Source organism: Schistocerca serialis, chromosome 6 (assembly GCF_023864345.2).
Source record: "Schistocerca serialis cubense isolate TAMUIC-IGC-003099 chromosome 6, iqSchSeri2.2, whole genome shotgun sequence".
Classification (NCBI taxonomy): domain Eukaryota; kingdom Metazoa; phylum Arthropoda; class Insecta; order Orthoptera; family Acrididae; genus Schistocerca; species Schistocerca serialis.
Genome location: NC_064643.1, coordinates 117,255,282 through 117,399,460, shown reverse-complemented (window position 1 = coordinate 117,399,460; position 144,179 = coordinate 117,255,282). Strand labels below are relative to the sequence as shown.

The 144,179-nt window shown below is 40.1% G+C and overlaps 1 protein-coding gene and 1 long non-coding RNA gene across 2 annotated transcripts; one reads left to right on the top strand and one right to left on the bottom strand.

The window, feature by feature from the left end:
- The first annotated feature begins 42,925 nt into the window (after positions 1-42,925).
- On the top strand, positions 42,926-118,627 carry LOC126483990 (uncharacterized). The gene is made up of 3 exons (XR_007587797.1): positions 42,926-43,046; positions 43,892-43,992; positions 117,590-118,627. It is a non-coding gene; the product is annotated as an uncharacterized LOC126483990 (long non-coding RNA).
- On the bottom strand, positions 116,986-118,686 carry LOC126483989 (uncharacterized). The gene is made up of 2 exons (XM_050107294.1): positions 118,429-118,686; positions 116,986-117,518 (listed from the first exon to the last, which is right to left on the bottom strand). The coding sequence occupies exons 1-2, from the start codon at positions 118,609-118,611 to the stop codon at positions 117,117-117,119; spliced, it is 585 nt and encodes a 194-aa protein (XP_049963251.1). The 5' UTR covers positions 118,612-118,686; the 3' UTR covers positions 116,986-117,116.
- Between the last annotated feature and the right edge of the window lie 25,493 nt (positions 118,687-144,179).

Here is a 144,179-nt window from a genome sequence, read left to right as displayed (position 1 = left end):
GCACTGGTGCATTTTGTTAGTGCAGGTTGCCTACATCAGGGGCAGGTATTCACTCGGGCAAACCTATTGCTCGCCTTTCATTGACAAGTACTTAAGCTATTGTTCTGGTAAGTGGTTTTCCATGTCACCCCCATTTCCTTTTGATTGACAGGCACTTAACCTATTGTCCACCCATCCCCTCCCCTAACCCCTTCCCCCCTCTGGCTGCTACAGGTACACTTTCAGGTCTGAGTTATTGCAATAGATCCCCCTCTCACTCTTAGCAATTTGATTGACTACTTAATTAAATTGTTCAATTAATTAACCAGTATGGTGGGAAAGTGCTATGCCCCCCTGCCACACCCCCTCCCAGACGGGAAATTGCTCCCTGCCGCCGTTGGATAAGCAGCTGCAGCAGCAAGTCGTAAACTCCTAGCTCACTCATTTGTTACATAGTTTAATTCTTAATTTCTTTGCTTGTTTTTGGTACTTGCATTGTTTAATTCATAAATTTCGGGCGTATTATAGTATTTGAGAGTTGTAGCATCGCGTTGTAGTACCTGAATAGTGTAAATTCGCGTAGTCGTTTGTCTTCTGTTTTTGTTTTGAACGGCCAGTGTCGGTTGGTCACAGTCAGTGTGCTCCCTGCCGCCGTTGGATAAGCAGCTGCAGCAGCAAGTCGTATACTCCTAGCTCACTCATTTGTTACATAGTTTAACTCTTAATGTCTTTGCATGTTTTTGGTACTTGCATTGTTTAATTCATAAATTTCGGGCGTATTATAGTATTTGAGAATTGTAGCATCGCGTTTTAGTACCTGAATAGTGTAAAATCGCGTAGTCTCCTTCCGCCGCCGAGCAGTGTGTCAGCAGTGTGCAAGTAGCAGCATTACTGCATTTACCAGGCATTTAAATTTTGTGTCGATTTGTTTGCGCTCTCTGTAGATCAGTTCAGACGTTCTTTGCACAACAGCTTTTAGCATGGATAGGGACTGCAACTGCTGTGTTCGGATGCAGGCTGAGTTGGCATCCTTTCGCTCCCAGCTTCAGGCAGTGTTGGCTTTGGTCACACTGCTTGAGGCTGTTGCCAATGGGCATCACTGTGGGGGTCCGGATGGGGGTTTGTCGGGGATGGCCAGCTCGTCCCACGCATCCCCCAATCGAACTACGACTGTGGTTGCCTGGGATACTGCCCGCATTGAGGCTGATCCCTCACCTGTGGTAGAGTGGGAGGTCGTCTCGACGTGTGGCAGGGGGCGAAAGACATTCCAGAGGGCTGAACGGAAGGCCTCTCCAGTTTGTCTGACGAACCAGTTTCAGGCTGATACTAATGTTCGGCCTGACATGGCTGCTTGTCCTGTTCCAGAGGTTGCCCCTCAGTCTGCAAGATCTGGGCGGTCGCAGAGGATGGGCTTACTGGTAGTTGGGAGCTCCAACGTCAGGCGCGTAATGGGGCCCCTTAGGGATATGGCAGCAACAGAGAGGAAGAAAACCAATGTGCACTCCATGTGCATACCGGGGGGAGTCATTCCAGATGTGGAAAGGGTCCTTCCGGATGCCATGAAGGGTACAGGGTGCACCCATCTGCGGGTGGTCGCTCATGTCGGCACCAATGATGTGTGTCGCTATGGATCGGAGGAAATCCTCTCTGGCTTACGGCGGCTATCTGATTTGGTGAAGACTGCCAGTCTCGCTAGCGGGATGAAAGCAGAGCTCACCATCTGCAGCATCGTCGACAGGACTGACTGCGGACCTTTGGTACAGAGCCGAGTGGAGGATCTGAATCAGAGGCTGAGACGGTTCTGCGACCATGTGGGCTGCAGATTCCTCGACTTGCGCCGTAGGGTGGTGGGGTTTCGGGTTCCGCTGGATAGGTCAGGAGTCCACTACACGCAACAAGCGACTACACGGGTAGCAGGGGTTGTGTAGCGTGGGCTGGGCGGTTTTTTAGGTTAGATGGCCTTGGGCAAGTACAGAAAGGGCAACAGCCTCAACGGGTGCGGGGCAAAGTCAGGACTTGCAGGGACCAAGCAGCAATCGGTATTGTAATTGTAAACTGTCGAAGCTGCGTTGGTAAAGTACCGAAACTTCAAGCGCTGATAGAAAGCACCGAAGCTGAAATCGTTATAGGTACAGAAAGCTGGCTGAAGCCAGAGATAAATTCTGCCGAAATTTTTACAAAGGTACAGACGGTGTTTAGAAAGGATAGATTGCATGCAACCGGTGATGGAGTGTTCGTCGCTGTTAGTAGTAGTTTATCCTGTAGTGAAGTAGAAGTGGATAGTTCCTGTGAATTATTATGGGTGGAGGTTACACTCAACAACCGAGCTAGGTTAATAATTGGCTCCTTTTACCGACCTCCCGACTCAGCAGCATTAGTGGCAGAACAACTGAGAGAAAATTTGGAATACATCTCACATAAATTCTCTCAGCATGTTGTAGTCTTAGGTGGAGATTTCAATTTACCAGATATAGACTGGGACACTCAGATGTTTAGGACGGGTGGTAGGGACAGAGCATCGAGTGACATTATACTGAGTGCACTATCCGAAAATTACCTCGAGCAATTAAACAGAGAACCGACTCGTGGAGATAACATCTTGGACCTACTGATAACAAACAGACCCGAACTTTTCGACTCTGTATGTGCAGAACAGGGAATGAGTGTGTGTGCAGAACAGGGAATCAGTGATCATAAGGCCGTTGCAGCATCCCTGAATATGGAAGTTAATAGGAATATAAAAAAAGGGAGGAAGGTTTATCTGTTTAGCAAGAGTAATAGAAGGCAGATTTCAGACTACCTAACAGATCAAAACGGAAATTTCTGTTCCGACACTGACAATGTTGAGTGTTTATGGAAAAAGTTCAAGGCAATCGTAAAATGCGTTTTAGACAGGTACGTGCCGAGTAAAACTGTGACGGACGGAAAAAACCCACCGTGGTACAACAACAAAGTTAGGAAACTACTGCGAAAGCAAAGAGAGCTTCACTCCAAGTTTAAACGCAGCCAAAACCTCTCAGACAAACAGAAGCTAAACGATGTCAAAGTTAGCGTAAGGAGGGCTATGCGAGAAGCGTTCAGTGAATTCGAAAGTAAAATTCTATGTACCGACTTGACAGAAAATCCTAGGAAGTTCTGGTCTTACGTTAAATCAGTAAGTGGCTCGAAACAGCATATCCAGACACTCCGGGATGATGAAGGCATTGAAACAGAGGATGACACGCGTAAAGCTGAAATACTAAACACCTTTTTCCAAAGCTGTTTCACAGAGGAAGACCGCACTGCAGTTCCTTCTCTAGATCCTCGCACAAACGAAAAAATGGCTGACATCGAAATAAGTGTCCAAGGAATAGAAAAGCAACTGGAATCACTCACGAGAGGAAAGTCCACTGGACCTGACGGAATACCAATTCGATTCTACACAGAGTACGCGAAAGAACTTGCCCCCTTCTAACAGCCGTGTACCGCAAGTCTCTAGAGGAACGGAAGGTTCCAAATGATTGGAAAAGAGCACAGGTAGTCCCAGTCTTCAAGAAGGGTCGTCGAGCAGATGCGCAAAACTATAGACCTATATCTATGACGTCGATCTGTTGTAGAATTTTAGAATGTGTTTTTTGCTCGAGTATCATGCATGTCGTTTTTGGAAACCCAGAATCCACTATGTAGGAATCAACATGGATTCCGGAAACAGCGATCGTGTGAGACCCAACTCGCTTTATTTGTTCATGAGACCCAGAAAATATTAGACACAGGCTCCCAGGTAGATGCTATTTTTCTTGACTTCTGGAAGGCGTTCGATACAGTTCCGCACTGTCGCCTGATAAACAAAGTAAGAGCCTACTGAATATCAGACCAGCTGTGTGGCTGGATTGAAGAGTTTTTAGCAAACAGAACACAGCATGTTGTTATCAATGGAGAGACGTCTACAGACGTTAAAGTAACCTCTGGCGTGCCACAGGGGAGTGTTATGGGACCATTGCTTTTCACAATATATATAAATGACCTAGTAGATAGTGTCGGAAGTCCCATGCGGCTTTTCGCGGATGATGCTGTAGTATACAGAGAAGTTGCAGCATTAGAAAATTGTAGCGAAATGCAGGAAGATCTGCAGCGGATAGGTACTTGGTGCAGGGAGTGGCAACTGACCCTTAACATAGACAAATGTAATGTATTGCGAATACATAGAAAGAAGGATCCTTTATTGTATGGTTATATGATAGCGAAACAAACACTGGTAGCAGTTACTTCTGTAAAATATCTGGGAGTACGCGTGCGGAACGATTTGAAGTGGAATGATCATATAAAATTAATTGTTCGTAAGGCGGGTACCAGGTTGAGATTCATTGGGAGAGTCCTTAGAAAATGTAGTCCATCAACAAAGGAGGTGGCTTACAAAACACTCGTTCGACCTATACTTGAGTATTGCTCATCAGTGTGGGATCCGTACCAGATCGGGTTGACGGAGGAGATAGAGAAGATCCAAAGAAGAGCGGCGCGTTTCGTCACAGGGTTATTTGGTAACCGTGATAGCTTTACGGAGATGTTTAGCAAACTCAAGTGGCAGACTCTGCGAGAGAGGCGCTCTGCATCGCGGTGTAGCTTGCTCGCCAGGTTTCGAGAGGGTGCGTTTCTGGATGAGGTATCGAATATATTGCTTCCCCCTACTTATACCTCCCGAGGAGATCACGAATGTAAAATTAGAGATATTCGAGCGCGCACGGAGGCTTTCAGACAGTCGTTCTTCCCGCGAACCATACGCGACTGGAACAGGAAAGAAAGGTAATGACAGTGGCATGTAAAGTGCCCTCCGCCACACACCGTTGGGTGGCTTGCGGAGTATAAATGTAGATGTAGATGTAGAAACTGTATCATATTTTCGCGAGTGCCACGCCCACCAGGACTTGGAATGAAATAGTTACAGTCTCCACCACAATCCTCAACCAACTGCTACGTCCCCTTACCAACCCATGTTGGCGGACAAACCTGTACTAATGTGCACATACACTTGACCTCATCCAAGATACCCCACGACCCCCCCCCCCCCCCCCCGTCCCCCTGGCGGGGAGTTTGCAATTTGGCGGGAAAAAAGGGCAGTTTGGCTACCTCCACTAGCCTAAGTCATCCGACCCCCACCTCTTCCTAGGAATTGGCGGGAAAAAGCCTCAGTTGGAGGGAATTCGATTGCTATGTGTGGAACATTGTTTAAACAATTTAGACAATGTATGGAATATATGGAAATCGTATATTGTTTATTTATAAAATCAGTTTGTGGGGGTTAGTTTTCTCTTGCCCATCATTCTCGCCTGTTTGGGAGCATGTAGGTCTCGCAAGAGGCAGTTACATGGGGGGGGACATTTTGCATAACCTAATGTTAGACACTGTACTTTGGGTGCCTTAACCTTATGTTTGGACCTTTGTCGGCACTTAACCTATTGTTCCGTTAAGTAGTTTTCAATGTCACCGCACTTAAACTATTGTACCACCTTCGACACCAAACTAAGTAATCAGTTATGTCCTCCCACCATTTTTTTTTTAGTACACTTTTCGAATTTTGCTTGCGTTTCAACGCAATTTCTGGCGCATTCTTCTTTGTCACCCACCCCCCCTAAACTATTGTACTGCGTTTTACATAAAAATTATGCAAATTAATGTAATGTTCTGCACATGCTCTTCTGCTCCAAGTCACCCACTCACGCACTGCCTCCCATTAACCACTTTACCGCTAACACTGTGTTGATATAAAAAAATTGCGGAAATTAAATAAATCAGTATTCTTCAATGTATGGAGTATAGTTTAAACAAAAGATTGCTTATAAAAAAAACACAGCCCGACGCCGCCGCCAGCACCACCACCACCACCACCGCCGCCGGACGCATGTGAAAGTTGCATCTATTTTCAGCCACTGTTATGCTGACGTCACAGAACTCCAAGGCGGAGCCCCCATATGCGAGACATCTCCGGGCAGCACTTATCTTTATCGTTGATGACAGATTAGCACAGGCTGCTTCCCCCCTAACGGAACATACGAGCTGCGTTCAACTGTGCATACCCGCCCCAGCGTGACTGACACCTCACCGTAAACGTCCGCGTGGTGACCCGCCATCTAAAATGTTCTCAATGTTACTCTTACATCACGTCTTTAAAAAAAAATAAATAAATAACTGCCAAGTCGACCTCTCGGGAATTGTGTAGTGTCCCAGAAATAGTTAACGCTCGCATTCTTGATGTCTCAGCTTGTATGCACGAAATTCTTGCCCTAACAGAATCTATTTACGACATAACATCGAATGCACACTTCCCAGCGCTCCTAACGTGATAGCCTTCCTGCTCTCAACATATGCAAATGTTCTCACCACTATGTAGAGGCTCCTATATCCCAGCACAAAGGAAGTGAATGAATCGAGCATTATGATTGGCTCTTACCGAATTAGCCCCCCGAATTACTGATGCCGCCGGTATCGATGCACCATCCGCCTTTTTTTCATTCTGCAAACGAGACTTTCAGCGGTTATTTTACACTGATTACCATATTGCACTAACAACTAAACCTCTCAAAGTGCCATACATATCGTCAAATACGGAAAGACTCTTACTCAATTACACTGCTCACACTGAGGACAGGAGCTTAAATATTGGACTACAACGGCTACATGCTAGAATGAATTCCAAGTGATTCATTTCAAGGGAAGAGTGTCACATACATTAACATACATAAACGTGCACTCATTTCCCCTCGACACAAACGCGTTGCTGTTTCTGCTCCAGACCTCTTCCTTGGTTGCTCGGTTTTCTATGCACATCTCCAACCTTGGGGTTTATACGAACACATGTATTTTCGCATGGTTTACCATATTATTATACCATTTTCGCGGTATTTCTCGATATCACTAGGTAGCATCCTACCGATCGCTAGCGTAACATAATTCCCTATTTATAGACTGGAAATTATTTATCTGCAAACCCCAAACTTTAGCGAGGTGCAGTGTGCTGTAAACCACTGAGTAGCTAGAAACAAATAGAGCAAACTGATATTCCCACTCTCGAATATCGAAGTCGGTGATGTAACATATTCTAAATCATTCCTGTAATCTAGAAGCCTAGTAAGGTCTTTCTGCTGTCTAGAGAACAGGCAAACATGTCTTCCACATGCTAGATTTACACATCATAGTCGATCTTCTCTCAATTAAATAAAGGCGCGAAATGTGCAGAAGCAGTCAACTGAACAATTTACGTGGGAGGGAATAACAGTCCAGCGCAGACACACTTCCATACACAATCTTCTCAATTTTCCACCTGATCATGAAAGCCGCCCACACGTACTAAGTATTAGTTTCCTATTCGGTCCTCTAGAGGACGGCAAAGTTAATTCAGATACATTCCTACGCTCCAACAGGCCTCTGCATTCGGACAGCTGCTGCCGTTAACGGGAAACATGAATCATTCCCACCACAGGCCATGCATACATGGAATAATTCCAAAAAACCGGTCACATATATGTTTTATCATTATACTTACAATTAAATGTTACGATCGCGGTCTCAATTGAACGGCATTCGACAATGAGCGAAGTATCGGAAATACACCCTGCTGTCAGCAGTGGGTCTGGAAATACGAGGGTTATTCCAAAAGTAAGGTCCGATTCGCCGTAACTATTGAAATTTGGCGCCAATGACAAAACACGCATGCGCGCCGACTCCCGGCAAGCCTTGCGCGTCAAACGCCGCCATTCGCTTTGTTACTGTTGCTGAGTGTAGTTCACAGTGTCACTTTACAATGTTTAAGACAATTGATCAGCCCGCCGATTGTGAAGTAAGGGCAGTGATACGGTTTTTGTCTGCAAGAAACAATTCAGCGGCGGAAATCCATCGGCAGATTACTGAAGTGTACGGTCCTAACATAATGAGCGACAGTAAAGTGCGCAAGTGGGTGCGAGCTTTTAATGAAGGACGGGATAATGTGCACGATGAACCACGGTGTGGCCGACCATCAGTGATTTCAGACGATTTGGTCAATGCGGTTGACAAAAAAATTCGTGAAGATCGCCGATTCACTATTACAGACGTAGACATGCATTTTCCGAATGTGAGTAGAACAACTTTGTACAGAATTGTGTCTGAACATTTGAAGTTTCACAAATTGTGTGCCCGTTGGGTTCCCAGGCTGCTTACTGAGCCCCAACGAATGAAAAGAATGGCTTTTGCTCTTGATTTTTTGGAGCGATATCATAAGGAAGGTGACAGTCTTTTAGACAATGTTGTCACAGGGGATGAGACATGGGTTTCTCACATCACTCCAGAGTCTAAACGTCAGTCAATGCAATGGCGTCACACGTCATCGCCAGTCAAGGTCAAGGCAAAGCAGACAATCTCAACACGTAAGGTTATGGCGACTGTGTTCTGGGATAGACGTTGAGTATTGTTAGTCGACTTTATGGAGAGAGGAACAACGATTAATAAAGCCGCCTACTGCGCTACCCTGACTAAACTTCGACGTGCAATCCAGAATAAGCGACGTGGTCTTTTGTCGTCTGGAATCTTGTTGTTGCATGACAATGCCAGACCCCACACTGCAAATGAAACGCAAGCTCTGATCAAGAAATTTGGATGGGAACAGATGGACCATCCTCCTTACAGTCCGGACCTGGCGCCAAGTGATTTCCACCTGTTCCGTTACTTAAAGGAGTTTCTCGGCGGCAAGCGCTTCGACACAGATGATGAAGTGAAAGAAGCAGTTAAGGACTGGTTATCGTCACAGGCGGCCGATTTCTATAACATGGGCATTCAAAAGCTTGTTGAACGATGTGACAAATGTTTAAATAAGTATGGAAGTTATGTAGAAAAATAGATAAAGATGTAAGGAATGTAAATAAAACAATTGTTTTGAAAAAACATTTTAGTTTTGATTTTTTTTTTATAACCGGACCTTACTTTTGGAATAACCCTCGTATATGACTCGACATAATCTTCCCTTTGCTATCACAGTACTCCAAGTAAAATCCATACCCTCCTTATGACTGGACATAGTCATTTCCTTTCCACAAACATGTACTTTATAAACCTAATGCTCAAATGCGAACGTATCACGCACCCACCAATACTACGAGAGGCGTATGAAAAGTCCGAGAGATGGCCCCACCGGCGCATATTGAGGTCATGTTTAGTTAGTAGCATCTTCAGAGAGAACGCACTCGAAGTTTCAGCCATATTGGTCTATTTCTTTGTGTTTGACATTCGTGTGAATCAAGGAAGTCGAGTGATTGTAAAAAACTGGACGTAAAAGAATTTCGTGTGGTGATTAAACATTTTTTATGAAAGGCAAAAGGCCTCAGGAGACTAAAGAGAAGCTTGATAAACATTACGGTGACTCTACATCTTCGATTAGAACAGCTTATAAGTGGTTTCAAAATTTTCGGATGGGCACAAGTGATGCTGAACGTTCTGGACGCCCTGTGGAGATGCGTGAGATTAATAGTGCTGTGGGCATCTAGAATGAACGGATGCATAATATTTTGCGTAAACATGTGGACATGAGAAAGCTATCCGCAAGATGGGTTCCCCGATTGCACATGCTTGATCAAGAACGGAATCGTGTAAAGTGTTGCAAGGATGGTTTGCAGCAGTTCAGGAAGACTCCGCAGGACTTTAAGCGTAGTTTCGTCAATGAGGATGAAACATGGATACATTACTATACTCCTGAGACCAAAGAACAATCTAAAAAATGGGTTACCATTGGAGAATCTGCGCCAAAAAAGACGAAGGCCATATCTTCGGCCAAAAAGGTTATGGCGACTGTCTTTTGGGATTCGCAAGGGATAATCCTCGTCGACTATCTGGAAAAGGGTAAAACTATTAGAGGTGCATATTATTCATCGTTATTGGACCGTTTGAAAACCGAGCTGCAAGAAAAACGCCGGCCATTGGACCACAAAAAATTCCTTTTCCATCTCTATGATTCACCAGCACACACCTCAGCAGTTATGGTCGCAAAATTAAGGAAATAGGAATCCAACTCGTTTCACATCCCTCCTATTCTCCTGACTTGGCTCCCTCGGACTACTATTTGTTCCCCAATTTGAAGAAATGGCTGGCGGAACAAAGATTTCATTAAAATGAGGAGGTGATTGCAGCAACAAATAGCTGTTTTGCAGACTTGGACAATTCCTATTATTCAGAAGGGATCAACAAATTAGAACAGCGTTGGACGAAGTGCATGAGTCTAAAAGGAGACTACGCCGAAAAATAAAAAAGGTGTACCCCAGACTCGTAAGTAGTTTTTATTTTTGCAGGGACTTTTCAAACGCGTCTCGTACTAAGTACAATACTTCGTCAACTTATTGCCTACAATACGAAATAATACTGACCGAAAATCAACGATGGGTGAACATGTCTCTAATGTTTTTATCGCCCTTTGCTACCACTGTGTCGTAAAGAGACACGTAATCGACCATATGTTAAAAAAACCGATTCCAACTACTACCGCATGTTACTGTCACAAGCGATCTTGGTTCTACAGGTGCACACAAGTACCCATGTTAAAAGCTATACCCCCTTTACCAATCAAGGTAGGAAATTATCTCTGAATGAGGTGCTTTTTTTCTGGACAAATACTGTGACGGTGAATGTAGGAATATGTATTATCAGCCCGTGATACAATCTCGTGATAAAATTACCGCATTTTGAAAGTGATTCAACTAAGTTACGTGGTATGCAAGTGGTATTTGCGACTTCTTCACACACCCAAGATAAATAATTCTATATTATTTGTAGCGCATTCTGTCTCGAGACCATATCAGAGGTTACGTGATATATACACTGAGTTATAGGTGACGACTGATTGAGAAGGAACACAGACAGTAGTAGTAGATGATGTGCCGATTGAGGTTGTAAGAAGATGTACACTAGCTTCCCAGATCTCTAGTGTTACGCTATCCGCTATAAATGATGTCCATGATTTTGAATTGGGTCTTTCCATTCGAGCACGTACCTGCATTGGATCCTATTGACAATTCCTTTAAGGATTACAACCACTACCCAACCATACTTCTGTCACTCCCATATCTAAAAAAAAGCACCTTTCCCAAACCTAACTGCTACAGTAAAGTTCCAACATGGTTTTAGTCACCCCCTATGCATCTCCCAACCGCTTCCATTTCTACAGCTTTCCCCATGTGATCGTTCCAATTGAAATTGGATCTGAGCAGAAGTCAGAGAAAGACATATCCACCACATTCTGCAACCAAAGTATAAACAGAACGACCTGAGTTAGTCCATCACGACCGTGTTTTGACCATTTGGTGGAAATGCGCGCAATGTGTGGTACGTCTCCAAACTAGATACAGATACTTCAGCCCGAAGTAGATCCGTATCCATTCAAATGAATCAGTCCAACATGCTATCAACGTTATTCTCTACCCTCCCAACAGAGAAAAAAAATTACGAACTATAAAAAAAGCTCATCCGATTTAGAAGTCAACTAGGCACCGTTGCTGGCGCAACGACACATAGCTGCATTGCAGTCCAGCGTGGAGAAAGAGATTTCACAATGCCCCCCGACACATAGCTACATTACGGTCCAGTGCGAAGAAAGAGATTTCGCAATGTTTCCCCAGAAGAGCGCAGCGATCCAAGCATTCCTAATGGTATACCCAGTCTCTCACCGAATCTACACCTGAAACTGCTGCTGCTAGTACCGCCTGTGTGGCCTGATCTTATTAAATATACAGGCACTGCAGAGGCCACTTTATAGTTTATCACCTGTACTGTAGGCGAATGATCGTATCCCACAGACTATACTAAGTCGCATGAGATGCTCCCTCTGGTCCTGTTTAGCTGTTTGAAACACTGTTTTCTAACACACTTTTGTACAATGCCAAACATTTCCTTTTTTCTGCCTCGACTTCGAGGCTTGTGCCTGGTTCTAAACTGACATTAAGAAATTCTGATCCATGGCGCTTCACAGGAAACTATACATTCCACCACATAAATCATGTTCTTACTGGAGATAGCATAACACTCCACACATTGGCTGATATTAAATAAAGGATGTTTAAAATATAAGGAAACTGGAAGAGTTTTATGCCATTGGCGTAGGTTTCCAAACTACACTCTGAAGGTGATTCACGAGCTCTACATATAGACCCGTCTCTCACACTGAAGGAATAGCTGATGGCTCTACGTTCCATTCAACTGATTCCTCATACTGCACTCATGTACGCCATCATTGTTTCTGTGCTATCCACCCCAGAAGGTGCTGTCCATCCAGCAAAACTCTTTCCTCAGCTCAAACAAGCGATATCAGTCAATCATCATTTGGTAACCAACGGCGTGCCAGGGCATGGATGGGATGGAAAAGACACTATGTACTCTAATAAAAAGCGTCACAGTTAAGAGTGCGAACAATTTTAGCAATTTTACAGTAATTTCAATACAGGTCAATGATGTGACATCATGTGTCCCCAATTTCACTATCATAGCTAAACCACCCCCTCTCCACTTTGCGAGTATCATTGCAAACATGGATACACATCTGTACAGTACATCCATTCACTGTTAATTTGCAAACACATAAAACATCAAAGAATACCAGACAGTGCTCCTCATATTTCTATCACCTCGAGCGTAGTGTTTATTTTACGACCTGTCTCTCTGAGTGTGGGAGTCACAGAGCATTCTCGCAGTCTTCGGGTAAAATTAGAACGTGAAAGACCTTCCTCACACTGCCACTGACCAACATCAGAAGAAGACCGCTACACTCCACATCTCGTGAATGAATGGAGATTTTTGAGTCCTCACCCATCATGAGATTCAGCCATGTCAAGGAGCTTAGCACTCCTTATCAATGTATAGTGACAGGTTTGAAAGTGCCGTGATGTAATAGCAGACAGTTAAGAAGAACAAGAAACAAATGATTTTTATATGCAATGGACCTCCTGATTGATGGTGTTCGACGCTTCTTTACTTCAATCAGCCAAGCTATCAACTCTTAAGTATTGTTATAGAGTCTGGGATCGGTACCTGGATGGTATTGGTAACAGAACATAAACACACACTCCTAAGGCTACAACGTTCTGCACTTAAAACGGGCTATAATGCTAGAGCGCCTGCATTTCCGACCTATCAGTCATATGGAATGTTGCATTGTTAATATTCCATTCTGAGAAATATATTTAAGGCACATGACATACATCCTTCACCCAGATTTCTCTACCATAAATTATCTTATTGACCTGTAAAACGAAAAACAAACTACTTGCGTAAAACACTTGCTCTGCATGATATGAGCACAATATTGCTTTCTGGAGACGTATAGTGTCTGCTGTTCACATCTGATCACGGGTTCAGAAATTATATGAAGCCTGCATCAGGCCTATATAAAATGATCGTTAGTAGTGGGGGATACATCCTACAAGGAAACAGATAACTGCATAGCAGCAGCATAAGACATTTTAAAATTACAAGTCATTCTTTCACTTACTCTGTAAACACCACATCTGCCAGGAAAATGTGTACTCGGGGATGAAGTGCCTCACAAGCTCCTATTGCTAACTTAGTTATGACCTTGAAGTCTCGATTTTACATCCAAGATGCGACAGGGGGATTGCATAAAATCAAAATTCCTTTAGACGAATGTGTCAATTTTCATCACACATGAGACGGAAGTCCTCTGATGACCGACAGGTTTACCATTAACAATAGTAGACACTGCCTTAAACCACATACAGAACACGTGGCTGTATACGAGTGGAACGAAGGCTATGTAATGCGACTGATGGCATCTGGACAGAACACTGGAAAAAAAATTGACCTTCAGAAACTTCTCCTTCTCTAGAATGCATCAGTCAAGCATTAAATTGTACCTCGTTACAGCGCTATCTCAATTGATCACCCTGTCCACTCTCTGTTATCGTTTATCGCAGATGCAAGTAAGTTCAGAGGTGAATGGTTCTCTGACCACCTGAATAGCATCAAATACAGTAGTCAACTCGCATGTATCTCTGTATCTCAACAGACATACAGTCGACGGAAAAAAATTGACTACCTCCCTGATTCCCTTCATTTTGATGTCGACTTTTTCCGCAAGAGGACTTGTTGCCGCATACTTGTTCCCATGTACAAATCTAAAAAAAAAGCACCTTTCCCAAACCTAACTGCTACAGTAAAATCCCAACATGGTTTTGGTCACCCCCTATGCATCTCCCAACCGCTTCCATTTCTACAGCTTTCCCCAAGTGATCGTTCCAATTCAAGTTGGATCTGAGAAGACATAGCCACCACATTCTGCAAGCCATGTATAAACAGAACGACCTGAGTTAGTCCAACAGGACCACGTTTGGCCATTCAGTGGAAATGCGCGAAATGTGGTACATCTCCAAACTAGATACAGATACTTCAGCCCGAAGCAGATCTGTGTCCATTCAAATCAATCAGTTATTCTCCACCTCCCAACAGAGAAATATAATAACGAACTATAAAAGCTCATACTATTTAGCAGTCAACTAGGCACCGACACTGGCGCAATGACACATAGCTGCGGTGCAGTCCAGCGCAGAGAAAGACATTTCACAATGCTCCCCTACACACAGCTGTGGTGCGGTCCAGTGCGGAGAAAGAGATTTCGCAATTCTTCCCCAGAAGAGCGCAGCGATCCAAGCATTCCTAATGGTATACCCAGTCCCTCACCGGATCTACACCTGAAACTGCTGCTGCTACTACCGCCTGTGTGGCATGATCCTATTAAATATACAGGCACTGCAGAGGCCACTTTATAGTTTATCACCTGTACTGTAGGCGAATGATCGTATCCCACAGACTATACTAAGTCGCATGAGATGCTCCCTCTGGTCCTGTTTAGTTGTTTGAAACACTGTTTTCTAACACACTTTTGTCCAATGCCAAACATTTCCTTTTTTCTGTCTCGACTTTGAGGCCTGTGCCTGGTTCTAAACTGACATTAAGAAGTTCTAATCCATGGTATTTCGCAGGAAACTATACATTCCACTGCATAAATCATGTTCTTACTGCAGATAGCATAACATCCACACATCAGCTGATATTAAATAACAGGTATTTACACATAAGGAAACTGTACGAGTTTTACGGCGTTAGTGTAGGTTTCCAAACTACAGTTTGAAGGTGATTCAAGAGCTCTACATTTTGTAGTGAAGACACAGTGTGTTGTGGGGCGATCACTCTATTGTATAAATAATTCAAACGCCACGACTGCATAAACATTGTTGACTAGATGATCAGTTTCAAAACACTAAAGGTACCATCATCGGATCTGTGAAGATATAAGATGACAGGTTTGAGGGAGGGTTTACATGAGTTACACTATATACATTACTATTAGTACAGCACCACATACCTTAACGTAGCTTAACAAGCCTAAATAATTTGAATATAACAATACATGAGTTAGAACAGCTGATATAAAATCATTGTCACAGAAATAAAAATTAAAAAACAGCTGCTCTCACGGTCATTCTATTCCATCAGATATACAAAACCGAAGTCACAAAATAAAACTATTTGACACATGACGGCAGTTCAACTAACAACGGTCGGCATCACACTGCTCTCTTTCGCGCCAGTTTGCCTACTGTCACTCTAGTGGTTCACAACCGGCCAATGGCAACATTCAGCAGCAAGTTTGGTTAGTGGAAGAACAATTCAAAAACAGAGCCCAGCTTCACGGGAAAATGATGCAGTTGTACAACATCATGTTTCAGCCCTATGCCACTTCCAGAATACTAAGGTGATACAAGCTGACAAAATCCCGGTGTTGAAGAAAGGAGTAGCAGAAGGCCTGGACCAAGCTCTTTTGGTAAAGGATGTCACAATGACAGAGAAATTCATTAAATGGTCCCAACTATTGAGGAAATGCAACAGAAAAGGTGATGAAACAGATATGACCGACTGCAGAATGTGGTCTCTAATGCAGTTGTGGAAGACCACCATGAGCTCACCTTTCTCATATGCCAGATATGTTGACACAACACATCAGAAGGTAATAGAGAATGACAAAGAAGATTGTGTGTCGGTCTCTAGCACCAAACTCCACCATCAGCCAGATGCACCAAGAAGAATGGACTTGGCCAACTCAGACATATGCTACAGCCATCAAACAACAATCCAGCACCTGAGTAATGTAGGTACAACCAACTCACATGGCAAATACAATGCCCCACATAACTGATATTTGGACGACTCAGGATTAAATGTCAGCATGTTTCCACTGTGGACTTCATGGAAACGTATGCTACTACAGAGAGAGAAAACGAGTGTTTTATGACTAGTATAACACCAAATGTCTACCAGTTCAAGTAACACCAGTCTGCTTTGGACTACTATAGTCGACCTGTGTGGAAGAAGTGCTTCACTATAACTTGGAAAAGGTCAGACTTCAACATGCTGTAACTGTTCCCTATCACCTTACAGGGGTACCAGCTGCTCACTTAGCCACCATTGCCAATGACAAAGATGTCAGGAAATCTCATTGACATAATTAGCAGCACCCAACCTGTCAGACCACTAGTCAACTTGGACTTGCTTTTCTACTATTGTGACACACTTATTATTGTCAGATAAGAAGACTATGTTCGGTGATACAAAAGCAATTTGAAACTTCCCCTTTCAACAATTTATACACGACTGTCCTTAAACTGACACACAATATTTTGTTAGCGCAACGCAATCTGACTTTCAAAATTCCCTACAAAAGAATGGCCCTGACTAACATTAAACTATACCTTTCACAAATCACTTACCTCACAAAAATCTTCGCTGCTCAAGCTACTGCAATACAACGAGCGCCACTACTGCCAGCTAAATAAAAGATTCAAACTATGGAAGGCACTAACTACTGATAGGGATAGTTAGCAAAATGAAAGATATTAATAGAGAACAAACAATGTATTTACCTTGATATCATCATATATAAATATAGCAGTTCATGACAAATTTCAAAACTCCGCCATCTCTCTCTCCACATCCACCACTGCTGGCGGCTCACCTCCAACTGCGCAACGCTACGCGCTGTTCACAGCCAGCTGCCTAACACTACAATGGCGAGTATTACAACAATGCAAAGCAGCCACAGACTGCACACAGCACAGCCAGTGATTTTCATACAGAGGTGGCGTTACCAATAAAAAAACCTAAACAGCCTACTTACAAATTGTGCTGGAAGTAAAAAATAGGAAATACGTCCAGCCAACAGGAATATATATTGTAAGAATAACTATCTTTGACAGAACACAGCTTTTCGAATTTGTCATTTTATCACAATGTAGTCGTAATGTTATTCTCTGATGGGACTTCTTGCAAGCATACACTGTGGAAGATCAGAGTTGCAGACTGACAAAGTTATTCCAACAAACACGCATAACAAAGATAGCTCTGGGAGGTTGTTGGCCATTGAAGACATTGTTACCTGCCATTGTGAATGAGACAAGTTCCAGTCATCAGTCAAGGTGCTCAGTTAAACTGTGAATATTTTGTCAATTGCAAAAAGCTTCTCAGGCTCACAAGAAATCTACATATCAGCAAAAGTAATAAGCATTTTAGATGGTCAAGGTGAGCTTTAGATCAAAAATCTGTTTGTGAAATCTTACGGCACTTAACTGCTAAGGTCATCAGTCCCTAAGCTTACACACTACTTAACCTAAATTATCCTAAGAACAAACATACACACCCATGCCCGAGGCAGGACTCGAACCTCAGCCAGGGCCAGCCGCACAGTCCATGACTGCAGCGCCTTAGACCGCTCGGCTGATCCTGTGCGGCTTTAGATCACTAATTGCCACCAGTAGCCATAACTCATCTCTATAGGTGTATGCAAAGGGCAACTGAGCCAGTCCACTGATGGCAGATTATTGTCATTGATGAAGAATTATGATCTGCTATCACTACAGACAATGGCAGTGGAGGAAGCTACTACTGAACTTCATATAGGATCTGGCATGACTGAAGAAGAATTTTGACAAGTGATAGCTGTTCTGCATTTATTTTTGGATGTCTCCAAGTCCAGATCATGCACCAGTTAGTCAGCACTGTTTATATAGAGCATCGCCAGCTGAATGGTGGAGAATCTGGGAGGAAGAGGAGAAGATGCTGAGAGATGACATCAGTGAACCCCCAGAGTGTCATTGGTCCTCTCCTGGGATCCTTGTGATGAAGGATAACACATGACGTTTTAGTGTTGCCTACCTATGACTGAACAAAATCACCGAAAAAGATAATAGGAATGCGCTATGTCAATTTATTTGGACTTGTCTGAAAGAACAGACACCTAGCAGAAACTGAAACTGTAATACATATTATGTAATTGATTGTGTAGTAGGAGAAATGGAATGAGCTAATGATATTAGCTGCATCAGGGCTTATACTCAATCAGTGGTGATGAGTGAAAAGGGCGCCAGACCGGGACTCATACCTGGGATCTCCTGATTACTAGACAGTTGCGTTAACCAGTGCACTACCCAGATTTAGTGTTTATCGCAAATGTGCAGACTATCTCAGTATGCTTCCTGGCTGACCCATACCTCTACCCAGCGCCACTTATCCACAATGCCCCCTTCAACCTTCAGTTACTTGGAAAGATGTCTACCAATTGCCATTCATTGATGACATCCCAAACTGCTTGAAACCAGGAAAGTGTTTCTCGACTATGGAAAATGCAGATATGGCAGTGGAATATCAAGGTTGTTTAGGCTGACTGGGAAAAGATTGCCTCCATAGCTCCTGACACCCTCTGTGAGCTTAAAGTTTTGCTGTTTGAACTGTGTAACACTCCACTACTCACCTTCAGAAATGTGATGGACAATCTGCTTCAATGCCTAAATGGATGACATGTCTCTGCTATTTTGATGACATTGCTGCTTTATGAAACATATTTGAAGAACATCTAAGGCTGCAGGTCTCTACCCAAATCTGAAAAACTGACTCTTCATCCCCTAAGATATAAAAATCTTGGTGCACCTAGTGAGATGTGCTTGTATTACCAATGATTCACAAAGGAGTTCTGTACCAAGGCGCACAGCTTGCAAGAACTACTGCAGGAAAATGCCGAATTTTCCTGGAATGATGTGGCAAGTCTGAGATGCACTATTCTACAACCGAGAAAGAAGTCTTGCAATTTTTTTGTCCATCAACAACTTCAAGGCATATTTATTTAGCAAACCTCTCACCATTGTTTTGGGCTACAATTCTCTATACTGGCTCACTAGCCTGTAGGATCCATTGGGTGGACTGGCGAGAGGGCACTAAATCTTTAGGACTAAGGAATTCCTTGGCAGAACACAGCAGTGTTGATGAAATGTCAGTCATCACTGCATTGACTGACGTTGCTACTGAACATGAGGAAACGATACTTCTTGAAACCATACAATTTTTGGAGGAGCTGAAGCTGAAGAAAAGGGAGTCTTAGTTAATAAGTGGAGTATTGTATGAAAGAAACTATTATCCAGTTGGTGTAAATGGTTGCTCGTCAACCAGCTCCCTACAACATGTTATCCTGAAGTATTTCAAGGTCGCTTCAACATATGGTCACCTGTGATTTGTGAAGACTGTAAACAGTCAGACACAGGTTCACTGACCAGGTCTCTACTGATCTGTTACACTATGTGAGCCAATGTAAGGAATATCAGTGACAGAAACAAGTGACAAAATTGCCTGTGAGACATCTGGTACCAAGCGTGCCTACAGCAGAGCTATTCGTCTGAATTGGAATCTACCTCTTGGGGAGGCTCCTGAAGTTGACAAATAGAAGTCTACAATGACTACCTCACATGCTATGTTGTCGCTAAAGCTTTGCCGTCATCCCTTGTAAAAGATATCATTCTGAACCATTGAGCGCCTCATATGATTATCTCTGATTTTGGAAAAGTTTCCAGTCAAGACTAGTAATTTCACTATGCAACATAATCCACAAAACGATAACTGCCTGCGATCCACAGTTGAACAATTTAATAAGACACGGAAAATACATGTTCTTGATGTATGTAGATGTAAAACAGACTGGGATACAATGCTGCCTGACATGAGGTCCATATACAACACAGCAAAGCAAGACACTACACGCTTTGCCCCAATCATTCTGCTCCACAGTCACGAGGCCAAAACGACAATGGATACACTATTCCCATTTCAAAAGGACAATATTCATTATGACTATGTGAAACATTTCATTACTTGCACCAAAGAAGCAATACAGTTGGCTTGGATAAAGACAGTGGGCTTTATATTGCCAAGTAACAGATGGTGAGATACTGCCCAGGAGATTCGTTTGTATTTTTACGCCTTTGCACTAAGTGGGACTACTGGAAAACTTACTAAAGCGATATTATGGGCCATACATATCATTTGGCGATTGTCGGACATCGCACATGAAGTCAAGGATTATGACCCTACACCAGGTAGATAAAAACACAGAAATGTCATTGGTGTCGTCCGTGTGAAAGCACATTTCTATCCAGAAGCGCACATTGATGATAGGATGTTGAAGGAAACTGAAAAACCACTCAACTAGCGTGAAATGTCGATTTGTACATGGGGGAGCTACCTTAGATGCTCATGACAAGGAAGAGGATGTAACAACACGAACGGAATGTGAGGATCTGCCGCTGGCCGCTGTGACCGAGCGGTTCTATGCGCTTCAGTCAGGAACCACGCGGCTGCTACGGACGCAGGTTCAAATCCTGCCTCGGGCATGGATGTGTGTGATGTCCTTCAGTTAAATTTACGTAGTTCTAAGTCTAGGGGTCTGATGACCTCAGATGTTAAGTCCCATAGTGCTTAGAGCCATTTGAACCATTTTGAGGGTCTGCCAGTGCGACCATACAGAGTACCACAGACAATATCTAGATCGAGTTGTGTTCTGGGACAGCATGTCGCTGTTTTTCTGTGAGAGGGAACAATGCCTGAAGTTGTGGTCATGTAGTGTGGCATAGCGGTTACCGTCACTGACTGGTGTGCTGTGGGTCGCCTGTTCAAACTGTATCTCCAGCACTAATTGGTATTTAAAATTTTTCATTTCTCGAAGGTTCTCGAAATATGTTATGTCAGTATTGTTTGTGTATTCTAAAATATTTCCTTATTGTACAAATAAAGCCATTCTGAAATATTTTATGTGCATATAAATAACTGCGTTTTCTGTCCAGTGCATCAGTTCTTTTCTGGCTTCATGTTGGGTAAGTGTCAGTAATAAACATGCCTTCAGTATTGTCTTGAATGTCACTGACAACTCTGCTTTTAATTTCAACTTGATTATGGTTTCGACATGATAGTACAAAATAAAGTACAAAGGTACTTGATCCTGTGTGCCTGTTTTAGCCTGATTTGCATTAATCACCTTCAACTGAATTGTCTTCTTTGCAGTCAGATTATTTAGCCACTATATGTACAGACAGGTAGGTGATGGCATAGGTCACTTAAAACATGAGGTTTTCAATACATGACTATTTTTCACATTTGCCCTTCATATATGACTTTACGCAGATATTTTTTTCTTTTCTCAATGTGTATTCATGTTTCATCAACCAATTTCACTTCAGCAGGCAATCCTCATAAAAAAAGAGACACAGAAACTTCTTTCATTTTCATACATGCTGGTTGATCTGTAAGTGAGGAAACAACAGTGTGTTGCTTCACGCAAGTCGGATACAGTCCTTACTTTTTGCACCTGGTCTTACTTTATACGAAATAAATCGTTATTCCATAAGACATACAGATTTCAACACTGAGGTCCTCATGTAAATACCATACCCAACACTCCAACATTGTCGTGTATTTCTTCTCATTTGAGAGATAAACAAAGATTGGTCTTGCTATATATGAGAAGTCATGTTGAGGGTCCTGAAGCACGTATTCTGACAGTTGGTGTTGTGTGAGGTTTTAGTTATAAATGGGAAGAGTGGAAGCAGTTCAAGGCAGAAAAAAACACATTCATTTCCCAATTACAATACCATTACTTTGGAGAAGTGTCAGTGTGCTATCATAAAAAAGACTAATAATTCAGAAATGTAATTAGTGGGAACATCTGTTAAATGATGATGATGTTATATATGATCCGTGAAATCCAGGAAAACCCCGGGATACTCTAACTGATACTCTAACAGAGAAATTTACTGTGTCCCACTACTGCAGAATAATACTACAGCAATAATATATAAACGAGAGGGAAAATAAAATAAAACCTAAGTTGCAAAGGAAACGCCAACAAAACACAGTGCCCAATCAAAGTCTGCCAACAGTGAAATGAAAAAAAAAACTGAAATGATCGTATGGCATTGTTGGCCGGGAGGCCCCATTCGGGGGAGTTTGGCCGCCGTATTGCAAGTCCTTTTTAGGTGACGCCTCATCGGCGACTTGCGAGTCAATGATGATGAAAATGATGATGAACGACACACAACACCCAGTCCCCTGCCAGGAATCGAACCGGGGCCCCTGCGTGATGGGCGGTAAGGCTACCGCTACGCTACGGAGGCGGACGGTAAAACGTTTCACAGGCTTTCGGACAAAGAGCGTGCAATACTTTATAACAACAAATTGCTTCCAATGAGCGTTACGTCACAACTGTTGGCGTTAGAACCAGTTGCGAGAGGGCTCATGCGCATGCGCAGTTGAGTCACGAAAGAGCAATATCTTCTCCCGCTTCTGGCTGCTACCTGTGTGCCAGATGCTACCGGAAAATTTTTTCTGGCGTAAGCAAGCTGCCAGATTTCGTCCAAGCGAGCAGAGCAGACTGAGTTGTAGTGGGGAGTAGTAGTCTCCATGTGACCTGTACTTACGTTTAATGATTTTGCTGTTTCCTCTTTATTTAAAGTACTCACATCAAATGAAAATGTGACGAATTTCTGTGGCAGGGAGCTATCAAGTGAATTAAAATACGTTCACATAAATATGGAGGTCTAAAATAAGTTAATAGTTTCAGTTTTCTGATTTTATTTTGTTTCCACATTTTTGGCTATCAAGCATTAATCGGCTTGCAGAACAATGAAGTTATTTTTGTCGGTTTGATAAGGAAATTTGGCTTTTATTAAGCATTTCCACAGGGGCAGTAAATTTATTTGAAACGAAGTGCTTCATACCATACTATTGGCTAGTCTCAACTGTTCACTGAATTTCAAGTGCACATTTTCATCTTCTGGCACATATGACATTACGTCATAATAAAGAACCTAAAATGAGATAATACAGTACTGGTACTCCAAGAATATTTGCATCCAGAAAACCTCACTGAAAAGCTTATCATCAGGTTATGTCCTACTTCATTGTGAATCTGGACGTAGGAATGTGCACTTTAAGCCAAATTATGCATTTGGTATGGTTTACGACATTCTGATGCTAGTGGAGTATTCTCTGATGTCCTGTTTCTTTTATAACTTAATGTAAGATCTCTTAATGGTTTATACATACAAACACATGGGCTTCCTACGTCATCGCAGCTGCACACGCCTGTTTTCTAGCGCTCTCTGGCAATTGCTGAAAAGAACCTTTTTCTAATAGGTCGCAGGAAAATATTGCGAATGGTTGTTTGAAAAGCGTTGCTTTCAAAATAAATTTCTTTTTATGCAAGATGAATTATGTGTGAGAACGTGCGATGAATTTCTTAAATCATAAAGCGTTTGATTCTCATTTAAAACTTACATTTTGAGGACGAGACACTTTGAAGGATTTCGAGCCCGGAATACCAGACATTTATGTCCTTATTTAAAATTTTACTGGCACATTTGTATGAGGTATCTTAAATGGTAACACATGCAAAAAAGACCACTATTATATGTAATAGCTTAGCTTTCCTTGAAGCTACACTTGGCTATTAATTTAAATCATTAACTTTTCCTATTCGTGTTTTTGTACTACCTAAGCGATGGTGCTATTGGGTGATTACATCATCTGTCCTATACTCTGAATATCTACTATCATCGGCTAGCGAGACCACGTGACATGACCTATGACTGCCTTACAAAGGCGCATCACAAGCTTTGGAAAACAACATGCTGTGTTTGGTATAATTCGAATTTATACTTTCGCAATATGAAAATATGCAGCGTATCATATTATGAGAATACGCAGTGTATCATAGTATGAGAATATGCAGTGTATATGTTTCTGTACGTCGAAGAGCCTTCGGAAACGCGATTTTTTACTCTGTGTTTCGTGTTCCAAAGTGCAACTAAGTTATACACTGGTGTATAAAACTTAACCATTCAAAGACAGACAAGTTTCACTGTTCCAAGGGAAGTTACACTGTCACTTAACTATTTTTAATTGGAAAATACGGGAATTTTTTCCCTTGTTCGCGTATACACCCTGTAGGAATATACAAGGCGGAGATATTTGAACGATAATTAAGAGAGCCTATCAAAATTGACCCAGAGGTGACAGAAACACAAGAGACTGGATAGTGTATTCAGAGGCAGACGCAACCAGTGGGCCACTAATATCAACAATCATCATGGCGGATGCAGCCAACAGGGCTTGGAAAGGGTAGAACGTGTCGCAGAGGTGAAATGCAAAAGTGAAGACACATTTCTCGGGGGCTGACACACGTTCAATTTGGTCCCAGTGGATGCATCCATCAAATGACTCAGCTGGAAGGAAAAAACCATTGTACATTTTACTGTGGTGAACAGGAGAGAAATAAAGTCTTGCAGGCGGTGAATAATAGTAATAATAACGTGGTTCAACTCTATGTCTGTTGATGACAAACCGTTGAGGATTAGAAGTGAACAGTTCATAGCTTACGTCATATGCGACGCATTACTCCCGTGTGTGTGGTGGTAGGTATTGGCAAGCTGTTAGATACTGAAGTGTTGTATTGTCAGTGCAAAGGGTCCTTTCACAGCCACTCGCAATTTGGGGACTTCTGGACTTGGAGGGTACCAGATTATGTATTTACAGCTCTCCTAACTTTTGTGGCAAGGTGTGAGAAGTCTGTTATGGAAAGAGTATTAATTCATCTTCCCAACAAATATTAGATGTGATAAGATATTTATAAAACAAACTCATACATGAATGAAGTTTCATCTGTGGCCTTTGTACCACTGGTAATGGCATACTCATATTTGAGTAAGCTCTGTGGAGTTTGATAGGTGCCATTTTTGAACGCGTTTTGATGTATTGAGTGTACAACCAGTTAATTTGAGGACACTGCGCAGTAAAGTCTGATTCTACCAAAATTAGTTTCCCTTTGTGCCAACGAAGAATCCCTTAGTGTAGTTGTGTTGAAAAATTCATTAGGCAGAATTCACATGTTGGAGTGCAGTGTGCAGATAACCATACTATAGGTAAGGTCGGATGAATTTCACAGCTTGGAGCAGTGCATCTGGCCAGCAAGGATGCAGTACTGGTAGGTAGGTCAGTACTAAACTAGTGCCACACGTCCATATAAACTGTTCCATGTTACAATAGAGAGTTATTTATGACTGTACATTCTCAGGTAAGTTTGTCATCCCATATTCTCTGAGAGTTGGCCTATATAATTTTGTTATGATCTGCACCAACACAACTGTTGTAAATTAACTTGACCACAAGACGATATCGGAAATGTTAAAAAACGATGCGTCTGTGTCTGGGAAACAGTTTAGGATAAGGCCGAGTGTACGGCAAAAATCTGTTTCAGCTGGGTTGTAGATGTGCAGAAAATCGGTAGGAAAGTTTGCAGAATAATTAATAATAGGGCATGTAGGCTTTGTCAAGTATATGTAGCACTTGAGTAAAACAGTTGTGTTGGAGATGTTACCTGTTTTTGGCACAATAATGAAATGGTAACACCCAAAGCACTTTAGCAGTCACAGAGTAGGTGATCAACATGAGGTCGTAAGGCCACAGCAGCGGCTGGCTACATGGCGGTCGAGGACCAGGTGAACAGGCTTCGATGGGATCACTGTCGAGTGATGTGGATGGCCAAGTCATTCGTTTGAATTGTCCAGAAAGTTCTTCAAACCAGTTGTGAGCAATTGTAGTCCAGTGGCATGACATCACTGCTTGGCAACGTGAAGTCCACGAATGACTACATGGTGCACTGTCATCCAGAAAAATTCCATCGTTCTTTGTGAATATGAAGTCCATAAAAGGCTGTAAATGGTCTCCAGGTAGCCAAACGCAACCATTTACAGTCAATGATCGGTTCAGTTGAACCAGAGGACACCCTCCATTCCATGTAAGCGTAGCCCACACCATTATGTATCCACGACCAGCTTCCACAACGCCATGTTGGCAGCTTGGGTCGTTGGGTTCGTGGTGTCTGTGCCACATTCGAACCCTACCATTAGGTCTTATCAACTGAAGTCGGGACTCATTTGCCCTGGACACAGTTGTCCAGTAGTTTAGAGTCCAACCTATAGTCACTAGCCCAGGAGAGGCACTGCAGGCGATGTTGTCCTATTAGCAAAGGCTGCCATATTTCACTAACTCCAAAATTCGTCGCACTGTCTAATGCATACTTCCGTCGTAAGTCCCATATTGGTTTTTGCGGTTATTTAACGCAATGTCGCTTGTCTGTTAGCACTGACAGATCTTTGCAAAAGGCGCTGGCTCTCGATCGTTAAGTGAAGGCCGTCGGCCAGTAGCCTGTCTGTAATGAGTAGTAATGCCTGAAATCTGGTATTCTCGGGGCACTCATGACCAGGGCCCGGATTTTAATTACCTAAAAAACAGTGAAATACGCAAGGATTTATGACCTAAAACTTACATAAATATGACCTTAACAAATAAAATATGACTTAACAGAAGTTTATTTAAAGCATTCTTGTTTGTTTATTTAATTTTTTATTCACCATAAAGTAATACAGAATTCACTTCTCAAAATATTGTAAGTATAGTTCTTTCTTTCTGCAGGGTTTGTGGCTAATTTTCACCTATTTTTCGAATGTCTGAATGTTTTATATTCTAAACACAAAGTACAGTGAAAAGATCATCTATCGAAACAGTAAAACAATGTTTTTATTTCTACATAGTATTTAAAGCGTTTCACATTATTTAATACCATATGTCAATCTTTAGTATGTGCAATGTTGCACTGGATCACTAGGTGCATTTTCAGGTTTTACATTGTCAAAGACCTACGGTTGTCACTGAGGATAGTTTTGTACCTGGAAAAGCTCCTCTCCACTTCACAAGACGTCACTGGAGCGTATTTGAAGGCGGCCAGGTCACTGGAGTTTAGTTTTGTTTCAGTATCTTCAAATGTTGCGGCATTCCCTGAAAACTGTCACTAATTTTGCAATGTAGAATATCCAGGATTCCGTTGGAGAACATTTTGCAATTTGGTTTTCACTTTGTCAGCAACATGACCACGAGCTCGACCCAACTCACTTTGCACATGTTGCACAATACTCAGGGCCTCACATAATTGAGTGCCAACAGCTTTCCCGTCGTTTGATGGCTTTTGATATCACTGAAAATTGGCGTTGATGCATGTCAAGTTTCGAGACAATGTATCTGTAAAAACGTCTTTCACAATTTTGATAGCACTTGATTCATAGCTATCAAGCTCACATAACATTGTCTTTATTTGGATGTAGTTGGTGCAGTAATACTCAGCAGCATTAAGCCAAGAACCCCATCGTGTAAGAACAGGTTTAGGTGGGAGGGGCGTTGAACGTGTTTGTTCCTTGAATTTCTGCACCTGTAGCAGAGCCTTCACATAGGTTTTCTTGCCACAGGAAATTAATTTGTCCACGTCAGGGTAATTTGATCGCACCTCTTCGGCATCTCTGTGCAATGCATGTGCAAGGCAACCATACTGGGGTAGAGAATCTGAAGCCCTTTGGCTGCTATAGCCATGTATGAAGCACCATCTGTTACAAGCAGCAAAACGTTGTCTCTCTTCACACCATCCGGCCACAGTAGCTTCAGAGAGTTGTCAAACAAAATAGTAATCGTCGAATTGTTTACCCTATCGAGAGTTTCACACGTTACTAGGAACATATCTCCAGGGCCATCAGCTTATAGAACACCACCAACAACATTTGCAATATATCGCCCACTAATATCTGTAGTTTCATCTATCGACAGCCAGACCTTTTTCTCAGCAATAGTAATTCGTATTTTGTTGAGAACATCATTGTAGCATACGGATAAATAGTTCTTTCTCTGTGTAGATTCATCTGGAACTGGATGTGTTGTGTACTTCTCCAAGAACCGTCTGAAGCGTGGATTCTTCAGCTTTTCCAGTGGGATGTTGCAGGACACCATCATCTAACACAAATCCTTGCAGAATGATTGCACAGTTGACGATTGACCTGTCCAAGTAACAGCGTTTGCCCGCTGTTATTTTCAGCACTTCGTTTCACACAGCTACTGTGTTTAGCGGTACTACAGTGTTGTTTCACATAAAGCACTTTTCTTCACTAACTTTAACTTCACACAGTTTACAAACTAATATTTTCCCATAAGTACTAAAGAACTTCTCTCCAAATTCTCGAACATATCCTCGCAACTCCACGCTGTCAGAGCACTTTGCTTTAGGCATGTTGAACAAGGCAAAGGCTGTATTCAAACTTGTTACTCGGAACACCTGTGCGACTGCGATGGTTATTATGGCAGAAGCCGCCTTTGTTGGTTCTGAGAGCGTATTGTCGACTCTGTGCAACAATGTCTTATGTTCGCGAAACGACTGTTGTGGTACACTGATTTTCTGCTACAGTCCTGAGAAATAAAGCTGTGTACTAATTTATCTGTTTATCTTTCATAATAGCACGTTAAATATTGTCTTGTGAGCAACATATTCATTTTCTTATTCGTGTGTCCCGTAAGATACGAGAAAAACGGTATATGCATTTTTGGCAAAACTTGACGGAAATATGACGTATTATATTAAAAGTTAGACGAAATATGACCTATTGCTAAAATTTGTTGAAATATGACTTTATATGCACAATCAAAATACATTTTTCGACACTAAAATGCCTAGATCTGTGTATAAATTGTTCTAAAATTAATCCTATAGTTCAGAAAAAAATATGACTTGTCATTAAAATTCGGGCCTTACTCATGACATGGTGGATCTCGAAATGTTGAATTCCATAACGCTTTCCGAAGGGGAATGTCCCGTGCTCCTATCTCCAACTATCATTCCAAGTTCACAGTCTGTCAGTTCCTGTCGTGCAGTCACAGTCTCGTCAGAATCCTATTAACATGAGCCACCTGAGTACAAATGGCTGCTCCGCCAACAGCCACTGACTACATATTCCTGTCCCATTACTTTTATTATGTCAGTGTATATTCATGCCGATATATCGAATTGCAAGACACAAAATGGGTCTATTTGCCCTTAAAACTGCCCTTAAAACTGCCCTTAAAACTGCCATAACATACAGTTTTGGTCTCAATAAACTGTCATCACATCCGAGAAACAACAGAAAGATTCAGTTCAAGCCATTGGGCCAAATCTGTTTGCGACTGTATTGCTTCCATTCTTCCTATACCTCTTCACTGTAGAGGGTCTGGCAGGAGTCTTCTCTGTGCTATACTACACCGTCTGTGACTGTCTACAAGCGATTGTGGATGTGGGACTACCCGACAAATACTATGCCATTTGATGATGGGTGCCATGATGTCATCACCTGCATGGTTGTCTGTTGACTGGAATGCCATCTTCCACGTAGAGCACCATTGTACGAACATCTGTTGACAGTTTGTATCATCATATCGTGTATTAGATACAGGAAGGTGAAATAGCGGTTTGTTGCTTTAAATTTGTACATCAGCGCATATTCATGCATATATGCATCAGCTCTTAGCCAGCTGAAGTGATATTACTTTAGTTTTCTGTGTAAATAAATAATGCAAATAAATACTCCTTTGTAAACATCTCTGTATGACAAACGTTTTTGTGCAGAAATACATACAGAGTGTGGTCAGAAAGAGTCTGAAAGTTTGTAAGGGTGCTGCAAGTTAGGCTTCCTGAGAAATAAATATTAAGAGAAAAATTCGATATGTTGGACCATTATTGAGTTTATTAGCATTGAAGTTAGCCAATCAGGCTGTTTTGTGTGCAGATCCAAGCGGACCACCAGATACAATTGGTGTCAGTTGTTCTCATATCACAGATAATAATACACAAAACTGCTGAGCCTTCGGATCTGGTTTGACCTTTACTAACATAGTAGCTCCAATTTTTGTATTGTCCTCTTTTGCAGTTTTAGGAAACCGAGTGAAGAACATGTCTGGCAACAGCATCTCTGGCAGGCCAATTGATTTGTGTGCATAACAGCCTGATTGGGTAATTTGAATGCTAATTAACTTGGAAATGGAGCAATGTATAGAACTTCTGTTTCTTAAAATTTATTTCTCAGTACAGCCTACCCTGCAACAGTGTTATAAGCTTTGCAGACAGTGTGCACCCTTTATATACAGGGAGAACATTAATGAAAGCAAAAAACAGCAGGAATGTAATCCAGACTGTAAATGAAGGAAGAAACGTCCTATGAATATGTGTCCAGAAATGGACGGTCTGCATGCAATAACAACAAATCGTCCTGGAACACAGCACAGACCTGCACTGCATCCACATCACAACAGATGTTTAATGGCCACCATAGGATTTCATATGACAGGGGTAGTAGCATTTGTCATGCAGCATACACATAGTCGACCTTTGGCTTTCACTATGTTGGTGGGCCACTTGCCTGGAGCTTCTATTATGAGTCATCTCAACAGCCTGTAGAAGCCAGTCTTCCAGATCTGGAGCATGCACAGTCGGCTATCTCCCTGCATGTTAGTCCATGTAATTGTGTGATGTGATTGGTGTCAATGAGGGGACTTGTTTTGGTACAGCCGTGCTGCCTCTCGACCATTTCAATCTGCTTGGCTGTACACAAACACCATCTCAGCTTGAGATTTTCACTCTGCAGCGGAGTGTGCGCTGATATGAAACTTCTGGCAGATTAAAACTGTGTGCTGGACCGAGATTCGGACTCATGAAGTTTGGAAGGTAGGAGACGAGGTACTGGTGGAAGTAAAGCTGTGAGGACGGGTCGTGAGTCGTGCTTGGGTAGCTCATATGGTAGAGCATTTGACCGCAAAAGGCAAAGGTCCCAAGTTAGAGTCTCGCTCCAGCACACAGGTTTAATCTGCTAGGAAGTTTCACCATCTCAGCTTGTTCCCAACATGAATACCGGACCATTCTGCCACTTACATTGACTGCATCACACAGCCTGCAACACACAAGCAACCCATGGCACCTGGTCAGAGGAACTGTCATTCGTTAGCGCCATCTAGCATGGCAATGATGCATTTCTGGACCTTTTTTCCTCAATTTCTAGTCAGGAGCCCATTCCTGCAGGATTGAATGTTATTACTTCTTCTTACATCCTATAATATTGTTTAAATGACTGATTTTTATAATTACACATGTAAATTCAACTCATATGGATTTAAAACTTACAGGTGTGATAGCACCTGACTTCGGCAGTGGATTCATATATACGTTTATACATTGTTCTAAATGCTCATGTACACTATTTCCTCACACATAAACCACATCATCATCAAATAGTGTTTTCATACAAGGTTCTATTGACACAGTCTCACTGTTGCAATCCATAATGCACTGTATAGCCAGTGCAATTTCACTGCACTTGAATGATGTAAATAAATGCACTGTGATCAGTCGTCAGATGTTAACTCCAATGCAGGAGCTCTATACGTGCTGAAGATGGGTGTAGTGTTGCTAAGGATGTTGATGTCTAGAGGAAGATGTGATGGGCCACACTCTGTCACCATTAACCCATCGATGTACTTCATCTTGCTGTATATATGATCACAATCTATCTCAGTAAAATGCACTTACGTTTTGTGTCAAATATTCTCAGTTTCTCTTGTTACTTCAAAGATGCTATTTGCTGTACTGCTGCAAACATTTCTACATTTCGACCCATGTGTTGTTAATATGTATGTACTCATAAACAGAAGAATTCTGAAATGAACCACAGATATGTTCTACCTAGTGAATTCTATCCACAACCATAGAAGCACATCCACGGCAGCAGCAAAGTTGGTGGTGAGGCCAGCGTGGAAGTTGAAATTTGACGAATTTTAAGACAACTGTACATGTCTGGTATCGAGTGCAAAATGTTTCAGGTATAATTCTGCCTTAGCTAAGGGCAGTTGGGATAGTATTGCAATCAACTGTGCTGTAATATATGGAAAAATAGACAATTTTTTAGAAATATGCACATGATGTTTATCAATGAATCTGTTTTATATGATTTAGTTTTTAAATCATAAAAGAAGAAAACTAAATTATTTAAAAAAATGAGTTACTACTAAGGTTTTGCCTTCAATTCGAAAACATGTAGAATATAAAGTAAAGCAGTTATATGAAGATCTAATAGATCTTACTGAAAAAAAGCTAGAAGAAAAACTTCAGCAACTGGCAAGTTTGGCAAGTTGCTCTAAACTGTAACCACCAACTTGGCTGGTTGCTTGGTTAATTTGGGGAAGAGGACAAAACAGTGAGGTCATCAGTCTCATTAGATTAGACAACACTGTGGAAGGAACTGTCGAGCATTTGCCAGAAGCGGTTTAAAGAAATCATTGAAAACTTAAATCACAATGGCCAGATGCTGGTATGAACCGTTGTCTTCCCAAATGTGAGTCCATTGTGCTAACCACTATGCCATCACGCTTGATGCCAACTTGAAGAATCTTCTACTGCAAGCAGATGAAACTTGTGGAAGTCGACTTGCCGTGGGTGTTTCCATGTGAAACAACTTCCACAAGTAGCTGCAAACGACTTGCGAAAGTTTACTTGCTATTGAACACACAAGTTAATGCAAGCAAGAGACAACTTAGAATATCATTAAAGGAGTGCATGCCACCATACCATCCACCCCTCCCCGAGACTGTGATTTTAGTTAGCACCATTCCACTTCAGATCTAAAATGAGTTTGTAAGTGGTGCTACAATTCACGAAAGAAAATTCAAGATACTTATTACCAAAAGAGCACAGACCTTATTAATGTGGTGTCGCATAGATAGAAGTGATAAGTTAATTTCTATACTGCGACAAAAATGGTGTGATGCTATGTACCCATGGAGAGGTTGATGTAGAATTATGTTTAGGCCAAGAAAAATACACAGCAAGATTGCAAGCAGTTTCGTATAATGAAACCTGCAACGACAGTGTACTTGATTTTGATTTATTGTCTGGTAATTGACAGAGAAATTTGTTGCAGGTAGAAAGACCAACCTTGGCTGCAGTAAATATGGTCTACGATATCATTCTTCAGTTGCTGAAATTCTGGCTGAAGTTTTTGTAAAAGAGTGGATTCTACAGTTTGGATCACCACTAAGCACAAGCAGTGATGAAGGTCCAAATCTCATGAGTGAATTACTTGAACAGGCTTGTAAGCTGATACAAATAACCCAATTAAGATATACACTAGCACACCCTGACACAAATGGCTGCATCGAGTGAGTCCATAGAACAGTCATGAAGATGGTCAGCCACTACATGAGCAGCACACATAAAACCGTTATGTTTGTCTCATGTATGTAGCAAATGCCTACAACGCAAAGATGTGTAAATCCATATGAAATTGTACATGGAATAAGGATACATTCACCCTTGGACTTCGCCCAATTAACCACTGGAATCAGCAACAAAAACGTAAATTAATTAGCACACAAGGTAGATGAGGTATGGAACCAAGTGAAACAGTGTATACATAAGTCCTTTCTTCGGCAACCGAAACAATACAATTGCCAAGCAGTTGTGCCACAGTATTGCGCTGGAGATCCTGTATACCTGAGCAAAGCAATATTAAAGAAGAGTCAGGTCAAATAGTTTAAGAAGTTTTGGAAGGGACCACACCTGAATTTGGAGGTGTTGCTGCTAGACACTCTTAAGCTCCAATAGCCTTTTAGTTAAATTATCATTCATGTCAACCATGTAAAGCCATTTCTAGGTAGGCTTCCTGTAGCATTGCAAGTCGACATTGAGGACAGACTGAAAAGCAGACCAGCCGTACCTGAATCCAGGAAGAAAGCAGCACGAGGTTGCAGTCCCGACTTCAAGGCCAAAGTGTCACTATACACCAAGCAATCTAGTCCCAGACACTCCTACAATCTATGTAGATATGTGTAGTGTGAGTGAGTGGAAGGTGTGTATTTATTTTTCGGTTATATGCATATGTGAATGTGTTGTACAAATATAAACTGCAGTTATTAGGTGGATTGCACAAGTGTAACTAAAACTTGTTTCTTGGGTTACCACAAGAGATGAATTTGTATTAAGTTCATTGTCTAATTGTAGTGCTTAGAACTAATTCACCATGTTTACTATAGTTCTAAATCAATGCAATAGTAATGCATTACATTACTATAGCATTTTATATATTACATTAATGGTATAGTAGTAGTAACACAGAAAACGTAAGTGTTTTATTTGAACAATAATCAGATATGGTAGTGATGCTAAACTATATGTTTGCTAAATACATGCTAAACGGATGCTAAACTGTATGTCAGTGATGCTAAACTGTTGCTTAAATGCATTTTGAGTTAGATTCAGCAACAATTCTGTTAAGGAGCAAAATGACGTAATTCATTTAGTTAAGCATAATGATATAGTTTTTTAAACAGGAAAATTTTGGTATAACAACTGGATTGCCGCCAAAATTTACGTAGAGTTCACATTTGCTAAATATGACTGTTTCTCGTGTCTTTTGGCACACAAAACCTTGATTAGGCAGAAACATGCCTTGTTTGATTTTGGAGAGAGTGTCCTTTCTACTGTATTTCGTACTTTAACCAGCCAAGATCTATTGGACATTAAACACAAACTTTGAGCTCTTCAACAACAGTCTAGTGCGATTCAGTTAACCTCTCTAATCAAATAACTGTATTAAGGAAGTGCATAGAACAACCATACAGATTTTATTCAGCAGATTGCAAAGCAGTTCATTACACATCTCAACATAATTCGTGTTATGATGAATGCAACCACCTGAAAGCTGTTTGAAAGATTGCATGCTTAATGCTCACTTAAGGGGACCACACTGTGGTTCAGGTCGAAAAATATAGATTTTCGGTTTTCATCAGATTTCGATAGATTAAGGTTTTATTTAAGTACTCTGAAAAGGATTTCGCTGAAAACATTGTTTTTCGAGCATTTAAGGAGCATTTTCCTACCACGTGTGTTTATGTGCCCCACCCACTTTTCTGTCACCCACTTTTCTGTCACCCACTTTTCTGCATATATTTTACGTCTTTATATCCCCTACATTGCATGTTAGGGATTTTTTTTACTCCTGAATGTGTTGGCTATCTTTGGAATGCAACAGTCAGTATTCTTTTGTTTCTGCTGTTTGTAAACAACACACTTTCGAACATGTGGTTAGTTTTGTTCAAATTTGAGAATATTCTCAGATGTAATTTCTAAATTTGTACAATGTATACAGTGTGGTCAGTCACAGAGTGTGAAAATTTGTGAGAGTGCCAGTGGTAGAAAAGGCGTAGCTATTGCTTATGATTTAATTTCCACTAAATGTTCAGCTGTGATTTCATTTATGAGTTCTTCAAAATCAGATGCTAGTGGCCCTTATGAAACCGATATTAGATTAGTTTATGCTTTACGATCCATTGGCAAGGGCATGGCTGCAGGGAGAACATTTTGTTCAGAGATGAACTTACATCAACCACCAACTAAATTTGAAAAACCGACTGCAGTATTAGAGAAAGCTCTATGTGAGGTCACTGAGGAAAGCATGAAACTGGCTGCTATGGAAGCAGTGGAAGAAAATGATGGATGTTCGGATATTGCAGTTGCACTTGATGGAAGTTGGCAGAAAAGAGGACATACTTGTCAGAATGGAGCATGGCTAATTTTAGAGGAAGAAATAGTGGAATGGAAGTTCATGGAATACAGCAAATATTTCATCACTCCGTAAAAACAAGAGGCATACGGTACACCAAAAATTTGGGTGATGGTGACAGTAAGTCATACAACAATGTGGTGAATTCTAAGGGATATAGAGATGGCATTATTAGCAAAATAGAATGTGTAGGCCATGTTCAAAAAGTTTGGGAACAAGGCTGAGAACCCTAACTGTTGATATGAGAGGAAAAAAATTATAAGTTGGAAAATTGTTGACCAGACAGGGTCGGTTAACTAAACCTGAAATAGAAAACTTGCAGGTATACTATGGGCAGGCAATTAGGAGAAATAAAGAAAATCTGGAGGCATTGAAGAGAGATGTTTGGGCCATATTCTTTCATAAGTCCTCTACTGACGATAAGCCATATCATGGATTGTGTCCATTAGGAGAAAATTCGTGGTGCAAATACAATGGGGCTCAGGCAACTGGAGAATCTTATTCTCACCAGCATTCTCTTCCTGCTGCTGTTATTACAGCAAATAAATCTATTTTCAGAGACTTGGCTCATCCTGACCTTCTAATGAAATGTCTGTGTGGGCAGACACGTAACCCAAATGAATGTTTCAACAGCATAATTTGGAACCGCCTTCCTAAAACTGTATTTGTAGGCATGCATACAATGAAACTAGGAGTTCATAATGCTGTTATTACATTCAATTGTGGTAATATTGGAAAGTGTTGGGTACTGAAAAAGCTGGGAATTAATCCTGGTGAAAATATGATCACTGGACTGCAACACTGCGATAAAATGACGATAGCTGATGCAGACAGGTCTGCATCTAATATGGCCAAGAAAGCAAGACAAATATCCAGTAAGGTGAAAAAGAAGATGGAAGACCTGCTAGAGCCCAAAGAAGAGTCATCATATGCAGCACGACAGTTCTAATTAATTTTAAGTAACAAATTTCAAAAGTTTTTTCTTTAAAGTCAATTTCCGGCAATCTAAAATTTTCAGTACTTATGTCCCATTATATCAGAAACTATCATAGATAAATGAATGAAATTTTCAGAGACTCTGCATAACATAAAACACCACCTCTGGTACGACATTCATTAATATTCCCCCATCATAAAGATCACAAAAAAATATTTTCTGCAGAAAAAACTTAATATTTTTTGTTAATAAATTAAAAAAAGTATTTCTTAAAAATAATGAAATGGATTAAGTAGATTTTAGTACAGTTGACTCTGTTAGCATCATGTAACATACAGTAAAAATATTAAGGTCCTGCATCAAATAGTTTTTTCAGAAATGGCTCAAACACTTGCCTAAATTAACATGGGTTAGATAGGCAGGGTGTGGTCCCCTGAAACACCATATTGTTAGTGACAATTTAAGAACAATTTTAGAAAGAGGTTCAAATGACTGTTTAAGTTGTGTTCTATTGCATCCAGACAGTTCTTAAAGATTCTACTGTTTACTGAATGTAAACTAAATCCAATGAGTATTCTGATTTATCCTTTTAATTCTTGCAATTTATATGCTTACAAACATGTTAACTACCACAAGCTCTGTATTGACTGAATATGAATTAACTGATATTGTTTCTATTTTTGTTGTCAGATCTAAGTATAATTTTGAATTGTATAAGGTTTGTACTTAACTCTGTGAAGAGGCGAAGGGTCAGCATTCCTGTCATCGATAAACTAAGGTATTACTTATTGATCAGTAGGGATGGAAGGTATATTTTATCTCTGAATGAGCATGGTCTGCATATACATACAAAGCTATTCAGAGAGTAAGGTCCGATCAGCTGCAAATTGTAAATCACTGTGAAAATTTTAAAAAATGTTTTATTTGCAACAGTTAGCTACAACTTCCAGCTAGTTGTCTACATAGTTGCCGCCTTTCTTAAACATTTTTCACAGCATTGTACCAACTTTCCAATACCCTTGTCATAGAAGGCAGCCACCAGTGCTTTCCACCAATTCTCTACGCTGGCCTACAGCTAGTTGTCTGTGCCCAAATACTGTCTTCATAGCCAGTAATTAATGTGAGCAGAGATGAAACTGAGAGGGAGCCAATTACAGGCTTTATTGCGGATAATGAAACACTTCCCAACGAAAACGCTGCAGGAGCATCTTCATTGCCCTTCCATAATACGACTGAGAACTGTCTTGAAGAAGCAAATGAATGACAGTTATGCACAGCTTGAGGCGAAATTTTTCACCAGGCCCTAGTACTTGGCGGGAGACAGTACTTCCTAGGCCTCTTTATGTGCTTACTGTGAGCTCAGAACTGAAAAGAGCAACAAGACGAGATCGATGGACATATTGGACATACTGCCCAACACATCTAGGCAAAGCTTCATCTTATTTTTCACCGTGGTTTCCATTTCGCTAGCGATCGGAACTTACTTTCGGAATAGCCCTTGTAAATGTCGTCGTAATTTATTTGTCCAGAATTCTTAGATACTAGGTAGTAGTTATTAGTGCAGAATTCTTAGATAGTAGAGTGTACAGCTGTGAGAAAGAATTGTGTATAGATAATGCTCTGAGATATGACTGATGTACGATTTTAATGCATTTGCACAAGCCTTTTCTTAAACAATATTCTAAGGGTATAATTTTTTCTTTCAGTTCGACTCTTGATGTCAATTTCATGTAAAATTTTTGGTTTGCGTGCACTAACTTTGACAATCAAATTAAATGGTAGTAGATTAACTCTAAATGCTACTCACCATGATTTATTGTGAGATATGTTTCATATGTCTTCTGTATTGCCAGGTATTTTCATGCAGCTGGAAAACTTTCATTAACAAGAATGTTACCAATTTACTATAACGAATCATACCTACTAACATATGAAAACCATTCCTTGTCCAGTTTCCCCAAGGATAATGATTTAATTTCGGATATCCAAGAAAATTTAATGACTACTAACAATGAACTTAATTTCTTTCAAGAAGCAAGTAGCACTAAGTCTTTTGAATCTTTCAGTAATGTTAATCCATACTTCATTGTCAGAATCACAGTTAATAAAATATTCCATGCTTTATGTCGTGGTCAAATGGATTTCACTTTAAAGCCGACGCTTATTCCCCATCTGCGGAGGACATTTTCAAAGGGAATCGTAGCTTTGTTGAATGTCCGGTTCACACCCCGTCTCGCTACTGACTACACCAAAATTCCGCTTCAGCAAGCTTCCGCACAGTGGCGTGACATCACGTGTTTTGAATACACAAGTGCAATTGGCCATTGTCGACTGCTGCCATCTGCTGTTACTATTATCCCATGCTGGAAGACTGCTACACATCTTCTTCAATACTGGAATCTAAATTCCATTCAATTTCAGGCCTTCCTGCTCCCTATTGAAATTCCAGGGGTGTTTCATATCTCTATGGACTGTGTATAGCCTTTCGTGGAATCCACTTGTGGCTGTCAGTACTTTAGTCCTATCATAATGAATGTGGCGGTCTCTTGGTTGTAAAGCATCTTCCAAACAGTTGATCTGTCAGTCACCCCCCTTCTGCAATTGCCCTTGTGCTCTTCAAGTCGTTTTTTGACAGCTCTTTTTGTAGTATCCACGTACATCTCCCACATCTGCACGAAATCCTATAAATTCCAGCTTTTTCCAGCAGTTGGCGAGCATCCTTGGCCGATTTCTTGCACCCACAGGAAAGATAATAGCCAGCATAGAAGCAGACATTCGTAGTGTGGACAAGGCTATGGCAGAAGAAATCGGTATAGAAGACTGAGTTTACCAAGGAGGAGGACGAGGCAGGCAGAAGATTAAATTTTGTTACTGTGCTAGTTTTCAAGAAAGAAGGTGGTAGCTTGGGTCACACAGTTTATGGAAAACCCAGGCACACAGATCGTTACCTACACTGGGATTTGAACCACCACCCATAACAAAAGCAAGACATTATACAATAGTTTACAGAAAGAGCAAGGAAAATCTGTGAACCAGAGCTCCTGGACACAAGATTAAAACATCTCACCAATGCATTGGTCAAGAAAGATTATTTGTTCGCTGAGGTGAAAAGAGCATTAAGACCACTGCGTTGAAATCATAGTGGTGCTCAAGCACTGGTGAAATTAAAAGTTTGCCTGCCATTTATTAAGGACGTGACTGATAGCATAGGAAAATTCCTGAAAAAGCAGAACATAGTGGTAATCAACTTACCCACATGGAAGATACAAGATTATATGAAAACGTCCAAGGATGCCCGCCAACCCCCAGAAAATGCTGGAATTTATAGCATTCTGTGTAGTTGTTGAGAGGTGTATGTGGGTACTACAAAAAGAAATGTCAAAAAATGACTCAAAGAGCACAAGGTCAATTGCAGTAGAGGGGAGATTGACAGCTCAACTGTTGCGAAACACGCTTTACACCCAAGAGACCGCCACACTAATTTTTATAGGACTCAAGTGCTGGCAGTTCAAGCGGATACCACGAAAGGCTATATAGGGAGGCCATAGAGATTGTTAAACACCTGGCTGTAATTTCAATAGGAAGGTGGAGGGCGTGAAGTTGATTGAAATTTGTACGCCAGTGGTGAAGAAAACGTGTACCAGTCTTCCAGCTTGGGATGATAATAACAGCGGACGACAGCAGTCGACAACAGCTTTCGCATATTCAAAACATGTGATGTCACGCTAATGTGAGGAAACTCGCCAAAGTGGAGTTTTGCTGAAGTCAGTAGCGAGCCAGGGTGTGAATCGGACATTCAACAAAGCTGCGATCCCCCTTGAAATGTCCTCCTGAGATGGGGACGAAACGTCGGGTTTTAAAGTGAAATCCATTCGACCACGGCATAATAGCCCAGAATATTTTATTAATTGTGACAGTTCAGGCTGTGAAAGTTCAGATCTACACTGTCAGTATCGTGTTCTTATTACATTCATTAATTTGTGTTTTGTGTATAGCACATGTCATGTACCAAGTTGTTATTTTAAAAGTGCAGTCATCAGTACCAGTTGTTACTGTGTCTGCAAATGAAATAAACGTTTCAATGCTATCTGATGCCACAACGCACGATACGGATTCATGATTCCCAAGTGGTCGTCTTGAGAGATCTCTGGTAGCTCTTCTACTCTGGGGATGAGTGATGCAAGGGCTGTAAGGTTGCCTGCAGTGGCTTCAAGCATACACACACATGAGTTGTCACTATCTGAGAATGCTGATGAACTTTATGACAGTACAAGCTTGGCCATTGTAGACAACATATGCAGTGAGTTGCTGTCATCTGCATGCAGAAAGCTGTGTAAACGAGTGGTGCACAGATCCAAGATAAGTGTCATTCTTGGTTCACCAAGGAGTCTCTGTTAGTTTGTAGTTATCTGACGCTAGGGTATCAAACACAGTGATGACAGGGCAGCAAACCATCAGTATTACTGTAGCTTTTTTTGGGAATAAACTGGAGAAGGTTACTTACTATGTGTTCATATATTGTGGATACAATGCCTACATTTCTTGCCAATGAGTGTGTGGGTTCCTCAGTAGATTACAATGTCTGTTATAAAGTAATAAATTTAAACTGACAATATCGTGTTAATGTTACATGTATTTATTACAAAAGTTCATGTGTCTATTGTGTAGATATTATTGTGCAATATATTCGTGAAAACTGATTGTTTGATTTAGATGAACTCCACAAAGGGTCATTGTTGCCATCTGCAAAGGCTGATTTTGTGAGTATGCAAGAGTTTCATGTACATCATGCTTTCTACTTTTATCATTTTTGTTTGGAAGTTTTTAATGCACAGAGTGCCTGTCTTCTTATAAGTATGAGGAGGCAAAAAATGAGAGTGGGGAATAAAATATATGAAATTTGGATATAATGTTGCCACATTAGTGCCAACTGGTGGTAAAATTGCAGCATACATAAATTTGTAAGGCAAATTGTTAACTGACGCCCCAAGTAGGTACAGGGTTTTTAATAATGACACTGAATCTTACGTTTTAGGTCAGTGAATTTTTATAAATATCTTTTACCTTTTAATTTTAATCTTTTTTAGCTTGATGCTGTAGTACAAATGCCTATCACTCTTTGTGTTGCCTTAACCTTAACGGCAGATATCGGATGAAGACAGGAAATAAAATGGGCTATATAATATTTATTAATTGGTCAAGACAGTTTTATTCGCAAAATTATCCCCATTGATTCTGCCTGAATATCAGAAATTAATTTTTTATTGATGAAGATGGACTTGCAGAGGTTCATAATGCCACAGATCATATATTATAAAGGTGTTTTAATTTTATCATAGTTGTGATAACTTTTTTATTGATGAAGATGGACTTGCAGAGGTTCATAATGCCACAGATCATATATTATAAAGGTGTTTTAATTTTATCATAGTTGTGATAACTTTTTGCTTTTTTCATTGAGCGTAAATATTGCAGTGGAGTGGAAATAGAAAATTATTTTTTGTCTTTGGGTATTTAAATCTATTTTTGACGTAATTCAGATCCAAAGCAAATAGTTTGAACAGTATAAATAGTTGTTATAAAATGAGGTAAAGCATGTTTACAGTACTTGATAAACGGTAAAAGTAAGAACAAAGCTAAACTGTTGTACTTAAAAGTTGTGCTTTTAGGAAATCTGTAAGCATACTACAGTCATAATAACGTGGTCTACAGTTGCTGTCATCTCGCTGTTATTTTTAACTGCCATGTCAGCCCACGTGTGTGTACCCAGCTTCTGTAGCAATCGGGAAATGTAACTCAAAACGAAATCAAAAACAGTTTTATTCCACTTACTTTTCGAGCGACGCTTCGTCCCCTTTCAACAACGTTTTTATTGGCGTGTCAGACGCCCTAAAAATAATATCTAAAATCCATTTTCGTACCCAATATTTGTGAGAATATGTTCTTTTCATTAACGTTTCTGGGTGATCTTAAACTAAAATCTGTTCACTCACGATTATTCCTGCACGACGAATTTCACGTGATGCCATTTTGAATACAGCGCTAGTGTGAAAACACTCTTCTACGAGGGTGATGCAAGTTTTCGTGCCAGTGGAACTGCAGACGCACTAGTGGGTGTTGGTTTTGCACCCCTACCCAGAGACCACCTTGTGCGCGGTTCATGTAAAATCTTTGGCGTGAAAGCCTTTGTTTTGTTGTCAGCGGGCTAGCGGCATGCCATTCAAAGAAGTGACTTAGTTGTCGTGTGTAGAAAAGTTTATAGCGATTTGTATGCGTTTCAAAGCAGGTGATTTTTAGCCTCTGTGGTAAGGTTTCGTTGTTTCTTTCTTACTTTGTAACGTGTTATGTAGTTACTGCCGCATTATATAAAATTACTTTCAATAAAGTATCCAAACAAATAATTGTGCGGAAGATACGAGTTACGAATTTATCGAAGGATAGAAGCAATTTCACATCCAATAAATTTGAATTATGAGCATAAAAGCACTTTCTTTATAGATAGTGACGAAGTTTTTCGACAATGACATTATGTGGAGAGAGTACGTTCATGGTGAAACAACCACAAATACTAAGATTCCGGTAGCTAAACAACGTCCACCAATTAGGTAGTAACGCAAGTACTTTGTTTATTTGGTTTGCATATAACTACCACGTTTCAGGTATTTCAAGTAGCAGGGTGCCACTCGATGCTTTTGCTGTACACTAAGCGGTTATGTTTAGGCATTAGGCCTACACAATTAATAGATAGTATTCCTGCGTGTCATGTGACTGCTGGCCCGTATTTAGTAGCAGACAAGCCTTGGTATGCCGTAGGCAGCAGTTGGGTACAGATGTTCGTAACGAAAACTGAAATTGTTCCACAAGTTGCTTTGTAAACAGCAAAAGTTAAATTGCGAATTTTAAGCGGAATATGGTTCTCTGGCCTCATCTTCTGCAAGTATCTTATACCTTCACCCACACTCCTCCACATTACGTGCTGTTTAGCTCTTTACTGTAATGTTGTGGTGTGGGTGACACGACATGCCTAATTTTCTGTTAAATACCAAGTAGTAAGGTGGATAGTATGGATGTAGAATTCCATTATTATTCTTAATTTGTTTAGATTGTAAGTGTGGTGCATCATTTTAACTGTTGCGGGTTACTCGAACAGGGAAATGCCATGCTGTCACAGTCATCTGCTCCTACAACAACAGCTGCTCTGAATGAAGAACAGTACTCATCTCTGCAGTAAGTGCTTGTGGAGCTGCTCAGGTATTGTACCCAACACGTATTTTGTCTTTAGGACATCTGTAGATCGTGTTAAGCAGCACAGTAATTGTCTGGTATCTCATTGCAGTTTCAGACAGATTATGCAATACATGCAGTCTGTTTCATTAGGTAAACTCTCTTGCTCTAGAAACTTTTCTCAATTTAATCAAGAAGCTTCAAGTTAGTTACGCTTTGTGCCAGTACATTTAAACAGCAAAAACGATGGAATAACAAACTTCTTAGTGAAAGAAGGAAAAACTGCTGAGAGAGAAAACCCCTACCTGCAAAGAATGTGTGTTGATAGAGGACAATCACTGAAAAATTTACTGCAGTAAAACTGTTCCAGCACATTCATACACAGTTTCAAAGTTGCCATGTTGTGAGCATTGTTTGTATCGTTAAACAAATGTTTATAGTCTGTTGACACTGATATCAATAATTTCCAATGGTATTTTTGCATCTTCTTGTGCACTGTGCTCAGTGAAGAGAGCAGGTGGGTCCAGTAGGTAACTTTTACACAGTTTTTTGATGTGTAGTGTTTTCTTTAATAAGACTTAACTACGATATGGGATCAGGGCCGTTCTGTGTAATAGAATTAGACATCGGTGTAAAATTAAATTTTTTTTAAAATTTTACTTTTCAAAAGTTAGATGACTTTGGAACAGGAACTCTCTTTGTGTAACCATAAAATGATAGGGTCGACAGAAGCGTCCGATCCCACGCGTCGGCTTTGACTCATGACGTAAGGTGTTGTGTGTGACGTCATGACGGCACGGAGTTTGGTTTGAGCGTGGCTGTCTCCAGTTCTGTTTTATCTTATTTTATTTACTTTTCTGATCTGTTCGTTCTATCCCGTGAGATTTTTTTAAAAGACAAAAAACACTAATCGGCTACTGAAGCATCTTTATCTTCTATGGGTTGCAGGGGTTACGACCCCTGGGGAGCTGGGTGGGTATTCATGCATGGCTGTCTTCACTTACACGTTGTAGCTACGCAAGGCGTCTAAATTTATTTATATTTAGTTTTCCCCCCACCCAAAACACCCCATTTCCCGCGCTTGTCCCGTTAGTGTCATTAGGCTTCTTGTGGAAAGTGTGTGTTTTTGTTTCCGCCATATTTGTGACGTCATGGGTCAAAGCAGACGGACGGGATCGGACGCTTCCGTATTTCCAAACGATATTGCTCTAAAAATAATTTTAGAAAAATAAGATTATAGAAATATTTACTATTGTGTAAATGAGTACAAATACATGTGTAATGGAATGGGTCTTAGATGGGATGTAAAATCCATCTTAGGTGACATAGTATAAAAATTCTGTGAAAGGGTCATTCCATGTCAAATCAACACACTTTAAATAAAAATTTGTCCTCACTCTCTTAGATTTTGCTGAAACTTGGTATTCTTATAGTGGGTGCTGCAACTAAGAAAAATGCCAAATTTCAATTTTTTACCTCAAACCATTCCGGAAATATGGTCATGTAAACCTTTCAAAAACTGGCCGAAATGTGTGAATGGACTTTTTTCAAGCTGCCCTAATTGAGCTAGAGAGCTGGGAAAGGTGTCATTTTGCAGCATTTTTCATGCTCTTTCCAGTGATATACAACAAAACATAGCTTATAATTAACAACCTTTTCCAGAATACTAATTAATATTTTAATTTAATTTTTTTACATAAAGTACATAATTGAAAATTTTCAAAATATTTCGAATCATACTGTTGTAAATCACATGGCAAAATATAAGTGTGGGATGATGATGGGTTCATTGTTTAAAAAAATTATTCCGCACTCTTGTTTTTTGACCAAACTGACCTTTAACAAACAGGAATTTCATTAAAATATACTGAAAGGTAATTAAAAAAGTACTAGAAATATCAAAGTATCACCTTCTTGAAACAAAACCAAACAACATTTTCTGTAATTGATTGCTTTTTTTTTTTTTTTTTTTTAATTTCTTACAGTTTAAACTAATAGCCTATTGACCGGCAAAACGAAATGTTGAGTGTGGGACCTATAGCTAAGATTTAAATAAGGTGTGAAAAACTTACAAGTACACTATTGGTGTAATACTTCTGGTTCAAAAATGCACATTTCATTAGCACAGACTTTAGCCACTGTTTGAAGGCTGAGCATGCGTGTGTTCCCGTCTATGTATGTAGCAGGCTGTGAACAAGTTGAAACACACACAGTGCTTGATGTCTCTACAATCATTGAGAGACTGGAGCCATTGTTAAGAGGATATACGACTGTTACCTTCTAAGGCTTAGTGTACCTATAGCATTATTGTGCACTGTGGTTTTTGTGCAAATCAATTGTTAACTCTGTGTTGACCAGTTTGTATCAAGTATATTTAATAGTTCATTTACAGGTGAATCTATAAATTGAAGGAGAGTTTGTAATATGGAACCAAGTAAAAAGTGCAGTGCTGTAAGAGTGCAGTGTTGTAATCCATTGAAGAAGCCAAATCATTTTATTAGAGGCAGAAAAAACTGAGAAATGTCACAGCATGAATGCTCAAATTATTTCCACAAATTGCTAGTGGTGGCGGGATTTGTGGGAAATGTAGGAAATATGTAACCACATTGAAAAATACACCAGAGCCCATCAGTTATAAGTGTTGAAGAAGATCCTCCTGGCTCAGAGATAATCATTCCAGACCAAGACCCTGACTTCACTGCAAGTAAGTTCATTGGTTGTTCAGACACTTAACACATCACTTCAAGAACTAGGTGAGTCCCCAGTTGATAAGAAGGAACTAACATCTAGACAATACAGTAAATCAAAAGTGGAAAAAATCTCATCAGTGACATGTAAACTTTTGTTGCTGCTGAAACTTCATCAGATACTGATACTGGTGAATCTGTTCTTCAAAAAATCGAAACAAACTGTAATAATTCTATAAGTAGAGCAAAAATACTAATGATGCTTACAAGTTCACCTGAAAAGTGGGGTGTCAGGAAAATAATGAGGGAATTTAATGCTCCTAATTACGTTGTTCAGCAGTCCAAAAAAGTTTTGAAAGAGAAACGATTCATGGAAGGTCCAAACCCAAAACCAGGGAAATGTTTACCAACAGAAACTGTCAAAACTGCACATTCATTTTGTGAAAATGATGAAGTTAGCTGGGCAATTATTAAAGATTGTGTGACAATTACAGAAACAAGTGGAAGTAAAGCAAAAATATCAAAAAGACTTATTTTGTGTAACCTTAAAGAAGCTTACAAACATTTTAAAGACAAGTTTCCTAACATAAAAATAGGATTCTCTAAATTTGCCGAGTTGAGACTGAAACATTATGTATTTGCTGGCTGGAGTGGCACACACACTGTCTGTATGTGCACAACTCACTAAAACATAAAATTAATGATAGAAAATGCCAAACTAAATACAGTAACAAACAGCAGCTTAAACAATTATAAGCAGTGCATTATAAAAATGCTTTCCAACATGGGAAATTGTGAATATTGCCCAGGAGAAACTGTCATACGTAAAATTTTACAAGACTTCGTTGATGAAAACTTAATTGAACGAGTTCAGTTTCAACAGTGGGTGTCAGTTGACTGCTGTAATCTGGAAATTGTTCAGAAAACTTCTGAAGAATTCATAGATTTATTTTGTAGTAAGTCGTCTCCACAAGAGAAAATCTTATGGAATCTGAATTTGTCATCATATGTGATTTTTCGGAAAATTATAGTATAGTTCTATAGCATGAAACTCAGAGACAAGACAACAGATTACCGTTCATCCATTTGTTATATATTACAAACAGGAAGACAAAATTGAGCATCTGAGCTTTGTCAGTGTTTCAGATTGCCTAAAGCACAATACAGTTGCAGTTTACGCCTTTCAACAGAAGCCTTTCTTATCTAACAAATAAATTTCAAAACTTCCAAAAAATAAATACTATTATTCTGACGGTTCTGCTGCTCAGTACAAAAATAAGAACTTCCTGAACCTTTGCCTTTGCGAGGAAGATTTCAACATAAAATCTGAGTGCACTTTTGAGCCACAACACATGGGAAAGGGCCCTGTGATGGAGGAGGGTGTTCAGTTAAGAGACTGGCAGCTCGGTTAAGTTTGCAAAGGCCATACCAAAATCAGATCCAAACCCCACGAGATCTATTTGAGTGGGCGGTGGATAATTTCACAAATGTTGATTTTGCATATTCCACTCAATAAGACTATGCTGCTTTATTAAAATGTCGGCTTTATTAAAATGTAATCTGTTAAGTTCCAAGACAATTTGTTGGGAAACTGCTTTCAACTCAAAACTTAATTTTTGTCTGAGGTTAGTGTTAATGTGTGTTTTATAGAAAGTTGTTTCAAAATTACTGTTAGTACCTATTGTGTTAAATTTAGCTATGTATAGGTAGATACCTGTTACGCAAAAACAAGCATTGTGTATTTAATTTTTTTAATAGTTTCATTCCAAACATAATGGACCTGAACTATTATGTAAATACTTGTACTTTTTTCATACTTTATTTCAGTTTGTAGTTAAATGTTCAAACATTTTTGTTTTATCAGTTAATATACTGTTAGTTAAGTTGTATGAAATAAAAATAAGCAATCAGCTATAAAAATGATGATTAGTTTTGTTTTAATAAGGTGATGTTTTGATACTTCTAATACTTTTTTTACTTGCCTTTCAGTATATTTTAATGAAATTCCTGTTTGTTAAAGGCCAGTTTCCTCAAACTATGGCTGTTAGTGAAAAAACAAGAGTCCAGAATAATTTTTTTAACAATGAACCCATCATAATCCCACATTTATATGTTGCCATATGATTTACAACAGTATGAAGTAGTTGTGGAAATATTTAGAAAATTTTCAAATATGTACTTCTGTAAAAAAAATTAAATCAAAATATTAATTAGTATTTTGAAAAAGTTTATTAATTAGAATCTATGTTTTGTTGTATATTCGTGAATAGAGCATGCAAAATGACACCTTTCCCAGCCCTCAATCTCAATTACAGCAGCTCCTATGGCAATTTAAAAAAAGTCCGTTCACACATTTTTGGCTGGTTTTTGAAAAGTTTACATAACCATATTTCAGGAATGGTTTGAGATAAAAAATTGAGATTTGGAATTTTTCTTAGATTCAGCACCCGATATAAGAATACTAAATTTTAGCAAAATCTAAAATGGTGTGGTAAAATAGGTGTGTTGATTTGACATGGAATAACCCGCAATTTTAACCAACTGGACTCCTAAACTACTTGTGCTGCTTGAGTCAGTAGTCCTTTCTGCATATTAATTTCTTTTGTTTTTCATTCCTATCAGGTATTTTAATATTAAAACTATTTTTTCAAGTGGTGCAATGGGACTACTACAAAACAGTTTTTATTTTGAAAAATATAGGTTTCCATTCTGAACTAGTTTACATATTTGAATGGAAATAGATCAGATGAAAAATATTTATGTCCAAGCCGGGGAATGGAATTCGTGCTAATTTCCAAGAAGCGTTGTGTGTTAAACATGTTGGTTCCGGACAATATATATCAACTGCACAAACATGGATACTGTATTTTGTGTTGACGAGAGCAGTGACAAAAGACGAATGTTTACTAAGTTATCATTAGTTACAAATGAAACCAGTAATCGTGTTTACATGACTCAGCAGCAGTGTCTTATTCACGGGCTATTCTAAGGGTTTCATGCACCACCTGAAGCAGTCCTTGTTTCCCTTAACCTGGGTAAACTCTAGATACACATCTCAGGAATACTGGGAGAGTCTCAGAAGTTTGAATTTTCCCATGAAACTGCGAGTGGGCGAACGACACATCCAAAGAGACACATTCCACAGAACGATTTACAGATTCATGTTGGAAACTTTTCTTCATTGTGTTGTAGAAAATAAAATCCGTCTGGTAACTCTCTGATTCCTGGCAAGGTGAAGTGCTTTACGAGACACACTCAAGTTTTCGTGTCCCTCAAATTTACATGAATTATGAAGCACTTAAAGATTCCCTTTCAATGGCTCTGAAGATCTTTGTGTGCTTCAGTTTCATTTTTTAGTATTCGTCCATTCTGGTATTCCTAATTGGCTATATGTAATTCATCTGTTTTCATTGTCTTGTTTTGTCCACTGATAGGAATGCTGTCATTCTTGACAGAACCTGTAGCAGTTCCAAATGATGTTTGGCGATGACTCAGTTTTGGAGGTGGTACTGTGTAGTACGTGTTCTCTTACCCAGCGTTAGACTAAAATAATGCTATTTTCTATGGTAAGATTACAGTTACCAAACCATGTGTTCTCCTTGTCAATATCATTTTCTAAAGATTACAGTTACCAAACCATGTGTTCTCCTTGTCAATATCATTTTCTGACACCATGCACAGTACAATTAAAGTGGGAAATTGGGATTCACGCCATTCTTATGAAGTTTCACTCAGCTGTCTCCACGACACTTGACACAATTCCTGAAATCATCATTGGCAGCAATCTGTATTCCCAACAGGCATCCAAATAAGATTGCATGCTGCACAATTGAGGAATTGAGTTTCGCCAGGTAAGAGTTTTGAGACTAGAGATGCCAACAGCTTCACTCATTCCAATTTGCAATGCTGAATGCTACACAATGTTTCCACGGCAATCACAAAACATTCCATATCTCCCATCACAACAGCTGTGCGTTTAGTGTATTTCATCATTCAATATATATTGTTCAGAGCCCATGTGTTCAATAGGCAATGCTTCTTTGGAATTACTGAATTCTTTGTCAGTGGTCAATATTTGGCATAATATGAATTTGAAGAATATGAGATCATTTTACCAGTGCATTTTTACCACCTTTAAATGTAGGCTAAATTGGTTGTCTTGCTTTGTTCTTCCTAAAGGAGATCACTTCTTATTCATCAATGTCTACTGTTAGAACTTGTCCAATGGTGCACTTTATAGGCTTTGCAGCTACAGTTTTAAATGCAGCAAAAGAAACTAAATAAATATCTTCCATTTCATCACCCGTTTGACCAATGACATCATTATTTAATGTGTGCTTCAGTGTTACTGAATTGCAATTTTCCTTTGAACCAAAGTTAAATTCAAAAGCATTTTTGTTGATAGAATTGTCTTTATAAATCATTAGGACAAACCAGGGTGCTTGATGCTAACCATCAACTTTGGCCAGTGATGTCATATCAAGTCCAAAAATGCAACACAAACACGAAATTGGTTTTTTGACGATGTAATCTCTGACGCTCTGTCCATGCCGTTTGTGGCATGGAATTCTAGGCTGTGCCCTTAATTGATTGTCTTTGCACTAAAATGCAAGATAATGATTTGTGCAAGGTTAATTTGCACCTCTTACCCATGGAGCTATCGGTGTGTTGGATGTGTGCTGGTGGCAGGTCGTCTTTGTCTGCCACGGGAGAAGGTGGTTGCTTTGTGACTTCTGATATTTTGTATTGTAAGCAGATACCAAGTGCAGAGGAAGAATGGTGAGAAACTGCAAACAGGTATAATTTAAACTTGAATTTCCTCCACTGCATTGATGATGCAATTGGCGAGAAACACGCAATACAGACTTCCACTGTTTTCTGGTGCTTCAATCAACACAGCTATTATCTAACATGTGTTGTTGTTTTGATGGCTATTGCAGATGCTCACTACAGAATTCAATATGCCAGTTTGGAATGCCAGGAGAGAATCTCAGACGATGGAACGAATAAGGTTATTGAAGGTTATTGAAAATGAACTGCAACTTACATAATTGACATTGATATCAGAGAAAAGCAAAGTGGTTATTCCTTTGCATAGGTAAATGATGACACATTTGCACTAGGCCCAAACCTCATGAAGCCCTCCCAGATCCAGACCCATACCCAAAGGGTTTGCCAGGAAGAGTGTTTAATTATTGATTGAGCAGAGCTCAACACATGATAGAGAATGTATTTAATTTCCTGGCATTTGTTTTCAGAGTGTTTAGAAGGCCTATTTCTCTACATTTCTACACAACTTTCTTAGATGAAATGGATGAAATGGAAAGTCACCACCGACACACACACATACACACACACACACACACACACACACACACACACACACACACACACACACACACACAGTTTGTGATTTAAAATAAAAGTAACTATCTGTGTGATTATGGCTTTTGGTGGTGGTCACGTATACAGTATGCAGTTACAACTTCAAGAACAACGCACTTGTTTTGTGACATTAGTTATTTTTCAGAACTAAGTCAATATGTACTTCAGTAGTACTGCAACTCTTTGGAGATGTCATTTTCTATGAGAAAGCTCATCATACTGTATCCAAACAATACAGGCTCAGTCCATGAAATCTCACAGTGGGTGATCAGTTGACCATTTCAGAATTAAGTCACATTTGGCTCAGGGATACCTACGTCTTTAACACTTACAGCGCTGATGTAGTTTGTAGCTGCCGTCACCTGCGGACTGCGTAAAATCAGTGTTTCTCTGTAATTTCTTGTTACTGTACAGCTCTGTTACTTTAATTCCAAAACATTTTTATGTTTATTGGATTTTTTACGTTTAGTACTCAAATTTTGGGGTCAATAATTTAAAATTGGAAGGCACCAATGAAATTTCAAGTCAGTGATATTTATTGCCGGAAAAAATTGAAAAAGGATTACACTACAATATACAATGAAATATGTTGTTATCCTCTAAAAATATTTACAATTCATTTGAAGTAAAGAACAGTAACAATAAGCATAAGTTCAGTATACAATTAGCATTCTGTAGTGGACGACGGTGTCACACTTTGAAGCAGGGGGAGATACACAACCTGACATTACATTCGGTGCACTTATATGAAGTGTCCTTTCTTCCAGCCTTCCCTGTTGAACATTTCTCCTTTTTGCCACACACCACACTCCTTTGTCCTTTTCTCTTCCCTTCTGGAATGTTGACATGATTATGTTTTTGTGAGAGTTGTGCTAATTTTGATGATCCCCGTGGAAAGCTCTCTGTCGAAGGCCCAGCAGACACCACAAATCCTGCACATACTTCTTGAATAAACTGAGAGAGGTGGCAAGTTTTTATTTTTTTTTATTAAGTTATGCAGTATGTAGGCATTTGATACTGCCATTATTATGCAATTTACAGCTAGTTTCCTCCACGACTTAAGTCTTGTGATCCATAGCCCCATATGACAGTCGTTGGCCAAATAGATCCACTTAAACTTTGTTTTTATTATAGTCAACAACTGCTGCAGGTTTCAGTTCCTTTGTTGCTCTTCTTGTTCTGACACTCTGCATTGTAGCTGTGAGCCGTGTGCTGATCATCCAGGAATCTCTTTTATCTTTCCAGTGCAAGGCGAGCACATTCCCTTTGCGGCAGGAGGCCTGTTCTCCTGTTTCCAGCTTTGCATCTTTCAGTGATTTTGGAAGTCCTTTTGTGTTTTTCATCACTGTCCCAACAAGATCAGTATTATCGTCAGCTAATTCTTCACCTAATTGAACACTTGTGTTGAAACGAAGCTTATTGGTCAAATGCTTCATGACACTAGAAGCACTGTTGTCTACTGGCTCATCTCTTCCATGGTATACCTCAAAATTCCAGATATATCCTGTTCTGGATTCAGCCAAAATGTACAGCTTCATACCAACTTTGTTTGGTTCATTGGCCATATATAAAACGTGAAGCCTACTCTTCTTCTGTAGCGACAAATTCCTTCATCGACTGTTACTGTTTTCTCTGGATAATAAATATTTTGGAATTTCTCTCTCAATGCATTTAGGTGAGGTCTAACTTTATGAAGTGCATCAAAACTTGCTTCACTTTTCTTCTTTGCCTTTGTGTTATCATTGAGGTGAAACATAGATAAAAGTTTATAAATCTGTCTCTTGACAAAACACTGGTACAGAAATTACAACTGACGATAGGATCAGTACTCCAGTGGCTCTTCATGTTTGGCCTCTCACTAATTGCCATATGCAGCAAGGAATTTTTTCTTATCTGCAGTTGTTACGGTTTTCCACTGTTTGAACCTAGAATTAGGCAGAAGATTGTTGTCAGACCACAGCTTAGCAAGTTTTTGCCTGGCATAACATTTTGTCTGTTCTTTCATTTTTATGAGAGTATTGTCGAAGAAATAGAAGAATGTATCTAAAGAATCACTTGATTAATCAATAGATACATTCTGTACTAGTCCGTGAGGTCCTGTGTATACAGCTACATCAGGAATTTTGTCAATGTCTGTCCAGTCACCATCAAAGTCACTTGTACTTCTTTTTCTACTTCGAGTATTCATACATGTAAAAGGCGAAACATGATCTGTTACATTTCCTGAAGTACCTGCAGGCACATAATTCCTAATATAAAATTCTGGGCAGCATAACAAAAAACCATAAGCAGCAACTAAATCTGAAATAAATCTTGACTTACCGCTATTTTCAGATGAAATATAATCCCAATCGTCATCAGACTGCCCTGTTTCACCATCTGAAGACTCATCAAGGACTTCATAAATCATTTGCTCCAAACATTTACCCTATTCACTGCACATATCGAAAATAAAATCAACAAGAAAATGCTCAATGAGTGAAACTGAGAGGATGCCAACGCCAGACAATGTCTACGAAGTAAGATACAATAACGAAGTCTTCCATAAACGCAAAGTATTCCACTGAGTTCGCTGCTGCCATCTAGCGCTTGCGGTTGAAACTACGTAGCCTGGAGACCACTCAGACTTCGTGGGAGTCGTAAATATACATTTGATGCCACAGAGAAACATTGTAACTGCTGAGACGTAATATTACGTTGGCTGCACAATTCTGCTTCCTTGTGAGGATGTAATATTATGTTGGCCACACGCTAAGTATTAATAGTAAAACTGCCAAGTTGCATTGCACTAAGTCCAAGCACTTTTGATCAATTCGGGTTTGAAGTCTCATCAGTATGTACTCATCATTAATCAGGCACCAATTTCCATATTCTGAGAGATCTACTACTTAGTAATGAGTTAACTTACAGCCCTCAGATTTTTGTACATAAAGTACTTGCTACTAAGTTGGTATAACATACAAAAAGGGGGTTCAACATTTGGATTTTTTATAAAAAATGTTGAAATACTCATTTTCCATGCTGTGCTTTAAATTGGTGATTTTTTAACACTATTTTGTACAGGGAAACAGTATAGATATCAGCCTGTGCACTGCAACTCTTTAGTACAAGTATTAAGTTTTTAACAATAGTACAAAGCATTTCACATCACAATTAATAGCTCTTATTTTCACTTAAAGATGACCCCTTAAAAAAAACCATGAAACTTGACTAACTTTGAAGTTTTTTGCTGAAATGTTTATGTATCTGGTAGCAACCTTATATGCAGAGAATAATATCCTGGCTTGCTTTATTCATTGGCAAAAAATAAACCACTTACACATATCATCCACCTAACCACTACAGGGAATCCATACATACTACAAAAATGGATGTATATACATGTGTGTGTACGTGCCACATTGAAACCACTGGACTGATTTCAACCAAACTCGATATACATTTACCCTACTGTCAGGCAGCAATCACTGTGGGGATAAGATTCACCCACCTATCAAAGGGGTGTGAATGGGGATGAAAAAGAAGTGTAGCTCATAACATGAATTCCTAGACTATTCACTAAGTACATGAGAGGACTTCCAACAAACTTTACACATAGTTTAAAACATATATGAAATTTTTTCTTGTGAGTAATACAAAATGATGAAAGTAAAAAAAGTTCATCGCTTACTGCTTTTCTGATATTCTTGCAGTAAAAGTACTGCAAGATGCATGACATTATAATTTATTATTACTTTAATCATAACTGTATTTGCAACACATTTTGCAGACAGTAAGCACATACAGCACTTACTGCAACTGCAAAATTATATGTGCGTATGACACGTAATTCAGGAGATATATAATCATAAACAATGAGATGAGTGAAAAACCGATGCATCATGCATAATATTTAAATTTATTGTCTTGTTGTTAGTAACTCCATTTACAACACATTTTGAAGACGGGATCTACATATGTAACTGAATATACCTACAAAATTTTATCATTGTATGAAACATAGTTTGAGAGATACGATATCATAAACATTAAGCACAAGGCTGCTCACCAGATTTCTCTCCTAGCTTAGCAAATAGACTCCGTATGTATTCTTACAACAGTTGTTCGTGAAATATATGTGGTTGTCCTTATATGTCAGAACTGTAACAGGTGTGAGAATTGAAATTAGTTGTCAGTCATTTTCAGTGTGGTGATACATTGTTATTCTGTTACTGTAAATTAGAAAGACACCAGGGGGATGAAATGAGATGTAAGCAGTACTGAGAGACATTAATATTTCTTATGCTTATAATGGCATATAGACACAAAGATTCTGTAAAGAACAGTCTCATAAAGAAATTAAAGTACAAGGAAGGAAATTTTACACTAAAGAGCCAAAGAAACTGGTACACCGGCCAAATATTGTGTAGGGCCCCCTCGAACATGCAGAAGTGCTGCAAAACAATGTGGCAGGGACTCGACTAATGTCAGAAGAAGTGCTGGATGATCATGGAGGGCTGTTCATAAATCTGTTAGAGTATGACGGAGTGGAGATTTCTTCAGAACAGCATGTCGCAAGGCATCCCAGATATGCTCAACAATGTTAATGTCTGCAGAGTTTGGCAGCCAGTGGAATTGTTTAAACTCGGAAGAGTATTCCTGGGGCCACAGTGTACTAATACTGGATGTTCAGGGTGTCGCATTGTCCTGCTGGAATTGCCCAAGTCGGTCGGAATGCACAATGGACATGAATGGATGCAGCTGATCAGACAGGATGCTTACGTATGCGTCACCTGTCAGTCGTATCTAGACGTATCAGGGGTCCCATATCACACCAACTGTGTCCACCCCACACCACTACAGAGCCTCCGCCAACTTGAACAGGCCCATGTTGGCATGCTGGATTCGTGGATTCATGAGGTTGTCTCCATACCCGTACACATCCATCCGCTCGATATAATTTGAAATGAGGTTCGTCCGAGAAGGCAACATGTTTCCAGTCATCAACAGTCCAATGTCGGTATTGATGGGCCCAGGCAAGGTATAAAGCTGCATGTTGTGCAGTCATCAAGGGTACATGAGTGCCTTCAGCTCCCAAAATTCGTATCGATGATGTTTCATTCGGTGGTTCGCACGCTGACACTTGTTGATAACCCAGCATTGAAATCTGCAGCAATTTATGGAAGGGTTGCACTTATGTCATGTTGAACAATGCTCTAGTCATTGTTGGTCCTGTTCTTGCAGGATCTTTTTCTGGCCTCGGCGATGTCAGAGATTTGATGTTTCATGGGATTCCTGATACTCACGGTACACTCATGATTAGTTGTATTGGAAAATCCCAACTTTATTGCTGCCTTGGAGATGCTGTGTCTCATCAATAGTGGGTCAACTTTGACACTACGATCAAACACTTTTAAATGTTGATAACATGCCATTGTAGCAGCAGTAACTGATTTAACAACTGCACTAGATACTTGTCTTCTGTAGGTGTTGCCGACTGCAGTGGCATATTCTGCCTGTTGTCATATCTCTGTATTCGAATACGCACGCCTATACCAGTTTCTCTGGCACTTCAGTGTAATAAATACACATCATCTACTGTGCATGTAACATTGTTTTCCATGACGTCTCGATCCAAAAATGAAATATGTTCACTTTAGGGTGAGAGATCAGATCTTTTCATAGCATTTATTGTCAAGTTTGTGCAATGATGGGACCTTGCATATAACATTGGAGAATGGGACTTGCACAGCATCTTTCCTACGGGCCCAGGATGGGAATTGTGATTCATCTGGAGAGAAGCAGTTAATTTCAGCATCTTTAAATTCATTCAGTATGAGGAAATGTATGTACCAGTTTTCATCACATCTGAAAACCACAAACTGTGCTTCCATAGATAGGTTGTGTGCATGCGTCTACCACATTTGGGACTTTGGTTACAGTTTTCTCTGGAGTGTTCAAAGTCCTGACATCTGCAGCACTGGATTGGTTGTGATGGTGGCGTGAGTTCAAAATGTTCACTGAGTAAACTATATACTTTTGACAGGTCTCTTGAAGTGACTCATATCAGGGATGCTTCACCCAGTATCCTTGGAGTCCAGCCTTAACTGCCCTTTGGTAGGTATAAATTTTGTTTGGTCAGCTCTTCCTCTGCCTCTTGTGGTGTAATATTGAAATCAGTGCCCTTAATGATCATGCAAATTGTAAGTAGTTGGCATTTTGTGTTAGAATTGGTGTTAATGCATAGGTTTTTGTAGTCAGTGTGCCCTCTGCATGGATGCTTTTGAGCACTGCAGATTAATATCTCCACATTGTTGTCTCAGTAAGATATGACTTTACATTGAGAATTTTTAGGATAGAGTGGAGAGATTTCTGTGTCATGTATGGATCCAGATTTTGTATGAAAACAGTATATATTGTCAGATTGTTCATGTTCCTGTTGTTGAAGGGGATGAAAAGGTCAAAACTGAAGTTGTTCCAGTTGGGCATATGTCTTATTGCTGACCTCCACAACAAAGATGCGTCTATTTGGTGATTTTATGATTTTGAAAAGTCCTTGAATTGTGTGGCTATTTATTGCCTAATTTTTTTGGCAGATTTAGCTTTGCCATTTGTCTTAGTTCTCTGGGTTGCAGAGCTCATAGTGGCACATGTGGTGCACATCAAGGCTTTCCCCCTGCGGGTCCGGGAGTTAGAATAGGCCCAAGGTATTCCTGCCTGTCGTACAAGGCGACTAAAAGGAGTTTCCCACGTTTCAGCCATTATGTGATGGTCCCCTGTAGGGTTTGACCTCCATTCTTCAAAATTTTCTCAAAGAGCGAGCCAATTGGGGAAGGTCGCCTTACAAGGTGCATCGTGCTCATCGTGCATTTAGATATTTAGCCCACTTTCTCATCGTCGCATTGCAGCCCTGTCCATTCTCCATCTCTTGGGTGAGGACACCTTCCTGGCTGCATTTTCAACCATGCACTATGCAGTGTAGATTTCTGCATTGATGATGACCATGGACTTCTTTGCACCTGATATCCAGTGCGGTAGCCAGTCCCTTGTGGTGGGGCCACCATGTACCCTGTTGGTTGTAGCCCCCTGACCACACAGGGATTGCTCTGCTGATGCCTGCACCGTTAACTCCCCACTTAAGCCAAGGGGTAGATATACCCATCCCTCTGGGGCGTCAGGGCTCCTGTCAATGACCATCCTGCCAGGTGGCATTTGCTGTGGCTTGGTGGCACCTGTGGTGAGGCTCCCTGGTCGGAGTGGGTAATCCAGCATTTCTTGCTGGTGGTGAAACACCAGCAGTCCCTAAGCGATCATTCAACGCACAGAAGTACGACCCCAAATTGTTCCCTTCCCTGGCCACACCATGGGAGGAATGTCAGGCTACGGATGGCAGCGGATCTCATTCGTCCCGGTACCTTGTATGCTCGAGAGCTGATGGGGAATCTTTCATGACGATGAAGCCTCAGTTTTTGGTTGAGCATTTAGAGGACAAGTTCTGGGCGGTGGAGTGCTTGTCCAAAATGAGATCTAGGTCAGTCTTCATTAAAACAGTATCCTCTTCCCAATCACGGGAGTTACTCACTTGTGACAAGCTGGGGGATGTTACTATAACCATCACGGCCCATAAGAGTGTAAATATGGTCCAGGGTATCATATTTCACAAGGACCTTGTTTTGCAGTCTGACGATGAGCTGCGTGCCAATTTAGAGCGCCAAGGTGTACATTACGTTTGCCATTTCCACTGGGGTCTGAAGGATAATCAGGTTGCCACCGATTCCGTCATCTTGGCCATTGAGGGTGATACATCACCTGGGAAGGTCAAGGTGATGGTCTGCCACTGTGATGTAAAGCCATGCCCTCTGTGCGGTACTTAAAGTGCTGGAAGTTTGGCCACATGTCTTCCCTCTGTACTTCCAGCATTACATTCCGAGACTGCGGACGCCCGTCACATCCCAATACTCCATGTGCCCCGCCTCCGATCTGTCTCAGCTGCTGAGATCACCATTCGCGTTGCTCGCCTGACTGCAGGATTCTCCAGAAAGAAAGGAAAATCGTGGATTACAAGACCCTGGACCGACTGACCTACACTGAGGCTAAGAGAAAATTTGAACGCCTGCATCCTGTGCGTATGACTCATCTTACGCTGTTGCTACAACAGTTCTGGCACCATCAGCTCCGCCAACCCGGGTCACCTTTCAGAGCCGGAAGACTACATCTGCCCCCTTGATGGTGGGGGCCATTTCCCTCCCTGTTGCTCCTGCACCACCTACTTCGGGAACAACACCCACCCAACCGTCGGGGACGTCCGTCCCCACTTCTAAGCTGGAGAAGTGTAAGTCTTCTGCACTTCTCTTCCCAAAAGCAGCTGTGTGTAGGGCTTCATGCTCATCCTCAGTCCCAGAGACTGAGCAAGTGAAGTCCTCCCAGCCAGGGAAACCTAAGGGGCAGCTAGAGAAATCCAAAAAGAAAACCCCTTAGACCAACAAAATTGCAGTGGCACCCACACAACCGCTACCTGCAAGCTCTGTGGCTGAGGATGGGGTGGAGATTTGGGTGTCCGCTGAGGACCTAGATCTTGCCTGACCCTCAGACACAATGGATACAGACTGCTTAGGTAATACGTTGGTGGCAGCAGCTGACTCTGAGGCCTAAACTGCCTCATTGAATGTTCCATGCCTTCCCAGTCTCACGATGTCATCTTCAAGTGGAATTGCGAGGGTTTTCCACCTCCTGGCTGGGCTACGGCAACTGTTAAGCTTTACACCTGCTATCTGCATTGCCCTCCAGGAAACCTGGTTCCCAGCAATGCGGACCCCTGCCCTCCACGGCTATAAAGGATATTACTGGAACCGTAGTGACTAAAATCGAGTGTCAGATGGAGTTTGTGTTTGTCTTAAACTCAGTCTCGAAGCTGTGGCTCTCAGAATAACGATGACGCAGGAGATAACCGTCTGAAATGTATATCTTCCTCCAGATGGTGCAGTACCTCTGAATTTGTTAGCTGCGCTGATTGATCAACTCCCTAAACCTTTGCAACTTCTTGGAGATTTTAGTGCCCATAACCCCTTGTGGGGTGGTTCCATGATTACTGGCCGAGGCAGAGATGTCGAAACTTGACTGCCGCAATTTGGCCTCTGCCTCTTAAATACTGGGGCCGCCGCACATTTTAGTGTGGCTCATGGTAGTTACTTGGCCATTGATTTATCAGTTTGCTGCCCAGGACTTCTCCCATCTATCCACTGGAGAGCACATGATGACCCGTGTGGTAGTGACCAATTCCCCATCTTCCTGTCCCTGCCCCAGTGTCAGGCACACAGACGCCTGTCCAGATAGGCTTTGAACAAGGCGGACTGGGGAACTTTCACCTCTGCTGTCACCACTGAATCTCCCCCACACGGAAAATCGATGTATTGGTTGAGCAGGTGACTAGCACTATTGTTTCTGCAGCAGAAAACGCGATCCCTCTCTCTTTAGGGTGCTCGAGGCATAAGGCAATCCCTTGGTGGTCACCGGAAGTCTCTGAAGCAATTAAGGAGCATCGGTGAGCTCTACAACGGCATGAGTGACACACTTCCCTGGAGCACATGTTTGCTACCTTGTCAAACAACAGCAGAAGTAGTGCTGGGAGAGGTACATCTCCACCATTGGGTGCCACACATCGCCTTCCCAAGTCTAGGCAAAGATCAAACTTCTTTTTGGGTACCAGGCCCCAACAGCTGTCCCTGGTGTTACCATAAATGGCGAGTTATGTACTGACCCAAACGCGATTGCTGAGCATTTTGCTGGAGCCTCTGCATTGGAGAATTAGACCCCAGCCTTTTGCACACTCAAACAGCGGCCGGAAGGGAACGTCCTCTCATTCACTACATGCTGCCGTGAATCCTATAACGTCCCATTTACAGAGTGGGAGCTCCTCAGTGCCCTTGCACATTGCCCCAACACAGCTCCTGGGCCTGATCAGATCCACAGCCAGATGATTAAACATCTCTCATCTGAGTACAAGCGACATGTTCTCGTCATCTTCAACTGGCTCTGGCGCCATGGCGTCTTTCCATCGCAATGGTGGGAGAGCAGCATCATTCCGGTGCTCAAACCCGGTAAGAACCCGATTGATGTGGATAGCTATTGGCCCATCAGCCTCACCAACATTCTTTGTAAGCTGCTGGAATGTATGGTATGTTGACGGTTGGGTTGGGTCCTGGAGACATGTGGCTTGTTGGCTCCATGTCATGGTGGCTTCCTCCAGGATCCCTCTACCACTGATAATCTTGTGTCCATCGTGTCTGCCATCCGAACAGTCTTTTCCAGATGGCAACACCAGGTTGCTGTCTTTTTTGACTTACATAAAGCATACGACACGACTTGGCGACGTCATATTCTTGCCACATTGTAGAAGTGGGGTCCCCGGGGACCAGCCCGATTTTTATCCAAAACTTCCTGTCGCTCCATACTTTGGATGTCCAAGTTGGTGACCCCCGTAGTTCCATCCATATTCAGGAGAATGGAGTCCCGCAGTGCTCTGTATTGAGTCTTACTCCATTTTTAGTGGCCATTAACGGTCTAGCAGCAGCTGTCGGGCTCTCCGTCTCACCTTCTCTGTATGCAGACGACTTCTGCATTTCGTACTGGTCCTTCAGTACTGTCGTTGCTGAGCAGCGCCTCCAGGGAGCCATCCACAAGGTGCAGTCATGGGCTCTATCCCACGGCTTCCAGTTTTCACCCGCAAAGTCGTGTGTCATGCACTTCTGTTGGCGTTGTACCATTTGTCCCGAATCCGCACTTTACCTTAATGATAATTCACTCACTGTAGTGGAGACATGTCAATTCGTGGGATTGGTTTTCGATGCTCGATTGACTTGGCTCCCTCATCTTTGTCAGCTTAAGAAGTATTCCTGGGAGCACCTCAGTGCCCTCCGTTGCCTGAGCAACACCAGTTAGGTTGCTGTATGCTGTTGCAGCTCTACAGAGCCCTTGTCCAATCCCGAATGGACTACGGGAGTGTGGTTTATGGTTCGGCAGCGCCTTCAGCATTGCCTTTACTCGACTCTGTGCACCACTGTGGGGTTCGATTAGCGACAGGAGCTTTTAGGACGAGTCCGGTGACCAGCGTACTGGTGGAGGCTGGTGTCCCTCCACTGCAGATCAGACGTGGGCAAATACTCGCCAGTTATGCAGCACACATGCACAGTTCCCCTGAGCATCTGAAGTACCGGCTCCCTTTCCCACCTGCGGCAGTCCATCTCCCGCAGTGGCGGCCCAGATTGGGGCTATCGATTGCGGTTCGCGTGCGGTCCCTTCTCTCTGAACTGGAGTCCTTTCCTTTACCACCTCTACTTGCGGTCCGTTCACGTATGCCTCCATGGTGTATGCCTCTGCCACAGCTTCGTCTGGACCTTTTGCATGGCCCTAAGGACTCCGTTAACCCTGCCACTCTCCGCTGCGTTCCAGGGCTCCGAAGCAGTTTACACAGACGGCTCAATGGCTGATGGTCTCGTAGGCTTTGCATATGTTCATGGAGGGCATATTGAGTAGCACTCCTTGCCAGTTGGCTGCAGTGTTTTCACTGCAGAGCTGGCGGCCGTATCTCATGCTCTTGAGTACATCCGCTCATGCCGTGGCGAGTCATTTCTCCTGTGTACTGACTCATTGAGCAGCCTACAAGCTATCGACCAGTGCTACCCTCGCCACCCTTTGGTAACGTCCTTTCAGGAGTCCATCTATGCCCTGGAACAGTCCCACCATTTCGTGGTGTTTGTGTGGACCCTAGGACATGTCAGAATCCCCGGCAATGAACTTGTCGACAGGCTGGCCAAACAGGTGATGCGGAAACCACTTCTGGAGATGGGCATCTCCGAAGCTGACCTGCGTTCTGTCTTAAGTCGTCGGAACACGGATCGTGCATCCGAACGTTGAGCGTGCCGAGTTTCTGATGCCATAGCGTGGAACAGCACATTCGGAAGTCTTTCCGAACGTGCAGAGGAATATCTAGCATGTCAGATATTCTGAGCGTGCGTCTGAGCGTTGACCAATGAGATGACACAACGCCACCTACGTCACGTGCACGCCGTCTCCCTTCAGTACAGAGTTGTGAGGCGCCATATTGGCATTCATTTCAAGCCTATGTGTGTATATATGCCGTTTCTGAGCACCAGCAAATTGAGAATCACTGCAAAACCTGTTGTTAACTGTGTGATTCGTTCCAATAAAATAATGAGAAACATCATATTCATGGCAAAAGCATTATTGTAACTAGCGTATTATGAGAGTAGGCTTTTGAAGGCAGCGACACACTTGAAGATCCACCCAAAACGCATTGTTCTTAGTACACTTTGTTATAATTAAATTTCAGTTAGTAACATCTACGATTAAGGTTTTCAGCAAGGATAAGATACTATGATTAGCAACGAAAGGTGTGATGTGGGTTTAGCGTAATGAGTAGCGGCACTGTCGTGCATAGAGTTATTTTGTTGGGGCGGTGGTTCGCGTCTTGACACAAGCAAATTTATTTTCCCCTAACATTCGCGTTTTTATTAGGTTCTGATACTTTATTATTAGTTTGATATAAGTATATACAATAATATTTGATGTTATGTAAATATAAGTTCACCTTTTTTTGAGGGGTGGCTTAATCTAAAGGACAGTTTGCGCTACTTGTATAAAGATATTTTGCTCCTTTTTCTTTTACGCTTCATAATTCACATATTGCAAAGATTCTGCTACTGCATAGGAACAGTGATGAAGTAAGACTGACCTTGGAGTTTTACTAAAATGTGGGAGTGATGAAATAATGTTTATCTTATCTGGAGAATTATTCCAAATTTGTAATGCAGTGTTCGTAATGGAACTTTTAATAAGCTTGCGTCCTTATTGATTGGACATGGTACTTTCCTTTTCGTGGACGATGGAGGAAATGTGCGTTTTAATAGAGCTAATGGGGGAATTTTACGCGCGCTTGTTGAGTAAACAGTGTGATTTACGAACTAGAAACATCCCTCAAACTGCCGCTGGAGTGCGTTGCAATCGCGTATACCACGTGCTGACGGCTTTACACTGCAGTGTTTTCCGGCTTTGGAAGACAGAATGGCATACCAACACGCACAACAAATTGTGTGTCATTAAGGAGAATGTGAATGTGTGGAAGTCTTCCATGCAGGCCTCTTGCAGGGAATCAGTTGTCCTCTGCAGGCTCAGCATTGTTACCTACTCCATCGCGAGGATCCACCTCAGTGTCACTGTGGCTCCCAAATGACAGTCATCCACCTCTTGCTGGACTGCCCACTTTTAGCCACTCTGCGGCAGACTTTTTAACTTTCCCAGCACCCTACCTTAGGTGTTGGGCGACAATGCCCCCACAGCAGCTTTACTTTTATGTTTTATCTGTGAGAGTGGGTTTTATACTTCTGTGTAGGTTTTAGTGCATGTCCCTTGTCCCTCTGTGTCTTCCACCCTAGTGCTTTTAGGGTGGAGGTTTTAATGCGTTGCAGAGTGACTGGCTTTGCCTTTTTATTCTCGTGGTTGGCCAGCCACTGTAATCTGCTTTCATGTTTTACTCTCTTCTGTTTCTAGCGTCCCTCTGCCGTTTTCTTTTCCTCTTTTGTTCCTTTTAGTGTTCGTTACCTTCCCTTCATTCTTGTGGCTTTTCCTTTCTTTCTGTTTTGTGTTATATGTTTTGTCCCTTTTATTTTCACACTTGTGGCATTGTTTTATTAGGAGCAATGGACCCATGACCTCGTCGTTTGGTCCCTTCTCCTGCCTTTAAACCAACCAACCAGCCATGTTTATAATGTACAGTACTCCAACGGGCGGCTGTAATTCCACGACGTTGCAGTGGTCATCTGAACTGCGCAAGGACCGCAGCTCTCAGCGTTCTATTGGTAATCATGACTGTGGATTACTTGCAAGTTGGCTGCTGCGAAGGGGATTCGGCCAGTTTGGGAGTATAGCTCCTGCAAACAGAGCACATCCAGTCTCCTCTCCTCCACCCCTCTTCGGAGTTCCTGCATGACTAGATTACTATTATGTGAGTTAATCTGTCCTATGTTTAAATGGCTCACGTGCAAAATACATTCTAATGTGAAATTCTGGCGAGTTTTTGCTCTAGTCGTGCGCTAATCTACCATTTGTAATGACAGATTGATTATGCAAGTCATCTAAATCAAATTTTTCGTTTTGTCTTCCTAAAACTTTTTTTGCTAAGTCTCGCAGGGCTCCGAAATTGGTGTGGACATTAATATTCTTTAGCTGTATTCTGTCCACAGCCTCCATTACTGAGAAGGTGATGTCCGTGCCGTACTCATGTCCAACATGGGCTGTAGTGAGGACAGCTGGCTCCTCCAGGAGCTCTAGTTGTGTTGCGTGTTCTACGGTTGGGCATGCCCTTTTGGGGTCTATGCCCAAACCTCTCCAGTTAGATGGATTTGTAGATGAGCTCGTACTGCTAACAATGCTAACCTGCACTTCCTCATTATTGATTGTGCCATTTTGTTTTATCATCGAGAGACTTCCTACCACTGGATGCCCTTTCGGTCGTTCTAGAACTTCAAGTGACCTTAGTCACTGGTTTGGGGGAGAGGGAGCAACTGTGTGACCACAGGGATCCATTTGCACACATGCATCTTTCATTTTCACTCTTTCAGTTTGTGTCTTGGTGAATCTTTGTGTAAATTCCCTGAATCTGCTGGCCCTTAGTGCATCCCTCAACCTTTTGCTCGGGGACTTTCTTTTAGGCTACCTGTATGCAGGATTGGCCTCAGCCATAATCTTTTCTTGCAATTAGCCTCTGTTCTAGCATCTTGTAGGTAGGGCAGTTTCTTCCCTTGGTGTTCCAGCTTCTCTTTCTGCGTGCATGGGATACATATCCCAGTTCTGCCGCGGGTTTTTCTTGTGTGATCCTCGGCCCCACACCTGTAGCAAGCCGGCTTTCGCACACAATGTTTACGAACATGATCCAAGTAGCCACAGTTGTGGTACTGGAGAACTACTAAATAGTCCCTAACCTTAATCGTATTGAAACTCATGTAAACTCTACCCATAGTGGTGAGCCTGCGCCACATATTCCTTGAGACCTCGGCAGTGTGATGCATGATATCGTGTTGCCGGGGTCCAGTTTAGAAGCGAAATTTGAATTCATTTTTGTCTGTTTCTAAACTGATATCCTCAAAATTTTGGAGATAGTTTGATTCATATATGTGGTTTTCGTTTATTGCAGTAGGTACGTCATATAGAATTACAAGAGGGTTCCACTTTTTGGGCAGTTCATATTTGATTACTTTATTTCGTTTTGAGCGATTGAGAATTTTGCTTCTACCCTCTTCAGTGGCGATATCCACTATAACATTTTTGGTCGCCTTGACCTTGTTGATTTTTGTCTACTGCAGGGTTCACAGTTGTGGTGAAGATCTCCTGCACCTTTTTAATATCTTGACTGGGCAGGAATCTCAGGTTGTGTCCGGTCTTTTAGACACTTTAGCTATTGTTTCTTTTGTAGTTTGTCTCTTGGTGGCCCCTTGCGCAACCACTCCGGCACATTAGGTTGTTTTCACAGTCCCTTATTTTCTTTTTCTAACTCTTCCAATCGCCCTTTGAGCTTTGCGCTAGCGATGGCCCAGGTGGCGAGTTCTTTTTTAATTGCCAAAATCCCTGTATTACTTACCTTTCCATTTTTAATACTAGAATCTAATAACTGATTTACTCTTAGTATGCCATTTAGTCACATTGTCTACATTCTGTCTCAGCCCCTCTTCTGGGGTAGGAACAGCAAGTGTCGAACACCCCGATGGCACACTTGCATCACTCGCCTTTTGGTCAGCCATGGTGTATAGACGAGTGAGAAAAGTTGGGAGCCCGTCTCTTGCCTCGGACCGGCCCGGCTCCTCTGGCATGGGGGGGGAGACCGATGCAGTTCGCCCACGAGCCTCGCCCCTAGGCCAAGGGCACCCCCGAGCGCACTGTCGCCAACTTACTGGTCCCCCTCGGTGGCCCCGTCATCGATGATTTCACCTGACGCTCCTCGGCAAGTGCACCCCCACTCCGGAGAGGCGGATGCACCTCTCGCCCTTCGCCACCTACTAGCCCGAGCTTCCACCTCTCGGCCAACGACTCACTCCTGCTCAGGTGGTGGGCCGGTCACCCAGTCGTTCAGCGGTCTGGACCTAGCCAACCTGGCCCAGGCAATGTCACCACCTCCTGGGTTTGGCGGAGCACGGGCGCGGCGAAGTGCCCTTGACGACTCGCGCCGAGATCCCACGCCGACAAACTAGGTCGCCGGTATGCAGAGCACATGCTGGTCTGTGCTCTACGCAGATAGGGAGATGAGCAGCAACTGCCCAGTGCAGAGGGTTCGCACACAAAGTGAGCAACACCCCCCGCATCCTAGCAGCCCCACGTCCTTGAAGGAAAATTTGGTTTCGCAAGATTAAATTATAAATACTAATTTTAGTACGAAGTCGTCTATATTCCGGGATTTTTTTAATCTCTTTGAGTGACAAACAAAACAGCTTGTCTTCACCGTCATCATCTTTTTGTTCCGAAACATTTTTCTGTGCTAAACTTTGGTCTAACTTGCAAATCTTTCGTCAGCAGAACTTATATTTTGTTTTCTTCGTGGAGTAGATTTAGGACTCGTTTTAAAGGCAGAACTTACTTCTACGTCAGCAACTTCAGACGAAGCTGATGCATTATCTGCGTCGAAAGTACATTCTGTATCTTCGTTGGCTGTAGATGCTTGTAGAAATCGTAGTCTATTATAATGAATATATTACGAATTTTTCGAAGCTCCTTATCCAGATTTAACAGTCTTCATTTTCTTTACCTCTGTCATATAATTATCTCGCAAACTCTTCCATTTCTTTTGCAGGGATGAGAAACAGAATATAGTAACAGTAGACCAGCCTCTTAGATAGATGTTTTTTCAGATATTTGGCCACAGGATGTTCACTTGGGACATTAAGCTACGATTATAGAATTGGCAAATATACTGCGACGGCTATAATACCACATGTATGTGAAGCTATTTGCAGAAAATTGAGACCCGTTGTGATTGAACCAACGAAAGAAAAGTGGTATGAAATAGCCACGATATTTGAGAAGAACTCAGTTTCCCAATTGTTTGGGAGCCTTGGATGGAAAACATATACGGTTAATCCAGCCTGAACATGTGGATTCCATGTATTATAACTACAAAAATTAAAATTATTTTTCGCTAGTTTTATTGGCGCTAGCGGATGCAAACTATTGTTTTGTATGGGTTGACATAGGTGTCTACGGTAAGAACAGTGACTTAGGGATATTCAAGAATTCTTCATTGTACAAGAAGCTGACAGAAAGCTCATTAGATCTACCTGAGCCAAAGGCATTGTCAATACAAAATAGACAAACAGTGTTACGTGATAGTGGCTGATGAAGCTTTTGGCATGATGGAGAATTTAATGCGGCCGTATGGGGGAAGGTCACTAACTTACGCTGAAAAAAAATTTAATAACCGGTTGACATTAGCACTCCGGTGTGTCGAATGTACTTCAGGTATAAAGTGCAATAAATGGCGTATTTCACATAGGCCATTTGATGTTAATACCGGTTTTGCAGAAAAGATCGTAAAATCGATGTGTACACTAGATAACACTGGTCAACACTCATTTTCTTGCCAAGGATATTTGAGTGGCTTTAGGATGGGTTAGTGGTGCTGAGGATGAATATAGCAACCATTTATGCAGTTTGGCTCTAGTTTTTGAGATAATGCATGATTTATTCAAAAAATTAGAAAAAAATTGCTAATACTGAACTCGAGCGCTACAAACTACAATGAAAAAAGAAAATAATCTTTATAAATAGCTTCTATGAAAACCTGATAGGCATTTGTCCACGTATAAAACATAATTGAAAAGTTTCTCTGTAAGTATATCATTTTCCGTCCATGACGAACCGCTTCCTGCACGCTTTCCTTTTATAGGTCTCTTCAGAACAGTCACGTTGCAGATTCCAGCAATAATCTGCCATCATATGCCTGTCCCATCTTCCTTTATACCTTTCCTCTATTCCTTTCATATCTTGATGGAACCGCTCTCCTTGTTCCTCACTGAAATCACCTAGATTACGAGGAAATCGATCCGAGTGGCTGTGAAGGAAGTGCAATTTTATGCTCATGTTAGCTCCTAAGTTTTGAAAGTTAGTGAGCATGTTTTTGACCAGTTCCTCGTAATTGGGAGCTTTATGATTGCCCAAAAAACATTTTACAACAGAGACAAAACTGTTCCAGGCCGATGCTTCAGTGACAGTCATGACACTTGTAAAATTGGTATCGTTGATGAGCCTGCGAATTTGAGGACCATCAAATATTCCTGCCTTAAGTTTTTCACTACTGAGTCCAGGGAACGTATTGCAGATGTATGTGAAGCAATTACCATTTCTGTCTAAAGCTTTGGTGAATTGCTTCATTAGTCCTAACTTAATATGTAATGGTGGAAGAACAATCTTGTCCCTACTAACCAGAGGTTCATTAATGATGTTTGCTTCACGAACAGCCATATGTTCCCTTGGAGGCCATGTTTTCTGCTTCCAATGTTCGTGCTTTGCCCTACTATCCCACATGCAGATAAAACATGGGTGCTTTGTGTATCCACTTTGTTGTCCAAGCAAGAAGTTCACCATTTTCAAATCAACACAAATCAACCACTGGTGCTGCATATACTGAATTTTCTGCAGAACCATCTTGATGTTAGCATATGCTTCACAAAGTTTTGTTGAGTGGGCAATTGGAATAGATGCGTAACGATTGCCATTGTGTAGGAGAACACATTTTAAACTTCTAGTGGAACTGTCTATGAAGAGACGCCAGTCCTCTGGTCTATATTCCGGCAGCCCCAATTCAAGTAAAAGTCCAGGTATATTGCTGCAATACACTATAACCTCTTGTTGGTTGAAGTATGGAAGAAGGTTTTCTTCTCTCGTCCGGTAAGCTGTTGTTTTAACACTTGGATGAAGACAGTTCTTTTCCTTAAGCCTGGATGCTAAGAGTTCTGATGCTTGCTTTGAAAGATTGAGTTCTCGTATCAAGTCACTGAGCTCCTTCTGGTCGAACTGCTGGGGTTGTGTCTCACGTCCTTCGTATTCCGAACCACTACTTGTACATTCCTCGCCGTGCACATTGTCATTTGATGATGTTAGCGTGGGTAATGTTGTGAAGGTTGGTACAGGAACATCGTTGCTGTGCACCACCGGTCTTCTTGCTGACTCCAAATCGGGATATTCCCACTTTTGTTTTTTGAACCTATTAAAACCTTTCACATTAACAATGCAAAAATAGCAATCATCTGTATGGTTCTTCTGCTCTCACCATACCATAGGCACTCCGAAGTTTAAGCTTTTCCTTTTCCGTTTTGTCCACTGCCGTAAGCACTCCACACAGCATTTACAAACTTTATGGGGTGCCCACGCCTTGTCTTGATCTCCAAGTTTAATTCCGAAATATGCCAGATACGCTTCCTTCACAAAAGGAGTGATATTCTTCCTGTTCTTTTGAAGAACGTATTCACCACAAATGTAGCAGAACTCATCTGGATGGTTCACGCAAAGACGGCGTGAAGAACTCATGTTTTCCTAAAACAAAATTGCACAAATACTACATATTATGCAGAACTTTCTTGTATTTGCATGTCAATCACATCCAACAAACATCATTAATTGTTTTGTGTGAAATGAATACTCACCTCTTATTTGCTACGTCACGATGAAAAGGTTCTATCTCCTTGAAGCTGCACTGCACATGTGTGTGACTTTCGACCATCGCCATTTTTCTTGTTTACACTGAACGCTACCTATCGGCTGTTGCGGGGATTACCTCGGCCAACAAATGAATGTCGAGTACCGCCGAATTCAAATCTGCACAACCCTCAATATCTTCAACACACGCACCGCACAACAGGACTGAACACATGCTGACAGTGTGATGTTTGCATGATGTAATCCTCAACCACACAGATGCACTCCCTGAGCACAATTGTTTAATAAAGATAGTACAATATCACTAATTAAAAAACAGGTAGCAAATACATTACACCATATATGGACCCTGCAGTCGATATTATCCACATGAAACTCTCATTTCTACAAATAACCTATATCTCAAAAACCAGAGCCAATTTGGAAAAAGTACAAATATACTCGGAATGAGTATCATAACAATATCCCATTTTCGTTCAAACTTCCCTGGCAACGAAAAATAAATTTTATTTTGTAGAGCTGTGTAATTATATCACTATGAGGGATGGCTACAATTATGAAGATACTCTTCATACTCCAAAATTGGAAAATCTAGTCCCACGTTATACCGGGCGTGCTGTGCAACAGGCGGACAATGTTCGAGTACATTTACCAAATTATTTAATCAAAGAAGGAAGAGTTGATTGGCTAGATCGCAGTATTTAATTTGTAAGACAGACTTATTGAAAATATAAGCATATGTACTTTCATCTTCTCTCCATTGTCATCTCCCTCACAGAATATGAGAAAGAGTTCTTCCCAAGTCCTTCTCCTTAAGTTCTTATATGAATAAATGCTACTTGTCATGTTTCATATCGCAGGACGTTTCTCTATTACATCTATGAATAATTCGGTATTAAAAGCTTCCGCTTTCATTTCGGACGATTTCTGGATGAACTGAGCGAACCCTAAAATACGTCTGTTCGCGTCAAAGGCGCGCTCAGCTGAACGGTAACTTTGGCTATGTACACATGATAGCGTTGCATCGCGCGTCAGAGAAAGTGGCGTGTACACACGTACGGCGTTGACGCCGCGTTGAACTCCAGTTTAGCCATGGAAGTTGAAGAGGCAGCATGTCTTTGGATTATGCACCGCAGGCTTAAAGAACGGACACGAAGGCAAAGACAGTACTGGGTACATCCGATTTTACGTGACAAATTAACTCACGGATCTTTTGTAACTCTGTACCCAAATCTAAGAAACATGGGCCAAAGTTTTTTAATTACTTAAGAATGTCGATTGCGTCCTTTGACGAGTTATTGAACATAGTTCATGATGACCTGGCACCTAGTGGGAACTACGATAGGGATAGTATTTCACGAGAAGAGAAACTCGTAATCACATTGAGGTAAGTTTATTTATAAAGTGATATTATATGTACGTTATAAATTATTGTATATAAAATAACAAATTGACAAGACATCAATTTAAAATTTTTATTCTTTCTTAAAGTAAAGAAAATCCTTCAGTTTTAGTACAAATCCAATATTTCAGAACTTTGTAGAGAAGTGCAACTATCTGCTGGTGAGGCGACCTCTTGTGGTTGTCGTGGGGTCTGAGTTGCATGTGTTGGAAAAGTTCCTGAGTGTACCTGGCCATACTGTGTATTCGGCAATTGTTGATGTTCAGACCCTGCTTGTGAGGTGGCCGGTATTTGTGGAGACTGAGAAGCTTGGGCTGGAAAAGCACCTGGGTATACTTGGCCATGTTGCATACTGGAGAATGGTTGGTAGTGCACACGTCCACGTGTCTCATTAATCGCAGTTGCGTTGTAGAAATCTAGGGCTCTTTATATTGTTTCAAGTAATTGAATTTTCGTTCTAATTTTACCGTGTTCAGGCACTTTCTTCAGTTCCTTGTACAGAGAGAGACAAAAACGTTTGTCCTCATATTCGTTATTTTTTTCCATTTCTCTTTGTTCTCTTAGCAAAATACTTTTGTTTAAAATGCTTTTGTTTAAAATGTCCGAAAAATGTTTATCAACTGGATTTAACTTAATTTTTTTCTTACTTACTGGGTTTCGGTACTTTGTTCAGGCCTGTTCAAATCGTAAGTAGCTGCTTCCTCCTCCTCCTCCAAGATGACTGTGTCCTGGCCATGGTCATCAAGATTACTGGTAGTCTCCTTATTACTTACTGTATTTTCTAAAAATTGGAGCCGTGAGAAATATATATAAGGGGTAGAGCTGCTTGCTCCAGATCCTGATATCTTGGTCTTCCTTCTTTTTAATTCTCTGGCAAAATTGTCATGCAGACTCTTCCATCTCTTTTGCAAAGTTGTTCCTAAAAAACAGTTTGTAAACTTTGTAGTCAATTAACACAGTAAAAATTAACGTGTTTTTTCCAGCTATCTGGCAACAGGATGTTCTTTTGCTGAACTTCATTACAATTACAGAGTAGGAAAGTCAACCATAGGGAACATAATCCGTCAAGTTTGTGCAGTAATATGGAACAAATTGAAAGCAATTTGTATACCGCCTATGACAGAAGACAAGTGGGAACAAGTTAGTAAAGACTTTCTAAAGTATACCAACTTTCCTAATTGCCTTGGAGCACTGGACTGTGAACATGTTCGTATTGTACAACCCAATGATTCAGGGTCCCTTTTTTTACAACTACAAACATTTTCATTCATTTGTACTACTAGCTGTTTGTGATGCTAACTGCCGTTTTTTGTTTGTGGATGTTGGTTCCTATGGCAAAAGTAATGATTCATCAGTTTTCCAGGAATCAATATTTTACAAAAAACTCATAGAAGGTACATTGAATATTTCACAGGCAAAACCAATTTCAAATGTGGACATTACACCATTGCCTCATGTTTTTGTATCAGATGATGCGTGCGGTCTTTCGAAACACATCATGTGTCCATACTTTGGAAAATTGTCTCATATTAAAAGAGTTTTAAACTACCGATTGCAAGATCTCGCAGGTATATTGAATGTACCTTCGGTATTATGGCAAACAAATGGAGAATATTTCATAGGCCTCTAAATGTCAGTTTAGAACTTGCAGAAAGTATAGTTTTGGCATGTTGTGTGTTGCATAACTATGTACGACAACGAGATGGGTACAGGTATGAAGATACATTTTATAAGGCGCCATTCGTTGACTTGTCTGGAGTAACTTCTCCACGGCCCAACATGTATGCAAAAGAAGTAAGGGACAGATTTGCTCGTTACTTCATCAGCGAAGGCAAGCTACCATGGCAAGATAAAATGGCGTAAACAAGAGTGCAATTGCGAACACTTATGACACAAGTATATGTTAATAATACAACATTACATTGCCCATTAGAACAATACAGTGTAATTATGAACAATTAAATATTTTTCTGTCATGCATTTCTCTATAGATATTAATTACATATTATACACTATTTGTAATAGACATCATGTTAACAACTTTCTGTAAATAAAATTAAGATAACATAAATAAATAGCTTTAGTTACCTTTGACAGGTATTACATCCAAATAGGCTTCGTCAGTAGTTACATATACAAATGTTTATTTGTATGTTAATTCAATTTTACACACAATTATTCACATTATGCTCTATTATAAGTAATGCTATTAAATTTAGAGTCACAAGGTAAAACAGTTACTTATGTGTAACTGTACTAATCTACTGTGTAGTTTAACCTTAATATTAAAGTTGCCTCTTACCAAGAATTTTCTTCTGTTCCTCTGAACAACCCTCTTCAGCAAACAAATCAACCAATTGCTGCCACGATGAACTTTTTAATACTCTGTTCTTGTAGTCCGCACTTCCCATATCGACTTTTCACTTCTTCAATGAAGATCTCAGTGTCAAACGTACGTTCCTCCATGATGAGAGCACCAAAGCGCGCGCTAGACTGAATGCGCCGTGCGGTTATAGGCGCTACAGTCTGGAACCGCGTGACCGGTGCGGTCGCAGGTTCGAAGCCTGCCTCGGGCATGGATGTGTGTGATGTCCTTAGGTTACTTCGGTTTAAGTAACTCTAAGTTCTAGGGGACTGATGACCACAGTAGTTAAGTCCCATAGTGCTCAGAGCCATTTTTTAGACTGAATGCATGTGTACACCCAAATCCACTACTAGGAACTCGAGGCGCGCGGCGGACGCGCGATCCTCGAGGAACCTTCGAGACGCGCGTTACGACGCGGCGTCATTTCGAAGCGCTCGTTGCATGTGTACGCAGTCTACGGTTTATTGTTTTTCAACAGCGCGCGTTGTAACGCGCTGCCCATAACGCGCGTTGCAACGCTATCATGTGTACAAGGCCATAGAAAACCCATGATCTCAAATCGTGCGATGACGCGCGCTAACAGTCGAGCGCTAGCGCAGTGTTCAACGCGCGCTTTATTAAAACGCCCGTTAGCATGTGTACGGCCCGATAAAATGTATGTAGTTGTAAACGCGCGTTAAGCGCTTGTCATGTGAAACTGCTCTGAAGCTCTGTGTAGCCGTGATGGTCAAACTTTTTTCCGCGGGGCCTCCGTCACTAGGAAAAATAATAATAGTATCACGCTCCCTAGCGTATTGTTATTATTATGTCATATTTTACATTTTTTCTTACTATGTTTATCAAACTTATTATAACGAAAATACGGAGCAAATTTATCTTTACCACGTTTTCATTTATTCAGACACTATAAAATGTACATTATTTATAATTCAGCAAATAAGAATTACAAAGGAAATAAAATGTAAATTATAAAGTTCGGTGTGATGGATGATGCTTTTGAGAACAAAGTTTCTCAAGACGTGGAGGAGTAGCAGAAAGAGCCACTCGAAGTTCTTTGTTTACATTTGGCTTTGAACAGTAGTTCGACTTCGTAGCTGACAAAGCAGAAAATCCAGTCTCGTACAAGTATCTTGTCGCAAAAGAAATCAGGATCTTCACTGCATTTTGGCTTAGCTAATATATACCCAAAATTCCAACAAAGACAACTCATTAAATTTACTCCTCAGTGAAGTATCACAAGTGAGTTCAATAAGTTGTTCTTTCTCTTCTGTATTTAGAAATGATGGTCCAGGAGCATTTATGAATGGATTTTAATCCAATTAAATTTATCAAAATCGTTGCCGAAATATTTCTCGAAGTGAACTTTTAATGTTGCAAGATGTTGAAGAAAGCAAGCTTTTACCGCCGTTGTAAGTACCGGTTAATCTGTATCTGTATGACACTATAGTAGGGAACATACCTAGTATGCCATTCTCCATTCGGTTTTGCCACAGCTCTAATTTCTTTATGAACGCCTTCACCTTTTCATTCCAAGATTGTACAGCTGCCTGATTACTTTGAAGTGAAGTGTTAAGAATATTTAGTTTCTCAAAAATATCAGTGAGCTAAGTCATTTTAAATAAAAAATCTCCGTTGTTGAAACAGTCTGCCAAAGAGTGACTTCTGTCCTTTAAAAAACAGAATACCTAATTCTTTTCAGTACTTTACCCTTGAAAGCCACCGAACATTACTAAAAAAGAGCAACTGAGTGTGTTCAGCACCCATCTCCTCACATAGCACTTTAAAAAGCCTCCAATTTTTGTTTTTTTGCCTTAATATTAAGGGGATACGGAATCGGATTTTGGGTTAAAAAATCGAATTTTTTTTATTGGCGTATTATATTCTGCCATGTTTCCTCTTTAAAATGACGTATCATACATAGCTCTACTACAATTATAACTATTTTATTTTTATATATTTGTGAGATCGGGTATTGCGCTTTAGTTATACACGTCTCTCGTGGCTGACCATGAACTTTTTGGCAGTACCTTTAAAGTGACATGAATTCAAATATCCCGGTTTCCAGCGACTATTTATACACTAGTTGCCCGAAAATGTTTCTCTCTGGTTTCCTCAAGTTACTCTTTGACTTTGTGGCGGGACTGTTTTGTAAACAGTGTGATATAAGAAAGTAGTTGTTGTTGAGTTATTTCGTATTTAGTGCTTCATTTTTCGCAGTGAAAATGCCTAGAGCTAAAGCAAAAGTATTTAAAAAGCGTGTGAACTGGCAAAAGAAAAGAAATAATGATTCATTAGCAAAGCAAAGCAGTTCATCATCATCACTGTTGGAAAATGTGAATCCACTTATTACTGATTTGCCGAACGAACTTACACCAAATGAAAACAGTGCTTCTCATAAAAAACTAAGAGATTTGGAAGAGAAATATAATTTACTTGATAGAGGGAATGAAGTTTTTGAACTCATTGATACGAATATATTGTGTGAAGCTCTTGAAAACAGTTTGTGCTGAAAAAATGTCATGGAAACGTTTCTCTGAAAGTAGAATCCCATGTTGGCCTGGCTGCCCAGTTTAATTTAATATGCAGTGTTTGTAAATACAGCTGTAAGTTTCCAAGTTCGGTTTCAGTAACTGTAAATAATGGATACAAGAAAACTGAACTTTATAGTGTAAATATTAGGTTAGTTTATGGATTGCGAGCAATTGGTAAGGGCAAAGCAGCTGGTGATATGCTATGTGGTGTTCTAAATCTTCCAAGTGCACCTTCAAAGTTTGAAGCTTACAATTATGTACTAGGATCTGCAGTTGAAGATGTAGCACAGAAGTCAATGCAGGTTGCTGTGGAAGAAGCAGTGGAAGAAAATGACGGCAGTCGTGACCTCACAGTGGCGTTTGATGGCACGTGGCAGAAAAGGGGCCACACCTCCAACAATGGTGTTGTAACAGCAACTAGTGTTGATACTGGCAAGGTTATTGATGTTGCAATAATGTCTAAATACTGTAGGTGCACAGGCAGGCTGAAAAATGAACACAGTGATGACTGTATTGCTAATTATTATGGTAGTAGTGGTGGCATGGAGGTTGCTGGGGTGAAGAAAATTTTTCATCGCTCTTCACAGTGGTATAATGTTCGCTATGTCAAATATCTGGGAGATGGTGACTCTAAAGCATTCAAAGAAGTTTTGGAAAGCAAACCATATGGGAACAGTGTAAATATAAGCAAACTTGAATGTATAGGACATGTGCAGAAGAGAATGGGTGCCAGGCTGAGAAGGTTAAAATCAGTTATGAAAGGGAAAAAACTAGATGATGGGAAAACCTTGGATGGCAGAGGAAGATTGACTGATTCCATAATAGACCACATTCAGAACTGCTATGGCCTTGCAATCAGGCAAAATACAGGCAATCTTGAAGAAATGAGGAGAGCTATATGGGCTTTATATTTCCACACCGCATCCACGGATGAGCATCCACAACATGGTTTGTGCCCCAAAGGTGAAAACAGCTGGTGTAAATACAATAGGGGACTAACAACAGGAGAGAAATACATTCACCACCACAGTCTACCATCAGCCATCATGGCAGAAATAAAGCCCATTTTCAGAGATCTGGCTGACAGAAGTCTTCTGATGAAATGTCTTCACAGAAAAACGCAGAACCCCAACGAGTGCTTGAATAGTGTGATATGGCATCGTCTCCCAAAAACAGTGTTTGTCGGAATTAATACACTACATTTTGGTGTGTATGATGCTGTGGCAACCTTCAATCTTGGAAATATAACTAAATGCCAGGTCCTTCAAAAGTTGGGTATGTGTGTTGGTTCCCGTACGGTACGTGCTATGTTCTTTTTAGATCAGCACAGACTAAGGCATGCTGATAATATAATCAAGACATTAGTGAAAAAAGCAAGACAGGTGCAGAGGGGTGCCAAAAGAAGACTTGAAGATGATTATGAAGACTGTGAAGGGGGTATTAGCTACGGATCAGGAATGTTTTAATCTTCTTTCTCCGTTTCCCGTAAGTTTACTTTTTACTTCATCTAGGAACATTATCTCAGGTACTGGTCAACCTAGAAGTCTGAAATTTTTATGACGTAGTGACATAGGTCCCTATTACATACTGAAACAAAGATTTTTTTAATTACTTGATTTACAAAAGACTTAGGGGTGATAGTCTAGTAAAAAGCGATGGAAAAAATTTACTTAAAAATAAATGTACAATATCTCTGTAAGAAAATACTTTGACAATAAACTGTTGTTTCAGTATTGTTGTAACATATGAATGCACATACAGTAAAATTTTTACCTCTCTGTCTCCAGTAGTTTGTGAGAAAATGTTCCCTATAGTAGGCATATATTAACATTGCGGGGATAGGTGATTCCGTATCCCCTTAACTGTTTGTGTAACCGTTTGCAGAATTTCACGAATGGCTGGACTAACAAGGGGAGGCCACGACGTTTGGTACGCGGATTTACTGCAGAGTTCTTAGACTCATAGTACTCCATTAGGGAAAAAAAAAAAAGTGTAAGCAGTAGCGCGTACTTCACAAGCGTTATTGAGAAAATCGCAAGATAATTTCGGTCGTCAAATATAAACCTGTGCGTGGCCATTTTTACCATGAAGCGGCGGCAGCGGAGTGGTTAGCGTTAAAGCCCCGTAATCGCTGGATAGAGTCCCGTTCGCCTTTTTTTTTTTTTTTTTTTTTTTTTTTTCTCTTCAACACAGTCATGTTCTCTACTATTTATAGGCCTATTAGAATTGATATAATGGGAAATGAAGTATAAAACCTTACATCGTGACTAGAAAAATGGAAGTGACACCCGGTTCGTCGAGAACTGCGGACGAGGAATGTCATGAATATTCAGTCCATAGTGCTGTTGCGAAACGTCGTTTGAAAGATGCGTTCGTATATTGTGATAGTCTTCTTCAAGAAGCGGACGTCGTTGATACAGAAGCATCAGCAACGATTTCTGCCGATACAATGGTGATTGGAGAAGAACTGTATCGGGCTACCATGGAAATGTTAGGAGAAAAAAATACTCTTCATTGACGAGGACCTTATTTATTTCGATGAAGTAGACGAAGAAGATCAATTCCGTGAAGTTGAAGAAAATTCGCCCGACGATGAAGATTATGCGCCAGCAGAAAAGGCGTCTAAAGGCGATTAAGTTCCGTTGGAGACCAAAATAAAAGATGTTAAACTGGCGAAAGAACAACCCAAATCGAGTCTCCGAACTCTCCAGATAAAAGGATCTAGAAGTTTGACAGGAAAAGACGAATTGAAGAGATGGGAAGAAAACATAAAATCTGGAGGATCAACGATAGATTCGATAATGGATTTGTGGACCTATGACCGTTCCGTGGATTCTCGTTAAAATTATCAGAAGGAATTGTCTATTTTTATCACTCCACATCTAGTTTTCTGTATCTTAAACCACCTCATTCGAAGAAATAATTATGATAATAAAATGAAACTTTGATTTTACTTTTCAGGTAACAACCAAAAACCTACAGCAGTGGGCTTTGGCTACTATAGGCCAATTGCAGTCGGAGGTTTTCATGTTCAAAGCATCGCTTTCATCGATTAAAAAATTCAAACTACGGCTCAGAATTCGGCAGAGGAAGATCACGCGGTAATTGAGTTTGAGGGAATATGTGTGTCTGCGGAAGAAACGCTAGAAGCCGCGAGAAAGTTTCTATTGCTGACGAGGGCAATCATCCCGAATTTCGAATATATATATATATATATATATATCAGACAGGTTGCCTGTACCAGTCCACATACAACAGAACTCGCAGAAAGAAATTCGAAGACCGTGTTTGTCATAAGGCGCGATATGAATAAGGTTACGCACTCGTACACGGCACAGTATGCGATAACATAGTGTGCCGAATTATTGCCGCACGTATTTTTTGTTGGCGAGGAGCCACGGGGAAGTTTGGACCAAAGGTTCAGAACACCGCTGACAAATTAACGAAAGATCTTCCGAATGTCGTCGTAACGAGTTCGAAATCCGGGAAACTGACCACGAAATTATATTATTCATTTTTATGTATCGTCTTGCTTCCCAACGTGAAGAAAGAAAAATTCTTATTAATTTATTAATAATAGATTCTTGGGGGGGGGGGGGGGGGGGGTCAGACGAATCTTGGTTTGTACGACGAAATTTTCACCGATGACGAAAGGCTTGGAAAGTGGTGTACGGTTACAGTCGTACCTCCGAAATGCACACCAGTTTGCCAACCGTGCGACGTTTATTTCTACAGGCAAGTTAAGAATTTCATTAAGCGTCTTCAAAATTCTTCTTATTTAATCGAAAGAGAACGAGAAATTGCTTCTCGTGGAGACACTATTAAAATGCACTCAATACTGCATGACCAATTGTTGTTGTGGTCTTCAGTCCTGAGACTGGTTTGATGCAGCTCTCCATGCTACTCTATCATGTGCAAGCTTCTTCAACTCCCAGTACCTACTGCAGCCTACATCCTTCTGAATCTTCTTAGTGTATTCATCTCTTGGTCTCCCTCTACGATTTTTACCCTCCACGCTGCCCTCCAATGCTAAATTTGTGATTGCATGACCAATTATCAGCGCCGATATTTAAGGAAATGCTGCGTTATGCATGTTTTGCTTCCGAATTATTGGCTGAAAGAGATGTTTTTGAAAATTTTAACGAGGTTTGTTTCTACACGGAGAACCTCAGAATACGTTGCGTATGCGGAAACATAGCATTTATTCGATGTAACTGGTGCCGTCCAACATTTTTCCATGTTTTTACGAAAAATACCATCCTGCAACTTTTACTCGTAATGGAGAAAGCGACGATTAATTGTACAACTTTCGAAATCCGTGTGCCGCTCAAAACAGGCACGTAACAAGTAGTTTCGGGCTCCATCTAGGTATAAGGGATTTCTCGAATCACGGACAAGCATACATTTTCAGTATCACTTTATGCGCGCGCTTGGTCGTTTACTAGTCCATAGTTATGAATATTATATTATTTGTGATAATAAAAATTTGTAGACTGCAAAATAAATTGTAAATTTAATAACAGTTCATCCGATTACACGTAGTTTTCCCCATTATATCAATTCTAATAGGCCTATAAATAGTAGAGAACATGACTGTCTTGGGAAAAAAAACTGACGAACGGGACTCGATCCAGCGAGTACGGGGATTGAGCGCTAACCACTCCGCTGCCTCCGCTTCATGGTAAAAATGGCCACGCGCTGGTATATATTTGACGACCGAAATTATCTTGCGATTTTCTCAATAACGCTTGAGAAGTACGCACTACTGATTACACATTTTGTTGTCCTAATGGAGTAGTAAGAGTGTACGAAGTTCGCGGTAAATCCGCGTTCTAAACGTCCTGGCCTCCCCTTTTAAGTTCTTCAGCGGCCAGAACCTCCTGATTTATCATCCAGTGAGTCCATACAGCATCAGGAGCTACATCTATAACTTTCGCTTGCAATTCCAGATATTGAGCGAGCTCCGTCTGTGCATACTCCAATGCACCTATTCCATGGTATACCATTTTGATTAAAAAAAGCATTGAGCATTTCAAAAACGATTCCAGCTGTAGCTATTTTCGGTATTGGCTCACATAAAAGAAATTCCTCTCGAATGTTAAACTCGTCAACGAAACGAACATAAGCAATCAATTGAGCATCTTTATGAATGTTTGTTACTTCGTCCACTTGAAAATCGAAAAAAATTATTGCGCAATTTATCAATTAACTGCTCGAGTAAATCATCAGAAATGTCAAATTCTTCTACGCATTGTGTCATTAGAAACAGGAATGCTTTTCAGCTGTTGAGCAAATGAGTCGCCAAACATTGTTGCTACTATATCAATCGCTGCTGGTAAAACCAGAGTTTCTGCAACCATGTGTGGTTTCTTGCATTTAGCAGTTCTATGAGAAATCTGGTAAAAGGGCCTTAGACGTCACATTCGTCGTTCTTGTAAAGTTCTTCTGGATAGCTAATACAACACTTAAGTCTCCTGACAAAAACCCTTTTGGTTTCTCCTTTAATGCAGGATGTTAAGTCTTCATCGCAAAGTCTATAATTATAGTCGTCACTATAATGATGCGTTGTGATACACGAGCCAAATCTTGAACTGTGCGGGATAGTTCGGGAAACAGTAATGACGCAGGCGACAAAGGGTATTCCGACGACTACTGAAGGAAGCAACACCACCGAGGAACAAAGCCTACGCAGCTCGACCGATCATTTCAAACAATGCTGAAAATGTAACAGCGTTTTCATTGTCGTCGAGCATGTCTGGCGTTATAACCGACGTCGGGCGAAATTCAAACCAGATCAGCGGCATGTCATATGTTCGACAAAAGATAAACTACGCCTCCCCCCCCCCCCCCCCCCCCTCTCGAGGTCGCGCTCCACAGTTGGAGATCGGAAAAGTACGGCCAACTTCTCGCAATTTTGGGCCCATACCGCCGCTGGTGATACATTGAATTCTGCAGCATATTTAGCCGTGTATACAGAGTCGCCAGAAAAAAGTACACACACTTTAAGGAACGAAAAGTATTACCTATGTGTTGATCTTACGTTTAATAATTGATCACACATTTTGTCCAGGAGTTTGGCGGCTATACACACAACAGAACGACGAGCGTCGCCGCAGCTACGGCAGTCAGTGTTACAGTGGATATCGCTGCACATGTCACTGTAATCTGGTGATATTCCTCCAACGTGCGGGGCTTACATCGATGGACGTTATCTTTCACAGTTCCCCACAAGTAAAAGTTCATAGGTGTTAGTTCTGGCGACCGTGGAGGGAACTCAATGGGCCCTCTTCATCCAACCCAATCCCCCGGAAAATTGTCATCCAGGAAAGCACGTACAGGTAGGTGGTAGTGTGGTGGCGGCCCGTCGTGTTGGTAGAAGACCTCTTCATCAGCTCCATAAAGTGCATGTATACCTGACAAACTTGATGTGCGTAACACTTCCAGGTACGCTTCTCCAGTGACAGTAGTATCAAAGAACAAGGGTCCTACCGAGCCTCTAGATGATAGTCCACACCCCACGTGAACCCTTGGTAGATTGACCACTTTATCCTCATCAACATGCGGATTTTCCAGTGCCCTGTACACACTGTTACGCCAGTTCACGATTCAGTTAAGTTTAAATTGTGCCTCGTCACTCCACACAACACTCGCCACTAATTGTTCGTCATCAGTTACCATTTGCTGATACCATTCGCAAAATTGCATTCAGCAATCAGGATTGTCATCATTAATGGCGCGCAGTAATCGTGGGATGTAAACTTTCCACTTTGCAGCTTCCAGAATTCTTCGCACACTTGTACTGCTAACCCCCAGTTCACGTGCACTTACGTAACAAATTTCTGTGGAGAATTAACAAACGTTTCCAGCACGAGAGCCGACGAAGCAGGACCTGTAGCTGTACGCGGTCTTCCTGATCTTCCTTTGTGAATATCACAAATCGTTCCGTACAATTCAAACTTGTCAGTATTGCATTTAATTGTTAGGCGGGTTGGCGGTTCTGTTTCGAACTCCCGCCTCCACTGACGTTGCACTTCAATGGCATTATCAATTTTGAAAAACCACTTCACAATACATTTTCATGCTCGAATGTCAAGCGTGCTCCGGTCATCTTGTTTTCTCAATACCGAGATGGAACAACTAACGTCTGTTGAGCCAAAGACAATACAACAACACACTCGGAACTCAAATCGAACGCCAGTATCGATATCTCATTTGAGCCTAACAAAGAGTGTATACATCACAGAACACTAATATAGTAGAAGTGCAAAGACCACGTTATTATACGGAAACACAGAACGACGCCAGCGCTACTTGTGGCCGGGCTGTGAAGTTCAATACGAAAAAATATGGCGCGAAAATCTCTTGTGTTTATTTCTAAATACGCGAATTAGATGACAATATTTTTCATTTAATCTGTGAATGTGGGCCGCATAGTGCAGTAATAAAGGTTTTTGAGACCTTGCAAAGTAATATATAAAATAAATCTCAATCAAAAATAAACACTAACTACTTGTAGCTGCAGTTTAGATTGTGAAAATTTTAGTAAATTACGTCGTCACCTTTTGACTGTAAAAATTTTTTGTAAAACTCAATATTGCAATTTTGACCGTGTGGCCATTATCATGTGGAAATAAATGAGCTTTAGCACATGTCAGACTAAAAAATCATCTGACATTACATGCATATATAAATGATTTTTAGGTTTCCACATATCCTAAAGCACATCATGTCCACCCGCATGACCGAAAGTGGAATAGTAGGTTACACAAATAAGTAACTGCACATCTAAAGGATAACCAAGAGGTCATTTACAAAAAAATCTGTGCTACAAACCAAGGATGTGCTGTAAAGTCCACAAAACCCGATTTATTATTTTTTCTGTTGATTGTTATTTATGGATATTCAGTCATCTCAAATTGAACTTCTGCACAGTTCAAATAAATTTATGAAACACACAAAATACTACTTTACATAAACTGAAAAACAAATTGGGAGCAGAGCACATAGAGACTCCATGAATGTAGCCAAAATGTTTTTGCCAAGGAGATATACAAAGAAAATGAACTGCACTACATAACATTTTTTTTCTTTTTTCTCCAACTTGGCAGTTATTTTGACAACACCCATCATGTTTAAATAATGAAAGGAGACGCTGGTACAACATTTATTTTTAACATTTTTATTTATTTACTTCGTCTTTGAAAATTTTGTTTGGTACCCTACTGAAAATTAACACAAATTCCCTTTGACAGCACTTTATTCGTTCTACTTTTCGAGTCCCATCATCACATCTAGAAAGTGGTAAGTTATGTTCCTGCTGAATTACCAGATTTTGTCATAACTGTTTTGAATCACGTTCACACTTTTACTTATAAAATACTTTATTAAAATATACATATGTTCACTTTACAAAAGACACACGAAGACTATCTATTGCGCCTCATCACTCACGCATATATACACAAACATAGCTGTCACCACAATCGATACTTCTCGAACATACTCGATATAACTTATTCTAGAACGATGTTCTGGAACTTTCTCATATCCGATATAAATGTATTACATAATTCCAACACACCTCCTTACATTTATATCGCGATGTTTAACATATTCCTAATTTTAATGAATTTTTCTTTACATATCGACTTTGTGAATATATCTGCAACATTTTCATTTGAATCTACTTTAACAATATCAATGAGTCCCTGTAAATAATACTCATTCACAAAATGGTAATGCACTTCTATGTATTTTGAATTCTTTGTAAAATTACCAAACTTCGCTATATTTAATGCTCCTGAATTATCTTCATATATGACAATAGGTTTTTCAAATTTAACATTAAAAATGTCTAAAATATCATGTACAAGTTTCACCTCGCTTACAGCTTCAGACAATGCTACATATTCTGCGAAAGTTGAAGCCTTTGTAACACTCGCTTGTTTTCTTGACTTCCAAAATACAACATTACCAAATAATCTAATTACATAACCAGAAGTTGACTTTCTATCCACACTATCACCTGCCCAATCTGAATCCACAAAACAATCTAATATCTCAGCACTTTCATTCCTACAATAGTTTAATTTCAAATCTTTAGATAAATATAAATATTTCAAAATTCTCAAAGCATATTTAAAATGAGTACTACTGTAACAACTTTGGAATCTGCTCAAGTAATTCACACTATAGCTAATATCTGGTCTAGTACCTGAACTTACGTACAAGAGTGCACCTATCAAGTTTCTATATCTAACGTCATTACAATCTTCATACGCTGGTTCTAACTTTAAATTTACTTCCATTGGAGTTTTGTACAAGATCGAATCTTCAATTTTATATTTCGCAGCTAACGAATCAATATATTTTTCTTGGCTCAAACTCATAACTCTTGTTTCACAATCATAATTAATATCGATGCCAAGATATCTTTTTACCTCACCTAAATCTTTCATATTAAATCGTTTTGACAATAAGTTCTTAATCTTAACAATTTTTTCTTTTCTCACACAGCAAATGAGCAAATCGTCGACAAAAATAATCAAATAAGACATCTCCATGTCGCAATACATAAAGACAATAATCATATTTACTCCTTTTAAAACCTAAACTTCTTAAAAACTCGTCAAGACAATTGCACCAAGCTCGTGAGCTTTCTCGCAAACCATACAATGCTTTATACAATTTACAGACTCTATCCGCACCATCATCATATCCTCTTGGCTGCTTTACATAAACTTCAGATAAAACTTTACAATTTAGAAACACAGTCTCTACGTCCATTTGTTCTATAACCAAACCTTCTTGACAACAGTATGACAACAAAATCTTTAATGTTTGCAAATTGGTTACTGGAGAATAAATAACCTCAATGACTTCTTTTTGTTGAAACCCCCTGACAACTAATCTTGCTTTGTAAACACTTTCTGATTTTTTTGTGAAAACCCACTTTACATCAGTGGCTTCTTTATCAACTGGTTTATCTACTAATTCCCATGTTTTGTTTTTGTTCAAACAATCAATTTCCTTATTCATCGCTTTTTCGCAATAATTTGATTTGGCGCTGTTAATCGCCTCCTCAAAGCTTTCCGGACTATTTGCACTGCAAAAGTTTACATAAATAAAATTGCTGTAAACATAATCATTTAATATTTTTGGTTTTCTTTCTCTAGATGATCTCCTCAACTCAAGTGCTTTCTCTGGTTCATGATTATCAGAAAGCTTTTCATTTTTCTCAATTTCCTTCTGTTTTTCTATTAGTTCAGTTTCATTTTCTATACTTTTGTGTTCAGAATCCCTAGAATATTCACTTACTGAATCATAATCTTTAAACCCAATACATTTAACACCACTTTCAACAATGTCCACATGTCGAGCAACAACTATCTTATTATTTATTAGCACTCTGTAGCCTACTTCACAATAACCCATTAAAACCCCCAAATCGGCTTTCCTATCCCATTTCGACTTCCTCAGTTGCTCAGGTACTCTTACAAAAACTCTACTCCCATACAACTTCAAATGATTAACATTAGGTCTTTTCCCCAGTAATATCTCATAAGGAGTTTTCTTTTCAATGGTGTTAGCTAAAGTTCTGTTTTTGAGGTACGCTGCTGCACAAACCACTTCAGGCCAAAATCTCGTGTCTACTCGTGCTTCGGCTAGCAGACACCGAGACATGTCCATGATGGATCTGTTATACCTTTCAGCAGTACCATTAAGCTCATGCACATAAGGTGGACAAGCATTCAATGCAATTCCTTTTTGTCTCACAAATTCATAGACATTTTCATTTAAATATTCCTTCCCATTGTCACATCTTATCTTTTTAACAGTTTTCCCAGTGAGATTCTCAACTTCATTAATATACTCTACAAAACAATTGTATACTTGATCTTTAGATTTTATGGTGTAAACACGAGCTGCCTTACTGTAATCATCAATGAAAGAAAGAAAATATCTTTCCCCATGCATTCCAGTAGTTGATTGAGGCCCATTTAGATCTGTGTGAACAATTTCTAAGATTTCTTTTGCTTTGGTTCTATTATTTTTAAAAGGAACATTATGCATTTTGTTTTCGATACAGATTTTACATTTCATAAATTCTGATTCTAGTTCTGAAGGAACCCCATCTAACAATTGATGTTTACATAAAGTATTTAGATAATTGAAATTAACATGTCCCAAAATGCGGTGCCATTTTTCCTTTGTTGTCATATTATTGTCTTTACTCATAACATTAACATTAACTTCTCCTTTATTAATAGTACTACTCATTTTATACAACCGACTCTCTTTCCATGCAATCGCAATCAATCCATTAGCTTTATCAAAAATTTTAGCATTATTCCCTACCGATACAATTTTGTGATTATCTGTAATTTTGGCATAACTGATCAAGTTTTTGTCTATGTCTTTTACAAAGAAAACATCTCGCATATCAATTGGAACCATTTGATCATAGACAGGAAAATTACTAATTACATTACCAACTTTAGTAGCTTGCAAAATTTTTCCGTCAGCAATTTTTACATTTATAGGTTGTTTTAAAGTTATACTCTTAGAAAAATATTCCTCATTATTAATAACATGATCAGTACAGCCACTGTCTAATAACCAATTGATTTGAATTTGATTGTTGTTACTTGACTCTACTGTTCTATTTTGACCTATCATAGAATTAACCTCTGTTATAAAACTACTCATACCATGATCACTCTGATGGTAACCTTGCTTGCTGTGATGTCGACCGCTGCTAAAACCATGCTGCTCTCCTCGACCACGTTGCCTGCTGCCATAACCTCCACGCTGCATGTTGCCGTAATTTCCACGCTGTACATTGCTATAGCCTCCACGCTGCATATTTCCATTACCTCTGTCGCTACTTTGAAAATGTACTCCACGATGCCATGTGCCTCTGTTGCTTGTTCTTCCCTGGTTACAATCACGTTTGAAGTGACCTGCTTTGCCGTATCGATAACATACTTGCTCCTGATTTCTTGAATTCAATTTTCTTTCTGTGTGAAATGCATTTGATTTTACCTCTTCATTTCCAGTTTTTGCATTCAATAATTGAATCTTACTTTTAACGTATTCAACTGTCTGGTCCTCTTCCTTCAAGACGTCCACTAAGTCCCCAATATAGCTCATTGACTCTGGTAACGTTCGCAGCATATAATTTAACTTCTCCTTTTCCGTTACTTTAGCGCCTGCAGATTTCAGCTCATTTACAGTTTTTTCAAATGCACTGAAAAATGTCCCCGTATCACTGTAATCACTTAACCTCAATTTGTCCAACTTGTTTCTGCATAATATTTGAAGGGCTGTAGACTCTTTCGAATATAATTCATCAAATTTCTTCATGATCTCGAAAGCACTTTCTCTGTCACTCACGAATTCTAGTTGCTTATTTGTGATTGCACCATAAATATAGTTGATAGCCAAGTCCTCTTCATCCCACGTTTCGTTGTCTGAACTCACTTTTGCCCTCGTAGTCACTGTATGGCATTTCTTCATTTTTAGGTACATGATTATCCGCTGCTTCCAGTTCCCATAGTCCTCGCCATCAAATACAGGAATAGTTATATCAGCCATGTCGAACTTTCTGAATAACACGCGACGGCCACAATATAATATTTAACTTCTACTTTTCTTTTCAATAACCACACTCTGCTACCATGTTTTGAATCACGTTCACACTTTTACTTATAAAATACTTTATTAAAATATACATATGTTCACTTTACAAAAGACACATGAAGACTATCTATTGCGGCTCATCACTCACGCATATATACACAAACATAGCTGTCACCACAATCGATACTTCTCGAACATACTCAATATAACTTATTCTAGAACGATGTTCTGGAACTTTCTCATATCCGATATAAATGTATTACATAATTCCAACAATAACAAATCAAAGGCTTGATTTTGATACAAGAACATGTAATTCTCTACTTTTAACACAACATTTGTATATGTATAGGGAGCTTACTCTAATTGTACACATAATTAACACTGAAATACAAAGTCTTGTAACATTATTTGAACTTTTTTTTAAGTTGTTGCATACACAATTCCCTCTTGTTTGTAAATTTCTTTTCTTTCACATACTTGTATATTATAAATGGAATACTTGTCTTCAGAAGTCTCTCTTCAATGTCATGTTTATTACAAATTGTTGTATGAGACAGATCAAATGTTTTTAAAAAAATTATCATGTAGTCTTGTTGTGTGACAATGACTAGTTAGATACTAATACAGCTGCTCATGGAGTGCCCTTAGAGAAATCATGACTCTTTCACTTGCATATTTCAAATGAGAATGCTCCTCACTATTCTCTTTAAATGAGGTAAACAAATGATTTTCAGTCGCAACAGAGGAGTAGAGACTGGTATTACATGTTTCAATCATCTGGTACATCTGTGGCGTTTAGTACATAGCCTGCTACATAGGCTAAAGCTTGTTGATCTTCTACAGACTCGATGATACCATCTGAGCAAGAATAAATTTGCTCAGGTGTATCAGTGTCATTCATATCACATTCACTTAAATGTTCACTCCTACCACTAGCTGCCAAAAAGTGACAAACTGCTCAAGGGAGTGTAATCATCATTTTCACAGTTACTTAAACTCATGGCTTTGATAGGCAAAGTCATATGGTTGACAACACAAGTCTTCAGAGCTTGTACAAACTGAAAACAAGTTGGGTTTGTATTAGCAGTACCATGTTGTCTTATACAACAAAAGAAATTTTCTAAAGCATCTTGATTGAACGCCTTTAAATTTAAGTACTTAAAGCCAACCACTTTCAAGGTCTTCCACAAGAAAATAATATACTGTAATGTAATCTGCCAACCTTTTCTGAAGCTAAACGTATTAGTCTTGTTTCTTCCCGTTTTGAAATCTATTATTTGCCAGCTGCCTATTTCCCTCAATATGCTATACCACATTTCTAAATGTGGTGAATCCCTGGGATATTGCTCATTACTGTTGAGTGAATCAAAGAGATTATCTACCTTTCCCACAAACTCAGCTGTGCGTATAGCTTAAGACGGTAATGTGTGAGTAGAAACATGTTTCAATTGCAGCTGCAACAGCATTGCTCATTTGTGAAGCAGCAAGTTGTACCTTCATTTTGACATGGAAATCAGAAGAGTTAGTGTTGTGCTTTTAATTTGGGTAGAGCTTTGAACCGTTTTTTTATCCAAAAAGAACAATGTACTGATGTACTCAAACTTTGCTGCTTTGTGAGGTTCAGATTGAAATTTATTATCTATCAAAGCATTTCTAGTGTTTTTGAGCAGATGTGGTACATCATAAATGGTAACAATTGGTTGATTATTGATGACAAAATGAAATATACTGGGCTTCAACAAATTTGCTTCACACAGTTGTTTAAGGGCCTTTTGGCTTGTTCCATTCAGGTCACATACAGTACAAACCACTTTGAACCCAATATTCTGCAGCTCACTTATGATGTGAACAATGGGTGATTTCAAATGGGTGTAGTGGAAAGTGGTTGCGTTGAAGTAATATTCTAGAACTTGTTTCCAAGCTCTGTGAATGCCTTTCAGCATAAAAACCAATGCTTGACTAGCAGCTACAGGTGAAAGTCCTAAATGACCCAAGTCCTGATACCCATAGGTTAGCTGTTTGTGTGCATCATAATACCTACCATCATCCAGACATTTCATCACAAAGTAGAGCACAATACTTGTCATTTCATGCATATTACTTACTTCCCTTGCTAAAAAGTTTAATAAAGCTGGATTTAGTCCTGTATCAAATGGTATGTGGGAAAGCACTCCCTTGAGCAGCCTGACAGATGGGAGAAGTATGTGGCCAAATATCTGTACAACCGGGGACTACACTTATAAATAGATAAAGCAAATGCCTTATCTTGTATAGACCACCGTACTGCTGTGGGCTGGATAGTGGCATTTCTTGACTGACTATTAATAAAAGTTTTAGTCACATCATTCAACTCTTCTTCAATTAACTGAAATTTCCTGTCATCATACAACTCTTGTAGAATTTTCAATTTATTCCTCTCATTCTGTAGCTGTTTTTTCAATTTACACACTCTGGAAACTGTAATTCTATGCAGTTTATACATTTTGTGTTTTCTTGGAGTTAAATCACATTTAGAAACGCCAGATCCCATTACACCTGGACTACTTTTAACATCATAAACTGGTGAGGATAAAAAGCTGTACTCACCATTATCTGTGCTCTGTAAAGGGGGACTGCTTGGTTGTATTACTGTAGATATTGCATTGTGACTTGTCTCATGCACACTTATATTTGCACCCGATGTGGTGAAATAACCACCACCACCACCACCAGTGTAACACAGATGGGTGGGGGGGGGGGGAGAGGGGGAGATTGATACAACACCAGTTCCATGTGCTTTAAAATAACACCAGGATTTAGCCTGTGTCTAGTAAAGTTCACAAAATCTGCTTCATAAAAATGATCCTCACACACATAATAATAAATACAGTTGACACCTTCATCTATATTACAGATAAATTTCCACTTCTTTAAAGTCTCACTTTTTGATGCAGCTGGAAATTTATAGAAATGTTTATCCTTGTGTTTGGAATTTGTTTTTACATAATAACTACTCCTGCATCCGGGAAACTTGCATGGGTATTTTAATCTCAAACTGGATTCTTGTCTTCCTTTATGATCCATCCTCATGTGTCTGAAATGTTATTCAAACCAAAAATTAGGAATGAGAAAAAAGATCAGGTACGGTTTACATTGATTAATGTTAAAGAAAACTCAATGTGAAATTAATTTCACTATCAAAAATAATATTAGCTTATGTCTAAATGCAACTATCCTGTACTGAAGTATTGATAATTGTTGTCATGGCTTGAAATCTGATGTGGTATTGCTACAAAATAGTGAAAAAAAAAACAAAAGAAAACAAATTCTCATTTCTACTACGGATATGCACATCACTCTATTTATAACTGCGTGAGCGTCGTTGCACTATATTCAACACTACTTCGTTAAACAGTGCTATCAGACAGTAGAAACACTGCTTATTGTACCATTTTAGTATATTTCAGCATCTAGATACCATGATAGGTACCAAATTCAACTGTACATTATCAGTAACAGTTACAGCTGTAAATCTGTATTACATTGTGTTGAGCATTAAAGTTCGAGAAGATTTCTACTGCATTGGATATTGCCACAATATTACGTGTAAATGTCCAACTGCTTTAAGGACCTGCTTTTTGTGACTTCCAAACAAATGTCTTATTATGTGAGAACACAACCTTTGTCGATACAACAGCAACAAACACTTTTTACCTTGATAGTGTGTTATGTACTTTACAGAATATTTACTGTCGAAAACGGGAAATAGAACACACTCAAGGCATTACGAATCAATTGTAACACGTCCAATATTTGGTATGTAGTAAACGGCAAAATAAATGGTACTTATTCTGTCACTAAGATTACTTCATGGCAAAAAGGAAGATGAATCAAACCCAGAATTATATTCCATTACAAGATTCGCAAAGTTGAATACCAACTATGTCAAAAGCTGATAGCATGGGATTCTCCATAAAATACAAGGAAATATGAACAGAAATAAGAAATATACTTACCATTTAAGGAAACTGAGCAACGGAAATTGTATTTCTTTGCAGGAACAAATATACAAGAGTCCACAGAACGTAATGTGATGATACAACCTCGTGTTCTATATGAAACAAAAGTAAAAAGTAAATACTGAATCATCACACCATCAAATATTACGAATGCATCCAAAAATTAAGCAGAATAATAGCAACATACTTACACTGCAATTTAAACGAAAAATCACGATCACGTTGCTACGATACCAAAACAATTATGGAAGGCTAAGTCGTCCAATAGGAACACGAGACCATAGGTTGCTAAACTTGCAGCGCTCCAAGTGGCCTGGGACCAAACCAACGTCGTATTACCGGAAATCCCTATATGAGTTTCACCCCCCTGGTATACATTTCTCTGGTCGACTCTGTATTAAAGAAGTGCACTTAACCGTCTAATGCACTGCTAAAACTGATTAGTGGCCTCAAACTGGACATGTTTGGATATTTAGTAACAAAAAAATCTCAATAAATTTAAGCTCAATGAGCCGAAAAGCATTTTTTGTGGCGAGAATGAAACACAGTTTTCCCCCATGCTATCCTATATTAATAGCGAAAGCAGATTTCGCAGTTCTTATTGCGGTATCGAGTCTGAATACCTTTTTCGTAATTAGCGTTAAATTGGCACTAACTAATAGCAGGTAGAAAGGGAACCAATATTAGTTCGCAAGTGCAAGGATGTATCCATCGGCAATTTAAAACTTTGTATGAACTTATTTCTTGTGCCTGCCACTCGCTACTACAAAAATTCGCCCAATGTCTCTTGTTATACGAAATAAAGCATTAGATTCAAATGTATGTGCGCGGTACCTTAGTAATTACAATTGATAAACGTGTCTATATGACGACACATGCTTTATATTTTTGGCAGATCTGTCCCATAAAATTTTGTCTGGCAAATTGTTTTATGACACTAGGAGAATGATTACGAAAGTACAGGAGAATACAATATTTTAAAAATATGTTCGAATAAAACTAGGCGTACTATCAAAAGTAGGCCGTAGGGAACAGTAACAACTGTATTCGTAGTAGTACAATGTAGATGAGCGGCCAGGTTGCAACAGTAATAATAGTTTCTGAGTGAAAGGTCATGTTTCGGTAGTTGCATAGTGTAATTTTTTTTCTTTTTGTACATTATATTGTTTGGAATAAAGTACAATTTATTATTGTGAGCATCGTAATTATAAGCTTAAACCATACTGCACAGTCAATTTGGTCAAATTTTTTACCAGTCATGAAAACTTTGTACAGTACTACTGTTTCTTTTAGTTATAACAGTGGCAGTTTTATCACTAAGATTTCTGTTTTCTGATTAAATTATAATTAAAGAATCCTATTAGCTCTTCTGACCTTTTTTTCTGTTCGAATGGATTGAAAACTAAGTAACAGAAATGTAAAAAGGAGACCAACAAAGGGCCAGAAATGAATAAAATTAACTGAATGGTTAAGTCGATTTCATGCAGCCTTTTCCATTCCGACAAAGATAACCCAAAAACAAGAAAATGCATATGGAATTACGCTGCAGTGGTCAGACATTGAAATTAAAATAATGGGCCTGGAGATGCTCCTGATAGTAGCATGAAATTATCTGAGTTAGGTGTAAACACCAGTCTTGTGCTCACGCTCACACAGAGCTTAACAAACATCATTTCTGTCCCTGCCAGCCATTAAGGGAACATGGTTCTAGGTTTGCTGTTGGCTTTGTTCACCAAATTTACACTAATTTTTGAATATGTCTTTCAAATAAATATGTCATTACATTGTATGAAAGTAAATCATATGCAGCAGAGATGTAAGGCGAGTACACATATCAAAAAAAGTTTTGCATCACCTCAGTTCCTAGTGTTCTGAACCTGTACCTTCCAAGTGTTCTGAACCTGTACTGAAAATTTGAAGAGAGATCAACATAAACATCATTTCCGTTCTTTTTATTGCTGATGAAAACCATACATTGCATGTTGTACCAGCATAGAGCAAGACCTTTAGAGGTGGTGGTCCAGAATGCTGTACACACCAGTACCTCTAATACCCAGTAGCACGTCTTGCATTGTTGCATGCATGTATTCGTCGTGGCATACTATCCACAAGTTCATCAAGACACTGTTAGTCCAGATTGTCCCACTCCTCGAAAGCAATTCAGCATAGATTGCTCAGAGTGGTTGGTGGATCATGTCGTCCATAAATAGCCCTTTTCAACCTGTCCAAGGCATGTTCAGTAGGGTTTATGTCTGGAGAACATGTCTGCCCCACATAATCCCACCCCAAAACAGCAGGGAACCTCCACCTTTCTGCATTTGCTGGACAGTGTCTCTAAGGCATTCAGCCTGATCGGGTTGCCTCCAAACACGTCTGTGGAAATTGTCTGGCTGAAGGCATATGCGACACTCGTCACTTCAGAGAATGTGAGGCCAATCGTGATGGTCCATTAAGCATGTTGTAGGGCCCATCTGTACCATGCTGCATGGTGTCATGGTTGCAAAGATGGACCTTGCCACGGATGTCAGGAGAGAAGTTGCGCATCATGCAGCCTATTGTGCACAGTTTGAGTCGTAACACGACATCCTGTGGCGTCACGAAAAGCATTATTCAACTTGGTGGCGTTGCTGTCAGGTTTCCTCTGAGCCATAGTCCGTAGGTAGCGGTCATCCACTGCAGTATTAGCCCCTGGGCAGCCTGAGCGAGGCATGTCATCAACAGTTCTGTCTTCCTGTATCTCCTCTATGTCCGAACAACATCGCGTTGGCTCGCTTCGAGTCACTGCACACTTCCGTTGTTGAGAGCACTTCCTGGCTCAACGTAACAATGCGGACGTGATCGAACCGCTGTGTGGACCATCTAGGCTTGGTTGAACTACAGGCAACACGAGCCGTGTACCTACTTCCTGGTGGAATGACTGGAACTGATCGGCTGTCGGACCCCCTCCATCTAATAGGCGCTCCTCGTGCATGGTTGTTTACATCTTTGGGCGGGTTTAGCGAAATCTCTGAACAGTCAAAGGGACTGTGTCTGTGATACAGTATCCACAGTCAACGTCTATCTGGGAACCAGGCTGATGCAAAACATTTTTTGATGTGTGTATATCTCATTTAAAATACGTTGCAATTGCAGGACCAAGAAAGGAGAAAAGAAATAGGTTTTGGCTTGAAAGCTAAGATGTAGTTTTGTGCTGTAAAGACAGTGCATTATAGAAAAGGTGAATCTTGCCCAATACCTGTTGCAGAAAGGGGCACGGTCGATAATAGCAATGAATATGTGCGCTCATCATCATTAGATTAGATTAGATTAGATTTACTTTCATTCCAATTGATCCGTAGTGAGGAGGTCCTCCAGGATGTGGAACATGTCAGAAAAACAACAATACATGACAAATATTTAAACTAAAACAAATAAGCTAATGTACCATTCCACAGGTCCCAAGTGGAATGATCGTCATTTTTTAATGAACACTAAGAGTCATTTTACAAATACTATTGCACTGAATTTAAAATAAAAAAGTTTTATATTTATTTATAAGGTAAGAAACATGTAATACAACTACTGTAATACTTATTTACAATGAACACATTACTGCACTGAAATGGTGCAGGAGTTATGTTGTACTTATATACAAATCAGTTGGTTTTCCTCAGAAATTCATCAATGGAGTAGAAGGAGTTGGCCACCAATAAATCCTTTAGGCTTCTCTTAAACTGAATTTCATTGGTTGTTAAGCTTTTTATGGCTGCTGGCAAGTTATTGAAAATGTGTGTTCCTGAATAATGCACACCTTTTTGTACAAGACTAAGTGACTTTAAATCCTTGTGAAGATTATTCTTATTTCTAGTATTGATTCCATGAATTGAGCTGTTGGTTTGAAAAAGTGATATATTTTTAATGACAAATTTCATTAAGGAATAAATATATTGGGAAGCTGTAGTTAGTATCCCTAGTTCCCTAAACAGGCTTCTGCAGGATGTTCTTGAGTTCACACCACATATAATTCTTACTGCACGTTTTTGTGCCCGGAAAACTTTAGCTTGGCTTGATGAATTACCCCAGAAAATAATCCCATATGGCATTATGGAATGAAAGTAAGCATAGTATGCCAGCTTTTTCATTTTTATATCCCCTATGTCTGACAAAATTCGCATTGCAAACAGAGATTTGTTAAGACGCTTCAGCAGTTCTGTGGTGTGCTCCTCCCAGTTGAATTTATTATCAAGCTGTAATCCCAAGAATTTAACACCGTCCACTTCTTCTATCTTCTTGTCATCATATGTTAGACATATACTCTTGGGACACCCCTTACAAGTTCTGAACTGCATGTAGTGTGTTTTTTCAAAGTTTAGTGACAAAGAATTGGCTAGGAACCAGTGATTAATGTCTACAAATATTTTATTGGCTGATCTTTCTAAGACTACACTTGATTTGCTATTTATTGCAATGTTTGTATCATCAGCAAACAAAACAAACTTGGCATCTGGTAATGTTACTGATGAAAGGTCATTGATATACACAAGAAAAAGTAAGGGCCCCAAAATGGAACCTTGTGGGACTCCACATGTAATTAGTTCCCAGTTGGATGATGCCTGATAGCTTGATACATGTCTCTTTCCTAATAACACCCTTTGTTTCCTGCCAGAGATAAAAGATTTGAACCATTTTGCAGCATTTCCTGTTACACTATAATATTCTAGTTTACTTAAAAGGATATTGTGATTTACACAGTCAAATGCCTTTGACAGATCACAAAATATACCAGTTGCCTGCAATTTTTTGTCTAATGAATTAAGTACATTTTCACTGTAAGTGTAGATAGCCTTCTCAATATCAGAACCTTTTAGAAATCCAAACTGTGACTTTGACAGTATGTTATTTGAGATAAGATGGTTATAAAGACGACTGTACATTACTTTTTCGAAAATTTTTGAGAATGCTGGCAACAGTGAAATTGGACGGAAATTTGATGCTATTTCTTTATCTCCCTTCTTAAACAGTGGCTTAACTTCAGCATATTTCAGCCATTCGGGAAATATTCCACTGATAAACGACTGGTTACACAGATAGCTTAATATGTTACTTAGCTCAGATTCTTTAATTAACTTTGTTGATATTTCATCATACCCACTAGATGTTTTTGATTTTAAAGATTTTATGATGGACATTATTTCTGTTGGGGTAGTGAGGGTCAAATTCATATTATGGAAGTTACTTGAAATGTCTGGTCTAAGGTAATCCATAGCAGCATCTACCGAACCTGACAACCCCATCTTTTCAGTAACAGTTATAAAATGTTTGTTAAAAAGTTCTGCAACACTATACACATCTGTCACCAATGCATCATTTACTCTTAATGCTATTTGTTCCTCTTCATGTCTGGTTCTACCGGTCTCCTCCTTCACTATATCCCATATTGTCTTTATTTTGTTATCTGATATGACTATCTTTTCCTTGTAATATATTTGCTTTGACATCCGTATTACAGTCTTTAATATTTTGCAGTATTTCTTATAATGTGCTGTAGCATCAACATTGGAAATGTTTCGGATTGACAGATACAGTTTTCTTTTTGTTTTACAAGATACCCCTATTCCTCGAGTAATCCATGGCTTCTTTGTAGACTTTGCTCTAACCTTGGTAAGTTTTGGGGGAAAGCAGTGTTCAAATAAGGTAAGCACTTTATTAGCAAAAATGTTATATTTTTCATTCATGCCATGAGCACTGTAAACATCAGTCCAGTGAATGTCTCTGAGGAGTGTCCTAAAATAATCAATTTTTGGCTTACTGATTACCCTCTTGAGCTCAGATTTAACAGATTTTATATCCTGTTCAGTATTAACATTTAACAGAAGGAACTGCATGTCATGGTCTGAGAGGCCATTGACTATTGGTTTTGTAATATAATTTTGTTCATTTGACTTTTCTATAAAGATATTATCAATGGCTGTTTGTGAGCAAGTGGTTATCCTAGTGGGGAACTTTACTGTGGGAATTAAGTTGAATGATAGTGTTACTAACTCAAATAGGTTCTTATTGGGAGAGTCTTTAAGGAAATCTACATTGAAATCACCAGCAACCACTATTTCTTTGTTTTTGGTTGTTAAATGGGCCAGTACAGCTTCAAGGTGGTTTACAAACAGATTAAAGTTACCTGCAGGTGCTCGATATACACTTAATATTATGAAAGATTTTTTGTGAAAATCTAATTCTGTTGCACATGCTTCCATATGCTGTTCTAGGCAAAATTTATGAATGTCTATGTTCTTAAATTTATGACAGTTCCTGATGAATGTGGCAACTCCTCCTTTCTCCATTTCTGATCTACAATAGTGAGATGCTAACCTAAACCCTGTAACACTTAAAAGTTCTATACCAGTGGTCACATGATGTTCAGAGAGACAGATTATGTCAGCTGGGTTTGAAGACTCTAATTCATCTATGCAGATAGTTAATTCATTAATTTTATTTCTCAGTCCTCGAATATTTTGATGCAATAAAGATAGCTGACATTTCACATTGACTGACTTAAAATTGGATGGAGTTAAAATATCTGCTGACAGTTGAAAATTCTTAACCAATGGCTGTTTATGTTGATGTAATAAGCTGGAATTATGTTTTTTGATTTCTTTCTCAAACTGAAGGTTTGTCTCAGTTCTAACCACTCTTAAAATTTGTTTTCTTTCTGTCCTCCCTACCCTAAAAAAGGGTCTTTTCTGAATCCTATAACCACTGGTATTTTACCACTCATGACAGTGCCTCCCCCCTTTAACTTTCCTGCTATTTCCCCAGCCAATTTACCCTTCCCCTTCCTGTTGAGGTGAAGGCCATGCCTAGTATAATCCCACCTACTGACAGAATCAACATGAACCACACCAATGTGTGACCCCGCACCCGACATGAGCAGCCGTTCCAGCTCCAAATTAACTCTCTTGACAGAAGAGTTCAAATGAGGTCGGTCATGGCGCCCAAGAACAGATACAAACTCAACACTGGTATGCCTCGATGCTGATGCAATCTTCGCCAGGTCACACTCTATGCTGTACCCAGGATCTCTGTCAATACTGTTACCTGCCCCACCCACTATAACCACGGTGTCTTCCTTAGTGAAATCTTTGCAAAGTGATCCTAAATCCTCTGTCACCTGCTCCAGACCAGCACTAGGTTTAAAAAAATTGGTGACCTGGTATTCTGATCCTAGTTCATCCTGCAAGAGTTGGCCAACACCTCTTCCATGGGAACTACCTAACAACAACACTTTCTTTCTCTTTACTGATTTCCCTACATTCTTACTTTTCAATTTGCTGCTGAAAGTTTGTTGTGCCCTGTCTACTCCTGTAACTGCTTGAGGCTCACCAGCTTCTAACTGAAGCAACAGGTCAAATCTATTTTCCACATTCACCATAAAGCTGTCAGACAAAGTTCTAGGCCTGTTCCTCCTGTTGCCTGTTGCCACTTCCCACCTCTCTTTACCCTTCTCCCTCCTTAACCTGTCAAGATCTCCCCTGGCCTTGTCTAACTCAGCCTGAAGGGCAGCAATTTTCCCCTCCTGTTCCAGTATCTTCCTATCTCTACTACAAATCCTACAAAACCACTGATGAGTCTCATTTACTTCCCCTATTCCCACGCCACTACAGTCACCCACATGGAAAAAACTACAGCACCCATCACACCAAAGCCCCGACCTAACAATTCTACGGCAAGTCAAGCACTTTTCACTCATGATAAACGTAATAATTTATTAAGAATAAGTCAGTTAAATTACAGATAAACACGAAAATATGGTTACACAAATTTGGCCTATACGCAACTGTGTGTAAACAAAAACAAAAGTGCAAAGTTTCTGAAACAACAAGTTAAACTTTACGCTACTTTCCGGAAATGCTAGTTAAATAATGAAGAGGTACGCTAAGTTAAATTGCTGGAGAGAGCAAGGAACAACTAAACGAAATTCTATAGATTTGCTGCAGCAGAACGTAAACAGAAAATACGACTGTACGTTCTTTTCGCGTTTTCTGCTATATTACGTAATGAGAAATGAAACCTTTAATGGTACACTTAAACGGCACACTAATACACTTATTTACCACGTAATCAGTACTAATCTATGTGTTTTATAATCTAAAATAACTTATCTTTACGAGAACACCAAACCTCGCGCTAGTCGCTTGGCTGCAGGGCATCATCATCATCATCATCGTCATTTAAGACTGATTATGCCTTTCAGCGTTCAGTCTGGAGCATAGCCCCCCTTATAAAATTCCTCCATGATCCCCTATTCAGTGCTAACATTGGTGCCTCTTCTGATGTTAAACCTATTACTTCAAAATCATTCTTAACCGAATCCAGGTACCTTCTCCTTGGTCTGCCCCGACTCCTCCTACCCTCTACTGCTGAACCCATGAGTCTCTTGGGTAACCTTGCTTCTCCCATGCGTGTAACATGACCCCACCATCTAAGCCTGTTCGCCCTGACTGCTACATCTATAGAGTTCATTCCCAGTTTTTCTTTGATTTCCTCATTGTGGACACCCTCCTGCCATTGTTCCCATCTACTAGTACCTGCAATCATCCTAGCTACTTTCATATCCGTAACCTCAACCTTATTGATAAGGTAACCTGAATCCACCCAGCTTTCGCTCCCATACAACAAAGTTGGTCGAAAGATTGAACGGTGCACAGATAACTTAGTCTTGGTACTGACTTCCTTCTTGCAGAAGAGAGTAGATCGTAGCTGAGCGCTCACTGCATTAGCCTTGCTACACCTCGCTTCCAGTTCTTTCACTATGTTGCCATCCTGTGAGAATATGCATCCTAAGTACTTGAAACCGTCCACCTGTTCTAACTTTGTTCCTCCTATTTGGCACTCAATCCGTTTATATTTCTTTCCCACTGACATTACTTTCGTTTTGGAGATGCTAATCTTCATACCATAGTCCTTACATTTCTGATCTAGCTCTGAAATATTACTCTGCAAACTTTCAATCGAATCTGCCATCACAACTAAGTCATCCGCATATGCAAGACTGCTTATTTTGTGTTCACATATCTTAATCTCACCCAGCCAGTCTATTGTTTTCAACATATGATCCATAAATAATATGAACAACAGTGGAGACAGGTTGCAGCCTTGTCTTACCCCTGAAACTACTCTGAACCATGAACTCAGTTTACCGTCAACTCTAACTGCTGCCTGGCTATCCATGTAAAGACCTTTAATTGCTTTCAAAAGTTTGCCTCCTATTCCATAATCTCGTAGAACAGACAATAACTTCCTCTTAGGGACCCAGTCATATGCCTTTTCTAGATCTATAAAGCATAGATACAATTGCCTGTTCCACTCATAACACTTCTCCATTATTTGTCGTAAGCTAAAGATCTGGTCCTGACAACCTCTAAGAGGCCTAAACCCACACTGATTTTCATCCAATTGGTCCTCAACTAATACTCGCACTTTCCTTTCAACAATACCTGAGAAGATTTTACCCACAACGCTGATTAAAGAGATACCTCTGTAGTTGTTACAATCTTTTCTGTTTCCATGTTTAAAGATTGGTGTGATTACTGCTTTTGTCCAGTCTGATGGAACCTGTCCCGACTCCCAGGCCATTTCAATTATCCTGTGTAGCCATTTAAGACCTGACATTCCACTGTACTTGATGAGTTCTGACTTAATTTCATCCACCCCAGCTGCTTTATTGCACTGCAATCTATTGACCATTTTCTCCACTTCCTCAAACGTGATCCTAATTCCATCATCATTCCTATCCCATTCTACCTTGAAATCTGAAACATTACTGATCGTATTTTCACCTACATTGAGCAACTCTTCAAAATATTCCCTCCATCTGCCCAAGGCATCCACAGGATTCACCAGCAGTTTTCTTGACCTGTCCAAAATACTTGTCATTTCCTTCTTACCTGCCTTTCGAAGACAGCTAATTACACTCCAGAATGGTTTTCCAGCAGCTTGACCCAATGTCTCCAACCTGTTTCCAAAGTCTTCCCAAGATTTCTTCTTGGATGCTGCAATTATCTGTTTGGCTTTGTTTCTTTCTTCAACATAACTTTCTCTGTCTACCTGAGTTCTAGTATGTAGCCATTTTTTATATGCCTTCTTTTTCCTTTTACAGGCTGCCTTGACTGTGTCATTCCACCAAGCTGTTTGCTTCCTCCTACTTTTACACACTACTGTTCCAAGACATTCTTTAGCCACTTCTAGTACTGTGTCCCTGTACCTTGTCCATTCCTTTTCCAATGACTGTAATTGACTACATTCAACTAACTGGTACCTTTCTGAGATCGCTGTTATGTACTTGTGCCTGATTTCCTTATCCTGAAGTTTCTCCACTCTTATCCTCCTACATATGGACCTGACCTCCTGCACTTTCAGCCTCGCAATCCCAATTTCACTGCAGATTAAATAGTGATCAGTGTCATCAAAGAATCCCCTGAATACACGTGTGTCCCTCACAGCCTTCCTGAATTCCTGATCTGTTACTATATAGTCAATGACAGATCTGGTTCCCCTGCTTTCCCAAGTATACCGGTGAATGTTCTTATGTTTAAAAAAGGAGTTTGTGATTACTAAGCCCACACTGGCACAGAAATCCAAGAGTTGCTGCTCGTTCCTGTTGGCCTCCATATCCTCTCCAAATTTACCCATAACATTTTCATACCCTTCTGTTCGATTTCCAATCCTGGTGTAAAATCACCCATGAGCAGAACACTGTCCTTGTCCTTTACTCTAACAACTACATCACTGAGTGCCTCATAAAAACTATCCATCTTATCTTGATCTGTCCCTTCACAATGCGAATATACTGACAAAATCCTAATTTTCTTGCTAGACACTGTCAATTCTATCCACATCAGTCGTTTGTTTACATACCTTATGCAACTACGCTGGGTTCCATTTCTTTCCTGATGTAAAGCCCTACACCCCATTATGCTATTCCTGCTTTGACTCCTGACAAGTAGACCTTGTATTCTCCCACTTCTTCTTCTTTCTCACTCGTTACCCGAATGTCACTAACAGCTAAAACGTCCAGCCCCATCTTACTTGCAGCCTCTGCCAGCTCTACCTTCTTCCAAGAGTAGCCCCCATTGATATTAATAGCTCCCCATCTCATTACCATTTGTTTGCCAAGTCGTATCTTAGGAGTCCCTGGTTTGTCAGTTAGAGGTGGGACTCCGTCACCTCCAAAGGTCCAAGGCATTTTGCTCTGATTGTTGCCAGCATCATATTTAAAGTACCAGGGAAGCAGGTTGCTAGCCTTACTTGCCCTGAGTCCCATTGGGTCTTACCCCTAACGGCTGAGGGACTAACCGGTGGGTTTGGTAGTCTTTGCCATATGAGCACAAAGGTGACCACGACTCAGAATATGTCCGAGATGCCCAGCCTTATTCCAAAGTAACTGGTATCCCGACTGTCGGGACCACTTACTTGGCCACTCATACGTTGCCCGTGGTCCATGAACTAGGACATGACTACAGGAACCCACACCATGAACCAATGCGCTCAATGTCTGAAAATGTTTGAGGTAATGTTTTTACTATATGGTATTACTGAAAGTGTTGTTCTACTTTGAAGAGAATGTGTGCACTATTATTTGTAATATGTGTCATTAAAAATATCCTGAAGAAATGTGTTATTTTTACATTTATATCTCCCTAACTTAAAAACTTTTAATAACAGTTCCATATAAATATCAAAGTAAATTTCAAAGTAAACCTGTGTTACTTAGCTAGGACAATTTGTTTACGCTTCTTATTAACGACCGATATACTTTTGTGGCTTAAAGTTACCCAGAGTGTTGTTCTAGGTAAAATAACGTGTTGTCTCAGACTGGCCTGAAATTAGCCAGAATGGCAGTGTAACTTTATCAGTATAAATACTAAAATATTACAGCAATAGGTCAATTTGTCTTTTGATATAAAAGTACTGAGTAACCTTATAACAACAATATGTGTTGCAACAGTAATATATTCTGTGGACAGTATTTTGAAAAAATGGTCTACAGTTCATGCATTTCCATTCATATATTCATGGTTTTCAACATAAATTGTTATATTATGAAAAGAAATAAAAATAGCAGTTACAATACATAATGTGCATGACATTTAGAAGAAATGACCTTAACATTTCACCATGTTTAGAAAAAAATGTTTTTCAAAAGGGGTTGGCCTGTCAACCATCAGCAGATTTTGCATATGCGCTATTTTGTTCTGAGCTAGGAAAGCGTTAGAGTACAAGCTAATGTCCTTCCTGGACAAATGTATATCTTTTCCCTCTCTACAATATTACATAAAATGTAGATACATGTTTCGTATAAAAGGCTAAAGAAAGCAAATGAAGCACAAGGAAGAAACAAATGTGGTGGCAAAGCACAAAAGTCAGATATGTACACAGGTTGTAGGGTGAAGTTTTTTATTTATATATGTATAATTCTCAACCCTTGACAGGGACATAGTCTACTTGCAAAATGCAACAAATAATACACGAGATAATAAAAACGCTCCATGTTCGGAGAAAGGAACATAGAACAAAAATATTATAAAATGCACTGTAAGTAAAACAAATATGAGACAGTTTGAAGAGAGAATTGTAACACAGATTTTGTGTCTCAAGACGTTAATGATAACCAAAAGAAGTTTGAAGGTCAGTTTTTCAAACCATTTACTAAAAAGTGATTTTGGAAGTCTCAGTTTCTGCATTAATTTTTTCATGGCTGTGCTTCTACTGCCTTGTGTCACTACACCCTGATGTCTTTTATTTTTCTCCCTTAGAAGCAGATGAACTCTTGTTGCCAAAAAACTGTGAATTATTTTCTCCTGTGCACTGGTGGGATGGGAAAACTACTTTCTCCTTCACTGATGCAACCACACAAGTGGCTATATCGGAGAACAATAATTCAACTGTGAGTAATATCTTCTTGTTGCTTCTCAGAGACATCTCTACCATTTTCAATACACCGAAAACGTCACTTGATGGCTGAATAAGTGATGTTTCTGTAATGGACTTCAGACAAAAAACCATGTTCACAGATGTACAGGATTTTCTTTAGATGCTTTAGGCTCTCCTCGCAAAATTCGCAAAGTGCATGACGCTTCATAATTTGCCTAACAGTGTGACCACATAAACTGCTGCCTACCATAACCCACTTGTTGCGAAGTGACTCGTCAACTTCCTCAGCACACTAATCCTCGTCTTCACTTAGAGATTCCCCCACTAATTTTGCCAAGAAACTACTGCCTTCATTTTGATCATTATCAGTGGCAGTGGTAAAGAACTGAGAAAGAGTAATAACCCTCAGTGCTGGTTTCAATTTTCGTGGTGTCAATACTGGATTTTTGAATCGGACCATTGAAAACAAGATTTTCTAAGGCATCTTGTGTAAATCTACTCGTTAGCAAAAATTTAAGTTTCTTCTCATTGAGGAATGTGTCCTGCAGTTCCAAAATACCTCAAGTTGTCAAAATTACATCAGACTGAACTGGTTTCCTGGCACCCTTCATGCCAATTGTCAAGTTTTCAAATAAACAGTGTGTGCTTAAGATGACAGAGAATCACTGCATGTTTGTTCGTAAGAATGACTCAGAGCCATAACTGCAGCTCTAGATGTCATGAGGCAAAACCACTTACGAATGTGCTATAGAAACCATGCTGTGGTTAAAGTATTTTTCTGCAGTTTCTCTGTCTTGACAGCGTACTCAATGGCTGCTGCAGTCTGGTTGTTAATTGGGGCAGTAGCCAAGTCAACTTTCATTTCATCATAATGGTTTGGCATCAAACACCTCTCACACAGTTGTGGTGCCAGTTGGATTTAAACCACTGTCTATCTCTAGCAACAGTTTTACATGATTTATGTGTACCTCATTACAAACTAGATCATGTTCCTTGACAACGTATTGTGAAAGGGAGACTAATTGCGCACTGAGTAACTAGTTCCTCATATCTTTCAAAATGTGTGACGTATCAGAAAGGAAAATTAACTCCCTCTTATCACAAGAATGCTGGCAAAAATTGACTAATTTTGAAAACCTCTGAACACAATTCCAAATTCTCACCATACAGCTTGATTTTGCCCACCTGTATCTGTCACATCGCAGTGAACATTGATACTGAGTGCCTCAGATTTCTTGATAACACTTATAATGATGTCTTTGACATGAGAACTGGAAAAAGATGGCCCTGTGTAGTGGTAACCTATTGTTTGTTTCCATCTTGAGGTAATACCACCCAGCATAAAAACTAATGCATGAGAAGCTATAGTTGTTGCAAGGGCAAGATTTGGTAGCATTACCAGTGATGCAACCAATGCTTGAATCATATTCCAATGATGGAGTGATACCAACCTCATCCATCATGAGAACAGTATGTTTATTCCTCTATTAAGCTTGACTTTCAGGGAACTGATGAGCTCCCTCGGCACACCAGGTTTAAATTTTACATTCTGTAGCGAATGACTCAGGGTTCTGTCTGAAGGAGATGGAAATTTATTTTCCAGCAGGACTTTGTACCCCGTACTGCCACAAGCTAGTCTAATTATTAGCACTTTATGCAGTATTTCCACTGACCATTTGCTACCTTCACGTATCCCCTTTGTTAATACTGCAAACTGATCTGCACTAAATAAACCATGCAGACTGGCAAGGAGGTTGTCTTTTTCTAAAGACACTCTTCTCTCGTTTTTCTGAGAGAGGATGAGTTTTCTCTTTAAAGCTTTAATTTCAGCCTGAAGATGGCGTACTAGGTTCTTCAGGGTAGTGACTTGATATTCTGTTGTTTCAAAGTTCTTTACAGGACTGATGTCCTTGGTCCCATTTGAAGGTCTTTCAACCTCTGGAACACAAATTTGCAATATTACAATCTTCCAAAATAAAAAGCATTTAATGCTATAATATGTTTTTAAGTAGCCAATAACTGTTTCTCAGTAGATTGAGGTGTATGACTTAAAGATTTATAAGATGCCAAATTCTTAGTTTCAAAGTACAGAAGCAGATCTGTAACAATCGGAGGGGTTATATTCCAGGTATGCTGTTACTACTATGAAATGGAAAAGTAATGCTGTATACTTAAGTGAAATTGTAAGTGACCAATTATATTTAATTTCCAACAAACACTATGGTAGCGTTTCAAAAATGTGTAAGCTCTTTGCTAGGCACCACAGAAATCTGACAGCAATGGAATTTAACAGACCTTCACTCTACAACACTTCAATCATAATAGAGCATGTGAAGCTTCAATACTTAAATTTTAAGAGCTGTGAGACCTGTGATAGTTCCTGATGGGGGGTTGTAGTGGGGATTACGTTTAAGTGCAAGTAAATATTTTCCTCCAAAAAAAGATTAAATAATCAGGACCAAACCTAACCACAGCATTAGACGTCTTAACACCTGTTTGCCACATATCGCCAATAAATGCAAAGCTCTGTATACAGAGTTTTAAAAACATGAATATGGTACAGGAAAAGCCACAGGCTTTTAAGTAAACCTTAACCTACTGTGGTAACAAAACAAAGCTTCGATTGTCTCATTTAGATATAATGTTAAACTGTAAATTAGAAATACAGTATATACAGTATCCAATGGCAAGCAGTAGAGATGATATAGCAGAAGGGTATGAGAAAAGACATTACCGTTTATTTCATCAGATACCAATACAAGTGGACTGTGTATGTAGGAGACGTGGTCCTGTTCATTAAATTACCTTGTGACAAAGTATTTTGTTCACACAATCCACAGACCCTGGACATGTCAGTTTGAAAAATATATAGCTTTTGTAAATGAAATGTTTGAGTCTGCTTGTGTACACAACTGAAAGTTAAAATGAGAGTATGAAATATAATTTCTAAAGAAGAAACTCTAAGCTACATACTTATTACAACTTTTAAAAAGTATATGCTTATCGTACTCAATTGACAAAGTATTTCCTATGACAACTTCTACGATACAAGTCTGCAAGCATAATGTTGTGAAGGGAAATTTTGATTGTCCTACTGATCAAAACAACAAACATGAACTGTTCGCAGTCATACAAGATTTTCAGAGTGTCATAATTCAGCAGCAAATGACAGCATGACATTTGTAAAAATCTATTGAAGTAGTGAACATTATTTTCCAGTTGCCAGTATCCTCAGTACGTTCCTATGGTAGGCCGACAGGTTTCTCTCAGTAGTAACTTTATGTACCACTGGCAGCTTGCGATGACAAAAAAGGTTGGCACAGCATTTCGTTTAAGTTTTACCACTCCATCAGTTGTGTTAGTTTCATACTGGTCTGGAATGATGTGAATCTGGTAAACAGAAACAATCATCATCATTGGGATGTCTGCCTTATGGTAGGTTTTGAATGCATAGCCCTCCGTGCTTCTGTCTTCTGCGTTTGTCTTCATTCTTTGGTACCCTCCTTGTGGCATGCTGACATCATCCAGAATCTGGAACCTTATTCTTTCCTGGAACGAAACCTTCAGTTCCCTCTACTAGAAGGCAATCTCTTCTTAGATTGAGGCCTATCCAGTTTAGTTTCCTGTTCTTCACCACCATCAGTAGCATCATCTGTTTTTCTCCAACTCTCCTAAGTACTTCCTTATTCCTGACTTTGAGTCTAGCTGATCTCCATTCTATGTCATATCAACATTTCACAAACTTCAATGCTCTTCTCATCCTGCTTTCTCGAAGTCCAAGTTTCTGTTCCATACAAGGCCATGCTCCATATTAAGCACTTAACCAGTTGCTTCCTTAATTCCTTGTTTAAACAACTAGTAAGGAGTCTTCTCTGCTTTTGAAATGCCTCTTTCGCCAGAGCCATTTCTCAGTTTGATATCTTGTTGCAATCTGTGTCTTCTTTAATCCAACTTCCCAATTACTTGAATGCTCTTACCTGTTCCATGATTTCTGACCCCAACTTAATTTTCCCTTATCTTTTCATTAGGCCTATGACCATGCTTTTGGTTTTCTTTTTATTAATTTTCATACCATATGCTGCACAGGCTTCATTCAGATAATTCAGCATTTGAGTCAGCGTCTCCTGATTTTCTGCGAGGATTGCCATGTCATCTGCAAATCTTATACATTCAATTTTCCGCCCACCTATCCTGACGCCTCTTGTCCCATCCAAACAGCTTTCCAGTACTTCCTCCAGATAGATGTTAAATAGTATCGGCGAGAGACAACGGTCCTGTCTAACACCTCTCCCACTCTTGCTGTCTTCATATGAGAGAGCTTTTCCTCATTACAAAGGCTTATCTCCAACATAATAATTTACTCGGAAATTACTATACAAAGAATAAACGTTCTTTCAAAATATTCCTCCAGGTGTTTCGATCTTGTGTCCTCTTCCTCTGCGCCCATTCTTCTCATGGTGTGATTTACAGGTGGTCATAGGTCGTCCTCTTCTTCCGCCCTCCAGTTCCCACTCCAGTATCAATTTTGGTATTCTGGCTTCCCCCATTCACCGTACATACCCGCAACACTTATTATTTCGATGTTCCTTATCTTCTCTTTCCTGGAGAGTCTTGCCGATCTTCTCCAGAAGTCTATCTCTAGAGCTTGTAATTTTTTAATGTGGTACAGGTTAATTGTCCAGGTCTCCGTTCAGCACAGAACCACACTCGCTAATATAGATTTGTATATTAATTTTTTAGTTCTGCTCATTACATTCGTGCTCCATAAGGGGCAGCATCCCAATGATCTCCATCCGTTACTAATTCAATTATTGATTTCTGACTCTGATTTTCCCTCAATTTCTAAAATGGATCCCAAATAACAGAAAGTGTTTTATCTTTTTGATTTTCTTTCCTTCAATGTATAGCTCATCTGAATTGTTAGTCAAATATTCTGTTTTTTGGGAATTAATCTTCAAACCCCAAGTTTTGTATGCTACTGCTAGTTGATTGCACATATAGTTAGCATCCTCCACATCTTCTGCTACAACTACTTGATCATCAGAAAACAATAAATGATGTAGGTAAACTCCATCTCTTATTTCTAATCCCATACTACTACATTTAAGAGACCATGTAGTAAGGCTAATATCTATATAGGTTTTAAATAATGATGGTGACATGGGACAGCCCTGTAAAAGGCCTTTGCTTGTTCTAAATGTGTGCGAAAGTTTATTACCAACTTTCACTTGGCAAATGTTTACTTTATATATCTGTTGTATTATTTTAATCAAGGAAGAGTTTATGTTTGCCATATGTAGTGCTCTTCAAATTAATTATCTTGGAGCAGTATCATACGGTTTTTCTAGATCTGTTAAAATTAATTCTATATTTTTTTGAGTTTTCGTATGTTTCTCCCAAATCTGTCATAATGTGAAAATATGGTCTATGTTCTTCTTGGGTTCTAAATATTTTTTCAGTTTGTATTTAATTACTATCGCAAAAATTCTCATTGATGTGTTTGTAACACAAATTCCTCAATAGTTTGAACAAATTTTGCGATCTCCTTTCTTAAATACGGTATTAGTGTAACCTAGCTTCATCTTGTTGGGTATGGAATCTCCATGTATCACTCTGTTGAAGAGTTGTGTTATCAGTTTCACAATTTTGTCACCACCATATATCAGACACTCCAGATTGATATTGCCTGGTCCAGGTGATTTACCATTCTTTCCTGTTCTCAACGCCTGAAGTACTTCACTTTCTAAAATCTGGATCTCATCATCTTCATATCGATTTTCTTTCACTGTTCTCTCTTCTAGATATTCTTCTCTGCCCTCATTTAATATTTTTTGGAAATACTCTTCCCATTCCTTTTGTGTTATCAGTTGGAGATTGGTTTTGCTTTTTGTATCCTGTCGAAGCCATTTTAATACTGACCATGCTTCTTTTGCTGTCCCAAATCCTAATTTGCTATTAACCTTGGCACATGTTCTTTCCCATGCTTCATTTTTTTGCCATCTTTATGTTTTTCGTCACTTTATTCTCCTTTTCCTTGTATATCGATCTTGTTTCTTCTGATTAATCTTTCAACCACTGAAGGAACGCACTTCATTTTTCTCTAACAAGGACCTCTATTTCCTCTTACCACCACTCTCCGGCACGGTTGTGGTTGCTATCTTTTTTACCCAACACCTCTGTTGCTATGATTTTAACATTAGTTTTTATATAGTCGTGTATTTCCTCTGTTCTTCCTTTCCCCTCTGGCCTCAAAGAGTGTTCTGATACTTTTGTCTTGTAGGCTGTCAATATTAAATGCTAAATTTTCATCTTTCTTAGTCTGGTTCGTTGTATTTGTTAGTTGTATCATTCCTTGCCTTCTTCCATGGCGAAAAAGATTTCATTTTTACTAGATAGTGGTCTGATCCACACTGGGCTCCTCTATAAGATCTGACATCTACTGTCTTGAAACTACTTGTTTGCCTAATGATAATATAATCTATTATAGAACGAAGTTCTTTAGCGTTCTGTTGCCAAGTATATTTATGAATGTCCTTGTGTTGGAAAAATGTGTTGGTAATTTTTAGATCAAATTGTTCACAAATTGCAATCAATCGTTCCCCATTCTTCCTCTCCATGTTTTCCTACTATTCTACAGGATTCTCTAATTCCTACTCTTCCACATATGTCTCCCATGATAATCAGTTGCATTCTTCTTGGGATTTTGTCAATAGTCTCCCTGAATGTGGCCCAGAGTGTATCTTTCTCCTTATCTTTTGTGTCGTTCGTGGTGCATATACGCCAATGATCACAACTTCCCTAGCAAATAATATCATTTCAACAGTTATAATACGTTGATTGCTGAATGTCCAATTTGTGATTCTTTTTTTCCATGATTTCTTTATCATAGTGGAGACTCCTGCTTTGGCTCTTACTGTTTTTGATATCCCACTCCAGATATGTACTCTCTTTGACGTGAAACTCGACCGGCGGCCGGCCGCTGCAGAGGCTAAGTCCGCGCCGATCGCGACATGGGGCAAATAAACTGACCAACTCGCAAATTCTCTAAGTCCGGTTATCTGGACAATCTGGCAACACTGTAGACCGCGGCACTTCTGGAGGAAGCCTTGTACCATGATAGAGAAACCGTAGGCCTATGGTCTAGCGGCAGCGTGCGTTGTTTGTTCACAATGTCTGTGGATCGATAGCAGCTGACGCAACATATTTTTATAGCCTCCTCTGTCTGAATGCTAAAGACATGTAATTGTAGCGAAGATTCAATCTATTTCGCTTTCTGACACACCGATATCAAAATTTTATCCAGTAACCATTTTACGGCAGGTTTCCTGCAGACTGTCCTCCTCTGGACGCCGTATGTGGCAAAGCTCCGGGATCAATTTGCTGGCTACCGGCAGCGGCCGTGGCGACAGCAGTGGCGCTGCACTCCCCCAATCTTTATCGAAAGCGCCTGCTACCGCTCATCACTTTTGATAGTTTAAAACGCTTTATTATTAAATTTTGCTCCGCAGAAAATTTCCACGATTTTCATTCACGCTCGAAAGCAAAGGAGACAGACGCCCTGATGAGTAGGTGGGTACTATATTACGTTAATCGGCAAGAGCTGAGTATGGCCTGAAATTAATTTTATAGACTGGGGCGAAATTAAACCACCTCACTACATTCGATGAATTCATAAATGCTTCATACCTCATTTATTTTCCTTTAAAAGTCAATTATTTGTGCAACTTTTGGCCAATATTCGGATGTTTTCGTCAAGCCAGAGTGAGCGTCTGTGGTGCAAAGTGTATTACAGTTTATAACTCCCCCCAGCTTCCCAGGATTTGCGAAATTACAAGTTAACAATGACCGTAAATTATGAATTTTGACCCGTGTCGGGATAAGGCATCCGAATCCGAAGTAAATAATGATTATTCCGCGGGAAACAGACATAACTTGATCGTTATTGAATGAGTAATTTTATTCAATAACTATCGGTAAATGAAATAATGGAAATAATTTGGAAATTAATTTTGCCAGTGGAAATTTTGCCGAAAGAAATGATTAAGTTGTAAAAGCAATTAAAAAATCGGTCGCCAGCTCAACTGATGAGCGACGGTACTGTTAAGTAAGTGAATAATTGTGTCAAAAATAAATTTTACCTGTTTGTAGCGCAGCAGGTGGAACGGAAACTTTTACGAAAGTGCTGTAGTCATATAAAATAATGTCATAACAATCTAACTACACTTAAACATTAATGGTTAACTTTCAATAATTATTTTGATAGTTATTTTGTTCATAATTTGTCAGCTAAGTGCAATGCTGACAACACAGATAATTATCTATCGAGATTTTGAATAATGGACTGTCATTCTGTCTTAAAATTACGTACTTCGCACAGTTTAATTTACTGATAATGAAATATATTGCCAATGATTGATTAACCATGTTTTGAATGGTAATAATTCATTTATTGGGCGATTGTCAGGTGGAATAAGCTTTATAGTTTCATGAAATATCCTTGAACTAACTTCAGCTGAATATGCATTGAAATAAATCTTAATAATCAAATTTATTACTTCAGTCTATCATTAAGTTACTACGGTTGGCGTAAGCTTATTAAGTGCAACAATTAACTACGATAACCAATCGTTCAAAACAGTCTGAAATTTACGCTTCACCGTCTATGCAAATAATTTGATGTTTTCTCTTGATAATGGCGTGACACACTCGGTTCAGTAAGGCCGGTATTACACTATCAAATTTGTTTGTCAAAGATTTGATCAAAGATGTGATCCAATATTCCGTCCAATATATTTGACAAAGATCTTTGACGTAGCGCTAGTAGGGGTATTACGCTGTCATCAAAGTTTTCGTCAAAGTTCAAGATGGCTGACAAAAACAAATTGTTATTAACCGCAGCAGCTGCTTCTTGTGCCACAATTGCTGTGTGTGCACATGAGATACAGAAGCGGGGGAAAAAAAGGAAACGTACCTGGGTGAAGTCGTGGGTTTCACGACTAGACGAAAAAAGCATTCAGCAAAACTTGTTACGTGAGCTAATAGTGGAAGACGTCAAGTCATACATCAATTTCTTTCGAATGGATGAGCATACTTTTCAGTATGTTCTCAGTGAAGTGATTCCTCATATCTCAAAACACAATACTCGCGTAAGAACTGCTATATCTGCAGAAGACAGGCTCACTGTAACACTACGATTCCTTGCTACAGGAGAAAGTTACTCTAGCTTACAGTACAGCACTCGAATTCCACAATGCACATTAAGTAAAATAATACCTGAAATGTGTGAAGCAATTTATAAAGCACTAAAGGACCATTGTCTGAAGGTAAATAACTGTTCGATACACTTTATGTTCATGAAGATAAATTATTATTATTTTATTTATTTAATTTTATTTACATGGCAAATGAGATGTGTGATACCACAAAATTAATTGAGATGTATGAAGCGGATGAGACACTTTACAATGTGAGGCACCCTGATTATAAAAATAGATTAAGAAGATTGGAGAGATACAAAATTTATAGACACATATATATTTATGGAATGGAATCTTCATCCTCTATTCCAGCCTGCTGCAAGGCAGCCTGGATATATCCAGAGGTGGACGGTTGTGCACGGGCTGTCGCATGCAGCAAATCCCACCTGTCTATTAATGTCCGCTGCAGACTGTGCATAGTGGCAGTGGTGTATTCCCTGCCGCCCACCATTTCCATTTCACGCAGTTCTGCTGCGATGTGGGCGCCAAGGGTACTATAGCGGTCATCATGGACAGACATGGTTCTGGCAGCATCAGCCATAGCCTGAAGTGTCCTGCTGGCCTCCTCCATGACGTTAGTTGCCACGTCTGGCGTGACTTTCCTCCTTTTAGTGGGAGGCCGCTCTTGACGCAGGGGCTGTGGCTGTGCCTCGCTACATGCGACAGGCTCTTGCATCTCATGCTATAAAATAAAAGATAAAAGCCATTAGTTACGTACTTCCTTGCACATACATAAATCTTATTTATTTACAGGTACCCACAAGCAGAGGAGAGTGGGAGCAAATTGCAGAGGATTTCGAGAAGAAGTGGAACTGTTATAACACTATAGGAGCAATGGACGGAAAGCACATTCGTAATAAATGTCCACAAGCTAGTGGATCGCACTTTTTCAATTATAAATCCTTCAACAGTATCATTTTATTTGCCATGGTAGATGCTTCCTACAAATTTTTGTATGTAGATGTAGGAACTAATGGGCGTGTTGGTGATGCTGGAGTGTTTTCAAAAAGCAAACTACGTGAGTGTCTCATTGACCAATCTATGCTCAACATTCCTGAAGGCAGGAAGCTTGGGAACACAAACATTACAACTCCAATGGTAGTACTGGCAGATGACGCTTTTCCTCTGAGTTATAACATTATGAAGCCATACCCCTTAAAAGGAATCACAAAAGAAGAAAAGGTTTTCAATTACCGACTGTCACGAGGGAGAAGATTAGTGGAGAGCAGCTTTGGCATTCTTGCAAGTCGTTTCAGGATTTTTCTTACTACCATTAATCTGCCTCCTGAAAAAGTTACCACAATAACACTGGCTGCCTGCACATTGCACAACTTGTTAACTGAGAGAAGAAAACACTTGTACACACGGCAGGAAACTGTGTCTGCCGTAGTAGGAGACTGCACTTATCTTGAGACACAAACCACTGAGGACCTACAGCAAATGGAACCAATAGCTTGCCAAGCTGCTTCTGGACGTACAGTACACGGGAGAGCAGTTAGGAAATACTTTAAGACATTTTACAATGGCGCTGGGAAGGTGCCCTGGCAAGATAATCACATTTAGTAACGTAAAATGTAAACAAATGTACATACCGCTAACATTTCCTCAAACGTCGGTGTGGCACGTTCACTTCCAGTTTCACTTTCCGTGCTCTCCAAATTGCACATACTCTCGTCGGCCTCTGTTGACTGGTCTAGAAATTTCAGCATTTGAAACCAGTACACTTGTGGTGTATACGCCGCCTGCGCACTGGCTCCACTTTTGCTTTTATTCATCTGCAATATCAATAATGAAAATAATTTAACTACTTGTAGGTTACGTAAACATTATTGTGTGCTTCAAGTCGCTGCAGTGAACAAATTAATGCTAATCATTTGTATGACATGTAAACTTTACTTGCATAAATAAATATAAATGAATATGTCAATACGTACTTTTGCTTTCTCGTACGAGTAGCTAGTACGGAGGCCATTTATCTTCGTCTTTATGTCCTCGGCCGTACATCCTGGCCGTATGTCTCGGCTGATTATCTCTGCTATATTTTTATAACTCTCCAATATTCTTAACCTATTTTTATATTCAGGGTGCCTCACATTGTAAAGCGCCTCATCCGCTTCGTACATTTCAATTAATTTTGTGGTAACGCCACACACCAATTGTATTTAGCAGCCATGTTTACAAACACAAAAGATGACAGAACGCTCCAGCGATGCTCGCGCTCCGCGTGGTAACATATCGCATTGCAGTGAACAGAAGACAAGCGATTTCTTTGATCAAATATACGGCCTCGGCCTAGATTTGATCAAATATTGGACGACAATCCCTATTACACTATCAAATATCTTTGACAAAGATATTGGACAAAGATATTGGACAAAGAAATTTGATAGTGTAATACCGGCCTAAGGTAAGGATCGGAAGGAACCTACTTGGTATTATTGTCGGGTGGAATGTAACTGCAACACTTCGATTATAAAGTGCTTGTTATTATTGTTGCAGAGTTGTGCCAGCATACCTGTCCTCCCATTGTCAACTTTATGCATCTCACTTCTCCTGTAGCGTTGATCACGAGGAGCCTTAGTAAATGAGTGAATTCTGCATGACGTAACATTCAGTATTCCCTTCTTTCATAGCCACTCTTTATGTGCATCGATACCAAATAGGGATGTGAAAACTCTTGCGAATGAGAGAATGACAATCACAAGAACAAGCAAATAATGAATGAAGTTTATTGCAATGCAGGATGAGAATGGCTGTGAAAATAAAAATCTTTAAAAATATGTTGATCGTTGAGTTGGCACAATGCAAATATCTTCTTAGCATCTTGTTACTTAATTTAGTTCTGGATGTTTGCAGAGAAAAAGGAAAAGTCGGTTCTCCTCGCTAGTGTAATATAATGTGAACCAGCAACTACCCTTTCCTTAGTACACTCAAGCAGGTCCTCAAGTAGCTGCCAAGACACTGCTGCATTCTGTACCCTGACATTGCTCTGATGACGGTTAATGCAGATATTTTCGATTATGAAATACAAAACGTATTGCAGGTTAGTTCCAAGGATAGGTGCTAAACGTCGTCAAGAATATACGAAGTCCCAATCACACTAACAATATGAAGATCGTCTTCAACAGTTCGCAGCTTTCACATTGCGATCTCCACCCTACTCCAGACCGCTCTCGGTGGAGTTGCACTAAGTTGCCGCTGTAATGGAAGGCCTTCAAACCGACAACAGACCACATATTGAAAAATACAAGCAAATTCTCTTGCAGCGTAAGCGTATTGTAACTATTCTAAAACTGATTGGAGAGCAACATTGTCCTATTCAAAAAAAGTAAAATGTTACACACTGTTGACGTCGGACAGACATTATCTACGTCCAGTCTTGTGTCCTACTCATCTATAATATCAGGTGTACTATCAAAATGATTATATATAATGGATGCTAATGTAATGCTTTGATACCAGATGGTGGGTTCACAACACTATTGATGCGAAAATAAAATACAAGTTCGCAAAAGTGCAGTTGTGCATTTTCGTACGTTTTCACCTCCAGATCTACCACAGATAATGCATACTAACAAATTTTGTCATTGTCCCTGTTGTTTTTTCTGTCTTATTTCAGACCGAGTTGATTAAAAAAAGTACAAATTCGTGACTTATAGATGCTTCGAATCTGTTCAGTAATTTTGTCAGTAATTTTGATCTGACCTATGATTAGTGAGGTCTACGATCATGGCAACTCCTGCGAGCTTGTTAGGACACACATGTGACAGGTAGCATCTGATTTAAAACTTACCGAAAGGAATTGATACATCTTTTGCAGCAAACCTGGAACTCCTTTCGGTGGCACCTACCATTTTATAAAGTCACTACTTCACAACTACGCTGTCAAGGAATTCCTGCATAAACTCTCTCATTGCCAAAATCGTGGCTGCAGTAGATAACTGATAACTTGCAACGTGAAGGATGAGACAAGCTTCTGCATGAAATGACCTTGTACTCACAAAATATTCGGAATATTTCATACAGATGACAAGAAAATGTCAGGCGAATTTAGCAGGAAAAATCTGCCCCACAACTGCAAATCATTATGCCAACAAGGTTGCCAAAAGATGCCTACAACGTTGCAGTCTGGAGCACGCTGCCAGCAAGAGGAACGTGTTTTCGTAGCCTGAATATTTCATGATAGGATCCAGACATCCAATCTATCGCGAGAGATTCTGCCCTCCTAATTTTAGATATGTGGTGTGGCCATGTGCCTACAATTTAGTAATAACCCTCTGATTGTTATTCCTATTTATGTGATTCGGTTGACGAGGAAGCCCTGCCGAACCATTAGTTTATAAGCAGGAATGTGTCGATTAACCATAATTCTTTTTAGTAATGGTAAATTTAAGTTCATGATTTTGCTTAGTTTGTTTCAAAATCTGATCTGGTAGTGCAGGAAAATATTATCTCGTGGCTTTAACTAATCGAGCTGCTAACAGAAATTCATGGTAGAAAGTAATGCTCTTAATTTTGATCTGAAAGAATTAGTTTTCAAAGAAGCCATTTGTAGCTTGCATGTGTTTCAATTTGTATTTTGACGAGTTTCTGAAATTCATGGATAAAGGCAAGGTTGCTAATCTAATATGAAAGAATGAGAAACCACCTTTTGTGAAACTGATTTTTAGAACAACTGGATTTGAAAGATACGTGGGAATCAGTGAGATGGCTTTCCTGAATTAAATAAAAGGGAAACAGCATAATAGTAATTCATGTAGCCATGCTGTGCACGCTATACACGAACTGTTAAGTATTGTGAAAAGTTCTGTGTGTGTATTTATGTGTCTTTTGGAGGGGAGGTTTTGGATGGTATATTATTTAATGGTGCCGGGATATAATTAGGAAATCAGCCGAAGTAACTTGTGGAGGATTTTTTTTTTAATTATTCATTTGCAATAACGTGCCGTGCACGAACATGAGGGGAACGTAAATTTCAGAATCGCGACCGCGCTAACTTTCCAACCACACGAGACTTAGTTAACATAGAGGGACGTCAATAAATGAGAGGTGTTTCTGCGATCAGACAGTGATTGAAGAAGTTACAGACTTTTTCTAGTACTAGTCCGTGTGGAGATACGATCATTGCTTTGCGCAGTGGTAATAAGAGTGATAGTGTGTTGCTGTGACGTTATGATTCAGCATTGTGGGCTATCCTTCATTCCTTCCCGTGGGTGAGAAAAAGGTTATCTTCGTAAGAGACCATAGGTAGTAGAAATATCTTTATATATGCTGTTACAAGATCAGCTGTTAGGCAATTTAATCCTGTTTGTTACTGGTAATACCGTTATTATATTTTGAGAGATGAAAGTAAGACAGAATGAAAAGAAATAGCTTACAGAACGGAGGAGTAGTTATTATGCAGGTCCAGTTACGATTCCGGTTACTTACGCATTTTCTTTAAACACAGTCGGGTGATTAACAGTGTACCAAATTTGGAATTAATACTACAAAATCAAACATTTATCCGTTGCGCATACATTTATTTATTTCTTTGAGTAAAGAATTTAATTAGTAGTTACTATGTGTAATAATTACGCAGTGACACATTTAATGAGAATACACGGGGAACATTTAGCTTTAGTAGGTTTCCGGAACACTTTAGGACCTCGCAACTGGTTTGGCCTTTATTTTTCTCTCAGTACCCTATTCATCCTCCCTCGTTTTCTATAATTGCCCGAAGGCGTCTGGGAAGTGATAAGGCTAAATTCCTCGAGAGATTGTGCTGATCGTTTAAAAAAAAAACGTTCAAACGGCTCTGAGCACTATGGAACTTAACATCTATGGTCATCAGTCCCCTAGAACTTAGAACTACTTAAACCGAACTAACCTATGGACATCACACAACACCCAGTCATCACGAGGCAGAGAAAATCCCTGACCCCGCCGGGAAGATGATCGTTAATCTCCCACCATGTATTCTGTATATTTTCCCACAGAGTTTCTGAATTCCTTGACCCAGGTGGTAACGACCTCGTAACCTCCGCCCTCATATTTTCGATGGGGTTGAGGTGTGGTGATTTTGGCACGAAAGGAAGAAGTTTTATTCTCTGCTGACCTTGGAACCAGTTCTGGACGGCTCTGCTATTATGAATCGGGCTATGATGCTATAAAGAAATAATCATCCATTATCTTAGAATTTCAATACTTCTAATACTATGAATACTTAATTTCCATACTGTGAAAAAATTCGACAACTGCAATGGCTGTGTAGTCCAAGCAACAGGTTTATAAATTATTTGGAGGATTCCACATTCCAAAAGAGTTTGCTGATAGCTGTTACCAAAAAACCTACATTGATAAGGGGAGCGTGCTGGGACGGAGATCAGAATACAGATCGAATGGTAATATAGTTTAAGGCGCCAGTTACAACACGCAGGTAGGCCTTATTTCAGAATATACCGCCCTTCTATGCTTGGGTAATGATGAGGTGCGGTGTAAGTTGTTCAATACAGTGCAGCAGTCTGTTGAACTGTTGGACTCTGTTGCATGGTTGTAAAGCTAATCAAAACGATTGCTACCGAAGGCGACCGTGGCCGCTGACGTCGCCTGTTGACACCTCGTGTCAACGCGGCCCCGCGCACGGAGTAAACGCCTGCAGTTGAGATAAATAGCTGATTTCAGGAATGTTAATAAAATAAGTCTTGAGAACTAAATACCACTACGAGTACGTATCTTTATGTAATGCTCATTACTCAAGAACAATTCGTGAATGCAACGTTGCCGTTATGACTAAGATCACAAAATCTTTAAATCGTAACCCAAGTCATATATTTGCATGTACCTACGGAATATTAAACATGAAAACAATTTGTTTCTTTTCATATAATTTTTAATCAAGACAATGCGGGCAGTTGCCACCTGACATTAAAATTAAATGTAAAGGAGGAATAAAGAAAGAAAGATATACGAGAAACAAATCTCGAACCCATGAACAACTGGAAACGTGCTAATTCCGCTATCTCACAGTTTCAAAGGATGAGAAAACCATCCTGTCCACTTTTCGAGGACGATATTTCCTGACAGAATGCACACTAGGGTGATCGGCTTTAGGTTGAGACACCAGGAACCTCAAACTACGTCACCAGTACGTTCACTCTCCGATTCCTAGCCCCGTCACCACGCACTTCCCATGTCAAAATGGCTGGCAGAAACGAGCGAGAATGACCTAGGATTAGGTGATACAGGCCTCGCCTCGCCTGTTTGACAGATGTGTCATCGTTCACCCATGCCAGGAGGTGAGGAAATACGCTTACGAAAACGTTGAACACATTTTAATTTTACAGGTGGACATTACTGCGTAATTATATTCTAAGTTACGAGAAGTGACCTGAAGAAGAGACTATACCTTGAGGGATATGTTATAGATCATGATTGTAATGTTAGTAAAGTACTGTAAAGTATATTTTATGTTACGGAACCGCGGGACTGCTACGGTCGCAGGTTCGAATCCTGCCTCGGGCATGGGTGTGTGTGATGTCCTTAGGTTAGTTAGGTTTAAGTAGTTCTAAGTTCTAGGGGACTTATGACCTAAGATGTTGAGTCCCATAGTGCTCAGAGCCATTTGAATTATATTTTATGTTATGCTTAACTTTAAAAGAAAAATCAGCCAACTCAGTCAACAGTGAAAAGTACAGCATGCCTCCAAGAAACGTACGAATATCGTACAATTTTAATAAAAGGAAATATAGATCGGTTTATTGGGGCAGGCCTACTGGGGAACAAAGTAAGAACAACCAAATTAATAACAAGTTTGCATGTGCTGCTAGTTAAAAGAGAAGAAATGAGCCGATAAAGAAATAATTCCCTCATTGATTTAGGAATGGTTCGAAACGGAGGGTATAATTTTACTATTATAAAAAACTAGCCTGGATTGAGTTGATTAGTTCCAATTTTTTGAATACATTACAGCCCAATAATCAATACAAATGGAGTAAAATAGGAATATAACGTCTGGAAATAAGTGAGGACGTCCTTTGTCTACGTATCTGCCTCGAATATAGGGTATTAAAAACAAGTAATCCATATTTCGAGAGCTGATAGGATGGACAGAAAACAAGACAAACATATCCAGTAAACAAGAGCAATTAGTGTGAAATGAATATCTTAAGAGCAGTGAGCACTTCTTCACCTTTACCACTGCGAAACACATCTGTTGTTCTACTTAAAACGCTTCTCTTGTACTGTAGAAGTGTGTGTAGCTCTTACGATATGCAGTTTGCCTTGTTTTAGTCCATACTACCGACTCTCATAGTATGGAATACCGCTTTCCTTAACACATTGTATATGTATTACAGAAGCAATACAAACAAAGGAACAATTAACATTAACAGTTAAATTCAATTGAGAAAAGATACGCTGCACCGCATTTGTTAACAATTTCCTAATAGTTCCAGATTTAGAAACAAAATGAACAACATTTTGCAGGTATTATCCGAAAATCGAGAAAATAACACTGGAATGTAAGAACAACAAAAAATGGTAATGGCAATGAGAAAAAGTAATAAACATATGAACGCAGCAATAAAAACTGATGGCATTACAAGTATAGCACTTCAGCCACGTCAGAACCAGAATGAGAGAGAAATAGATTCTTAACAAAAGTAAAGCGAAGAACAGCGCTAGCAAACCATTTATGTTTACGAATAATATTCTTTCAAGCAAATATACAAGTGATTGAAATACAGAAACGCACTGCAAAATGGATGTTGTGGAGTACCCTTTTCTTTGGAAGTCAAAGACTGGACCAGAAAAAATAAAGTATGGTCCGCCTACAGGTAACAAGACACTGAATGTGGTGGAAAATGACCAAAACAAGGTGGAAGGAGTCGTATAAGAAATAACTGTGAAGAGAAGCCTAAGAAGAGAGAAGTAGGAAAATGAAATTTACGTATATCAGTTATTTATACACGGCGCCTTCCTTACACACACAATTATGGAACGAAGCACTAAGGAAGAAACTAAGATGATGCCCGGGAAAGCTATATTTCACGACCATCAGTATCAAAGCAAGGTGGAGAAATCAAAATTATACGACTGACAAAGTTGAGTAGTCGCTTCGATAAAAAGTAGAGCATATCAAAGTAATGAATAAATCGTAGGAAAAACCGGAAATACTCTTTAATTGTTCCACACGTCCACCGTTCCTACCTGCAGAAGATATTTCACCGTCTGGGTACAGCATTTCAGCACTCGGCCTCATTATTGAATTCAGTATGTTAATGTAGGCCTCTCCGTTGAGAATTCCGTCTATTCTCCAGAGAGGACCTGCCCCATGAGCCGACATATAGCTCCATACAGCCACAGAGAACCGTCCACTTCTTTGTCTTTCGTTAAGATACATTGGCTGGAAGCGTTGTCCTCGTGGGCGGTATACCTAACGCAAAAAACATTTGCGTGTTGATGCAGATATTCACAAATTCAGGGGTCACATTTACTTATCAGATGAGGGATTAACTGCTAAAATCATGATATAGAGAACTGTTTTTATTTATTATTTTGTGCCTACTGCAAATGTAAAGTCACTAAAAGCATAAACTAATAACTTTATGGAGAAAATTTCGTGTCTCACCTGAACAAGGGCGTCGCTACAGGAAGAAATTATTTATTCATCCGGAAAGATTACTCTGTCCCAGTCAAAGTCGATATATTCTGTTGCAAAAGCCATGCGGTCAATCCTCTGATAGTCGATCAATGGCCGCTTTGTAGCAGCTCTCCGACAATATAATCCGGCGTCCTTCAGTCTCCTCGCAACAGTCATTCCACTGCCGGTAAACTGAGATATCTCTTTCACGCCACGGCAACTGAGGAATGGATTAGCACGTGTATTCTCCAAAAACACGTTGCTCATCTGCTGCCGAAGACACACGGGGCCGGCCACTTCCTCTTTTCCGCCCTGTATAACCCCTTTCCTGGTATTCTTTCCACGAGCGTCTAGCTGTTCTTGCCGGTACTCCACACTTTTCTCCAGCTTCTGATGCTGAGTAGTTGCCATGCTCAATCAGTGCAACGACACGCACCGTTCTCTCTCGATTCCACTGCGACTGCATTGCGGCTGTCGCCCTTGTGACGTTACCACGCGTTTTATAAAGAGAACCATTTACAACTCAGTGGAGAAACAGACTGACAAATTAAAAGAACATCTTTTTTCAGTTATCTGACACACAAAAATATAAACTTCGCTAAAATGCTTTGTCAAGAATCACTGTTAAGAAAGAAACGACAATCATTAGGCAAGATATTAAACAATGCTGTTGTTCATTTAAGTCAGACCACAAATAAGCAATAACAGGTAAATTAAGGTTTCTGTCTCACTTCTAATATTCATGTAATCCATTTGACTTATTACTTGAGTAACATGTTAAAAAACAGTGCGCCCTCTTGACACTGGCTCTCGCAGCATGTGACGTGATGAGCAGTGTGCCCAGTCACGTGGTGTTTGTGTTGACGCGGCAGCCACTATCACATAGAAAGAGCAGTCGGTCTTGACCATGATCACATCACTCGACTACCCAAAACTGATTCCCATTCTCAAATCCAACGGAACTAGTGAAATCTGCGTGGACACATACAGCACAAAAGTCCACAGGCCGACATCGTTTGTTGAGACAGACTGCCGATGATCGAGCACCTGTTCGTAATGTATGGCCTTTGGCAGAGGGGTTACACGACAGTAACATCCCTGTAATGGACTGGCCTGCACATAGTCCTATCCTATAGGACACCTCGGGAATGTTTTGGAACGCAGACTTCGTGCCATGCCTCACAGACCGACATCGATACCTCTCCTCAGTGCAGCACTCCGTGAAGAATGGGCTGCCATTCACCAAGAAACCTTCCAGCATCTGATTGAATGTATACCTACGAGAGTGAAAGCTGTCATCAGTGCTAAGGGTGGGCCAACACTTTATGAATTCCAGCATTATCGATGGAGGTCGCCATTCTCTTGTAAGTCATTTTCAGCCCTGTGTCGGGATACTTTTGACCACATCGTGTTCATTGTAGAATGCATGATGCTGGTCAAATCTATCTACACCACCCATAAAACGGCTGTAATCAGCAATGGCTTGCGAGCAAGGGATCATTTGCTTCCTGCCCTTCTTGTCACGACGTCTAACAAATGTGTCCTATGTAGGATTGTGCATACTGCTTGCAACAATGGCTGACCTACAACCCTTGTCCTTCCATTTTGTTCCAGACACATCTTACAAAGCGAAGTCAGATTCCCTCATACTTCCTTCTGTATCGGTTGAAAGAATTCCCTTTTGGAAATACCTCCTCGAAGATAAAATCGTCCCGCACTGGATAATACCTTTATGCAACAATTTAGATAGGAGAGGGAAGCTGGAGAAAAAATGATCGTAAGGCAAACAGTATCCATGATGTTGGAATGATGATGAAAGTGACAGTACAAGGGGTGTATCACGTTCATCACTCTTTCCTTCATAAATCTGAAATTCAACATGTATCCTGTTACAGAGGAGCATATAACAAAAACTTTGTAGCCACGCTTTATGGTTTGAGCGCCATGTACTGCTTGAGATAGGTCCTACCTTTGAATGCTACCATACTTTCATCTACTGAAAGTGATGTAATTGGACTGAATGATGCTCTGAAAACTTCATTCACATGATTCAAAAGTGGTCTTACTTTATACAGTGTGTCATAGCCTGGAGCGCTTTTACTGGGCATCTTTTCATTGTTGTTCAGAGGCAAATAACGAACAATTTTTAGAAATCGTTTGAGTGCATTATATTTGCAGTTCTTGGTACGTGAAAGTAGGGGTCAATTGACCAATACCGAATGCTCGAAGAGAATGGAATCCATTATAATTAGTATACCAATAAAAGCTTTCAGCTCCTCTTAAGTTCATATTGAGAGCTGCTCTTCTCTTTTAGCATACATTTTGGACTGAGCAACTATGAAATTTAGAAAAGTGTCAGAAAAACCAGTGAAAATATCTCAAATGGGAGCTTAAATTTACTGGAACATTTAGGCCAAAATATTCACTATAAACACTCTCTCTGAATTTTCTTGTTTCTCCTCCATATTTAGTGAACTGATATTGCCCCTGTGTTATTGCTGTGCCATCAGTCTGAGTCACTATCCGAATGGGTAGCAGAATTTGTCAAGGAATGTGGAGGCTGAGCAATTAACTGCGGGTTCATTACGTTCATCACAGGTACTGTCATTGAAGTCTAATTCCTCTGTCGATCTGCCACCCTGCACAAGATGAAATGTATCAGGAAGGCACTGACTGGCTTTGGGTTCAGGATGAATGCGTGTATCTTCTGCTTCGTTCAGTTTTTGTCCAGCCATTTCACTACAATTGAAGTTACGCTAATGTACTCATTATTGACCACAAAATAAAATAACCATAAAAAACATTGAACGCTCATGTAGTACATAGTACAAGCAGCTACGATAGATATTTCGTAAATAATAATTACTTCAAAGCATATCTTCTTGATGCCAAGCAGAAGAAAATGTAGAATGTCCAACTCTGTACTGCACCATGCCAAATGTGCATACAACTTGAAAATAACATCTCACCGGAAAAGTTACTAGCTGTATGTCACGTTCTGTGATGTTCTTTCAACATTTCAGTTACCTAAAAGCATGTATGAAAATGATCACACCTTCCTGGGTCACGGTTTACAAAACAGACAGCCCTGTGTTTCGGCAGAACAGCACTAATGAAGAGCTTGCTGAACAGTGTAATTGCAAATAGTGTATTTCAAGACACTATTGACACTTTTCCAAAAATAAAACTTCAGAGAACGACTACAATAGGTACAATTTATGTTAACAACAACAATACACTAGCCTTCAAAGTAACAAAGGCGATAAATGCCTCTGACGCGGTCGGCAACATTCTGTGGTCGATTTTTCAGCCACAGTGACAATGTGCCCCTGCCACCTGTTGAGAATTTAGAGAACTACATTGTGGGCACAGCCACTGCCGGTCCCGAGCTGGGATAGAGGAGGAGCATTGGGCTAACAACCCAATCCTGTAAAAAAAACTCTTTGTTACAAAACACAAACTTGCCTCGAACATGGATGGATAAAATGAAATAGGAAAACTGCAAAGGAAAAAAGGCATACGAGTTAGAAATTTTAATTTAGGATCTTGGGATGTTCAGAGCCTGTATAGACCAGGAGCCATCTAGACTATGGTCTCAGAAATTGGCCGATATAAATTGGACCTGGTGGTGGTGCAAGGGGCAAGATGGCTAGGAGAGGGAACTCGCAAAGAGGATGGATACACACTATTCTGTGGCAGATGTGTAGATAAACACGAATTCAGCACTGGTTTTGTAATGCAGAACAAAGCAGCAAATTCGGTTAAAGGATTCAAAGCTGTTCTCAAGAGAATGCCCTGCATAGTACTTGCAAACAAAGTGTCAGACATCACATTCATCAATGCTCATGCCCTGATTGAGGATAAAACAGATGAGGAAAAGGAAGAGTTCTATGAACAACTAGAACAAACAATTGAGAGCACACCGACTAGAAATACCAGGATACTGCTGTAAGACTTTAGTGGAAAACAGGAAAAGAAGAATTCTACATATCAACTATAAGAAGGCACAGTTTGCATGATGAGACTAATGAAAATGGTCAGAAGATGATCAACTTTGCTATCTCAAAGAACCTGAGAGTAAGGTTGATTTACTTCGAACACAACAGAATACATACGGGAACACGGTGCTTACCGGATGGAAGAACCACCTACCAGGTATATCACATCTTGGTGGACCAGCACTGCAGCCATAGAGTCATGGACGTCAGGTCGTATAGAGGAGACGACTGTGCGTCAGACCACTTCCCCATTGTGTGCAGGCGTAAACTCATGTTCACCTACATGCATAGGAAGGGGACATTAGAAACTGCTTTGAATGTTGAGAAAGTGCCATTAAAGAACAATATGCTATAGAAATCAAAAACAGTTTCGAGGTCCTAGAGACCCTGGAAGCAAGAGAGAATGTGGAGGAAAAGTGGAAAGAAACAAAGTCCTCGGTACTAAATGTAGCAGAGGATATATTGGGACGAAAGAAGATAATGAAGAGGAAATGGTTCAATGAGACATGCCAGAAGGCTACAGGAAAGAGAAGGAAGCTGATGGAGAAGTGGCTAGCTGACAGGGAGAATGAGCAGAAAAGGGAACATTTTATCAACGTCAGAACGGAGACAAAGCGGATCCTAAGAGCAGAGAAGAGAATATCTCTAACCAGTTTGATAGAACAAATTGAGGTACAGAGCCAGACCAAGAATTCAAGGCAATTCTTCCAATACATAAAAAATCGGAAACGTGGATTTCAGAGCCCATTAGAGATAAGAACGGCAACTTGATAAATGACAAGTAAAGAATTGTAGAAAGATGGAAAGAATACTTGTCAGAACTGTTGGGAGGAGACGCTGCCAGAAGAATGGAAATTGGCAATAGTATGCCCATTATGCATCAAGGGAAGCAAAATGGAATGTGGTAGCTACAGAGGAATCAGCTTGTTGAATGTAACGTTTAATGTACTGCCCATCATTGTCATCATAAAATTGCAACCATACACAGAGAACAACATACAGGAGTACCAATCTGGCTTCCGACCAAACCGATCGATAATAGATCACATATTCACACTAAGAAAATTGTTTGAAAAACACTGGGAATATGGTAACGATATCTACAGCCTGTTCGTCGATTTTCGACGTGCATATGACAGCATCTACAGGAATATACAATGTAATGCGTGACTTCAGAATCCCTGAGAAGCTAGTGAGGATGGTGCAAGCTTGTATAGAAGGGTCAAAGGGAGCAGTACATTTCCGAGGAGCCACATCACAAACATTGAGGTTGACGGACACATGTATATCGCGTCATAATTCAGAGGCATGTACCCGGTACACGCAGCCAACGTGAGCGTCCTCTCTGGCGGCTTGTAGGCGGCCAGTTTCACGGAAAATGGCGTCCGACCCATTCTATTTCTATGCGCTAGCGCATAATTGTACCAGGGAGAATAATCAGGAAATGAAGGTAGATTGTGGGTGCGTAACTTTCTCAGTTAACGGTGTAGTCATGGAGCTTGAAAGTTCAAGATAGGATTTAAAATTTTTTTTCGTATGTTTACGACAGACATTGAACATGCTACACGGTCAAGAATACAGATTTTCGAGAAGCTGTAACGGCTGTTGAACAGCTTGTCGTTACATTACGCTTTTTAGCTACTGGAGATTCTTAATGCTCCTTAATGTACAGTCTTAGACATAAAAATTGACCGCCGGCCGGCCGCCACAGAGGCTTAAGTCCGAGTCGTTTACTTCAGGTGGTCAATAAAACTGACCGCCCCTGGCAACTCTAAGTCCGGCCATCTGCACAATCTGGTAACACTGAAAGATGCGGAAGTGTTAGGAGGAAGTGTTGTCTACTTCCGAGCTCATATAGATGGAGTGAGCCCGTGGTCTTGCGGTAATCGTCGTGCATTCTAAACTCAGAGTCGCATGTTCGCGATCAACTGTACTTTTTTTTCTTTTTTTTTTTACCACATTTCGATCTAAAGTTATGTGTCTGATTGAACATCGAAGACAATTCGCTTAACATTCTACCCACCCGCAATAACAAGTATTCCAGAAACAATTCCGCAGTACAGCTCGTGGCTGCGTCGCGGTCATAACAGCTTACGCTCGAGCGTTTCCTCGCGCTGCAGTGGCTACCGGCCACCGGCCAGGCGCCACCCGCCGCCTGAAATCCGGCGGCGCCACGCTGTCAGTGCATGTATCAATGTCATTTTCGATTTTGAAGTTCTAGTTATCATCTTGTAGTTAAGCATTGGATTTTGCATACTTTAAAATCATGAACTACAGTTAAGCATTGTAAAATTGAGTCGCAAGTGGAAAAAGGTTTAACATCTGCAACACAACGTTTACTTTTGGTATAACAGAGGGGTGAATGTAGAGGAGGCAGCTAGAAGGATTTGAACTGTGTGCGGAGCGAGTGCTTTTGGGAAAAATACGCCAGAAAAAGATATTCTTGTTTGAACAAAGATCGTTCTGGCATGAATGATTTTCCTCATTAAGGAAGTCTCGACTACTGATATATGTGACAGATTACCATTTTACCATCATTCGACATTTGCATTCGACAGGCAAAGTTCAGAAGTCTGGTGTAGGAGTACTGCATGTTCTAATTCGAAACAGCAAACATCAACAGAGTGACTATTATTGAACGTCATCAGGTCGCTCATTGAGCATTCCTTTGCAGTACTGTTATTGGTGACGTGTTATGATGCCGTTATCGTTAACTTCCTAAATAGAAATGAAAGGCTGAGCCTCACCAAAAGACGTAGACTAGAGCAAAGAGTAGTGTGATCATTGTATTTTACATTTGATAGCTCCAAAAGTGTGTTTTGCACTACGAATTCTGCCCCAAGGGGTGTGTGCAACACAGCTGGAATTTGTTGTCAACAACTAAGACACCTTTCGGTCGCAGTATAAGAAAGTCGAGCGACAAAACTACATCACTTGTGCTACTGCATGATAACTCACTCTGTTGATTCGAGAAACAAAACTATCCAGGAGACTGATAGGAAAGTCGTCTCTCAGACATTTCTATTGTTAGGGAAGTCCTCTCTCAAGCACTTGTCCCTCTCGTCATATATTCGTAAAATTTTACCTTTCCCGCTCTTGATCGATCAACCGTCAAGGCAATTCATTTCTAGACGAAAATACTCTTAAAACTACTATGGTTTAATGACATCGTTAAAACAAGTAGGTTTCTACGGGCGTAGAATTTGTAAACAACTGTAGCATTGTCAGATTGTTTTAGATATCGTGAAAGAAATTTCAGCTGCTGATTAACTTCTCTTTGATGATTACTGTTGCGTTTAGTAAACTAAAGGAAAATTCAATTAAAATATTCACTGTAGTAATGCAAATTAAATTCAGCTTACTACATAAACATCACGACGGCAGTCTATCTTAATAAAGCATAAAGTTCAAAAATAGTTCAAAGGGCTCTGAGCACTATGGGATTTAACTCCTGAGGCCATCGGTCCCCTAGAACTTAGAACTAGTAAAAACCTAACTAACTTAAAGACATCACACACATCCATGCCCGAGGCAGGATTGGAAACCTGCAACCGTAGTGGTCGCGCGGTTCCAGACTGTAGCGATGCATTACGTGTGTGTAAGACGATTGAGCCTATTTTAATAGAAATTAGTAGGATATTACCGACTTTTGACTTCTAAAAGATCTGTATTTACTTCATTTCCTGTATCATTCGCAAGTGTTATGAATATGTGACATTTCATAGATAAAATTATGTATTCACAACAACTACTACTATCTCGGCAGAAAACAAAAGGGGCATTATGAAATTGGCAGTACCGTAAGGTTTTCGCTCTGACAGTTAGGGTTACTGAAAGTACCAAGACGAATTTTGCTCGAGCGCTGTCTTACGATTCCCTTATTGAGTTTATATCTGCCTGCTTGTAGCTCTACTACAAAATAATTAAAAATCTGGCTTTCAGCGAGTCTAGAAAGGCGAACGACAGCAGCTTGCACCTGGTAGCCAAGCATGTTGCCTAAGAAATGGTATTTTCCTAAAGTGAGAAGACATCCTTTTGTGGTTGAATTGTTGGCAAATATCAGTCAGACGTGTGCCGTTGGTCTAAGAGTTTCGGTATAATTAATTTGTACCAATGATCTTTCTACAGGTTTTTTCTGTTCCAAATAGAGAGTTGAAGTCTCCCATTAGTATTTTCACGTCATCTTGGTGAATTTTGTTCATAGTATTTTCGAGTGTGTTCCAGAATTTTTCGACATTTTTGGTGTTTTTCATATTTTCGATGTTGGTGGGGACATGTGCATTGATGAGTGTATACTTTTTACTGGAGCTCTGAATGAGCATAGTCATAAGTCGATTGTTGATGGGTGTGATTTCTTTGACAGAATTGATGATAGATCTGTGCTCGAGAAAAGCAATGCCAAAGACTGGTACGCCTTTCGCTACCTTTTGTTGTATTTTGCTGTTGAAGATGCAATGGTTTCCGTAATGCAAGGCTTCACTGTCAGTTAGTCGTGGTTCTTGAAGAGTCATGATGAGAATTTTTTGTTGATCGATTTCTTTTGTGAGATTATTTAGTATTCGTGCTTAGATCAATGTATCGATGTTTAGTTTTCAAATGCATGTTTTCTGCTTGTAAGGAAATTTACCAGAGGTCTTCGATATTCTCTGCCGTGCTAACCTGGACTCCCCAGCATCCGCACCACCTGGGGTAAAGTTGACTTTACTTGCACAGTTCATGTTTGCTTGTGTTTCGTTGGTTTGGCTTAGGTGATACCAGGACCGGACAGGACCGAGGGTGTTGAAGCCTTTGGAAGCAAATATATTCAGCCGAGCTCATTGAGCTAACAGACGGTGACCAGAGTAGCGGTGGTTTTCACTCAGATGTGCGTGGATTTTGGGTTCAACAGATTGAGTAGCCGTTCAGGATTGTGTTAGTATTTGGTTCACCCCAAGTATTTGATTTCCTCGGTACCACCCATATGGGGGAGGGTTTCTCCTATCAGCCCCACGGGAGTTTTATTATTATTATTGTTGTTGTTGTTGTTGTTGTTGTTGTTGTTGTTGTTATGTCATCAGCAAATCCGATATGGTGCATCTTCCCACCACTGAAATAGAAGTGCATTGCTCGATTCAGTATTTCCATCTCATAAATATGGGTTATAATTACGTTACATTGCTGCCAGTAGACATATTTCTCACTTTCTCTTAGGCAGTTGTTACTTGTTACTCCAACATAGGAATTTATGTGCACAGCATAGTTGCAATACAGACGTTCAAATTAGCCGATTTCTGTAATTTCATTTCGATGCCAGGTCGTTCTAATCGGATTCAGCCACTCAGGCTTAATGTGGATATCCGAATACGATTCTCATCATTTGATAGACTGGGTAAACCACATTCTCAATCGGACGGTTGAATCTAGATCAATTATTTATGACAGAGCCTGAATTCTTAAACACTGTGGAAAATAATAATACAATGTGCTTATTACTAATATGTTATTTAAATATAAATATATGAACGAACGAGATACCAGTTTAGTTACAGGAGTAGAGCCCCATCCACCATAGCAGAGCAGTGCGAGATTGGTTTCAGGGCCAAGAGAGGATAAAGCTGTTGCCGTTTGTTCCACGATCACCGAACATCAACCAGATAGAGAATATGTGGGCAGAGGTAACAAGGCCATTGCCATGTGGACCTACAAATGCAAGCGACCTTTGGACGAATATAGAAAACGTATGGTGGGAAGTAAACCATCACGCTACACTGTCGACGACTTATTGAAATCGATTGCCCCTACGCCTTCGAGAAATCTTACGTAATGATCTTGGGTGGGTTGGTTACTAAAAGTATGCTCGTCCACAAAACCCATGTGGACAATTATCTGATAGTCGGTCAAGCTTCGCTTTGTCGCAGCTCTTTAGATACAAGTCCATTTACTTTGTCTCCTCCTTACAATTCTTGCAATGCAAGGTAATTGAAAAATCTCATCCACTCGACACCAACTGATGAATTGACTGGTGCATGTGTTGTTCAACACACAGTAGTTGTCACCCTCACTGGAAGCAATGACTGTGTGTGTGTGTGTGTGTCTCTCTCTCTCTCTCTCTCTCTCTCTCTCTCTCTCTCTCTCTCTCTCTCTGTGTGTGTGTGTGTGTGTGTGTGTGTGTGTGTGTGTGTGTGTGTGTGTGTGTGTGTCTGTGTGTACTGCACAGGGGCGTTAGGTGGAAAACACATGCAAATTGTTAATCTTGCTCATGCTAGAAGCACTATTACAACTATAAAGACACTTTCAGCACTATGGGAATGCCTTTAGAGGATGTCGATTACCAGTTTCTTTATGCAAACGTGGGAGTGCAGGGACGTGTGTCAGACGGAGGTGTATTTGACGGTACTACTTTTAACCAAAACCCTTCAAACAGGTGAGCTGCACATACCTGGACCGGAATCTGTCTGGAAGAACAGTGTCCTCCCTATATGTAATTGCTGCCGACGATACTTTTGTACTACAAGAATATGTCATGAAACCCTTTCCAGGTAATTATAACAAACACAGTAAAGAAAAATATTCAGCTTCTGGCTCAGTAGAGACCAAAGAGTTGTCGAAACTATTATTCTATTTTTCGTGTTACTAATACCAATTCATCTTGATCCCCATAAAGCAGCTATTGTGAGTTGGTGTTGCTTTTATATTCATAACTTCCTAAGAAGAAATCAGGAAGCTGGCCTAATTTATTCACCACTAGGCGTTTTCGATTCTGAAAATATAGAAAAAGGAAACGTAGAACGTGAGAGATGAGGAGATCGCCTCACTTACATTGCTAACAAGAATCGGTAGAAATGCTGCCAGACACGGTAAGCAAGAGAGAAATGCGTTTACAGCATTTTTTGTCACCGCCGAAAGACAAAGGAAAAGTGGAGCGGCAGTATTTCCTTAGCGTCGTGATAGTTCTGTGCTAGTAATAAAGTTCACTGAAAATGCATTCCTTTTCGTTCACTACAGCAAACAACACTTTTACGTTCTTCACTATTACACATATACATATCTGTGATGAAGATTACGTAAAATAAATATGCTCTATATTTTGACTAAAGTTCAGTCTTGATCACATCATGTATGTTTTAATGATATATCATTAAAACATGATATCATTAAAACATGATATATCATTAAAACATACATGATGTGATCAAGACTGAACTTTAGTCAAAATATAACAATTAATTGATAACTGCTTTCCAAAAATGTTTACCAAAAATATGCTCTAACTTACCTCAAACGTGGATAAACTCGACCTTGGTTTGTTTATATCCTTCAGGAAGAGAAGTGAATTGTAAGCATGCCACTTGGATATGTACACATCTTTAGATTAGATTAGAGAGATTATTTATTTAGTCCTTCTAATCCTACATGTAGAGAATATATACAAGGATATTGGACATGGTTAAGTATTTGCAACATAAAATACGGTTTGTGTTGCATTCCAAGGGACTAGATGTTTAGTAATTTAGCAAAGAATCATATATACAATAAACATTAGAGACAATATACAAAGTAGAATATTCGTAATGCATATTTATTTTTGTTGTTTGGTTTCTAGGTACTCTGGCAGACTGTAAAAGCACTGATCAATTAAATATGCCTTTAGTTTAGCCTTAAAACTACTGAGTTTATTTACTGATTTAATATAGTTAGGCAGATTATTGCAAATTTTTATCCCAATATGTAGAGTGCCTTTTTGGCACGATGTTATCACCTGCTTCACATGATCAGATTTTTGTCTTGTATTACATACCTGTACATCTTCGTTTTTTAATACGATATCTGGGTGTCTATCAATATATTGTTTTGACGTTTCATAGGTAAAAATGCAAGGAAGAGAAAGAATTGACAGTTTTTGTCTGCATGACTTCCTATGGTTTTCCCCTTCAGTAATTCTTAATACTCTTTTGCATCCTGAAAAGTTTAATATTTGTTTTTACATTGCCCCAGAAGATTATGCCATATTTAATTACAGAATGCACATAGGAGTAGTGTACATTTAACAGACTGGCTTTGCTGCACCAACTTTTTAAGATCGTCATCATGTAGCAGATTTGCTTGGTTTTCTTTGCAAATATTCAATGTGTACCTCCCATTTTGTGTTGTTCTGGAGCTGGAGTCCCAGAAATTTTGTGCTGTCAACACTTTCAAGAACTCTCTCCCTTAGTTATATTTGTATATTTGGGTGGTGCATTCCTTTTAGATTGCAGAAGTTCAGTGCTACCCATCTTTTCTTTGTTCATAATTAGCTTGACATGTTCTATGCTGTTCATTGTTTGGATAGAAGAGTCTTAGTTTTTCTTTTGTTTTCCACTAATAAGGAAGCTTGTATCATCTGCAAATTGGAGGGTAGTTTGGCAATACTTGTTGTATATAGGGTCATTGACATAGAGGAGAAGCAGAATGAGTCCTAATACTGAACCTTAACGGTCGCCACATGTCACATTTTCATATCCTGAATAGTAGCAGTTGATTTTGTTATGGTCAGTATGTTGCACTTCAACCACCTGTTTGCGGCCACATAAATACAGACTGGGCCACTCATTGGATGTATCTCTAATTCCTAGTTGGTCGAACTTCTGTAGTAGCAAATTGCGGTCAATGTCGAAAGCTTCGGATAAATCAAGACATATGCCTGTCACAAACTCTCAGTTGAATAGCCTTTCCTGAAACCATGCTGTGAGGGAGAGAGAATGTCCTGTTTATTTAGGAAATCAGACAATCTCTTTATAATTTGAAACGCCTTCTGGATGTTCTTTTCTGAGCAGGTGTTTCTGTTTTGCTATTTTTAAGTATGAAGGGAAGGTTCCTAATGCCAATGAGCTGTTGCACAAGTGTGTCAAGGGTTCGGCTAAGGCAAGACAGCATTTTTTAATAATCACATCTGGTATACTATCAATTCCACATGAGTACCCTGTTTTCAAGGTTTTTATAAGACTACTTTTGTATTTGTGGGTGAAAGGAACAATGATGTAGAGACATTTCTTATGCTATTGGATGATGGAGGTGATATTTTGTGTTGTTCTTCCAGACCACTGACGAACTGTTGACTGGAGTTGGTTGGTCATTTGTATATATGTTGAATAGGATTGGCGCCAACACACTCCCTTGGGCGAGCCCATATTTCTGATTCCGCCAACTCTTTTTCCCTTCAAGCATTACGAAGAACTATTTTGGAGCAGGGATTCGATTATCTTGACTAGGTGGTTGTCTTTCAGGGCCTCGTAGGTTTTATGCAGTAGTGTCCGGTGATCTACTGTATCATAGGCGGAACTTAGGTCGACTAGTGCCAGCCCAGTGATTAGTTTATTCTCAAACCCATCCTCGATATGTTCCCTCAATGCTAGAATTTGACTGGTACAGGACTTTCCAGGTCTAAAACCTGCTTGGTGTGGTATTAGCTTCGAGTCAACGATCTTCTCTATTCTGTTGAGGATCAATCTTTCGTAGAGCTTAAACAGGTGGCAGAGAAGGGTTATTGGTCGATAGCTCTTCGGAGACTCTGTGTCCTTCCCGGGTTTAAGGAGAGCCATCATTTTTGACTTCCTCCACAGCTTCGGGATTTGAAAGGTTTCACGGCACGCGTTAAAAAGTCCAAGTATCCAGTCCCTGGCGCCAAGGCCGAAGTTTTTAATCTGTTCCACGCAAATATCATCAAACCCAGCGGCTTTCCCATTCTTCATGGTATTTATGCCATTGTTCAACTCACTCATTGTAATTGGTTTCTGGAAGTTGGTGTTTTCCGTTGGCAGTAGGCGTGTGATTTTAGTTTTCTGACGTTTGGAATTGAACTTGCCATTTAGAAGGAGTTGGTTGGCCACCTGGTATGGAGTTAAATTGGCTGGGGCCTTGCTTAGCCTTGGGTCACCATCCAGTTTCTTAATCAGGTTCCAGGCTATTTTGCTACTGTGGGACATACCCATTCTTTCTAGGGTTGCTATCCACTTCTTCTCGCGTACCTCGCTGAGGGCTGACATTGAAGCTGTGCCGCAGGTGATGGTTTCGCCGCTGAATGGGTCTTCCGCGAACAATACTTGATACTTCTCCAGGATGTCCTTTGAGAGCCCTGGGATATAGCGTTGTCCGCAGCCCCTAGGAATATAGCGTCTAGATACCTTTCGCAAAGTCTCAACAAAGATAAATAATTATTTGGTGTTGGGGTCGCTAGCTAATTCCTCATCCAGCGCTTGGGAATATTCTGACCACCTAGCCTTTTTAAAGTTGAATCCCCTACGGAAAGGTATTTTGGTTGTTTTGATTGTTGAGTAGACTTGTATTTTAATAGGTCGATGTTGTGTCTTCGGGATTGCATCATATACTCTTTTGCAGCAGGTGTCGTAGATGCTCCGGCTGACGAAGCAAATATCGGGGTTGTAACCTCGCTTCCAAATTTTGGTGTTGGAGGAGCAGGGGAGCTTGGGGTCGTGGTGAAGTGAGAGGTTATTTGCCTCAGCCCATTGTTCTAGCAGCTGACCATTGGTGTCTGTCTCGTCGTAGCCCCAGGTGGTGCTGTGGCTGTTAAAGTCGCCCACAACGAAGTGTGTCCTTTAGTTGTTGAAGCTTTCTGGCGTTGAAATGTGTAAGTTCTGGCCGGGCGGGGGGGGGGGGGGGGGGTTTATATACGGAGCATATTGTAAATGATCCACTCTCTATGGCTAACACTTCAATGTTGTTGTTGGTTGTCTTACTCGTGGAAGAGAGCACCAACTCGGGTCTGGTAAATATTGCGCTCTCATACCTTCTGTGAGGTGCTTCTACTACCAAGCGCATTCCTTTGATATTGGGTCTGTTTGCTGTTTCATCTCAATGCGTTTCCTGCAGGCACAGTATGTCCCACTTTTCTGATTGGTATAGTTGCGATATTACATCCTCTTTATTCTTGGTGATTCCCTCGACGTTCAGGCTGACGATCGTCAGGGTTGGCCCTGAAGAAGACCGGTTTTTTATTGCATTGGTTTCTGGTGGTGGAAGGTTTGGCCGTTGTCCGATTGGGCAACGTTTCCGGGGAGCGCCGGCATTTTACTTTCTTCTATGTAGCATGTAAGTAAAATGCACACGTGGAGGCACCTTCCTTGCTCCCCACTGTCATAGACAAACGCTCGATGTTGCAAGTCCCACTGCTCCATAGTGACCAAGTAAATGAAATGGCGTCTTGGGTGGATCAGAACTATACCCACCACGACCACCTCCCACCACCGCGCCCTCAGTACTACGCAGTTCAAAACCGTCCGTCTCCCATGTGTCACCTTGTACAAAAACTTTCTCTTCGGCTAATAGATCAATGGGTTTTATGTTACAATAATCGATACAAGACCCTCCTGGGCTAGATGTAGTTCTACAGAATGATAATGAAAGATTGAAGTCTGCAAGCTTTGTGACTGGCATTGCATCTTTAGGCAGCCAGTGTTCGGTTATACACATTCCAGACGCGTTTTTTAACTCATCAGTAAATAAAGAATGAGCATCAAATTACAAGATTTTTTAGTCTTTGGCATATTTAATTGATCATTTACCTTTATCTGGTCAATAAAAAATCGTCCAGGTGTACTGGAAGTACTGTTTCCCTTTTCCCTAATGTACTTCTTCTATTATCATCAGCTGCAAAATTTTTTTCTGTGTCTGGCTCCTCTGTGACTTGTTCAGCTGCTCCAGTTGTTGATTCTGCTGTTGATGCTACTGTTGATGAGTTTGCTGCTGGTGTTAGAGCTGGGTCTCCAATTGGTAGAGCTGTTATTGCTTTCGTTGTTTTTGCTGTAACTGAATATTATGGCATTTGGTTTCTTTTGTTGTTGTTGTTGTTGTTGGTGGTGGTGGTGGTGGTGGTGGTGGTGGTGGTGGTGGTGGTATTGTTGACGTTGTTTCCTTTGACCATTTGGGGATTTTTTTTGGGGGGGGGGGGAGGGAGGACAGTCCAGGATGATTTTGCTTTTGAATGTTTGATGCCAGGTGTTGATAATTTCTTTTATTTTTTCGACAAGCAGTTATTCCCCATGTTGTTAATGTGCAATCCATGTAATGAGTGGAATCAGCGCCAAATATTGCTAACACTGAAGAGTTGTACATTTCCGAAATGTTTGCAAAGGAATGAAATTTGCTGGTTGGCGTTGATTATTTCTTTATTTATCCATGACCAAGACGGTAAGTCATGCCGATGTGGGATGTTCAAGACTAAACATTTGTGTGTGTGTAAACTGTACTTAGCACCTTTTTAGTTCTTGTTTTGCTTTGTGAGTTTCGTTTTTGTACAGGTCATTTGACTCACCAAATAGTCTTCAGAGGATAAGTCAGCAACGTCTGTGCTTGCAAACTTCCGACATAGAAGCAAGAGGCTTTATATAAGCGATTGTTTGTACACTGGATTGAGCGTTCCGAAGGCGAGCAAATCCACGACCATGACAGTCAGCCATAACAATTACTTTTCTTCGTTCGGGTTTCTTTGCATGTTTAGAAGGGCCGCCAGCGTTATAGCTAAAACATTTATTATCAGCGCTGGACAAACACCTGGTATTTAAGTCACGCAAGTGTTCAGGTCTTTTAGACACTCTTTCATAATATTGTTACGCATTCTTTCGGATGTATCATTCTGCGTATTTGTAGTTTCACATTCAGCTCGCAAATGAGTTTTATCACATGCACAATGTTTCCTATCTTGCACAGTTGATTGCACACTGCATCTGCTTGTGAACACGATATTAGGCTCATTTAATAAGTTTCGTTGGGAGTGTGGCACATGTGAGGCAAGTTCGCTGTCGGTTCACATTTTTCAGATGTAAGTTTTTTTAGTTCGCTCATTAGGACATCGATGGTTGGTTGCAGTCTACTTATGCGATCATTTAACTTTCTGATTTCGTCACTACAATTTGCGCACACACTGTTTTTATCGGTATAAGTTCCACTTTTTTTCGTATGAACACTATGTATACCAACACTAGCCGCCATCTTCTCTGCCCGATCCTGATGTCTTCGAAGATGAAAATTTATTGTATTCTCGGAGGAACTGTGGCCTGAGATTATGATGTTTGCTGCTTATCTCTTTGTCAGACTCGCCGAAAAAAGACGCTAGCTGGTGAATTTAATCAGGTTTGGCATTGTAGTAAGCTGAGGGGGTTGGATCCCACATCGAGTGCCTTTCGCGAAAAAGTTTTACCGTGTTACTTTTGTGTATTTGATTTTGTGTTATGGACGAGTATGTTTCCTATTTATTATTGAGAATGCAACTGTTAGATTCGTTTTTTGAAAAGGTTAGCGATTTTTGTGACATAGATGCCCTGTATATTTTCTTTTTCACAGTGTCACCATTTGTCGTCTTACTTTCGCGTATTTGTCTGTCTAAATTGTCAGTTGTTTTGGCTGTGTAGCCATTGTTTACGGCAATGTGTTTATTGTATCTTCCTCATTGCTAAGGCCGGGAACACATTTGGCGTTTTTGTGCTCGATCTGACAACGATTTCATTTTGAAGCTTTTTCAGCATTGCAGCCTCCTCCATTTTATTGTTACAGGTCTCTCGGTTTTCTTCTGTTTTCGAAGCACAGGATGAAATTTCATTGAGACCTCTGGTGAGGTATGATTCGCGATAGTCTTTTTTGGAATGAAATATCTCTTTAGAGTCCAAATTCGGCAGTAAATTATCATCTGAAGAGCGTCGAAAACACACACTGTCACTCTTGACTGAGAGACAGTTGTTCTCCGCATTCATAA

Bases quoted from the DNA above. Each gene is read 5' to 3' on its own strand.
- LOC126483989 (XM_050107294.1), bottom strand. From the start codon at position 118,611: ATGAATAAAAGCAAAAGTGGAGCCAGTGCGCAGGCGGCGTATACACCA. The intron at 117,519-118,428 runs GTATGTACATTT...TTTATTTTATAG, and splicing joins CGTTTGAGGAAATGTTAGCG to CATGAGATGCAAGAGCCTGT.